The sequence below is a fragment of the Delphinus delphis genome, chromosome 2 (assembly GCF_949987515.2).
Source record: "Delphinus delphis chromosome 2, mDelDel1.2, whole genome shotgun sequence".
In the NCBI taxonomy this organism is placed as follows: domain Eukaryota; kingdom Metazoa; phylum Chordata; class Mammalia; order Artiodactyla; family Delphinidae; genus Delphinus; species Delphinus delphis.
This window is the reverse complement of record NC_082684.1, coordinates 97,010,525-97,154,703: the sequence shown is the minus strand read 5'-3', so window position 1 is coordinate 97,154,703 and position 144,179 is coordinate 97,010,525.

The window sequence follows — 144,179 nt, the reverse complement described above, 5'->3', positions numbered from 1 at the left end:
GTCTACTTTTTACATTTACTTACCTCATAGCTCCCTGGGGACTTCTATCATTGTCAGCATCATGGAACAAACATCAGTTGGGGACCAGACTTATCTCTCTCTCCCTCCCTTCCATCCTTCCTTCCTTTCTTCCTTTCCTTAATTCCTCCTCCTTCCCTCCTGCATTCTCCTCTCCCTCCCTCCCCCCTCCCACTTTTATTTTTTCTCTCTCTTTTCTTCTGTGCTACCCACAGCATCACTATAGGAACAAAAAGGAGACAGCTGTGCTCTGGATCACTCTCCTCTGAAGGATCAACTACCTGCCTCATTATCATCTAAGACAGAGTAGAGAAGCCTTGTTATAGAGCCATGACAGAGTCCATTTGTGATTCCAGGAAGTTCTGAGATAGCTTATAGAACTTCTCAAACAAAATCATCTTTCAAGAGAAAACAACAAACCTGAAAGTGGAAAGGGAGAGTATTAATATTCTAATTCATGAATGAAAAGGGGGGTCAAGAAGAAATAGAAAATCTGAACAGAGCAGTAAGGAGTAAGCAGATTGAGTCAGTAATCAAAAATATCCCAAGAAAGAGAAGCTCAAGACCAGATGGCTTCATTGGTGAATTCCAACAAACATTTAGTCGTTTAAAGAAGGATTAATACTAATTATAAAAATACAAAAAAAAAAGAGTATGTGCACAACTTAGTCTACAACGTTAATAGTTAATCATACCAAAGATTTGAATGTAACCTAAAAGACTAGTAATAGGAATTTGGTTAAAGTATAGCCCTTCCATAATAAAAAATAAAAGAATGTATTTATCAAGTGGGAAAGATGCTGAGGAAAAAGTATTTACTTAAAAAAAAGATGCAAAGTAGCTTCACATTATTATCTCATTAAAAACATATAGATTATGCAAACATTTAAACATATATAACTATAATGTATAAAAAGGCCAGCCTAGCATACACTGTTGTCATTGATTATTTCTGGGTGTAATGTTAAGACTATGAATGGTTTTTAGTCCTTATTTTCTTTGTCTGTATTTTCTACCGTGAACATGTGTTAACTGTCTGATAAGAAAGAGTAAAATAACTCCAAGAATTAAAAAAGAACAGTTCTTCTCAAACTCTTCCAAAAACTAGAAGAGGAAGGAACACTCCCAAACTCACTTTACAAGGCCGGTGTTACCCTTATCTCAGACAAGGACACTATAAGAAATGTAAATTGTAGGTCAATAGCTCTGATGAACATAGATGCAAACATTCTCAGCAAAATACTGGAATACCGAATTCCACAGCACGTTTAAAGGGACCATACCACATGATCAAGTGGGATTCATCCCTGGGATGCAAGCATGGTTCAACATATGAAAATCAATAAGTATGATTCCCTACATTAAGAGAAGGATGAAAATCATATGAGCATCTCAATAGATGCAGAGAGAACTTAAGAAAATTACCCAGAGCTGAAGGAGACATGCATGAATGCTGAAATTGAAGAGAACACTAAGCATTATGCAACATACAAAGGAGGGAACCCTTACCCAATGGGAAATTGTCATTTATGGTGCCAGATCTTCACCTTTACCAGCGTCTATGACATTTTCCATTTGACTTTGCAATTTCTCCCGCTAAAGGGGTTAAATATATTTCCCGGCTCCTTACCTTTAGATGCGGCTGTGTGACTTACTTTGGCCAATGTGGTATGTGCGGTGTGCGTGATGTGGTGTGTGGTGTGTGGTGTGGTGTGTGTCTGTGTGTGTGTGTGTGTGTGGTAAGAGTGGCATGTCTTACTGCTTGAAAAATGCTTGCACGACTGGACTTTCTATTTTGTGCCCCTCCCAGTAACATCACAAGAACATCTGTGGGGAAGTTCATTAATCCTGGGAGGACAGAAGGCACATGAAGCAAAGCACAGCCTAGACGCGCTTTCCCTCAACTCACCTCCAGAACAACAAGAATAATGATTATTGTTTTCAACAACTAAGTTTTGGGTAGATTAGTTGCAGAATATTTTTGTGGTAATAGAAAATTGAAATCCCTAGACTCGATCATTATGAATTTAATGAATACTAAATTTAAAGTGTCCTAAAGGCTTCTAGGGGTGAAGAGATAGAAAGAACTTTAAAAGATATTTTTACAAACAAAAAGGAATAAGATTTTTCATTAGTAAGAATAAATGCTAGACTACAGAGGAATGTGACCTTCAAATATGTGAGAGCAAATTGTTTTTCTCCTAGAAATTTATATGAAGCAAATCTATCAATCAAGTTCACAAGATAAACCCATATTCAGTGATGTAAGGGCTCAAAATATAAACTCACATGTTTCCTTTCTGGAAAAAAACCTAAAAACAAAAAATACTTGATTTATTCCTGCAAGGGGAAAAAAAATCAATAAAAAGAAAAATGTGACATATCAAAAACTATAGAAATAACTTAGGATTCCAATGAAAGACAACTTTAGTATGAGAGATAGTGTGAAGGCCTGAAAAGCAATTGATCTAAATAAGAAGAGAGTGTCAATGTCCTCTAAAAAGAATGGCTTTGAAAATAGAAATAGAATAAAAATTTAAAAATGGGTAGAAGATCTGAACAGTCTTTTTTTCCAAAGAAGACATACAGGTGGCCCACAGGCACATGAAAAGATGCCCAAGATCACTAATAATCAGGGAAATGCAAATCAAAACTACAATGAGATATCACCCCACACCTGTCAGAATGGCCATCATCCAAAAGATAAGAAATAACAAGTGTTGGTGAGGATGTGGAGAAAAGGGAACCCTTGTGCACTGTTCGTGGGAATGTAAGTTGGTGCAGTCACTATGGAAAAAAGTATGGAAGTCCCTCAAAAAATTAAAAAGTAGAACTACCCTCTGATCCAGCAATTCCACTCCTGGGTATTTATCTAAAGAAAATGAAAACACTACCTCGAAAAGATCTTTACCCCTATGTTCATTACAGCATTATTCACAATAACCAAGACAGGAAAGCAACCTGTGTCCATCAATGGATGAACGGATAGAGAGAGTGTGCCATGTATAATGGAATACTCTTCAGCCACAAAAAGAAGAAAATCCTGCCATTTGTGACAACACAGCTGGACCTTGAGGGCATTATGCTGAGTGAAATAAGACCAGGAAAGGCAAATACCATACTAGCTGAACACAAACTAAAGGAACAGATGCTTCCTTGTCATGTGGCCACACATGACAAGGAATTCAGTCTTTTACAGAATAGATTGTAAAAGTCACTACACAAAGAGAAGGCTTTAACAATCAAGAGCAGCAACCTCTGAGGATAGAGGAGAATATGATTTCCAGAATTAGCAAATTATAAAATTCAACAGTTCAGTTATTAACAACATCACAAAACATTAAAAAAAAAGAGAAAGCATGGCCCATTCAAAGGTGAAAAATAAATCAACAGAAGTCATCTATGAAGAAGCAAAATACTGGATTTATTATTCAAAACTTTAAATCAACCGTCTTAGGGAATTCCCTGGCAGCCAGTGGTTAGGACTCAGCGCTCTCACTGCTGAGGGCCCAGGTTCGATCCCTGGTCGGGGATCTAAGATCCTCCATGCAGTGCAGCATGGTCAAGTTAAAAAAAAAAAAAGCAACTGCCTTAAATATGTGCAAAATGCTGAAGGAAACCATGGTCAAAGGCTAAAGGAAAACAAGAGAAAACATGTATCAACAATATAAGAATGTCATAAACAGATAGAAATTATAAAAAGGAAGCAATTACAATTCTTGTATCTTAGATTGGGTGATGGTGGAAGTAGTGTCTTGACAATGTCGAGAGAACGAGGGTTAGTTAAGCAAAGTATGGTTTGGGCGCAGAGGAATCAGCGTGTGCAAGGGTGCTGGGGTAGAAGGGACTGGGGGTTTTGAGTAACTCATGGGGTGAAACGGGACTCGCCCTCAGTGACAGTGATGTGATGACCTGGAACAAACCTCCAAGTCATGTGAGAACTTTGACGTTTGTACAAAGAGCCATAGGAAGACATTGAAAAGTTCTACCCACTGGATAACAGCCATGCTTTGTCGTAAAAGGGCTTGATGTCTTCATTGTGGCGTGTTATTTTCAGGAGTGGAGATTCGAACACCAGTGAGCACGTTCAGTGAGGGGCCTGAGAAGATCTGAACAGCTCTGGGAAATATTTAGAAGTTAAAGTTGACTGGACTTAGCAGACATTTGTTCATTAGGGTCATAAGAAGCTGCTGTCAAGGTGTCTGTCACATTAGAAATACCTCTGCACTGCTACCATTATTCATGATGTTGTTATTACTTATTATGATGATGATTATTACATTACTAACGCTCCTTATCATCATTTCCTGGTATTAGCTTCCATTTTCCCATACAAGGTTCAATGCTAATTGCTCTGTGATGTTACTTTCCTTAATCGTTAGAATTCTTGGTTTCAGCACAAGATGCTGTTTTTAGTCCTAAAAATCATGAGTTTGAGGCGCCTGTGAAATAATTGCTCTACTTTTATGAAGCTCAGCAGAGATTTCTGACCTAGAGATTAAACGCACATAGATTATGATTCATATGGTAGGTGTCTCTCTGCCCTTTGAGGTCTGGATATAATTCCTCTGAGCCATTCTTCAATTTCATAGCTTCTGAGGAAGAGAAAATCTATCTCAAGAGTCTATGAACTCATCCCCCACACTAAACTCAGCTGTCCAGTGTGGTTTTATCATAGAACTTGCTTTCTAGCAGGCGCATGAAAAAGATTTGGCAGAAAGGAGAACGTGGAAGTTTAGTTATGTTTACATAAGAAAAGATGCATTTGTATATTACAGATATACTCAAAGTAATAAACGATCTGAAAAGGGGAACCAGTGTCTAAAATAGTCCGTTTACATGGATCAGCATATATATTTTATTTCTCCCAAATTTACTGAGCTTCCTCATCCTTGCCAAAGAAGGGGACACTGTTACGTTGTCATCATTGTAAAGACAGAGGCAAACGAGAGCACTTAGATGAAGACAATGCTAATATAAAAACTAAATTACAGGGCTTCCCTGGTGGTGCAGTGGTTGAGAGTCTGTCTGCCTGCCGATGCAGGGGACACGGGTTCGTGCCCCAGTCCGGGAAGATCCCACATGCCGCGGAGCGGCTGGGCCCGTGAGCCACGGCCGCTGAGCCTGCGTGTCCGGAGCCTGTGCTCCGCGGCGGGAGAGACCACAACAGTGAGAGGCCCTAGTACCAAAAAAAAAAAAAAAACTAAATTATAAGGAAAGAATTCATGGAGACTTAGAGGGAACACTTTGTGAAGAAACAATATAAATTATTTTTGAAAGAATAAAACATTTTCCTACAAGCAGTCTTTGGTATTTCAACTTCACATGAACTTGACTAAGATGTCACAGAAACTAATTTGAAGTTTTGAAAGATTAATATGTTTTAAGTGCAATGAGGGTGTTTAGTAATATTTTAGGATTTCAGAAGCTTTAAAGCATCAGGGATTCTTATTCTTGAAAAATGCTGTTTATTTAAATTATTTTCTAAGTCATCTGTATGGCTATTTAGAAGAATGTAAGATATTTTATTCAAAGGAGTCAGTCCTCACGGTGTGTGTTTTTCTGGGCATTGGTGGCGGGGGGGACAGTTTGCAACAATAATTGTTTTGAATTTCCAAGTATTTAGCTTCTGCATGACCCCAAATCATGCAAATGTATATTTTTTTAATTTTTGAGAGCTTTTAAATTAATAACCCATGAGATGCCATCAATAATACCATGTGAACGAGGTATTTTTGTAGATAATAAGAACATGAGTGGATTAACCTTTAAGTCTATCAGGCTCTTCTAATGATTAAGCGAAGATTAAACAGATTGGGGGAAATATTGCTTTTTATGTTAAAATGTCGCATGAGATTGACCTGGCAGTATATTTCGTTCGAGCAGAGAGTCTGTACTTGCTGATTTACGTATACATGAGACCAGTTTGCTTCCATTCTCCTTTCAACTCTTCCAGTGTCCCAAAGAAGGTGGGAGGGAATAGAGGTGGTATTTATAAAGCAAATCATAAGGTCAGTAGACCGGGCAAAGAAGTGAACGGTCTTGGCACTGACAGTAAAAGCAGGATGTAAGGCAAAATCAGCAACATCAAATACCTAAAGAGTGCCAAGCCTGGGTAAGACCTGATTCTCACTTTCCATGCACTGCAAAAAATCTGTTTTTAAGGAGGATTTCAATTAGATGTAGTTAAAATATTGTTTCCTAGTAATAAACGAGAAACCGTCTTTTAAAAAGGTTTTTATTATTTCATAATAATAATTCAATTACACAAGTGGTTAAGCTTTGCTTTACAAGCTCTAATAGCTTAAAGGTGTTTCTGATGATTTAATTATTGATCAGAATTTAATATTGACCAGAGTTAATAACCCCATTATTGGACACTCGATTTTAAACAAGACACATGAGCATGTTTATAAATATACTTATCGCTTGAATGATAAACATATGTGTGTAAATATATATATTTACCTCTTGAATGGATATAAGTAGATGGGTGTGTGACTAGCTCCTGAGAGTTTCCCATTAGCTGCTTTTATGTAATCATTTTATTATTCATCTTTGTGGGTTTTTTATTTTTTGTGCTCTTAGTAAATGTAAATGGTAATCTAATTGTAATTTATAGCATTCATAGCTATAAATATCAGCTGCTACAGGCTCTTAACTCTAATTCCCAAACTCAACTGTCTTTGACAACTGAAAATTTTGTTGTAACTCTCTGTGAACACTAATGGGCTGAACTAAATGAGGCTGTTTATGAAAGTCTTGCTGTACCCACTGAGTGCCAATATCTGCATGTTTCCCTGCGGGGATATTAATGTGCTTGATTCTACGTTGCTCACTCAGACCTTTCTGAGACCTTACTTGCTGTCTGTTTCAGGCAGTGTATCATCATTCTAAAACCCCCTACAATTCTGGGCTTTGGACGTCATCTGACTCCCAGGGTTTCATAGAAGGAATTCTGGATATGAATCAGGTTCTCCACCAGTACAAATGGTCCTGTTTAATAATTGAAGAAAGAGAATAAATGATTATTCCCAAATTAGTTTTAAAAGGAAGAAAAATAATGATCACAAGTGAAAGGATAAATAAAAAATCTACCATTCTACCTGAACACTTCAACACTCCATTCTCAGGCATCAAAGTAATTGTAGATGAAAACTCATCCAGGATTTAGAGCAACAATATCTACCAACTTGACCTAATTGACATTTATAAAACACCCAGCCCTGGAACAGCACAATGCACATTATTTTCATGAACACATGGATTATTCACCAAGTTAGGCCATATTCTGAGCTACAGAACAGCCACGTCAAATTTAAAATAATTGAAATCATTCAAAGTAATTTTTCTGGCAAAAAAAAAAAAAGAAATGAAACAGAAAGTATCTGAATAGTCCATAAATATTTGGAAATTTAAAAATATAATTCTCAATAACTCATGAGTCAAAGACGAAGAGACAAAGAAAACTAAAAATTATATATTTTGCATTGGATAAAAATAAACACACACACACACATCACAAAAAAAGTCTAGGATGTCTGCCACCTTCAATCCTAATCCATATTGTGCTTGAAGTCCTAGTCAGGGCAATAAGGCAAGAAAAGATATAAAAGTCAAACAGTATTTTCAAACAGCATAATTAACTACACAGTACTTACCAAAGAATCTACAAAATCTTGTAGAACTAACAAGTAATTTTATCAAGTTTTAGGATACAAGGTCAATATACACAAAAACCAATATCTTTTCTGTATATGAACAATAGACAATTAGAAAAAAGTAAAATAAAAACACAGTACCATTTCTGATAGCACCAAAACCCCTGAAACTTAGGTAATAATACACTTGCACATGACCTCTATGTTGAGAACTGACTGAATACATGGAGAGATATGCCATGTTTATGGATCAGAGGACTGAACATTAAGACAGTAATTCTTCCCAGATTGATTTATTTGTTCAAACTAATACCAGTCAAAATCTCAGCAGGACTGTTGAGTAGATGTTGAGAAGCTGATGCTAAAATTTATATGGGGAAAAAAATCAAAGGAATTAGAATAGTCATAAGAATTTTTAAAAATAAGAAGAAATGTGTAGAACATTTGTTGCCTTATTTTGAGTCACTCTTTAAGCCACAGTTATCAAGAGACTGGGATATTGTGATACTGACAAGAGCAGAGGCACAAAAATCAATTTTTTAAAAATGGCCATATGTATGTGCTTATATATTCAATTTATTTACAACGAACATACATTAGCGATTTAATTAAGAAAAGATATTCTTTTCAGAAAACAGTGTGGGAGAACTGAACAATCATATGCAAAAAGACCCCCCGCTTTTTAACACATAACTTCCATGACATTAAAACAATCACAAAATACTAATAAACTTTTAAAACTTTGAGACGAAAACATAAGAGAAAATTTTTGTGACCTTGGGTTTGGCAAAAATTTCTATTACATGACACAGAAGGCATGACCCATATCTGAAAAACATTAATAGGTTAATGGAGGAAATCAGTGTAAAGAGTTAATTTGAAATAGTGGGGTATTTATTTAATAGATGTTTATTGAGTGTTTCCTGTATACCTGGCAGTGTTATAGGCATGAAACCTGTTTTCGTCAAAATTAAAATCTTGTCCTCTTCAAACGTGAATTACTCATATGAAGAGTTAACCATAGGAAAACATGCAATTAACCATACAAACAGCTACGAACTGGGAGAGAATATTTGCGAAATGCGTATCTGAAGAAGGACTCGGGTAGAGGATACACGAGAATCTCTCAAAACACAATGAAAAGGAAATGGACCACCCAATAACAAAAGGGCAAGTAATTTGAACAGACCCTACAGCAAAGAAGAGAAGCAGATGGCAAATAAGCATCTGAAAAGCTGCTGTTCATCTTTGCTAGTCAGTAGCGGGATGCAAATAAAACCACAAAGTGATACCACCGCATACCTAGGAACAAACCTGGCAGTACTGAGTGCAAGTGCCCCCAAAGATGTGGAACGAAATGATACTAGCAGGAATGAAAAATAGCATGGCTAGAGTGGACAACAGTCAGCAAATTTCTTTTCAAGGTACATCTATACTTCCATGACTCAGCAATGTCACTCACCATAAGCTTTACTGTTATTTAGTGTTATTAAATAAATATTACATCCTCCAAAGAAGCTTCTCTGACCATAGCATCTATTAGCTCTTATTCTCCAACCCTTTGTTCTGTGTGTCTTTTTGTGTATTTATTTAGTTAGTTAATTTTTGTTTGTCTTCATAATACCTCTCACTCTGTGTTCTTGTCAGTTCATTTAATAGTTTGCCTGTTTACTCTCGTCTTAGTTCAGGTTGCTGTAAGGAAATACCATAGACGGGGAGGCTTATAAACAGCAGAAATTTATTTCTTACAGTCTGGAGGCTGGAAGTCCAAGGTCAAGGTGCCAACATAATCCGGTTCTCGTGAGAGCCTGCTTCCAGGCTTACAGACGGCTGACTTCTCATCATAGTCACACGTGGCAGAGCTGGGGAGAGGGAGCCGGAGCCAGCTCTCAGGGGTCTCTTTGTAAGGGCACGAACTCCATTCATGGGGGCTCTACCCTCATGGCCTCATCACCTTCCACAAGCCCCACCTCCTGACACCATCACCTTGGGGGTTAGGTTTCAACATAAATTTTGGAAGAACACATTCAGTTGGTAACAGCTCTCTACGCCCTACCTCAGCCACCTTACCCTAATTAGAAAGCAAGTTTCAAAGGTGCAGGTTTTTGTCTGCCCAGCTTCACGTCTAGAACACTCCTAGCATAGAGGAAAAGCTCAACAAACATTTATTATATGAATAAATAAACCACTATTCCACACCAAGTCTAACACTGACTTCCCCCATTCAGAAACGCACAGGGTCCATGAGCCTTCCACACTGTGTGCTGTCCAAAGGTGGGTCACCAGGTGGAATTGCACCTTCACCCTGGCTTCATGTGCAGAGTGCGATCAAAAGAGAGATTAGACAAAACCAGAATAAGTGCAACACAAAGGAAAAGCACAGGGATCATTCACCTCTGCAAGCCAACAGAGAACACATTCGTTTTATTTTATTTCAAACAAATCCACAGAAAGAAGTGAGCGGCATTGCATAATGCCCAATTGCTGACTCCATTCTAGATCCTTAGGGTTTCTCCCAAAGGTTACGCTTTATGGGTGAAGTCATGTGTGCAGACAGTTTGGTGGCCCGGGAAGGGACTGCTGCTGGTGACGTCTGCTGGCCCCAATGACTGTCCTACACTTCATTCAGAGCTGGTACAAGCATTTGCCCCTGAACTGAATATGGCAGGATTTTACTTGTTACCTTCATGTTCTTTTTCTGCAAACAAACAGATCCTGCCCCAGCAAGGATGGAGATTTTGAAGGTCATTTGGTCTCACAATGATGTGCTGCTTTGGGAACCAAATCAACGGCTTGTGCTTTGTTGGCTGTGGCAGGTGTCTGCGGTTCCCATCCCGCCCTGGGGAGGTTAGCGATGTGCCCTGTGCTTTTGTAATTTGCTTCACTTTTCTCAGGACACAAGTGTGTCATTTAGCAAGTTATTATTCTTGCAGCCACTGGATGGCAAAAGACTGGAAGGGCTAATGCAGTTCCCCAAGGTTCCCGATTAAAACTCCAAAAGGAACTTTCTTATCAAGAATATTTGGCTAAATACTTTGAAACCCATTTGTTTACTTTAGAATGTATTATCACACAACTAAAACCATATCATCACTCCTCACCATAGAATATGTAAAACCCTGCCAGCCTTTTTCTTTTCTTTTTTTAAAATCTTTATTGCAGTATAATTGCCTCACAATACTGTGTTAGTTTCTGTTGTACACCAAAGTGAATCAGATATATGCATACACATGTCCCCATATCCCCTCCCTCTTGAGCTTCCTCCCACCCTCCCTATCCCACCCCTCTAGGTCATCGCAGAGCACCAAGCTGATCTCCCTGTGCTATGCGGCTGCTTCCCACTAGCTATCTATTTTACGTTTGGTAGTGTATATGTCCATGCCACTCTCTCACTTTGCCCCAGCTTACCCTTCCCCCTCCCCGTGTCCTCCAGTCTATTCTCTACGTCTGCATCTTTATTCTTGTCCTGCCACTAGGTTCATCAGTACCATTTTTTTTTTAGATTCCATATGCGTTAGCATACGGTATTTGTTTTTCTCTTTCTGACTTACTTTACTCTGTATGACAGTCTCTAGGTCCATCCACCTCACTACAAATAACTCAATTCGTTCCTTTTTATGGCTGAGTAATATTCCATTGTATATATGTGCCACATCCTCTTTATCCATTCATCTGTCGATGGACACTTATGTGGCTTCCATGACCTGGCTATTGTAAATAGTGCTGCAGTGAACATTGGGGTGCATGTTTCTCTTTGAATTATGCTCTTCTCAGGGTATATGCCTTTTTCTTACTATTTGCGAATAGTTATTTGGTGATTTGAATTTCAACATATGTAGGCAATGGAACAGTCATCTGGGAAGTTATGTAGCATTGGAGAAGTATGCAGTATTGTCATGTAAATATACTCTTTACAGTCAGTGCCTTAAAGGATTTCAGCTATAAAAGCTTTTAATTCCCCCTACTGCCCCACATTTTTGTATCAGATAAAGGATTCATCTCTATATAGGAATATTAATACATTTAACAAAGACAAGAAAATCTGGAGAATCGAGAGGCATTTGCTAGGTTGCAGTAAAGTGCAGTATGGGGAAAGCAATGAGAGAGGTCTCAGCGGGAGATGGAGCCCAGCCGGGAGGTCCCAACAGCCCTCTTCTGAGTCATCAGCAGATGTTTGTGATAAGGTACGGCCACCATCCAGAGTCCTTGAAGTCATAGGGAGGACTGATGAGACTGCTCAGTTCTGCAATTGAAAGAAAAGTTTTATCTTCATCATCATTAACTGGTCAGCTTAAAATTCCAGTAGTTGGGAAGGAATTGAGATAAACTGTCAAGTAATCAATTTGCAATCATCTGGAAGAGAATAGGTGGTGGAAAACAGTCAGCTGCGCTTCGTGAGGACAAACTACACCAAGTCAGTTTAATTTCTTCCCATGATAGAAGGACAGGACTCTGGACAGAGGAGAACAGGAGCTTGAGGAAGACTTTTCACTGCACTACACAGAAAACCTTCCCAATGCAGGAGGAGATTGTGTCTGGGTAATTCTGAGGAAGGGCGTCTCTGGGGAGGGGCTGAGCCCACGGGTGATTCTCTGAAAGACATTATCCTGAGTGCATGAAGTCCAACCTTCCAACAGTCCCCAGCACTCAAGAGACGCAAATAAGCAGGTTAAGTCATTGACTTACAATTTAATTATGAAAAAACATAGCCAAAAATATTAAAAAGAATTTCCTTTCCAATTTATAAAATTATATTGCATTATCTGTATAAGTATGTAGTTTCAAGTTCTCATCATTTTCCTGAATCTCTAGAAAATATAGCATGTCTTGCTTCAGATGAGGTAGCACTTAATAAAAGTACACGTCATGTCATTATTATTTAATGTTACTAAGTTTTGGGTTTTTTTTTTTTTGAAATTTGTCTCGGTCTACATTGAATTAGTATCATTTTTGCAAAACACCGATGAAAGAGTCTTAAATAGTATTGTGAGAGATTTACCTACAGACCTTCCAAATACTTAAGTTTGCAAACAGGAACAGATTTTAAAGCTTTCAGTAAAGTCCCTGAATCACATTGTCATTTCAACTGTGTCATGCATCTTGTAGCAACTGCATCATTTATGTTTCAGGTCATGCTTGTATTGAAGTGCTCTAAAATTTAATAAAATAAATCATCAGACCATTTTAAAAGGCTACAGAAAATCCACACAAGACAAAATGGAAAACTGAATCATCCATGATAATTAAAAGAATGCAAATGAAAGTAAACCTGGGCCAGATGTTTGTACTTGTAGGATCAGTGTTTTAAGTCATAACACACAAAGGTTGCAGGTTAAGGGGGCACTGAATTACTCATAAAAGATTGAGAGCAGTCTGAATCCTTTTGTAAAGGAATATCTGGTATTATGGGAACCATAAAGATACATATTGATATATGGTAGATGTGTTAATCCCTCTCCTGAGAATTTATCTTAAAGAAATAATATCACAGAAGTAAAAATGTGTGCTTATATTTATTTATAAAACCAGTAAACTGGGCAAGGTCGGATGTACACTGTGAAGGAAAATGGTGAGTCACTTCTGTCAACTCAGTGGAATATTCTGTAAGCACAAAATTAAACATTATGAAGACTGAAGTAAAGTAATAATTTTTAAAATGGGTAGAAATCAGATTGTGAAATGGTGTAGAATAGTGAAAGCAACTCTAGGAGTTAGAAAACCTGAAATACAGCACAACTGCCTCCAATATACTGTGCACTTTCTTTTTTTTTTAATTTTATTTTATATTAGAGTATAGTTGATTTACAATGTTGAGTTAGTTTCAGGTGTACGGCAAAGTGATTCAGTTATATATATACATATATCCATTCTTTTTCAGATTCTTTTCCCATATAGGTTATTACAGAATATTGAGTAGAGTTCCCCGTGCTATACAGCAGCTTGTTGTTGATTATCTGTTTTGTAAATAGTAGTGTGTATATGTTAATCCCAAACTCCTAATTTATCCCTCCCCACCCCGCCCCACCTTTCCCCTTTGGTAACCATAATAAGTTCATTCTTTCTTTCTAAGTTCATGTTTCTGTTTTATAAATAAGTTCATTTGTATCACTTTTTTTAGAATCCACATATAAGTGATATCATATGATATTTGTCTTTCTCTGTCTGACTTATTTCATGCAGTATGATAATCTCCAGGTCCATCCATGTTGCTGCAAATGGCATTATTTCATTCTCTTTTATGGATAATATTCCATTGTACTGTGTACTTTCAAAGACCCTCTCCTCCATCAGACTCTAGTCAGCCTCCTCTGAGCCCTCTTTTTAGCCAGGCCTCAGTCTTGGGCCCTGTCCAGTTTTATCAAGAATCCTGCCAAGTCAGTTTAGGGAGAATTCCACCCCTCCACCCCAATAGCTGATCAGGGTCCTCATCCCCCACCCTTGGCCTGCCTCTAGCTAGAATCCGGCTAGTCCAGTTTAGTAAGAATCCTGTTAGTAATTTTCCACCCACAGACCCTGCTCTCTGCCCCCTGGCTGTAAGTCCCCAGCTGTCTTTGCTGTATTCAGAATGGGGCTCAATTCTACACTGAAAACTCTTTCCCCATTCCGAGAGCACTGAATAAATTCTGCCTTTCCAATCTTTAACTGGAGTCCAGCTCTATTCCTCTTTTAAGGAACCTCCAAGAACCTCGTCAACCTCCTTGTAAAATGAGGTAGTTCAAATCGTCCTTACCTTCCATGCCTGGCTTCCGGGCCTTTGGCAACATAATTCCTGTCTTCAAATCTCATCTCTGAGGGGTGAGGTGAGTCCAGGCATCTGGAGAGATTAGACTTGGAGAAGATGATACATCCCTATCACAGACCAAAGTAGCAAAGCCACCTAGGTGATTTGCTAATTTACAATGTGGAATGTAACAGTCTATGGACCACACGTTAACATGTGCACCCTCTCTTTGGAGAAAAACTACATGTTGAGTCAAATTCCTGGATGGTTTTTTCTGCAGCAGATATCACAACAAAGGGGGTTAATTATGTGGTTTGAAATGTTAATAGCATCAGACTCTGTTGGGCTGCTGTGTCCTCCATGCTGGCACTGGCTAGATATGTACCATACAAGCCCATAGTTTCCTTGAAAGGCTGGAACCCAGGCAACTTGAATGCACACAGCTTAACATCCTTTAATTCTTACTGACACATTCTTTCTTTTCATATGCTAATCCTCTTAATCAGATTATGGTCAATTGAGTTTTGCTGAGGGCATGCTTTATTCTAAAGGTGACTTTGCACATTGCTGCTGCCAATCTGTTTCGGAATGGAATGTGGGGCTTCTTGGCAGGATGGGAGTTTGTGTAGTTCTTGCTATGTATTGCAATACTGTCTCTCCAGCTTGCTTTATCTTGTCGACATTTGGAAAAGGAAACTTGTGCTTGAATCTCAGCTTTACCACGTACTGTGATTCAGACATGCCTCACTGACACGGTGGAGATCTAATAAGACTGTTTATTTGAAAAAGTTTTGCAAACTGTAAAGGACTGTGAGGCATATGCTGTTTTAACCCGCTGATTCTGTGCTTATACCATCTGAGAAGGTGTGGCGGTCCCATCCATTACCAGAAACAAAGTCTTATTTACACCGGATTGAGGGTGACAAGTCCTGAGGAGGGGGCAGAACCTTCCTTGACTTTCCCCACTGAGTCATCTATTAATTAAAGTCCCTCCAGCATGGGAGTCAGATTTTCTTTCCTTCTCTCTGTTTTCCTCTCTCCCCAAGTCAGCCCCATATTTTTTCTTCTGCTTAATTCCCAGTGTCCCAGGGTTTTGGGGGGCAGGGTCAGAGCCCAATGTTCTATGCATTCCAAGAAATTTAGGAGCTTAAGAATGGAATTAATGAGGCAAACATGTCTTTTTGCTCACTGAGTATTAAGCAAACATAACATCACTTGAAAAATGTTGCATGTTTCATTTCATTCCATCTTACCTCCCCTAAAGGGGAAGTTTGCAGGATGCCTCTCCCAACTGTGGCTCCCACTACACAGCCGAGATGCCCTGGCCTCACCCAAGGAACTGGTCTAAGTGGTTACTGGCTGTTTGCCTAAACTAGGAAGGTGCTTCTTTTATGGATATTAAGAAAGAAATGTCTTCAGCCACATATGAATTTAAAAATACATATTAGTGTAAGGTCGGATCTTAACAAACGGCACCGCGAAACAGAGGAAAGCTTCAAGGGAGCTTCATTAGGGAGCGCTCCCGGGCGAGGTTCACTGGTCCGAGAGAAAGGGGCCAGAGAAGTCGCACCCGGGCGAGGGTTGGGCAAGACTTTATAGGGGAAGAAGGGAAAGGGGTGTGGTGAATCTAGGAGGGCGCAGGGTATTCCTTATTTGGTGGTCTTTTCGGGTATCCTGGGGGACCGTTAGTCCCGCCCCTCGAAAGGCGGGAAGGCTGGGCTGGGTTCAAAGTCCTCAGGTCAGTTCCTGGAACTGGGTGGTCCGGAATGTCTCCAGGGCAGTTCCTGGAACTTGGGTGGTCCGGAGAATTTCGGTCTGATGCAACCTGTGAATCTGATTGTGTTCCCCTGCCTCGGGCCAGTTGGCCTTACAATTAGTATTTTTAATTCAATTACAAGTGATACCTTTGGGACAGAATATACAACTGGCTAAGAGACAACCAACGCTTTCCTGGGGGGGGGGGGGGGGGGGCGGCGGGGCACAGTATTCCCTGTTAGGGTGAATCATGACCTCAAAGATATCAGGTCCTGAGCCCTGAAACCTGGGGATGTTCCCTTACATGGCAATGGGGACTGTGCAGAAAGGATTAAAGATCTTGCCCTGGTAGGCCCTGCATGTGATCAGAAGAGACTCTCCTACAGAAAGGAAAGGCAGTATTGGTGGTGACGGTGGAAGGTGCTGTGTTGTGGGATCTGGAGACGGAGCAAGCCACGAGTGCTGGAGACGGTGAGCAAACCGATGCACCCTGCAGCCTTTGGAGGGAAGTCCCTGCGGACGTGTGGATTCCAGCCCAGGGAAATTGATTTCAGACTTCTGGCCTCTGAACTGTAAGGGGATACATTTCTGTTGGTTTTAGCCACCACGTTTGTGGCTACAAACAGCCCCAGGAAATGAGTCCACCTGCCCATGCCTGACTCTCCGAGCTAGGCTGCTGCTCGGATGCCAGCACACAACCTTCCTCCCACTCAGGCTGTTCCTCCCCCTGCTGGGCCTCCAGTCTTCCGCCTTCCTGCCTCAGATTCTGAGATGCTACCGCTGGTTATCAGATTCCATCACCAGCACAGTCTCTGCTCCCCTCTGCTCCCAGCACACAGGTATTCCTCATCTGTCCTACCTAACAGCTTAGGTCTGAATTATTCAGTAAACAAATTGAAAGGAAGAGAAACATCTTTTAAATTCAACTTGTAATTTTCTTTTATAATTGAATAATATCTCTAAAGATAAATATATTTATATATGCATTTTATGACTATCTGAAAAATTTTATAATAAAGCAAATTTAAGTTAATGACACAAGGGTAAATGGTTTTTAAAATTATGAAGTATCTGCATGTTTTTCAAATTTGAGAGAGATTTGTTCAGGAGACTGATGAATTTTTCTTCTTTGTCTTTACTTTCTGAGCCACCTTTAGAGGTTGCTCTGAGCCCCCCCCCTCAAAACTCTTGTGTTGAATCCTGACCCCCAAGGTAATGGTGGCAGGAGGTGGGGCCGTTGGGAGGTGATGAGGTCATGAGGGTGGAGCCCCCATGATGGGATCAGTGTCCAAATAAAAGAGACCCCAGAGAGCTCTCTCGCCCCTTCCTCCTGGTGAGGACAGAGCGAGAAGACGCCGTCTGTGAACCGGGAAGCGGGTCCTCACCAGACACTGAATCTGCCGGCCCCTTGATCTTGGACCTCCAGCCTCCAGGACTGTGAGAAATAAATGTCTGTCCTTTATAAGCCCCCCAGCCTGTAGTATTTTGTTATAGCAGCCTGGATTGACTAAGATAAAGTATTTCCTAAGATTGAGAACCAGGCATCAAAGATTGCTTTATTAGACCAAATGTGCGGTTGAAAGGCTAACCTGGGCTCTTCTGGAGGTATATGTATGTGTCTGTGTGTGCGTGGGGTATTGCGTATTTATATTAAAATTTTAAAACATACCTTAGAGGTTGCTGCAAAAGAGGAGGAGAAGGAAAAGAAGGAGAAGACCATCAGAATTACTGAGAACATCTCGGCCTGGTGATGGTAAATTCGTTACCTGAACTTTTCTTTCTTCTCGAGTTTCTCTAGGATTTAATATGCAGCATGGCACAGTGCTTGTCCCTGAGTCTCAGAGACGGATATTTAATTTGGTAATAATGTGCACGTTCTCCTCCACCCTGCCAATATTTCATTCCAAGGGAAGGGTTTCCTCCTGAGGTGCTCTTGGCTACAAATGAGTGAGACAATGAAATATTCCGGTCAGGCTCAGCCCACAGAATAAAAGAAGGCAATCAACTATACAGGCAGACGGAGCAGTGCCAGGGTGAAAAGCCTGTTGCCTGATTGTAGCCCAAGGGATGCTAAATTACCCATCAACCCGCTCAGCCCGGTTGATAGACACCAGAAAACCATATGTGAAGAAAAACAGCTGCCGGGGAGGAAAATGTTTCTGGCTAGAATGTACTGTGGATTCAACCAGCATTTGTACTCCTTCCTTATATTTGATCTCTTCCTGTGAGTTAATTTACAAACAGATAATCAGGGGTGTGTTTTCTTATCTCCAACGTTAACATATGGAAATAACTTGGAATACTGCGGCACAGCTTTGAAATACTAACCAAGGTGCCTTTACCATTTAGCCTCCGTGATTGGGAACATTTTGTGCTGAATGACTGAAGCCAAACTAGAATAATACTTTCAACAGCGTGTATCAGGCTAACTGGAATAGTTCATGATCATAGTGACTTTTGCAGAAATTTATAATAGAATAGTATGAGTTATTGGCATGCCTTGTAATATTCTTCTTTTGCAAAGTGTAGCTCATTGGGTCTCATATATGCCCTAGTTTTAATGGGGGTTCACACATTTTGGAAAATTTTCAAATAGATTTGACAAAGTCATCATAAAAAGGCACTCTGCCCTCCGAGTTCTCTGAAATTCTCTCCTGTTCTCTCTTAAATTATATTTTCACTTTAGGATAAGTGTTCAACAAAACTTCATAAGAAGTTTCACATAGAACATGATGCTTTTATCTATATTTTCATTCAAGCATGAATCAGAAAATCCCTAATATTATCTCATTTTTCAGTCCCGAAATGCATTTGTAAGAGGTGTGTCAGATACTGCAGAGAGTGAGCGTGGCAATCTAGAGAAGTGGTGAAAATCACTCGGTTTAGAGCAGGACTTTCAGGCTTCCTTCACTCTTTGATTTGCAAGTGGAGGAGCTGTGTAACCTTGGGGGGAGTTACTTAACCTCTCTGAGCCTCATGTCTAACATGAGATTAAGAATCTCATGATTCATTACCATCCCACTTTGTATTCTTAACAGTAACCCCAAATCTGTGTACTACTGGATGTATTGACCCTGAAGATCTTGAAATTTAATTAAACAGGCAAAAATATTAAAAATTGAATCTTTCGAAAGAGTTGCCAAAAGGAATGTTTCATTAACTCTCCAGTGGATGGTTCACCCATTACAGTCAGAGATCTTGTTGCAGAGAACACTTTGTTTTTGTTTATTTATTTTTGCATTCCGTCTACCACAGCAGCCGCACATCCCAGACTTAGTCATCCCTGGCAGAGCTTTGGAAAGCAGCCTCAGGAAGGTGGTCAGATGCAATGTGAATTCGAGTGGAGCTGGCGTGTATTCCGTGGCTCTCACTGCCTTGCCCTAGGAGCCCTTAGCAAATGGCTTAGTTTTTAGAGCCCAAGTTTATTTGACTGAACATTAAGGATAATAATACCTCTCCTGGCTATTGCGAGGGTGACCGCACAACAGATCCAGTGTACTGTGCGTGTAGCTGCCATGGATTCACTCCGAAGCCATCAGCATTGTCTGCCTTTTGTTGTTAGAGAGATGTCTGTGCGGAAAAACGCTACATACGAGAGAAATAACACAGAGGCATTTGATATAAAAGCTTTCTACCTTACTAAAATTATATTAAAGGAGCTGGTATAACCTATACAAAAGAGGGGGATTAGTGCATAGAAGACCACCATACTCTACCATAATTCCACCATAACCTACCCCATGATGAGCTCCTGGGAAAGTATGATGATTCTAAATATTTGCAAAAATATTTAGATTTATTTTATTTTATTCATTTGCAGGGTAAGAGGTATATATCAAATTATGTTCCTAGAATATCAACATAGCTTTTAAAATTAACAACTGAAACAAGCAAAACACATGATGAAAAAATTGTAAGATTTTGGTGAATTATAACTCAAATAAATGGAAACGCCAAGAAGGGGCATATTTACTGCAAGTTATTTTGTTGATTAAACTATTCCCATGTTGGAGTAGAGAACTATTTTACCAGGCCCTAAAAACCAACCATCTCTTTCTGTACCCTTAGGGTGCACTTTCTATAATATTAGCCCCCCCCCGATCAGTACTTGGATTGAAATGTTTGACATGAAAGATGGCCATTTTACCAGACTAGCACCAAATGAACTAAGATTGCAGGCTATAATGCCTTTAAAACAAAATTGCAGTGTAAGCCACACAATTTGTAGCATTCACTGTTAGGAGGAGAAAATAACTTGTTAGCTTGTGCAGAGACTGGCAATTTGACACAATGCAAATATTTTTTAACGCTTTCAGCCCACCTCCTATAATATTTCTAACCTGTTTCCTTATAGGGAGCATAACCAGGAAACCTAATGATGCTTAAATGGGAGCTGCAAAGTGACGGGCAATCACTGTCATACATTATATGGGTTTGGACAAATGTATAATGACATGTATCCACCATCATAGTATCATACAGAGTAGTTTCCTTGCACTAAAAATCACCTATTCGCCACCTATTCATTTCTCTCCCTCACTCCCTGACTCCCACAGCCACTGATCTTTTTACTATCTCCATAGTTTTACCTTTTCCAGAATGTCCTATAGTTGGAATCATGCAGTATGTAGACTTCTCAGATTGGCTTCTTTCACTTAGTAAAATTCATTTAATATGCATTCAAGTTTCCTCCATGTCTTTTATGTCTTGATAGCTTAGTCCTTTTTAACACTGACTAATTTTCCATTGTCCGGATGTATCAGAGTTTATTTATAAATTCACCCACTGAAGGACATCTTGGTTGTTTCCAAAGGAGCTGTACCATTTTGTATTCCTGCTAGCAGTGAATGACAGTTCCTGGTGCTGCACAACCTAGGCAGTATTAGGTGTTGTCAGCATTCTGGATTTGGGCCATTCTGATAGGTGCATAGTAGAATCTCATTGTTTTTATTTTCATTTCCCTGATGATACACAATGTGAAGCATCTTTTCATAGACCTACTTGCTCTCTGTATCTCTTCTTTGGTGAGGTGACTGTTCAGATCAGTTGCCCATGTCTAAATCAGGTGGTTCATTTTCTTATTGTTGAATTTTAAGAGCTTTTTATATATTTTGGATCACAGTCCTTTATCAAATGTCTTTTGCACAGATTTTTCTCCCAGTCCGTGGAAGGTCTTCTCATGCTCTTGTCCTTTTCTTTTACAGAATAGTTTTAAATTTTAATGAAGTCCAGCCTATCAAGACTTTCTTTCATGGATTGTGCCTTTGGTGTTGTATCTAAAAAGTCATCCCCATACCCAAGGTCATCTAGGTTTTCTCCTATGTTAACTTCTAGGAGTTTTATGTTTAGGTCTATGATCCATTTTGATTTGATTTTTGTGAAGCGTGTAAGGTTTGTGTCTAGATTCATTTTTTTTTTTTCTGTATGTGGGTGTCCAGCTGTTCCAGCATCATTTGTTGGAAAAGCTACATTTGCTCCATTATACTGCTCCTTTGTCAAAAACAGTTGACTCTATGTGTGAGCCTGGACTTTCTATTTTGTTTCATTGATCTGTCTGTTATTTCACCAATACCGCACTATCTTGATTACTGTAGCTTTCTAGTAAATCTTGAATTCAGGTAGCATCAGTCCTCAATTTTGTTCTTCTCCTTCAATATTGTGTTGATTCTTCTGGGTCTTTTGACTGTCCTTAAAAACTTCGGGATCAATTTGTCACAATCCACAAAATAGCTTGCTGGGATTTTGATTGGGGGTTGTGTGGAATCTATAGATCAAGTTGGAAAGAACTTCCAATTCCTTCCCATGTAAGTAGAAAATTTTTGGATTAAAGTAAAAATAGATGCCCTGCTTTAAAATCATTTGTTAATAATTAACCAAGATTGCTTTACTCTTAAATTTTATTTGTTGCTTTGTTTTCAAGGGAATTTAAAGTGGTTTTAAAATTTGTAAATAAAGAAATTAAGATGAAGGGGAATACAATAAAGGAAGAAATTGTGTTCGTAGAGATACATGCCATAGAATCCCGTACAGTTGCTATATTCAGGCTAGAAGCATTGGGAGGACTATCTAATGCTCAAAGCAGGGAACGAAATGCACTCAATTACAAATTCCAAAATGTCCCATGTCCATAATGTCAGTTGTTAGAATGTGAAATTCATGAGGTCACTAAGGTGGAAATTCTGTGAGGAAGGGTTTTTAGTCTATTTTGTCCAAGACAAGATTCCCAATCTGAGAGCAGTTTCTGCCGCCATCTGTATCCAATAAGGATGTGTTGAAAGGATGAGTGTCTGTGAGTCGACAGAGACACAGCTGTTCAGGTGAAGAACAACCTCACAGATGTCCCTGTACTTCTGTATGTGTCACAATTCTCCTTTGTAGCCTCATAATGGACACAACTTTATATAAATCAACCTCCCTTCCCCAGATACTGTGGTTACACCTATGTGGTAATTTCACAAAGAGTTCTGCTTTAAAATTCATGATAGAAGACAATACCAACATACAATTCAGGGAAAGGGATTTTATGTGGTCAAATGATGTCATCTACGGTTTTCTAGAAGACACTCTGAGGACCTGTGAAAGCCATGAGTGTCTTCCCAGTGAAGGGGCAATTCAATACACCGCAAATTTGAAGGGCGTTTCAGGGGACGATGGTTCTGGCTTAAAGCAGATACTGGTTCTGATTACCTTGTGGTAAATGGTCAGCCTCTGATCTAGACAAATAGATGAACATCAAGTGCTTTAAGAAGTTCCCCACAAATGCCATTTCCCACAACCTAGGTTCTAACAAGTATGGTACAGAAAGATATGAATATCATGTTTTCTGGCTGTATGTCGGTGATTCAGGATTTTGATCAAGAAAACTGTTTGACATTGACAATTTCATCACATACATTTTTTTTTCAACAAAACTGTGAATTCTAAATAGTAAAATTCTTTGAAGTCAAGATTTTTTAAAATTTAATACACACACACTATGTATATAAATAGATATGCAAATATGTATGTATATGTATGTATTTAGTCAATATTATGATTCTGAATTTAGTAGTAATTAAAGTACGAACACCAATATCCTTGCAAAAAATTAAAAAAAGAAAAAAAAAATCTTACCGATAATGCTATCACCACTATTTTTCAGAAGAGTTTGTGTGATTAGCTCAAAGCCAGAGGTCGGAACCCAGGCTTCTGAATTCTGGTCCTAAATGTTTGTCAAAGTGCTAGGAGATCTCTATCTCTAAATAGATCCTAAAATTCTTACAGCAGCATTCATTCTAAACACTGTTCATCCCTTCTCCTCACCACAGATTGGCGTTGTTTCTCATCAAAGACATCATAAATGTTAGTATTAAAACAAATATGATATTATGAATAGAAAAGAGTAGATTATTGTAACCAGTCACCTTTATTTGTTAAAACTAGTATTTTCATTTAAAATATGCTGAGTATTTAACATAATAACTGAAAATATGATGATTCTTTTATAAGAACTCCCAATAAAAGAATTATACTTTCTACTTTATTCCTAGTGTTAAAAAGTTTAAAATGGATTACATTTATAATGTCTTCAATTTCTGAAATGATGTTAAGTCATTTTACCAGGTCAGAAAATTGATTTGGTCCTCTGCTTTTCCTTAGCCTCAATCATGAAAAATAGGAATTCTGATATATTCAATTCTCATCCCTAGCAGCATTATTCTGCTTGACTGTGGTGAAAATATCTTATTCTAGCAGAATACTGCGGGTTTTGCCAGCGGGTTCCAATAAGTCAAGCATTCAATGGATAAGTAAGTCAAAGTGTTACAATTGGGTTAACTCACTCTATCCAAGTACAACTAATTTCCAAAGCCCAGTGGATGTCCTCATTATGTAACTGTCAACTTTGTCCAGGAAGGAATAGGAGAGATTCATCAAATGAATAGTAATAAATGATTCCTATTAATGTTATTTTTTAGTAATGACTTGAAACGACCTGAAAGTTTTGGTTTGTTCTTAATCATGAACATAGTCCAGATCCCACTGAAGACCAATAAAAATCAACAAACTTGGAATTCAGATGTGAAACAACATTAGACTCATTCTCTGTTTTTGACTTTGGATATAGATACGTGTTATTTAATAAGGCAGTCCTTATAGAAAACGAACCTTGGTTCTGGAGTCAGAATAGCTATGTCAGAGACCCATCTCTGCCACTATATATTCATCAACAGCTGATTTAGACTACCTGACCTTGTTTCTCGTTCATGGAGATGATCATTTTAACCTTGACGAATATTTGTGAGACCCAACTGAGATGATTTTTATCTGTACAAATGAAAGTTATTTTTATTATAAGCAGCAAGAATCCCAGAATGGAGGGAAATATTTCTCACATCAGATCTTTATAGATAAAGGAAACAAGGCAACTTTCATTCAAGCTGTAAATAAATGTGTGGGTTTCAATCCTTTACTGTATTTTCAACAAGGTAGTCTTCTATCCAAGAATCCATTAGTTTTCAAACATAAGGTTAACTCCTATTGTCTCAAAAAATTCGGAAATAAGAGCTACTTCCCATGGGTGGAGGGCATGACTAGGCTGGGTGCATCCCACTCCTACTGGGTTTTCCTGACCTTTCCCATTCTAAGGTATTTTCATCTTGTTATGGTTTGCATGTCTTTAGAACAGGTTGTACATTCTAGAGAATTACGGCAGTTAGGAGTCATTTCTCAGGATGTCCATCATAGATGCAGCAGCAGGTTACAGAAAACCCAAAGTACCAGGGTTTTACCTCTCAAAAAGACCAGCCATGCGTAGAATGACAGAGGATGTCTTAAGGATCCCCCGAGCTCCATTGTGTTATGTCTAGTGTTTGGTCAGTGTCTCTTGAGCCAAGGTGACTGATAGAGCTTCAGCAATTACATTCACTTTTAGTCAACAGGTGTTAGAGGGGCAAAGATGATGTGTCCTGCCCCTCTTGCTTAAAGGAGAGTTTCTGAATGTATCAAAAAGTGCTATCAGCCCATCAAAGTTTGGAGGACGGGGGAAGAGGCAGCTGGCGTGGGAGAGTAAGAGACAGAGGCCAAAGACCTGGGAGGAAACTGTTGCGTATGCATCAGGACCCAATGACAGAATTATCTGGGGACATGCGCGTGTGTCAAGATAAGGACTGGGGGATGGCCACTGGATTTGACAATGGAAAGCTCATTATTGACCCGGAGAAGAGCAACCTCGTGGAGGTGATTTGGGCAAAACCCTGGTGTCAGTGGACTCAGTGGAAAAGGGAAAGACAGCATAGGAGGTCGTACATAGAGGGGAAACTTGTCAAAGGATTTTCCTGTAAGAGAAGTGAAATTGAGCAGTAGCTGTGGGGAAGGTGGAGTAATGGGGGTTGTCTTGTTTGCTCATTTGTTTGTTTTTCCCCACATGGGAGGAGTAAGAGCAGGTTTATGCACTTGTGAGTAGGACCAGCTTCAGGGGCTGCACACGGGGCCAGGCACCGACAGGGTCCACTCCTAGTAGCATCCATCTCTGCTGATGCCGTCCCGAATTCTTAATAATTTTACCTTTGAGCTTGTGTTTAGTAAGTGAAGTCCAGCAGGATGGTGGCCCATGCTTCTGAGCTGCTGCCCTCCCTCTCCTCCCATCACATTCAGTGTTCACGGTGTTCCCGGAGCACAGAATCCTAGTGGATCCATGATGCTTGGGACTTTGCATGACTGTGACCGTAGGCCTGTTTTCGTCAGGCTCTGGTAAACTTCAAAACTGATGCTTTAACTCTGAACCTAAAATGACTTGAAAATATGTAAAAGCTCAACTCAAGTTTATGTAATAAATAAAATGCAATTTTAAATTTGATGCCCTACTGCTTTCATTTTCTGTAAGGAGTAGAATCAATAAAACGAAGGCCAATTTCAACTTTCTTAAAACCTACAAAAATTGAACTGAGAGGGAAAAATGGAGGTTTTATTTTATTTTATTTTTGGTATGCTGCTTTGCAAGCTACCTTACCCCATCAAGATTTGTTTTCATTCAGATTACTCTTTAGTTTTGAACTCATTCTGTATTTGGAACAGCCCATGGTAAGTACAGAGTAAATGTGAGCTACTGTTGCTGTTATGATTTGTACATTTTCATCCGAATTTTACGGGCGGGGATTATGCTGTCTCTTCCAGGCATCAGTGTTCCTTTGCAACAAAGGACAGTAGTTCATACTACTTGGCAAAGAAAACTGGTAAGACCTTTCTTAGAATGTCTGTTGGAAATGCCTGCTCTGTGTTGTCGATTTCACTATCATGTTAGAAACACTTTTGCCCCTGGTGCTTCTGCTCCTGATTCTTAATTGTTGTTATTTTGCAGAGTAAAATATTGATGACATTGGTCAAAAAGATTGACAGCAGCATGAATTGTTATTAACCAGACTGTTGGTTGCAGCTTACATTTCAATACATTCTAGGATGAAGCACAAGCCCTCAGGGCAATCTCTTTTTCATTCTCTTTTCCAAACAGGCAGAAATTAACCCTCTCATAACTTTCTTTCCTATTGTCCCTTATTTTCTTTTTCCTTTGAGCAGTTAAAACACCATGTATTGATTTCTACCTTGTAACATAAAAGGACTCATTATTCATCAAGGTGGAGGTTGGAATTATCCTGAAAGCTTGAAATAACCAAAGACAGTTCTTAAAGAAACAAGGGTGGAAATGATAAGGTCGACCTTGGGAAGACAAAAAAAGCAGAGGAGCAGAAAGAAAGATGACATCAGAGAGGAGAGAAAGCCACCCCCTCTTCACATTCCCTGCAGACACACTTACAGTAGGAACATTCATTGTGTGGTCTCAACATTTTGGGAAACATTCATCTTTTGTATCTTTGTGCAGCCAATGAAATCTGACTACCAAAGCTTCTTCTGAATGATCTTGTCATCCATGGCTCATATAAAAAGTGTATCCATATGGTGCAAATTAGTATGGATTACTTTCATGTCTGTGTGATGATTATCGGTAATGTCATTTGTAATCAATTCTATGAACTGAATAGCAACAGTGGAGTGAGAGATGTAAACCACACATCCCAGGGGTGAAAAAGAAATAATCCCACTAACTAACGTTTCTGTTTTCTTCTTATGCTCAATCTTAAATCTTAGAAAATAGGAGAGACCGAATCTTCTCGAAGGTAAGTATTTCCAAGCATACTAGTCAAATCAATCACTATGGTCAATTTTAAGGCACGTGGAGATTTTTAAACCTGGCAACTTTCTCATTAACTATTAAACTACTGAGTATTAGTACAGTTAAGTTGAGGGTAGGGGACATTCGGTATGGTTATCATAATGAGCTGTGCGGCAAAATCACCTCAAACTATGCTGAAAATGCAGATTCCCAGCCAGAACGGCAGACTTACTGAAGAGGAAAAGAGTGGGGCAGAGAATCTATCTTTGTAACAAGTTCTGTGAATGATTATGATGGAGAAAGCCTGCCCTGAATTTGAGACCTCACCCCCCCATTTCTAGACCTTTTCTCAATTGCCTAAATAATTAGCTGTGTAATATTAGGAAACATCTCATCTCTGTATCTGTATTTTAAAAAAAAATCAGACTATCAAACAATACAAAGAGTATGTACTAAGGTTTGCACTTCCATCCTCATTTCTCCTCACTCCTGATCCAGCTGCCAGAGGAAACCTTATTTAACCATTTTTCTTTATATTTCGTACACGAGTTACCATCTTATGTATTTGTAGTTATTTTTAATTCATCACCATTATGAATAGATTTCTTTCTCTGATGGGTAAAAATATAATTTATCTACACCTCCTCTTCCTACTCCCTATTTATTTCCATTCCCTGCAATGAACTCTGGAATTACCTTTAGTTCTTCATATTTAATCTTTTCACAATTGATAATAAATTCTTAAACCTCTCCATCTTATTTCATAAATGTCACACAATAGCTCTAGATTCCTCACTTAGAAAGATGAGAATGTTATCAACCTTCCTCCCTTCCAACCATCCTTATCACTTTTAACTATTTGCCAATTTTCTTTTCTTTTTTTAACCCTCACAAGATTAATTACGTTTGTATTATTTTTATAGCCAAAAATAAAGGTAGTATGTTTTATCTGTAGATTAATTTCACAATTAAAAACAATGGGGCTTCCCTGGTGGCGCAGTGGTTGACAGTCCGCCTGCCGATGCAGGGGACACGGGTTCGTGACCCGGTCCGGGAAGATCCCACATGCCGCAGAGCGGCTGGGCCCGTGAGCCATGGCCACTGAGCCTGCGCATCCAGAGCCTGTGCTCCGCAACGGGAGAGGCCACAACAGTGAGAGGCCCGCGTACCGCAAAAAAAAAAAAAAAAAAAAAAACAATGGACAGCACTTACATGATCAGTATTATACAAACTTGGTTACTAACGGAGACCTTGTTTCCACAATCTGCATGCCACAAAAAGGAAAAGTTTCAGATACACTATCCTTTCCTGAACAACACCAGTTGCCCAAACCCATGCTGCATTTTAGTTTGCTCTATATTTGGACCATAACTCTTTAAAAATGCTCCTTTTTCTTGGGGTTTCTGATTGCCTATATCTTATTATGTGAATTATCCTATATACATGCCTTCTTCTCTTGAATGAATATGGTTTTACTCAATGTGTAAAAAGTAAAAAAGAAAAATATTTCTTACTCATTCTCTCCATCACTATGGCTATTTCATATTTTAAGGTGAAATCCGTTGGCTTCCTATTCTACTTTGATTGAATATGTCATACTTGGGTGGGCTATGATAGTTAATAATGCACAATTTGTTTCCCTTGGTTTTTAGAAGCTGCATTCTGTGCATTACAATATGCTTATTTTTGCTTTGAAGCAGTCAACTATACTCCATTTTTGTGGAATCCTCTAATTTATTTTAGACCTCCTAGAAGCCTTCTGCCTCACAGTCAGTCTTCAGGTCTGTAAGTAGCTGTTAACTTAGGATATACCTTTCTTGCATTTTTGAGTTGGAAGAACTGTTTCCTGGATCAATTTCAAACTCATTTTGCTGAAACACATTTTACAAAAATTAATTTCCTAAGAATGTATGCCCATGAAATATGTTCTGAGTCCTCCCGTGGATGCAAATGCCTCACCCTTGATTCACTGTGACCTGGTCAGTGTTGATATTAAATGTCCTTCTCCTAAGTGGCTGAAATGGTTCTTCCCTTTATGTTAAGCAAGCACCTGGTACCACTTGTTGGGAGACAATTCTCCGTGGCATTTCTGCACATCGTATGACAGCTTTTGTGGCAGAATATCTTCTCAAGGATGTTGGAACAGCAAACAGCCTAGGAGGACAGAGGTGGTGTCTTTCTCCAGAGCAGAGGGCAGATTTGTCTCCTAACCAGCACAGTAAAGATAGCGTCTTTTTGGGCACAAGGCTTGGGTAGAGTTGCTAGCTGCCCCCTTTGAGACTGGGGTTTCCTGAGCGTGGGGCTCCCAGCTGTGCCACAGACCCACTGTGTGTTCACCCACTTCATTTCTTGCGTTGGACTTGGGGAGCAAAGGGAACCTATTCAGACATGAAACTCAGGCTTCCTGCTGTGTCACAAGTAATAACATCCTTTGTCTCTAACCCAGGAGTTTCATGCCTGCTATGGTCTGTTTGTGTCCCCCTGCTAAATTCATATGTTGAAATCCAATCCCCCGGGGGATGGTGTTAGGAGGTGGGGTCTGTGGGAGGTGATGAGGACATGAGTGTGGAGCCCCCACGCTGAGGCTAGTGCCCTTGTAAAGGAGACCCCAGAGAACTCCCTCACCCCATCCACACACACCAAGTTCTACAGACCGGAAGTCTGAGGTCAGGTGCCCAGCGAGTTCGGGCTCTGGTGAGACCTTTCTTCTGGGTTGTAAGTGACGTGGGAGCCTCCAGAACTGGGAGAAATAAATGCCTGCTGTTTCTAAGTCATCCAATCTCTGGTATTTTGTTACAGCAGCCTGAACCAAGACAATGTCATTCCAGCATCGTTTATGAAACTCCTGTAGGCTAACAATGTTAGGCTGGAAACAGGGAAACACCTGGACCCCTCAAAGCTCCTGACTTCACATTTCTTAAATATATTCTGAACTTCCCATTGCACAACACATAAGAGGTTTTGGGCTCCAGCTGGCTATGGACTGTTTTTTTCTTTTCCATTTATCCTCATCAAAATTCAGGAGGCTCTCTTACACAGAATCCCAGGCTGAAAATACTCTTTCTGCAGAAGTAGAATGCATTTTCATATTATCTCCTGGTAGGACTATTGTTGATGAGCGTGTGTGATGCCAGACTTCTTATCCCTTTACTAATTATCATTTTGTTAATGCCTTTGTTGCTTTCCTTTTAGATGCTTTTATGGTTTCCTCTTTTATACATGGCCTTATAAAATCATAAAATGATATGTCTTGCTGTGTTAGACCATGATCAGATCAGATCCTGGAAAGCCCTCAGCTAAAGTTCCCCCTTATACAGAGAAAGCTCTTATGTTGAGAAGTCCATCGGACATGTTTACCTAAACAAGAAACTAGAAGTTAAGTCTGCATGTGTTGGTAGTCACAGGGTGGATAAACGTTTGGGTAAGACGTGTTGTGCTGGGAAATAAGTGGTGTGTCTTCCTGGGTTATTTGGGGTAAATGCATGAACAGGAGGGTCCAGAGCTTTTCCGACCTGACTAGACCCTGACCCCATACTGGTCACATAAGAGAATCATCCTAAGGAAATCTTTCGAGAGAGGGGTAAAGGTGGGCAGCACCAGGACCCTTGCGAACTTTAATATAACTCTGTCCCTCACCTTAACTTATGGAAACTTATTCTTATCTAAGTAAGTAGACACTGGCATCACTTAAGTGTGGTCCAAGTTCCCCATTTCTGCTGACCTCTCAGCCTGGGTGTGGGTCTTTTTAAATTCATTCTACTGCACATTCAGTCAGCACTGTTGAGCTTGTCTATACCAAAGTCTTCTAATTATACTTCAGTTTTGTTTGTAAACCTTAGTGCCAGCCTCCAATTCGGAATATCTGCATTTTACAGAAAGGTCTTATGCAACCAAGGGTCATTTGTTATATAATTGTGTTAAGATATTGAAGTGATTTCCCGAACCAGAGTTCTCTGAAGTGTTGGAGTCTGTCAGAAACACTGGCAGTTCATAGTCTCACCACTTATGCAGCCGTTGGGGTAGATATGAAGAGCATAGTGATCATGGCGAGAAGAATCTCCAAGTAATTTATTTATTTGTGAACAACGGTTACAATTGTGCTTTCTCCATTTCCTGTGTCTCTAGTAATTTAATCTACGGTATTTCATTCATGACATTTAATCAATACATGCAAATCACTTCAAGCACCTATATTCTGTCCTGAATTCATTAATCTACTTGGGCAAGAGACAAGCACATAAGAAGGTTTCTTGGTTGAGATCACGAAGGAGGATGAGTACCATCGAGTTCCACTATGGTAAGTCCTTCAGAGACTAATACCCTAAAGTGTAAGTTGTCCTTTGGGCTTGCATTTTTTTTTTTTTTTTTAAATAAATTTCTTTATTTTATCTTTGGCTACGTTGTGTCTTCATTGCTGTGCACAGCCTTCTCTAGTTGTGGCGAGCGGGGGCCACTCTTCATTGCGGGGCGCGGGCTTCTCATTGCGGTGGCTTCTCTTGGTGTGGAGCGCGGGCTCTAGCTATGTGGGCTTCAGTAGTTGTGGCTCGCGGGCTCAGTAGTTGTGGCTTGTGGGCCCTAGAGTGCAGGCTCAGTAGTTGTGGCGCATGGGCTTAGTTGCTCTGCGGCATGTGGGATTTTCACGGACCAGGGCTCTAACCCATATCCCCTGCGTTGACAGGTGGATTCTTAACCACTGAGACACCAGGGAAGCCCTGGCTTGCGTTTTTAATTCAAGCATTTTACAGTTACATATATTTTGCACAAACTTGAAAGTACAAACATATTGGTTCTTCTTTTTCTTACTGTTTCTATTCTACATGGTACTTTCTGATAGAAAATACAAAATAAGCATGCTTCTTGCAGAGGTCAGGATGTTTTATTCATCATGGAACATAAGGTGAAAGTAATGCAGTAAAATTTCACTTGTGCCGGTCATCAATAGGAATCTGGTTTATGACTGCACAATAAGAAACCAATGAGAGCGGCAGTCCTATCATGAATATCATAAAATATCCCTTAATCCTTAGGTTTTTGTTAAGAGCTGATTTATCAGAGGTCTGAAATAGATACAAATTAAGTTTAATATGATGCAGTGCAGCGCAATCAGACTACTATTGCATTAAATTGACATAAATTGAATCATTTTTAATGAAATGAGCATGCCGCAGCGTTTCGGAATTCTTATTATTCATAGTAGAGAAGAACAATGAGACGTTTTATGATTTTTAGTTATGTGTATTCCTTTGTTCCGTAGTCCATCTGTTGGACTATTTTTGAATTGCATAAATCTATTGTCATTGTTAGTAGCTTCTTTAATAAATAAATCTGAAATGAGAATGTTCACAGGTTTGTCTAAATCATGTGCATCTGACTTCACAACACAGATCCAAGATGGGCGAGATGTTAATACCTCACATTTATTAGGAGGTTTTTCCATTCATTGGCTGATTCGCTAACACCACACATCTAATAAAGCAGCGCTAATTAAATGATGTATCCAGAAGAACGGAGTTCTACCAACATGGATGAGCCCATCTCTCTCTAGATCTCTCTCTAGTGAGTACCTAATGAGAGATGACTGTACGAATAAATTATATTTCACCCACACACAGATTTCTCTACAACTGAAAGGATGAGGATGATCTCCGTGTACTACGACGGAGAGACATCGGTATATATCTGTGAGAAAAGCAAAGTATACAACAGTGGATGTTGAATTCTTATACATTGTTGTATATTATGCATATATGGAAAGGGCAAGATGCAAATTAATATATATTTGTATTTCCTTATGTCTACCTAAAGAAATCTGGGATGAGAAAAAACTCAATTAAATGAATACATTAAAGACTCAAAAATAAATAGGTTGGATGGGGAGAGGCATAAGTGAGATATCGGTTTATCTTTTTACATCCTTTTGACTTTTAGACCATATGAACATGGTCTATCACTTCAAAAAAACACCATAAATCAATGAATTCTGTAGTAGATGTTATTGGCGACCTGCACTGATCCCCTTTATAGAGCCCCTGACCCCAGACTTTCAGCTGCGGTGGGTGCGGGGTGCTAATCGCTCATGGCTGCATCGTTTTCCAGAAGGTTGCCCTCACCTGGCTTGGGCCACCTCCGCAGGAAGCACAGGAGATTATGTGCTCTTTCAATTAGAAGTATCCCATGGCCCATAATGAATCAATGTGAAAGTACACAGCACCCTTGCCTCTGAGTGAGACAGCTTTTGCTCCATGCACACCCCAGGGCCCCCCTTGGACTTGGGCAGAGGTTGGACCGCAGTCTAAATGCACTGTGATTATTTTCTTCCTCTGCTCCCTCGGGCTTCCCTCACCCCTAAAGCTTTTCTCCTGAGAGCACTCCTTCAATATATCACTTACACATGCATCTCCATTTCAAACTCTGCTTCTCAGGGACCTGTCTTGGAGTCAAATTATAAAACCATCCATGTAGATAGTATAACACCATTGTCATGGTGTCTTCTCATCAGCAAATTAGTGCATTTTATGGATGACCATCTAAGGAAAGCTAAGTAAGCAATGTGTGGGTGGAATAATATCACAAATACTCCCCTACTGACAATGGGTAAAATGAGACTTTTAGTGGATTCGTGTGAGGTCCATGCATTTTTATTTACTTTTAGTATGTTTCTCAGTTATATAGAAATTAATTCCATCTGCTGCTTACACTGTGGATTTTAATGACCCTTATCCAGCAGTGAGAACTTTATTGAAAATATAAGAATGTTTTAGGGTTAACTCAAATGAAGAAATTTCTCTGAGTAAATGAAGCAGTCAACCATCATCACTGGTCATCCTGAGGGTTCAAGGTCAATTGCCCTGTGGCTATGGCGTGTCCAGGAGAGAAAATCACTGGAAATTTTGAGCAGGAAGGACTGCAATTCACAACATGTGACCACAAAACCAACAGAAGAGATGGGGACTCAGAAAGAATGGAAGGCACCAACTTCTTATGTGGGTTACTCACTGGCAGAGTCAGGAGACGGCAGAACCAGCAGGATGGCAGCAGAGAAAATCTCTGCAGGGAAAACCCAAGCTTGCTCTTCATTATCAGGTCTGCTGAATCTTGTCCTTTGTGCTCATGCCTTTGAAAGACCAGGAGTGTGGCTTCTGGTTCTCTCCCATCTTGGTAATCTGCAAAGTTTCTCACTGGTGGGCTTTAAGCATAAACGCAGCTGGCAAAGGATGCAGAGGAAGTAGCTTCCATTCCTTGAACCCTTGTACTGGAGGGGAGTGTATGGAAAGGTGCGGGGGGGGGGGCGGCTTGCAGGGGTCACGGACAGTCAGATGGACTAAGCCCACCCACAGGCAGAGAACATCCCTCTGCAAATCCAAAAGACACGCTGTGGTCCTCAGAAATGAAAGATTCTGGGAACAGTAAAAGAGGCACAACCGTACCCACTTGGCATTTGAGTGGAGACATGCCTGGAGTGTCTAATAAACTGGCTTCCAGTCTGGGGTTGTACTGATACGTGTTCTCGAGTCTGATTCGATTGCACTTAGTAGCATGGAATTGCCTGTTCTTCTGATGACACTGTGACTGCTTTTTAAAAACGTACTTAACATTTTCCCTCTGGGTTGAGTGCTTCACACATTCAAATTAAGCGCTGAACTGCCTGTTTTCCATGTGAAATGCTTATTGATTTAATTTTCTTTTAGTTCAGATGGTTATGTTGTTATTCTGAAGATAGGGTCTTCCACACAGAGTACTGCCAACTGGGTAATGATTATATGTATAACGAATGCACCTCGTTATAAAGGGTATGGTTTCAGGGCCATTAGGAGGGACCCACGCCTGAAAGCGTCTCTACCACAGGTGCCACAGTAATGGAAATTCCCTAAATTAGCCACATATTTTTTTTAATGTTCTCTATCTATTGCCCACAAGAACTAACAATCCAATTTGCCCTAAGGTTTTAGTAACAAAATAAATACGTTTTTCTTCTGGTGAGAAAATCCCAAATTAGCAACATGAGTAAAAGTAAAAATACACAAAATATGATAAAGTGGATAATGATAGCTGAGACGGAATAAAGTGCTGTGAAAGGTTTAAAAAGTGACAAGTTTACAAAGCCAACTTTGATGGCAAGCTGGTGTAGTGTAACAAGCTGATGATGTAGAATCAGAAAGACATGAATTTGAGTCCTGTGACATTGCGTGAATAAACTAACCTCTTTAAATACAAAATGGGATAATGTCCATCTTGTGTTAGCTCTGTATTCCCTCTTGGATTAAATAAAGTAGGATATATAAAAGTTTCAGCTCAGCGTACGTTACAAGTAGGGTCTCAGCTGTAATTACTCTCTTCCCAAATCTGTTCTGTATTTTGCTTACAGTTAGTTTGCTGTCAGCACCTTAGCTATTGGAAAGGTGTATCACCGTGGAAGGGTGAGTGTTTTTGTTCAGAGAGATTTCTTCCCGCTGGGCCTGGTCGAAACTGCACTTTAGTCCATGTATCCCTCCTAGAGTCTCTGAGATTTTACAGCATTTATTACGTTATAATAAACTAGAATTTTTTAAATGTGTTAGTATCATGAGCACATAGATATTTCTGGGTAAAAAACTTAAGTGGTTTCCATTTTCTGCATTTTTATAGTTGTAAAAATCAACAAGGTACTGTAATAGATAAAATGATTTCAGCACCTAAGAGACAAAGTTTCCACGAACACCAAGGTGTTCCATTATCATAATTTTGATTTGGTCCATGGGAAAGAGGGCTCAGTTTCAAATGAGACAGCATTCTCTGTATGATAATTCATGAATTAACTTCTCCCCAAATAGAATTCCTACACATAAAGCTGCTCAAGGGACAGATGCAGGATGAGATTCGAGTATAAAACTCTATGGATTGTTCGGACGACATGACAACATGAGGGTATTTGTTTTATTAAATAAAGGTGTATTAACTCTCTGAGTGGTCCATAAAGAGGGATATGTGTGTGTGTGTGTGTGTGTGTGTGTGTGTGTGTGTGTGTGTGAATTATGACTACTTCCGAGGAAGGTAAGTAGCTTGGAGTGACTGGAAAACATATCCATTCACAGAAGTGATAGGGTAGGAGGATGATGGTGGTATTTATAAAGGGTTGTGACACGCCTGCCAGGCCAGGTATTATCCTAAAGCAATGGAGAGACACTGGAGTTTTAGCATCAGAATAAAAGCAAGATGGGGTTTGCATCTTTTACCCAAGTATAATTGATTTACAATATTGTGTTAGCTTTGGGTGTACAGCACTGTGACTTGTTTTGTTTTGAAGATTATATTCCATTGTAAGTTATTAAAAGATATTGGGTATAATTCCCTGTGCAATACAGTAAATCCTTGTTGCTTATCTATTTTATGCAGTAGTTTATATCTGTTAATCCCAAACACCTAATTTGTCCTTCCCCACCTTCCTCTCCCTTTTGGTAACCATAAGTTTGTTTTCTATGTCTGTGAGTCCTGCTTCTGTTTTGTATATAGGTTAATTTGTATTATTTTTTAGGGTCCACATATAAGTGATATCATATAGTATTTGCCTTTTTCTGTCTGGCAATATTTCATTCTTTTTATGGCTGAGTAATATTCCATTTTATTTATAGATAGATAGATAGTCACATCTTCTTAAGTCAACTCATCTGTTGATGGGCACTTGGGTTGTTTCCATGTCTTGGGTATTGTGAATAGTGCTGCTATGAACATTAAGGTGCATGTATCTTTTTGAATCAGCATTTTTGTTTTTTCCAGAAATATACCCAGGAGTGGAATTGCTGGATCATATGGTAGTTCTATTTTAGAAAGATAATTCTTGCCGATAATTTGAAGGGGCAAGGATTCAGGCAAGGAGATGAACTTGGATGTTATTGCAATATTCTCATTAAGGAATGATACAAACATTTACTATAATTGTGACAGCAAGAGTAGTAAGGAGAAGGTACATTCAAGAAATACAAGTAATCCTATTTTGCCTTGCATTATTGTCGACTATGTGCATGTCTGTCTTCACTAGATTTTAAGGGACCAATGGCAGAACAATATTTATTAATTTTTTACTCTATAATACACTGTGTGCATAGAATATGTTTGGTATTTGATTGAATGTACTCTGGATTTATTATTTTCTGTTGAATGAAGAGAACAACTAAATGATGAACACAGATAAACATACATATCTCAACAGTAGTTAAACTATAAGGCACTTCAGAACGAAAAGCCAGAGACTTTTTTTTTTTTCCTGCGGTATGTGGGCCTCTCACTGTTGTGGCCTCTCCCGTTGCGGAGCACAGGCTCCGGACGCGCAGGCTCAGCGGCCATGGCTCACAGGCCCAGCCGCTCCGCGGCATGTGGGATCTTCCCGGACCAGGGCACGAACCCGCGTCCCCTGCATCGGCAGGCAGACTCTCAACCACTCCGCCACCAGGGAAGCCCAGCCAGTGACTCTGATCAGGGATTCAAACACAAGTCACATCATATAAAAACTGGCTAATTAAATGCAACAGCAGATCATCCTGGCTGTGATCCAGTTCTTTCTCCAGATGGTTTGTCCCTGTGCAGGTAGAGATAGGAAAATGAAAAGTGATTATCCTGCTAGACTGCTGTCTTTATGCCAAACAGAATTATTTACAAATTTCTTTGAGATTAATAAAGGACAAAACCATTCCAAGAAGGAAACTTTGTTTAAAAGATTGTGAATGAAACTTGGCTGAAAACAATCCTAGACCAAGACTTAAAGGGGCTCTAAAACCTGCACTTTCCTATTTTCTTTCTGAACAGCCCTCATAGTTCAATGGTCAAAACGGCCCTTGGCCAGAGATGCCCTACCATAAATTGTTCTATTTTCCTTCTCAGAATACAATAGTTTCTGTTAAACTACAAAAAAATTTGAATGTGCATTGGTAGCCCCAGTCAAAAGAAACAAAAAAGAAAAAGGAAAGTCTTCGTCTTAGCCCAGGCATTAAATCCCATTAACATTGAATATGTCATGGGGAATATTTGGTTCCACAGAGCACTAATTCTAACTCCTGCTACAAAGTTAATATGTTTGTTTAACTTAGTGTTTTCAGGCTCGTTAGACAGTGTTTAGACATTACATATTATAATTATTAATCATATCTCAAAGGAGGAACGAAATGTATTCCACCAAATATCTCCAAATTAGTATGCATCTTAGTTCCTATTAATCTTGAAACTGGGAAAACTAATGGCATACTATAAAGGATTGTGTGTATGATATTATTCGTCTAAATCAATATCTACATAGTGTTTTAAAAATAATTTTTCCAAATGGCTTAGAAAAAAAAAGCACTGATATTTATTTAATTATCAAATTCTAACAAGAAATTACAATAATAACTGGATACTGTGTGAAAATATTGATTTTGTGCCTTCTTTTACCCAGTAACCATAGAATATCATAAAAATTCAATGCAGCCTTATTCTTCCAGCTTGCATTTAAAGATTCTCAGACTTTAAAGGATATTTATCATCTGTCTTCTGGAGCATTTATGCTCCAATCTATAGCAGTATAATCTCCTTAGGAGTTTGGGCTCATAATTTTCTCTTAGAACTTTTGCTGAAACAGGCCTGCTTTATCATCAAGCTTGAATCTTAAATAGTTTCTCTTTCAAATACTAACCATGGGTTATTAATTTAAATGTTCCCTTTGTGTTCCATCAATGAGGACTTATAGGTATGATTTGTAATTATATGATAAGGTTGTTAACGTTTTTATTTGAGAAATACAATACAATAAAATAACTCAAGCCTTACCTTCTAGATTTAATGTAAAACATCAGTGGGAAAGGTAACATTTTCATTATTTAAATTCAGTTTTATTTTAAAATAAATTTGTAGAAGAAAAATATAAGTATGTCTAAAGCATAATATTTTAGTGAAAGGAAAGTAAATTCAAGGATGAGACCAATAAGTTTGTATCTTGGATTATCTACTCACTATGTAACAATTTAATTAAACCATTTTTCTCCAAATTATACTTTCTTCCTCCTTTATTTTGTAATAATAACAAAATTTACATTTAGATGAGGCTTAAATAAGTATATATATATATTTATGTTATTATTTATGTATATAAGCCTAGCATTCTGCAGAGCGTGTAGGAGTTACTGACTAAAGAAGAACACCCTTATGTATAAAGCCCAGAGATGATAATATTTATTTGTAATATAAATATAACTTGGTTAATTTTGGTTATTTATTTGATAGAAAGAAAAAAACTTGTCAAACCTTTGACTCAGAATCTAAAATCTTATTCTTATTCTAAATGAAATAGTGCTTCCTATCCCAGGCCACATTTTCTGCATTTTATCTATGCTATGTGATCATCTTAAACTAGAATCACGTCTTCAAATAGTCTACCATCAAAGGTGCGCAAGTTGGAGTCCGCTCCAGCTGAGATGAGGGAGCAGGAACTGGATTTACTCTTTTGCCTGAAATAAGTAACAAACAAATAGATTATGTGTATGAAGTAATATAATTCAAGTTATTAGACACCAGGCAGTGAAGGGGCAATGCTGGGAAGGGAATGAGGGCAGCCCTATGCCTGCCAAAGTTTAATGCATGGAGAAAATTTACGGGCCACAGCCCATAAAAGAGGAATCAGGCGTCTGGGGAGACCAAGGCAGATAGAGTTCATAGAGCAGCATACTGGAGAAGAGAGAATGCAGAGAGAGAGAGTCTCCCCTTTAAGTCTTCATCTGGGGATGCATCAGGGCATGAAGGAGGTAACTGCTACTCAGGGAAAAGAACTGCTCTAAAGAACTGCAAGGAACAACGGCCTGGAATCATACTCTGTCAGCACAACTGGAGAATCTATTTCAAGGAGGATTGAGTATAATACTCAGGAGGGCTTTGCCTAAGTAATGGGGAAAATTAACCCACTAATGAAATGAAGATGGCAGTGTTACTGAGGGTGGGAGGAAGGGATTCGAGGTACTCTGTCTCTAATTGGTATATTAATCTACCCGTGTCAATTATCACCTTCAATGTGAATGGTTTAAATATACCAATTAAAGACAGAGATTATCAGAGTGAATAAACACAAACAAACAAGCCCCACCCCCCAGACTCAATTTAATGTTGAGAAAACCATGGCAAATTAAAGAGAAGAAGGGACCTATACCATGCAAACACTAGTCAAAGAAAGTTGGAGAAGCCTATATTAATTTCAGACAAATCAGAATTCAGAAAGAGGAAGATTAAAATAGGTAAAGGGAGACATTACATAATGATAAAGGTGCCAGTGTTCTAAAAAAATGTAGAGCTAGTATTTTGAGTGAGAAATGAACATTTTTCCAATATGACCAAGAACAAGGCATGATGTCCTCTATAGGCTCTCCTGTTCAACATGGCACTGGGGGTCCTGGCTAATACAAAATAAAAGAGAAGAGGAGAGGAGAGACAAAAGAAAAAATGTACAGATTAGAAAGGAAGAAATTATATCATTTTTATTTGCAGCAGACGAGGTTCACTATGCAGAAAATTCCAGACACTCTTCAAAAAACTCTTGGAACTATGAAGTATAAGAAGATCACAAGATACAAAGTTAATATACGAAAGCAGAGTGTTTACCTATATGCCAGCAATGAGCAACTGGAATTTGAAATCTAAATTTCTCTCTCTCTCTCTCTCTCTCTCTATATATATATATATATACCATTTACAATAGCACCAAAGGATAAAAAAAATTATATACGTCTAATTAAACATGTACGGATCTATATGTGGAAAACTACAAAACTCTGGTTAAAAAAATCAATGATCTATATTAACTGAGAGATAGTTTCAAAACTTCCTATAAAACTACAGTGATCAAGACCCCATGGTACTGACAAAACAATAGATGTGCACGTCTAGGAACAGAATAGGGAGGCCAGAAATGGGCCCACACGAATACAGAATGGGGAGGCCAGAAATGGGCCCATACCTGATTGTTGACAAAGGAACAACGGGACTTCAATTGAGAAAGGAAAGTCTTTTAAAACAAATGGTGTTGAAACAATTGGGCATCCTTAAGGGAAAAATGACTTTAGGTACAGCCCTTGCACCTTTCACAGAAATTAACTCAAAAATGGATCTTAGATTTAAATGTAAAAGGAACAATTAGGAAACAGCCAGAAAAAACCGTAGGAGAAAATAGGTGACATCGGGGTTGGTGATGAGTTTTTAGATACAACACCCAAAGCACGATCTATGGAAGTAAAAACAGATAAGATGGACTTTATTAAATCAAAAATATTTGCTTTGTCAAACACCGTTAAGAGAATAAAAAGACAAGCCAAAGACTGGAGGAAATATTTGCAAAACACACATATATCTGCTAAAGTACATGTTTCCAAAGACTCACACACAAAAATATTTGAATCAACAATAAGAAAGCAAAAAACTTATTGAAAAAAATAGGGAAAAGATCTGATTGGACACCTGAATAGAGAAGATATGTTGATGCAAATAGGCTTATGGAAAGATAGATGTTCCACATCATTTGTTGTTAGAGAATTGCAAATTAAAATTACAATGGGATACCACGGCATACCTAGCAGAGTGGCTAAACTCCCCCCACTGACAACACCAAAAGCTGGGAAAGATGTGGTATAACAGGAAGTCTCGTTTACTGCAACTGGGATTGCAAAACGGTACAGCTACTTTGGAAGGTGGTTACACAGAGTTCTTACAAAGCTGAACATAGGCTTACCGTACAATCTAGCAATTGCATTCCTAGGTATTTGCCCAACTGATGTAAAGACTCAGGTTCACACAAAAACCTATTTTCTATAGCTTCACTCATTATTTCTACAAACTGTACACAGTCACCTTGTTTTTAAATAGGAGAATGAATAAGTGAATTGTAGTACACACACACAATGAATATTATTCAACAATAAAAATAAGTGAAGTATCAAGCCAGAAAGATAGGTAATATACTAAGCAAAGAAGCCAGTCTGATAAGACTACATACTATATGATTCCAAATATCTGACATTTTGGAAAAGACCAAACTATGGAGCTGATTAAAAGCTTTTTAAAAATGACTTAAAAAGATAAAAACAGTCGCCAGAGAGGATTTTTTAAGGCAGTGAAACTATTCTGTGTGATACCCTGATGGACACTTGAAATCATGCTTTTTTTCTCAATCTATAGAGCTTAACAGCACAGAGTATGAACCTTAATGTCTACAAATTATTTTTAAAATATTTGGGAGGTCGGGGGAACCCCAGAATGGAATACAACATGTTACCAAATGATCTGAGTTACAGTTAGTGTGAAATGCCCTCCCTAGAGGGGTTAGGGAAGATTTGCTGACCTAAGGAACTTTGGAGTGGAGACTGAGGAAAAAGCAAAAGGGAGTGTGTTAAGCTCTGTGCTCTAGTTGATAAAGATGTTTCCCTTCAGGGTAAGGGTGTATGTTAGCTACTCTGACGTCACCGTGCGTGTGTACAGGAATGAAAATGACACAATTGGTGGATGGCAGGGGCCGTGTTTCCCACTGTCGGAGGGGAGGTTACAGATACACGAGGGAGGAGGGCAGAGTATCCACGAGGTGACACGGGTTCCAGGTGGAGACATCATCATGAGCTCACGTTCAGCTCGGCACAGACACAGACGGCTATGTGTAGAAACGTTTGCAGATGTGTGCACAGACACAGTTCAGAGCACACGCAGACATCCCCCTGCTCTGTCAGCTAAGAGAGCCCAGCAACAGCCAATGGCACAGAACATCCCCAGGACCCAGATCTTGGTTTCTAATACCATTCGTCCATCAGAGGAACAGGGCTCATTAGAGAAATGCCTGATTCTATGATGCAAAGATCTTGAATTGTCTCATGGACCCCCAAATCAAGGGAGGGAACTAAAAAAAGAAATGACAATAATAGGTTATGTGAAAGGCACTCAGAAGCCAAAACTGGAACAATTGGGGCAAGAAAAGAAATATTATCTGATCTTAACCAATAGTATATAATAAATATTCATGAATCCATACTGATATAAATTAATGGTTAACTAAACAAATGCATGGGGACGAATAGACAGATATCCTGTACAGAATAATTCAAACGATTTATGTAGATATGCTGCCCTCAAGATGAATCATAACTCTCCACTCATTAAACGCATGAAAGGGGAGAAGAGAGTAACTTTACAGTGGAGAAACCTAACATAAATGACCTTAGCCAGGCGATCAAGGTCAACTTCAGCAGCCACACAGGTCATTTTAGGAAGATTTACACTTGACAGGATTTGATGAGAATAGCACTTCTCTTCTGTTGTCCCAGGAACTCAGAACCCTGGTCTAGTCATGAGAAACATCAGAGAAATCCCAACTGAGGACCATTCTACACCAGTTTTCCTCAGAACTGTCAAGGTTATCAAAAACAAGGGAAGTCTGAGAGACTGCCCAGCCAAGAGGCACCTTAGGAGACAAAAAGATGAAATGTAATGTGGTGTCCTGAATGGAATCCTGGGATAGAAAAAGCACTCTCAGTAAAAACTAGGGGAATCTGAATAAAAGATGGGCTTTGGTGAATCATATTATATCAGTATGGGTCTATTCACTGTTAACAAATGAACCACACTAATATAAGATGCTGTTCATAGAGGAAACTGGATGTGTAGTTTATGGGAACCGTCTGTCTTCATTCTGCACTTTTCTGTAAAGTTAAAATCCTCTCATTTAAAATGCTTTTTCAAAAACATTTTGTAAAAAACTATAGAATAAAACAAACATTCAGATATATTGGATTTCCTTCCTAAGAACCTAGAGTATCAAAATACACCTATCATGTTCTGATTCAGTTGTAAAACACTTCTTCTATTTTTTAAGATTATTTACATTATCTTCTCTACTCTAAAAGGGCTTTTTTAAGAATTCAAACGAAATCTTAGTATATCTAAACACTGTAATTGCCCCAAGTGTTGAAAATATAACATCTATGAATAACTTGCTCCTCAATTGGCCGCTTAGCATTTATCTTGGCACTTAACGTTTATATCACGTGTGAGCATATAAAAACTCTACTCATATAGAAATAAATCCTGCAAGTTGATTGTCAGAATGCCATAGTCAGGAAAACATTAGATTATTGGGAGCTGTGTGTTTACGTTCTGGGTCTGCAACTTACAATTACGTTATTCTTGGATAGGGGTCTTAAAGTATTTATATTTTAGTTTCCCCTTCTGTACATCAGAAATTATAGTATTTACACACATTGATTTGGCATTTGTTTGAGACAATACACAATAATTGTGTATTCAGATGTTAAATATTACAATTATATTTGGGGAAAAAAAACCAATCTGATCCTTCTCCATCTTAGTAAACTCAGTCTTTGAGTTTCTGGATATTAGTCATGACAATGGATAAAGCAGAGAGCTGGAAAAATCAGTTACATTTCAAAGTAACTACTAGCTGGAGAAAAGCCTGTCTCCGGAAAGTGGGAAGAAGACAACATTGAAGGAACATAGAAGGAACATTTGAGGACTCTGGAGAGAAAGGGAGAAGAAAAAAAGGATGGAAACATCTGCCTTTCATTGAGATACATAAATAAGAGAGAAAAATATTATGGGGGTCTTTGATTTTAGACATAAGATTTTTCATTTAGGAAGCACAGTTATAGGACCTGTTTGAGGTAGCCTTTATTTTTCTTGTTGTGTCACAAGAAATTAGAGACTCTTGTAATAACAGATCTGAGAAAAAGGCTGCACGTGCTCAGTGTAATATGTGTCATCTCCAGAAGGAATGAGCATCCCATGTCTTTAGAGTCCATCCACACACAGGGGCCCCATCCCCGTTTCCAGGTGGCCGGCCCTCACTAAATGGCATTACAAGCTATGAATCACGTGACCGTCTGCCCAATTATGACCCATCACATGCTCCGAGGACAAGACGAGAAGTGTACAATGCTCACCTCATTTCATTTTTAGGGCATAAATATCATGGGGGCACCAGGCATACTAGACAGGCATCTTAATTGCGGTGGGTCCACAGTTCCTAGGCAGAGATGTTTCACATAGATGCACAAACTTATGACTCACGGACGGCCCTGACAACTGTACAAGGAGGATTCCCATATGGAGAGGGGGTCACTGCTGACTCAGGAAGCATCCACACTGCATGCAAAATGGGCGCCCGCCAATTTTCTGGCTTCATTTAACACACGTCACATGCGTGTGGCATGACTGTGTTGCTGACAGAGAAAGCATGGCTTTTGGTGATCATTTTCTGACCGGAAAAAGAAAAGAAAAAAGAAAACATTTTTTCTTCTCTAGCAGATTGGATCTAATGTGTCCAAAGGAAATAGTAGGTCTAGGAGAGCTGGGGGAGAGTGAAGTGTCCCTGTTCTTTCTGATAAAGGCTGGGCATTCATTCATGTACTTGGGAATGTTTGCAGAACGGGGCCCAGTCAATTCTGAATGAGCCAAGCTCAGAAGATGAGAACTCATCACGGAATTGTGCATTATTTTACTTTCCTGAACAGAAAAATAGAGAGTGCTACACTGAGTATGTGACTGTTTCCTGGCCTTTTGTCTATATTGTTATCTTGGTACTTAGTATTTTTACCTTAATATTATATGTATTATAACATCTTTGCCAATAAGAATGTAAATACAATGAAAGAAACATAAATATTCTCTTTATGTCTCAAAAATCAAACATGGTGCTTTACAAACAACAAAAGTCCAATGACTGTTCTTATGTATGAATTGAGTAAAATGGTCGCAGCAAAATATAGCCATTCCATGGTTCTTCGACAGATGTTTCTTAAATTTTATAAGAAATTAAACTACTCAAAATTGTAACGACTTCAATACAAGTCATTGAAGGAGTAAAGCAGGAGGGTAAGTTCATCCTAAAGGCCTCCCCAACTGGCAACTCACTGAACAAACATTTGTGACTTGCCCGTGTTTATAATGCATTTTTTTTTCTAATCAGTATATGAACACACTTATAATAACGCTGGTGGGAAGTTCAAGCTCGCTCAATGTGACTAAGCTAGGAAAAAGGAAAGTCTTTGACACTGGTTCTCCCTCTGACAGGGAGCTCTCGTAGCCCCAAACTATTTCATTAGTTACTTTCCTGTTGGAAAAAAGAAAAAGTCTTACCGATGCTCCAGGGCTTGTCAGCGTGGGAGCTCAACTTTGGTGTCAGTGTTTACGCCTTTCCTCACTTTGGGCTATCAGCAGTGTTAAGACACATATTTGATAAGTGAAACCTGTCATAGTTTTAATACCACAGGGCTGCGTCGTCCAGGTGACGATCTGTAGGGTCCTGCACCGAGCATATGCCCGAGGTTATGATTCCAGGACTGAAGGCAGAGGACACGAAGGATGAAAAGGACATGCCACAGGATCCGCAACTGATGTGACCTCCGTTGCGGATGCCTGATCTGGAGGGAGGAGCAGAGATGTCGCATTTTCACTGTGAGTCATTTTGAGGGAGAATTGACAGTGACTAATATGGAAACACACAAGGGATGTAATACGTGGGACTGTGATGGAGGCAACACCGGATTGGAGAGGTGGCCCCGCCACCTATGCCCTTCACATCTGTCTCCCCTCCTTGGGGATGAGTGTTTGCCGATTGATAAATTCCACATTTAGCCCCCCTCCTTCCTGCTCAGAACATGTGTGTGTGTGTGTGTGTGTGTGTGTGTAATAAATAAGAATGCATAAAAAGAGGGTAAACAGTGTCCTAAGATTTTCAGTTACTTAACCAGGAATATATAATTTATCTCTTCTTTGTCTAGGTGATTTAAACAATGACGATCCAAAGAGGAGATACCTCTAAATTTACTTAAATAGCACTTAGCTCAAATAAAATTGACTCCAAATTCTCCCATGCACATTCTTTTAAAATCAGTTTTATTGAGGTGTGATTTGCATACTATATAATACATGCACTTAAGAGTATCATTTGATGTGTTTTGATAAATACGTTCACTTGCTACTTTAGTTAGTATTTTCATTTTTATCAAAGTTATACATGGGCCTATGTTATAGGCTGAATTGTGTCCCCCCCAAATTTATATGTTGAACTTCTAACCCCTAGACCCTCAGAATGTGATCGTATTTGGAGATGGGGTTCTTAAAGAGGTGATTAAGGTAAAATGAGGTCAAGTGGGTGGGCCCTGATCCCATAGGACTGGGGTCCTTATAAGAAGAGGAGATGAAGACACAGACACACACACAGAGGGACAACCCTGTGAGGACACAGGGAGAAGGCCGGTGTCTACACGCCCAGGGAAGAGGCCTCAGGAGGACCAACCTGCCCACACCTGGACCACGGACTTCCAGACTCCGGACTGAGAAATAAATTTCTGTTGTTTAAGGCACACAACCTGTGGTGCTTTGTTATGGGCGCCCCGTGGAACAAACACAGCACGGTTTAAAGAGGCAAAGGGTACTCAGGGCACTTCAGCCTTCTCTGCTCAGCAATTTTTTCTGTAATTCATCTCCATATACCATTTCATTTATAAATTAAGCAAAATAAACATTTTCATTGTTGTTTTATTACAGAAAAGTCAGACTAACCTCACACCACCTCACTCCCCCTATCATTCTAACACAGGGTCATACAGCCTTAGCTGAAATCAACACTCATTTGAACCCATTTGGCCAATTTTACTACTCTTCACCCTCAGACAAGCAGTACACTGTGATTACACTTCCTTTTCTGTGCACCTTTTGTTTTTCCTGGAATTAATAATTGTTTCCCCTTTCTTCTCTCCGCGCCTATTGGCATTTCTTCCAAACTCTCCACGGGAACGTCCCTCCAGATGCCCCAGAGGCAGCCAAACACATCAGGTGTCCATCTCTCGGCTTCCCTTTCCTGAGATTTCACCTGAGTTTCAGTGTCCACAAGTAGTGCCCCCAGAGGTAAACTGTCTGGCAGGACAACATATCAAATGCCATTCCCAGCACTCTCAGTGCTCCCCCTGTGCCGTTTCTGTGATTTTCAGGATCACGCTCAGAGATTTGAGACATGTACTCATGCTGACATTTACCCCCATGATTATTTCATGCATCTGTGTCCATGCTTCAGTTCAATGGTTTCACTGTCGTGACTCATTTTCGTCAAAAACTGCATGAGTTTCATCCTAGTGGTGCCCTTCACACTTTGAGTCCAATGGCTTCTGATTTACCACGGACCCCCATAAACTGAGAGCAGGAATGGCTCAAAACTCAGACCCCAGGCTTGCAAGAATCATAATCTTTCACTAGAATATCTTGTTTATTTAAATTTAGTACAGTTACTCATGCATTTGGATTAACATCGACCATTTTACTTCTGTGTTCAATTTCTTCTTCTTCTTTTTTTTTTTGTGGTACGCGGGCCTCTCACAGTTGTGGCCTCTCCCGTTGCCGAGCACAGGCTCCGGACGCGCAGGCTCAGTGGCCATGGCTCACGGGGCCAGCAGCTCCGCGGCATGTGGGATCTTCCCGGACCGGGGCACGAACCCGTGTCTCCTGCATCGGCAGGCGGACTCTCAACCACTGCACCACCAGGGAAGCCCTCTTCCATTTTTTTGATGTCCCTTTAACTCTTCCTTTTTTCCCTCTCCTGGATTATTATTATTATTTTTTTTTTTTTACTACTTTACATTTTCACTCTTAGTTGGTTACGTAAACATCATTTTACTATTCTTTCAATGATTACATAGATGTCACAGCATGCATCCTTGACTCATTAAAGTATAATAGGAATTAGAACTTTTAGCACGTCCCAAGCATGACAGGCCCTATTGAGAGTTGCTGACCCTAACTGAATTTTTATCTGTGAGAAATTCACAGTAATATCTTATTCACAATGTAAATCTAGAAATTAGAGTAATAAAGAGAAGTCGATGGATCACATTAGGTCCTGAAAAAATGATGGATCTTTCCTCTTCCATTTTCCCTTTGTATAGCACTCACTTTCTCTGGGGTTTAGAACTTTAGGAATCCTAGTTTACTTGCCTTGAGTATCATTTTGTTTCCTTCATAGCATTGTTTTATGTAGTCTTTGTGGTTGTGATTTACACATGGTTCTGCGTTGTCGTAGATTTTTGAGGAAGTCTATATTTGCATTTATGTAAGTATAGTTATTTGATAATAGAATATACTCAACATATAGGTATAGCAATATACTATATAGTAAAGATACATTTTTTGAAATAAATGATTTATTTTCTGAATTGCTTTGTGTCAGAGAGACATGACCTCACAGACCTTTTATCTGCAAGAGCAGAGGTATTATATGTACGATCTCAACCCTTTCTCTGCATCCCACCACTTTTAGATCCTTAACAGTTATCTTGGCTTGCAGAATATATTTAAAATTTAAATTCAATTGAACAATAATCTAAGTTTTAAATGTTGCATAATATTTATTTAGATGTAATCTTTTCTCAGACGAAATAGAGGTAGTAAAGCCAAAAGCAAGAGAGATCATATATTTTGTTGTTTCTGCAACTACTTTAATTGCAGAGAATTACTTTTTGTATTCTTAAATATCTTCCTTCCAAGAAGCCAGTTTTATTTACTCTTTTTTTTTTGAAAAAGAAAGTGATATATATATGTATTTATTATTATTATTTTCAATAGATCTTTAATGGAGTATAAATGCTTCACAACACTGTGTTGGTTTCTGCATTTGACCCTTAAAACCCTCACTTTTCAGATAGGGAATCTAAGTCCACCTAGACAAAGCGATTTACTAAGGGTATATACGTATTTACTTCCACGGTTGGGAATGGACTCCCTTACTCCTATGAGATAATTTCTCACCATCTCCTAGTAATACCCAGTCAAAAACTATACAGACTGCCTTCACCCTGCTTCTTCCACAAATCAAAAAGTTGACCTTTGGGATCTGTTGAGTTAAATTTACTTGGCTCATGTGCAAAGATTTTCCATTCATGCCCATGGCAGCATGTGTAGGTTCACAACAGGCACACTTAGTTACAAAAATGCTAAATCAGCTTCACTTTTACTTCCAAATCCCTCCTACTCTATCTGCCCTTATCTCAACTTATGGCAGCCATTGTTTCACTGCTTTTATAAGATAAGATGTATTAAGTATGTAATTTTAGACATTATTTAATCTGTCCATGACTTTGTTTCTTCTTCCATGTAAACAGGAAAATATTGGTACTTACCTCAGGATATTATTATGAGCCTCATATAAGTATCAGACATGTCTTATATAGCTCAATAATTTTGTAGGATGAATATCTATGTGTGCTTCCAAAATTTTCCTGATAGTTAAATGTTTCCCAACAGGCCATTCCTTTGTTCCCTGTTTGAAGCAAAGTAAGAATTACATATGGCTTCAGAATAGGAATGTATTCACCTCCTCTTAGAATGGTGATCAGACAGTCGGAAGAAAGGACCCATCACACTGTTGATCTTAGGTGAAAGATGCCAGACATTTGAATAGTGTCTGCGAGCATCTACCAGCTCCTTGGCACATGGAAAGAGAGAACAATCCTACCATAAACTCCGTAGATAGTGTAGAGAACCAAGCTGAATTGATGCAAACTGTTTGCAAAGAAAAAGATAAGAAAACCAAAGGTGCAAAAGCAGACTTAAAATTGATATTAGACGCAGTAGCCATAGAGTGTCAACAGTGCAGAAAATTGATAAACCTTGTGGAGACAGAGGCAGATCTATGGTGAAGATATTAAAGTTAAAACTCCAACAACCCCCAGCTGCAAAGCCAGCTCCCGTGAACGAGCAAGTCACTGGGAATTAAAACCACACTGGTAATCAAAGAAATGCAAATGGAGAAAACTGAGATTCCATTTCTCATTAATCGGATTTGCAATAAAGAATGTCTGACATAGTGAGTGTTAGCATGAACGAACAGGGAAAAGGAACTCTTAAAACTTACTGATGGTAAAATCACCTTGGAGGGCCATTCTGCAATGCCAGTAAAATTGAGGAATACAGCAAATCCACTCCAATGTTTCTAGAAAATTCTGAGTTTCTAGATAACATTTTCATGTGGGCATACTAGAATTATGTAAGGATAACACTTTAGCTTTATTTGTGATAGGAATGATTGGAAATGAGATTATTATCTTTCAGTAGGGGGATAGAAGAAATTGTGATATTTTTATACCAATGTTATGTTAGAATTAACGTAAGGATTCAGAATATATTTTAAAAATGGAGTCAACTAAATTTGATGTTGGATTGGATATGTACTGCAATGGAAGGAAAGAAATCAAGGACTGTTTCAAGGTTTTTGCTCTGAGAAGATGGAAGCATGCAGTCCCCTCGCTGAACGGGGAAGAGCAAGTGAGGAGGCTGGAAAGTTAAGATTTTATCTTCAGGCGTGTTAAGTCACATTGAGTGTATGTGAAACCCCTAGGGAAGCTGTAGTTGGTCTCTACTTGAGTTGGCTATGTAAGTCTGGATTTCATGGAAAAGATCAGGAGTAGAAGTATAACTTTAGGGATTATTAATGTATAAATGTTAACAAAACCACCAGACTGGATGTGATCCTCAAGGAAGTGGAGATGGGAGAGGAGAAGTAATTAGTTATGAACTTGGGGAATTCTATATTAAACGTTCAAAAGAAAAACAGAAACGTGTTTTCCTGGAAGCCAAAGGAGGAAAGTATTGACAAAAGAAGTGAGTTACCAACTATGTCAAATATCATTGATAGAATAAAGGCAGAAATTGACCATTGACCTTCTAAAAGTATGGGTCACTGGAAACTTTGACAAAGCTTGTGTTTATGGAGTGGCAGAGGACACCAATCTAATCAGAGACGTTTAATAAGAATAGGAGGCGACCCCAAGAGGGAGTTTGTCTTCCGCCAAGGTAAGCAAAGAAATATGGCCGTGAAAGAGGCAGTGGGGATAAGAGAAGATTTTACCCTTGTTGTTTTTGATTTTCTTTTTCTTTCCATTTTTTTGTGTATTTTTTAAACAAATGCATTGTGATTTTAGATATCGGGGGGAAGTCATGACTCAGAATTTTTCAAGTTTCAGAAATTTTGTGATCAGTGCAAGATTGAAACTGAGGCACAAGATAGTAGAAAATACATGTGAAATAGTTTAATACAGATTCATGATCATTCAGTATTAGACTCCAGGGAAATATCTAATATAAGTTTAAATGTATTTGAACTACCTCAAATAAAATGATATACAGGCGCACATAAGTTATTTCATTCTTCCAATGTAACTTTTATGATTTAAAATTGAAATAAATCACATGAAATATAAGATTGCTTTTTCACAGTCTTTAAAAAATGGCTCATTTTAAAGCTTTTCTCCACCAACGTGTATTAATTAAATCTCTCGCAGAGATTGGAGCAGAGTGGAGAGGGTGTGTTTAGTGGGTCTGTTGGGAAATATATGAATAAATCTTTACATATAAAGCGTTGAAACTTAAGGGCCTCCAACATCAAACCAGAGTGTAAGCTGTGATGAATAATGATACATAAACTACCTTCCACAGCTAGTACTGAAGACACCACTTTCCCTCAAAGGAATTTTACATTGTAATGAAGATACACAACACTAGGATTCCAGGTCTGTGTTCAGTTCTGGCTTCCAAGCATCTGTTGGAAAATACAATGGAAACAAAATTCCAATTTCTCTGCCACTGTGAAATATAACCACAGAGTTGTCAGCAATGGAAACCAAAATCCACATTTGCTCTCAATCATCTGAATATTTGGAAAGAGATGGCAAGATGAAAATGAGAAGATATTCATTTTTTATACAAAATCTGAAATTCCCTTGTAACTAACATCTCATCTCACAATCTTTGAAGTAACTGGCTGGATTTTAATTCTATCTGGTTGGTGTTAAACCCCTGCTTTCTAAATTGAACTATATTTCAAGAATTAAAAAAAAATAATACCACCCATACTTTGTGCAATAACAATAGCAAAGTGTATTATCAAAAAAGAAAAATTGAGACTTAAATAAAATACATACCAACATGAGGAGACCTGAAGTTTTGTCTTCATGATGGTGACAAATATTTCTTGTATTACATACAAATCCCGTTTGTGTGAGAACTGACATTTCAGTCTGCCTGAATCTTACAAATTCATCTGGGACTGAAATAATTCATCCTTTGGAAAGTTTATCCTAAAGCAAGTATATGTGTCATAAGATTGCTTTGGGGGTGTGAATCTATATAATATGTACAAACCACAACTTCAGTTTTGAACTCATGTAATTAGCTTCTCTCACAGATTTAGTTCCCAGAATCTGTCTTCCTACAGTCAGCCCCCGAATCAAAAAGAAGTTGTGCAAATGTAGAGTAACATTTTAGGCTATGCAAACATTTGGCTTCAACTGGCTTTGGATAAATAAGGAGGACACACTTCTATCCATGTCGAGACAGATTCTATTTTTCTCAGTTGTTTTAATTCATTTAAACCCAGACCACCAGGATTTGTTGATTGGACTCATTTTCTTAATTTCTGTGTTATGAAGAAAGTGGTATTGCATGAAACATGGAAATGAGCAGGGAAGACATTGCTAAATTTATGGAGCTGAACTAATTCTTCCAGCACATCATAGGCCTACAGGTTACAGGCTGGGCTCCAGAAGGCAGATTCTAACCCAGATCAGCATGAGGAGGGGTGTTACTGGGTTCTTTTGTGGGAACCTGGGAAGAGTATTGGTCTTAATGGCAGCCTCAGCCTTAATCTAACGGAGAGTTCCGAGAATGGGAAAAATCAATAAATCCAGAGATTTTCTGAGCTGAGGTGTCTCATATCGCCATGCCCTTCAGTCATTCGGATCTGAGCCACCCTGGGACGGCAGCTCTCTGCAGCTGAGGCAGTTTCTGAAGATGGGTGGCCGCCAAGGCTGTCTTCCAGACACGTCCTGAGCAGCTGGGGTAATAAACTCCATTCCTGAAGAGGACCCTGCATGGCTCCATAGTCCACCCGTTACAACCATCTGATACACTCTGTGTTGATTCTTGGAAAAGTTCCTGCGGGATTCTGGTGGGTCTCTCTTCCTGAGGGAAATACAGAAGAGAAAGGCTGGGGAAGAGCTGAAGCCCTGGATGTTGCCGCCCTTGGGGTCCCAACTCTCCTCCTCACCTTCTTCCTCTAGTCTCCCTACTGTGTCTTCCTCGTCCTCAGTTACCACCTCCGCTGCCTCGTGGCTTTACCTAGCATGGAACATGTGGCTCTCAGATGCTGGCCAGGTGCTGTGCTTGTTCCTTTGTGATGGGGGGTACACTGTGCAGTGTCTGTCTTTATTGTGCAGGGCATGTCCTAATAACTAATACTTCTCTAACGTGGTGGGTTCCTTCTGGGGCTCACGTATCTTCTCAATGCTCCTATGGACCAGCCACTGCTTGTTTCTCTGTGTCACCGAGGTGGTGAAACTGTGTGCCATTTCGTGGGGTCACACTGGTTCAGTTCCCTATAGACTGTGTCCTGGCAGAAGCGTGAGAGTAAACACAGTCCTGGGGCTAGATTGTAAATGCATCCTCTTGTGTTATCTTTCAACTGCATGAGTACTTTCTGATTTTCTCTTTAGATGGGAATGGAAGAGAATGAATCTGCTAGCTCAAGGGCTGCAAACCTAAGGCAGCAACTGCTCTGGGACCTGTCTGGTCTTTTCAGAGGCCATTTCATGGAGTCAGTGGTATGTTGGTGTCTACCACACCTGTAGCTCTTAGGTCAGTAATTTTTTACTTTCCCCCTTTAGGATGTAATACTGTTTTGGGTGTATCACTTTGACTGGGAGAAGAAAGTCTTTGAGGCTTCCACTTGGCCTCCCTAAATATAAGAGTTGTCAACCCACAAGTCAAGGAACAGATGTGAAGGTTGTTTCAACTGCCAAGTACATTTGGGAACCAGGGAAATGACCCAGTGGGAACCACTGTGAGCTGCACATGAGTCAGGGCTCCTTTTATCCAGTGGCCTTGAGGTGGCCCCACTCTGCAATGTCACTGTACTTCTTAAGGTGTCATTGGCAACAAGAACTTGGTGTAAAGCACGGCTCGAAACGTTTGACTCTCCCCCTTTCCCCAGAGCACAGTCTCTCAAGTAAAGACACTGGAAGGACTTGGAGACTAACTGCCATGATGCTTTCCTGGGAGCGGTGAGCACTTAACCTCTCCTCAGGCAATGGGTTTTGCATCTGAAGACTGGATTCACATGGAAAATGGCAAAGGATTGTGACTTTTAATGGGGTGACTGTCCTATCCCTCCTGACCATACCTCCTTTACCTACCTAACTTGTACAGATCGAGGCGTAGTCCTTGGTGGGTGCCTCTAGGGATACTGCATTTTATCCAAAACCTCCATAACCCCCTGTGGATTGAAGCTGCCATTCCAATCTTTCTGGGCTTTATAATTATTTAATCTATCTGGCTTGTGACAGTGATGCACCAGAGTTGGCTTCTATTTTTTCGGCATTCAGTCATCCTATTGCTGCCTATAAGACTGGTTTAAGACTGCGCCTCCTCCCATTAGCCCAGCCTGTGGAAGAGACCCACCATAGCACTTCCTGGTGATGCTGGACCCTATTCATTGGTGTGTTCTTTGCTTTGTTATGCGGTGCACCTCCAGCCTGTTGTCTGGCCATAGTCTAACTGCTCAGCCAATTCTGCTTCTGAGAACCTCTTTACTGCCTTCCTCCCACACAGGTGGGTCCGGGCATTTCTACCTTACCTAGCACATGCCATCACTGTTTTCCACGATGGGTACTCCCCATCTCTTGGGGTCCTTGCTGGGGTGTTAAATCCTCTGTCTTGGAAGAGTTCTCCCAATATATAAAAATCTTTCATACGCAATATTATGATTTCCTTCCCTTTGTCAAGCACGTTCAGAATCCGGTCCTATGTGTACCTATCTGGGTGCTACCGGTCAATGTTGGCTCGGCCTCATGGCTCCGATGGGTATAATCTCTGCAAGAAGCAATCCATGGGCTCCTCGGCAGAGCCAGCGAGGAGTTCTGGAGCTGGGATAACATGCTACGTGCACCATCCTGAGTCGGGGGGAAGGGGGCCAGGCCTTTAGTCTCCCTTTGACCAATCAGAGAGCGGGAACTGCCCAGAAGAGGCGTGGTCTTCACCTGCTAGACCCATCTAGGGCCTGACGGCTGGTGGCTGTCTGTAGGCATCGCTCCCAGCAGGTAGGTAATAACAAGCACATCATCCCCCAAAACGAATCTGGACAGCGCTTCCCCACAACCACCAAAGTGCATGGTAGCTGCTACTAATTAACTATCTCACCACTCTTCACTGATTTCCTAGGAGTACTAGCCGCCCTTAATCTCTTCTCTTTATTAAATGATTCAAGAGCCCTTAATTGCTATCTGTCTTCATTATGGCGCTTAAATCCCTTCCTCAAAATGGTTTCGCAGCTTCTCTCTAAAATCTCACAGCACATCTCCAAGAATCATCACCTTATTTTACCATTACATTGTAAAAGAGGCCAGCAACTCTTCTCTTAAAGACAACAAAACAAATAAGAGTAGGTGGTAATTACAGTTATATGTTTTTTTAATAAGAGGGGGTTCAGTACTTGCATTACTGTGCTGATAGGTTGGAATGGGGCCTTGTTTTCAGCCTCTTAAGAGGTGTGTCCATTTTCAGTCAGGCAGACCTGCAGAGACTGACGATAACTTTTAGGCAACTGTCTCAAAGTGACATTAAAACCCATTTGAATTAAATACATACCTACTGAGCAATGTTGAACACTAGAAATTTCATAGGATTCAATGTCATCGTGAAATTGTGAAATTGATGTTTCCTTTTTTTTTTTTTTCCTTTTTTCAAAGCACAAGATTAAAATAAGCTTCGCTCTAAGGTAGCTTAAATATGAGTTTCCCATTCACTGTGGGAAACCTTTGTGACAGATATTATTGTTCGAGGTACATATTAAGAGAAATAGTTAATACTGCAAAGGCCTCTGGCTAAACTGCGGTTGTAGGATCATAAAACCTCTCCCATTTACAGAAATAAATTACATTATGCTTCTTTCTCCTGTTTTATAGCTGAAAATACCATGTTTTGGTAGACAAACAACAAGCTATCAGCCTGTCCCCACTGGAAGTTTCTGACAGATGCATGATAACAGCATCTATCACAGCTGAGAAGGGGTTGTGTCAGGATATCTTCTCCTGGGGGGCTATTAGTCCCTGATCTGAGATATACTTTGGGGGGAAAAGAGAGGAAAATAGGAGGCACTGACATGAGAGCCATTTATCACCTACTGCTGTGTGTAAAATAAAAGGATCCTCTTTCAAGATAGTCTATTATCTGCGGCTTCATGCTGTCATATGTTTTTTTCAGTAGTCAATAAATTGCTGAAGGCAACATTTGGAGAGTAAGTACTGTTGTACGTCTAACTTTATATATTGTTCTTTCATTTACAGCAGAATTTGCCCATTTTTTTGAAGAACTTAGTATAGACCAGGAGGTATTATTTTTACTTACCAGATCATTTCATTGATGATGGTTTACCAAATTTATTGTTGTAATGAATAAACCAGCGAAACATACACATTTTAAAAAATCTTCTCCCTGCCTCAAACAAATACACAAGCACTTGCAAGCGTGTTGCTTCGTTATCCCTGTCATTGACTCTCATTTCTGTCTTAATCTATGCCTTTCTTCCGTCAGTGTTCACCATCTGAGAGCCTATAAACCATGCATTAATTGGTGTTAAAAGCACTGCTTTCTTCTGACACCAAACCCTTGCCTGGATAACTGGGAATTAGTTCCTAAGCTCCATTTTATAAAACCAGGTGGAGGAAAACAGGGTAAGCAATCATTCAAGAGTGTTTACAGGTAAGGAATTTTCAACCACCTTTGTTCTGCCCAGCCAGGCATTCACCCACTAATTTATTAGGGACCAGATCAATAACCTGAACTAGATTGCTGTGCTTAACTTGAATCGAATTTATGCCATGTTTACAGCTGTTTTCTCTGATAGCATCCTTGGAGGAGATGAACAGTTAATCTAATGTGTTTTTGCCACCATTTTGCATGTGTTGATTGCTTCAATGACTTCCTAGAGATTCTTTATAGTAAGCCCAAACTCATAGCCAGAAATCAATCGGAGCAGCACTTTATTTCTCTCTAAAGGATATAGAAAACTTATCAGAAACAAAATAGTGCCTCTTAACTGTGGTTAGCCTTGGGCAATGTATGTCGGTCAGGCTCAAGCAAGCAACAGTGAAGAGTATTATTCACCGCAGCATCACTGCAGAGACTGTAATAGTGTCCAGTGCAACAGATGCCTGCAAATGGACTTGCCTAGAACATTGCATATTTACTAAACCACAGTTTCTCTGCATCCGGAGTCCTGACATGGCTTACCTGGGTTCTCTCCAAGACTGCAATCAAGGTGTCAGACAGGACAGGGTTCTTATCTGGAGCTCAATGATGGAAGGGTTCCCTTTCAAGTTTATTCAGTCATTTAGGCAGGATTCATGTCCTTGAGACAATAGGACTCATGACTCCTTGCTTTCTCAAAGCCAGAATGCAGAGCAAGAATCTGGAGTAAGGCTGCTAGCAAGATGGAACCCTACGTAAAATAATGCTGTCACGGCAGTGCCAGCTCATCACCTTTACCACCACAGTCTATTGGTTGAAAGCAAGGCACAGGTTGGTCCCAGACTCCAGGGGAGGGGATGATGTGAGGATGTGGACACCGAGAAGTGGGGATCGTGGGCACCACCTTGAAGTCTGTCTGCCACAGTCCACCTTCTGCCTCAAATGATTCACTTCCTTCCCCGTGCAAATGTAGTCACTTTCCTCCCAAAGTTCTCAGGAGTTTCATCCCACTATAGCATCAACTCAAAATCCAAAATCTCATCATCTAAGTCAGGTCTCAGTGCAGATGACACTTCTGGGTGGAATCAGTTAAGTACAGCTCCTGGTAAGTACAGCACAATTCCTCTTCTTCTGTGAACATGTGAAAGTAGAGAAACAATTTATCTTCCCATCCCACCCAACATGCAATGGTGGGACAGGCTTAGGGTAATAGCTATAGATGTGTCAGGTCAGAAAGAAGGAACATGGCAAGTAAAAAGGAGTCGCCAGTCTATAGCAGTTTTGAAGTCCAGCAGGACAAATGTTGGGAGCTCCTTGATTAAATTCCAAGACTTGGGGATAATTCTTCATGACTCTGACTCTTTCTTCTGGAATATAGGCTCCTCCCTCCGAGTCAGATAGATACACATACAATTTCCTGGTAGTTACACTATGCTGGCAGTATAACCTGGAAATAAAACTACTACCATCACTTAGAAATAATTTTGTTAAGTAACTAAATAAAATTAGAATAAATTATTTTTCAACCTTATACTTCTGAAGTTATTTCTTAGTAGCAATATCAAAGAACTTATGTTCTGCCAAGCTGAAAATGAATAAAACTAGCCAAAATTATAAACACTTCAATTTTTCTAGAAATTTTGAATGCCTGGAACTATTCCTCTGAATGATAATTTGCTAAGCTGTCAGACAATTTAAAATCATAATCCTCAAAATATTAGTAGTCAAACATGGACATTTAGTAGTCAAATGGACATTTAACTGGTTCTCTTAATAAAATACTTTGGATTTACAACTCTGAAAAAGATACTATGCCTATATTTACAAAGTGACATGGAGAATGAAGCAATTATTTTTATTCAAAAGAATCTAGAAAACTGTATTAAAGGAGAAGGAGTTTTCTTCCCAATAACATAGCTAGAGGATGGACATTTCCTCAAAAGGAAAGTGGATGCTTTTACCAAGAGAGGGAAATAGAGCATACATGCCAATCACTACCAAGGTACTTTCATGGAGTGTCTGGGTAGAATAAGATCTAGGGGTTATCAGACTCTTGAAAAGATGTGGGAGAAAACATAATCTTGACACAGGAGCTAACAGAGCAGCGCTGTCCTCGGGGGGAAGCCAGACCCCAGCTAGGACTGCAAGTAGAGGAACTGTGCAGTGTCCAGAGCAAGAGTCAATGAGTATGTTCCCCGAGGAATTTTATAGGAGTTCTGAGGTGTCAGGTCAGGCCAGGGCTGTATCCAAGAGTCTGGAGGGTGAGTCTGGGAGGATTTGTGTTTTTGTCAGTGGAACCACTGCTGACTGTTTCAGAGAAGATGGACAAGCAGTTCCAGTGTCACAGTCCCAAAGGCTTTCTAAGGCTGTACCTGTTCCCCCAGCCTGCAGCCTCCCGGCTGGTTGGTGAGCACATGCTGGACAGGTTCCTACTTCAGGCTTCCTAGAACATTAGGGATCCCGCTGACAGGCTCTCCCTCCCACATCAATGTGATCACACCTTTGAAAAGCCTGGAAAATATTGGTTTAATAGGTCCCCAGATACCCACACAGTTTCTCTATACATATAAATAGAAGCTCAGAAATAACTCACAGTATATCAGATCTGGCATCTTTTTAAAAAAATTTCAATTGGGGTATAGTTGATTTACAATGTTGTGTTAGTTTCAGGTGTAGAGAAAAGTGAATCAGTTATACATGTATATATATGATATATGTACATGTATCCATTTTTTTTTCAGATTTTTTTTCCCATAGAGGTTGTTACCGAATATGGGGCATAGTTCCCTGTGCTGTACAGTAAGTCCTTATTAGTTACCAATTTTATCTATAGTAGTGTGTATATGTCAATCCCAATCTCCCAGTTCACCCTTGAGAGAGAAGACAAATAGTGTTACTCACAAAAGGAGGGAAGGCGACTGGAAGTATGACGGTTGGTTCCTGTAGGAGAAAGATTCCTTTAAACATCATTATGCTGTTTAAAGGGTTTTTCTCAGTTGCTTCAAGGTGTCCAGTGGTGTGTGTGTGTGTTTCTATTTAGAATGTTCTTTCTCTCTATACATGACTGGTTCCTTCTCATCTTGCAGGTCACCGTGTAACTTTCTTCTATTCCAAGAAGCCCTCTCTTAACACTCAATGTGTAACAAAAATATATAGTATTATTAAACTGTGCAAATGTTTAAAAGGATGTGATACTATATATGAACATATTATATATGTATTATCTATTAGGATTTGCTTTTTCATTCAGCACTGTGCTACTAAGATTTATACAAGCTTTTGCACAGTTACTCATTTTAGCTGCTCTATAGTATCCTATAATGTGATTATATTTGATTTGTCCATTCTCCTCTCAGTGGAAGTTTTTCGGGTTTTTGTAATTACTACTCTGGGTAAGTAATCAAGGAGTGAGGTTCCCTGGCCATGCAATCTGCATATATTTAACTTCACAAGACAGCACCACATTTTACTGCAAAATGCTTTCACAAAAGTTCACTATCCCTAGTGATGTATGAGACCTGACTGATTCACATCTTTTCTATAACTTAATATCATCACACTTGTTACTTTGCCAAAGAAATAGGTGTAAATAATATCTCATTGTGTTCTCCATTTCTATTTGTGAGATATCTATTCATGCCTTTTGACCATTTTTCTCTTTGGTTTTGATTTTTCTTATTTATTTTAGGAGTTCTTCCTGTATTTTATATACCAGTCCTTTGTGAGTTATACATCTGGCAAAGACCTTCTTGTTTTCTTGACTTTTTTTTTAACATCTTTATTGGAGTATAATTGCTTTACAACGGTGAGTTAGTCTCTGCTTTATAACAAAGTGAATCAGCTATACATATACATATATCCCCACATCTCCTCCCTCTTGCATCTCCCTCCCACCCTCCCTATCCCACCCCTGTAGGTGGTCACAAAGCACCAAGCTGATCTCCCTGTGCTATGCGGCTGCTTCCCACTAGCTATCTATTTTACATTTGGTAGTGTGTATATGTCCATGCCACTTTCTCACTTCGTCCCAGCTTACCCTTCCCCCTCCCCATGTCCTCAAGTCCATTCTCTATATCTGCGTCTTTATTCCTGTCTTGCCCCTAGGGTCTCCAGAACCTTTTTTTTTTTTTTTTAGATTCCAAATATATGTGTTAGCATACGGTATTTGTTTTTCTGTTTCTGACTTACTTCACTCTGTATGACAGACTCTGGGTCTGTCCACCTCACTACAAATAACTCAATTTCATTTCTTTTTATGGCTGAGTAATATTCCATTGTATATATGTGCCACACCTTCTTTATCCATTCATCTGTTGATGGACACTTAGGTTGCTTCCATGCCCTGGCTATTGTAAATAGTGCTGCAGTGAACAGTAGGGTACAGGACTCTTTCTGAATTATGGTTTTCTCGGGGTATGTGCCCAATAGTGGGATTGCTGGGTCGTATGGTAGTTCTATTTGTAGTTTTTTAAGGAACCTCCGTACTGTTCTGCATAGTGGCCGTATCAATTTATTTTTATCTTTTCATTTTCTGAATGTGTTCTATAGGTAGAAATTCTTGCTTATAATTGATTTGTGTTGGTCAGTCTTTGATGTTTATACACTTGTGCTTAAGGAAGTCATAAACGTTAACAAAGATTATATACATAATATATATGATATACATATATAACCTACATGTAATATATGTGACTTTTTGTCTTTAAAATTTATCATTTTGCTTTTGACATCAAATTATTTTTCCTGTGGGAATTGATATTTATAGTGCAGGGTAGGAGTCTCATTTTTACTTTTTCTACATGGATAATTATTTTTTCCACCTCTATTTTCAAGAGCTTCTGTTCTTTAGTAATCTGTCTTATCATTGTTGTCATACATTAAAAGTTCAGATATATTTCTGGTCTCTATGATGTGTATCCCTGTGTTACTGATACCATACTGTCTAATCAGTAGGACTAATCATTTTAAAGTAATTGTTTTTATTCAATTTCTTTCAAAGAGTCTTACTATTTTTGAATTTTGGACCTTATATATAAATTTAAGAAATGACTTGTCAAGTTTCACATAAACACGTCTACACAGATCATGACATACATGTACACAAACTAGATTTGGCTAATTTAGGCTTCAAATTATAAAAAATCTACATGTCAATTTGGGAAAAATGACAGCTTTAGGGAAGTATAATTTTGTATCCATGCAAGTAATATATAACTGTATATTTAGGCTTAATTATTGTTTAGAAAAGTTTTATAATTTTCAAAGTAGGCTTCAGCATATTTTTCAAATTTATTCCTGGAAATGTTCTATTTTTATATAACTATTGCAAATAGTAGCTTTATTAAAATTGTTCAGTTTAATCGTTACTGCTATTGCAAATAAGGTTAAACATTAGTTTCTAACATTTAAGCATTACGAATTCACATACAAATTAATGGTTTTATTGTCTTTGAAAATTTGGAAGATCTTCCTAGACCAGCCATCATTTCTGGGTTAATACAGTTGTCATCTATGTCGTGAGGCTGTCCTGTGAAATAGGATGTGCTTCTTCACCTTGTCACAGTTTCCACTCCTTCTTTTCACTTATTTTACTCCTGTCTATTCTAGTGACTCTTTAGTCTGGCTGTAGTGAAATAGTTCAAAACACACACAGAGGAAAATTAAGCTTCTAAACACAGGAGTGACTGTAGATACCTTGTTGCTTCTAAATAATTACAGAAAGCATTTTAATAAAATTTGTTTAATGCCATTTAACAGTTGAGACAGTTAAGTAACCTGAGAATAGTTTATCCCCTATAGCCAAGAAAAGTGTTGATTTTTGGTTTTGTCTTCAAAGATTCCCTGCAGCCTTGAGGTTTGTTTTGCTCTTAGCTGCCTTGCGATATTAATCTATTGGAATCAACTCTCACACTCCTGTCAGCTACGTAGATGAAGTGCTCCCAAAGCTTGACAGTGAATTTGAAAACTCCAGGTTTTGGAGAGAGACTTTCTGGACTGGCTGCCAGTGCAGTTGCCAACTAATTAGTGCTGCCATTGTTTCAACCAATTGGGGAGGGGGCTGAAGAGGAGGAAAGAGCTTGTAGGGTTCTAGTACCTAACCAAGAATCTTTACAACCCAATGAGGAGTACGCATCCAAACTCTCTTTTTCCTCTTGGTTCTGCTACTCTGCAAAATCTGAAATTTAAAAATATTATTTATATTTCTTCGAAAGACATGAAACAGTAGGAAGCTGATTTATGGAAGGAAGCTGAGAAATACTGATTGGCATGTAGTTACTATTTCCAAGGTATAAAATGCTTTCCTCTTTAAATTGTTCACGTGTGTGTGTTTACAAAATTTTCAGGTAATAGATATGGGAAAACGGAAGTTAGAGGGGTTACGTAACTTACCCGAGGTAAGGTAACATAGCCGGATAGTGACAAAAACCAGGATTCAGTCATCTTCCAAATGCCTTACTTTTTTTTTTTTTTTGGTACGCGGGCCTCTCACTGTTGTGGCCTCTCCCGTTGTGGAGCACAGGCTCCGGACGCACAGGCTCAGCGGCCATGGCTCACGGGCCCAGCCGCTCCGCGGCATGTGGGATCTTCCCAGACCGGGACACGAACCCGTGTCTCCAGCATCGGCAGGCGGACTCTCAACAACTGCACCACCAGGGAAGCCCCCAAATGCCTTACTTTTTATACTAAGTGTAATTTCCTAGATTTATTATCAAGCTAGATTTTCACTGTGATCCTCTCAATGACTGACATGGGAAACTAAAGGCATGTTTGTACAGAAAGTACTTGTTTGCCACTTTGAAAAGACAGTTGAACCCTCCCCCAAATAGATGAAACCAGATGCTGTAGAGTGCGATGTTGTGCACGGGTGCTCGTCTCTCTTACTCATGGTATAATGCAAATGCGTTTTTTTTTTTTTTTGAGGCCATTTCTAGCATGCTGTTATTTATGCATTTAAAATTTCATAGTAGCACAGAAAAGTTTGGTGTTTGCCAACAGACTGATATTATCTGGAGGATTAATCTTATGTTCAAAGCAGGTTCTGTTGCATTTTCAGATTGCTGAAAACCCACATTGCTTTTCTAAAGCCTGTTTCTTTCCAGTGTGTACAGTAGCAGAGACCAGCATCACAGGGTGCCAGGTAATTTAGGGAGTTAGCAAACCATGAATTTTCAGCTAGAGCTACTTTATGCAGTTGGCTCCATCCTCATACAGCTCAAACCCATCTTGCTAAAACAAACATTTTAGGTCATCGAATCTACGGGAAAAAAATCTATTTAAAAAAATTTCCAACTGGCTCGAAGGCTAGTAATTTTCACCTTTTGTGTTCGTGCAATAATTTAGAATATACTGTCTAACTATGTGCTGTCCTAGCCAAAGCCACTCAAGGGGACAATGATACAATATAAACACAACAGGGATCTGGAGGTGCTTTGGCCAAGAAAGTCATTATCAGAGGCTCAAGGAGGAACTGGGGGTCTGCACACCTGTGTCTGTGCCGTTGCCAAGCAAAAGAGTGATCCAAATGCAGAATTGAAGGATGCCATTATATATTACAAAAGAAGTCGTCTCACCAAAGCCACCCTGTTTGAATGTAGCACATTGAACACAATGAAATTATTGACTTTTTTTGTAAATACAGAACCATGATCTTATAATCAACAAAGTTATTAGAAAAATTCTGAGAACACTTTTTATCATAAAAAATTCAGCTTCATAAAATACGCTTCTTTTTTAGATAGGCAGTGTTCAGAAACTCAGAGGAGAACAGTATTTTTATCAAAGGGAAAATGAAGAGTTATGTCCTGGTATCTTCATGCCATCTGTAATTAATTGAAGATCACTTATTTTAGAATTTAAGAACACATTAGCATTATGGCATATTTCTATATTATTAGTTACTCTCTAATCACTTTAGATTTTAGAAAGTTCGAAAATGGTACAAAGAAATCCCATATATCTTTACCCAAATTCTAGAGTTGATAGTATTTTTACCCCATATCTGCTTTATCATTTCTCTTCCTATATAGCCATAGTGTTTTCTATGAATCATTAAAAGGAAGTTGTAGACTCACACGATAAACCAAATCAGGAAAGTAACATAAGACTATCATCTAATCTAGAGACCTTAATTACATTTTGCCAACTGCCCCAATAATTTTCTTTATAGGAAAAAAAGTTCAAACAGTCAGTCCAAGACCACACATCCCACTTAGAGTTCTCAACTCTCCAACTTCCTTTGACCCAAAACAGCTTGTCTTCTCCTGTTTTGAGTGTTGGAAGATAACATATTAAACATTTTGGAGAATATCCTTAATTTGTCTTTGTTTCAGGAGTTCACATATATTTGACAAAAGTGATGCTGTGTTATTCTCAGTGCATCAAAACAACCAACACATACATTTTTTAAGTAAAACAGATTTTAAAATATTTTGCCCAAAAGCAATTTATAAGGAATGGAAAACCTGCCATTTACTAACTCCCTCATAATAATAATTGAAATTAGGGCTATAATGATCACAAATTGAGCATTTACAATATATCAGGCACGACTAAATTTACATTCTTTACTTAACTCAATCCTTTATGATGATTCCTTTTTTACAGATAGCTAATTGGGTATCACTAAGTTAGAGCTGGAAACCATTATTTTGTAACTCTCACCTAATCTCTTAATTACTTTCTCTATTCTTTCTTTCTTTTTTTAATTCTACAAAGACAGAGGTGGCATAGGACTACCACTCATGTTAAGGCTGGCACTTCTGTGTGTGTTGGCTTTCCTTTTTCCATTTTATGAAGAAGAACAACATTTCAGAAGAGTTTTTCTTAATTAATATTTCAAAGAATTTGCCAAACACTTAAAAAAGCCAATCTTTGGAGGAAATAAATTACAAAATGGTCGCTTGTATTAGGGATAATTTTATGAACAAAGTTAGTCTGAATGTTTAGCCTGACCAGAAAACAGAGAGATGCTCATTATATTTTGCTATTAAATCACAAAGTGGAGAGAAAACAGAATCATATACAGTGACAATTAAAACCAGATATAGCAGAAAGAAAGGGAAAAAGAGGAAACAGAACAAATGCAACAGGTAAAAAAAAAGTTATAAAAATGGTAGATATTAACCTATATCAGTGAAAATTTAAATGTGAGCAGTTTATACATACCAATGTGAACCGATTGGAGGAGTGGATAAAAAAAACAACAACCTTCAACTCTATGCTTTCTGTAAGAAACTCACTTTGAATATAAAGACTCAGAAAAGAGGACATTACATAAAAACTAAGGAATCTGAATAAACTCTGGGCCTTAGTCAATAATAACATTATTTAATATAGAAGATGAGCCTGCAGTATCTTGTAGTGCCAGATTAAAAAAAAAACAGTAGAAACAAAAACAAACCTAAATTTAATAAAGCAATGGTGATGATATGGCAAAAGACCACAGGAGCCGACTGAAAGCGCTCCCAGTGGCCAAAGTTGGAATAATAGGAACCACAAAATAAATAAAGTAGTACTGGATTGTATTCCAGAATACAAAATAAACACGCATGTGCCCATACTGATATAAATAAATATTGCATAAATAAATGACGGAGACTAAACAAATCTTCCGTGTGGAAGAATACTGAATAATTTATGTAGCTAATCCACTTTCAAGGAGATGGAGCATAACTCCCCACTGGATGAGTGTGGGATGAGCAGAGTCCATCCTGCCAAGATCTACTGTGTGAAAGGGCTGGGGAGCGACTTGCCAGAGGAGAAAGCTGACACGCAGTACTGCAGTCAGGTGATTAAGTCAGCGTCAACAGGGATGGTTGTGTTGACCGTATATACCTTGATACGATGTGATGGAAATACGATGGGATTTCTGCTCAAATCCCATAACTCCAGTCTAACCATAAGAAAATATGAGTCAAATCCCAACTGGTACCATCTACACAATATCTCAGTATTCCTCGGTATTTTCAAGGTCAAAGCCAAGAGGAGAGGCTAGTGGGCATGGCGAATAAATGTCATGGGGTGTTGTGGATGAGATCCTGGAACTGAAATAGGACATAAGGTACACACTAAGGAAATCCGAATAAAATATGGACTTTAGTTGATAATACTATCCAAAATTGTTTCATTAATTGTGACAAGTGTACCATATTAAGGTAAGATGTTAATTGCAGGGAAAAATGAGTATGGGTTATAGGGTGATTGATTCTGTACTATCATTGGAATTGTCTATAAATCTAAAGCAATGCTAAAAGAAAAAGCTTAGTTAAAATCTACATCTAAAAAAATCATAGGGCAGTAGGTGGTGAATAAAAAAATTTAAACTAAAATGAATAATTTAATGACTTTTCAAAACACAGCCAACTTTCAACACAAAAGAGTAAGAAAAGAGAGCCTGTATTATAGGAGGTCAAAGTTATCATGCGATGAAGAGGATTAGCCCCTTTGCTGAGTCTTGAAGGCATAACTGGAGGAAAAATATCAGGCAGCTGGCTCCCTGATGCCAACAGTTTGCTCCAGATGAACAGAAACCCTGGGATGAAAAAGTCACATATCTTTGATCAACAGAGTAAATAGGATAATTTATCAGACATTTATTCATCTCTGAACTAATTTGTTAACTGATCGTAATACAATCAAAAATCAATTAATTAAGACAGACAAGTTATGTTCTTGCTGGGTTAGGAAAAGACAAGTAGAAAAGCAACAACGGATTTTAGGTGGCATTGCCTTTTCTGTCAGTTCAAGGGAAGACCCCTTCCCCATTTTCACGTCTCCTTTTTCTGATCACTGTTACTTCCTCCTATAAATTGCATACACCGTCTCCATGCCAGCCTTGCCCACACAAACTGCTGGTCTTTACTGCATTTATGTGCGCCTGCTCCTATTAAATCAGCTTCATAAATCATAACTTTACCGCCTCTGCCCCCTAAAGCATCTCTCGTGTTCTCCTTTTGTTCAAGAAGCTTACTCAAATAATCCTTGCTGACCCAATCTACCTCTACCTGGCAAGAAATATGTTACCTGCTTACCATTTTGGTGCTTTATTCAGTTTTGTCTTTTAATTTACCCCAAATATTTCTTCCCTTTTAATCGCAGTTCCTTAGAATGGCAAGGTTCTTGTACAGTGCTATGCACACAGACCGTATCCATCTTGCTAAATTAACATGAACTGATGGAAAAAAGGCAGACATTTTCAGATTACGTATTTTCATCCCTGGATATGTAAAATCTGGTCAAAATTGGAAGGGAGAAAGTACAACGGTCACCATTTGCTGATGACGTGATACTTCATAGAGAAAAACCCTAAAGTCTCCACGCAGAAATGATTGATTAATATCAGGAAATTCCAGATTCAACTTCAGATTTATACAATTCCTTTTATAAAGTCATCTTCCATGAGTCTGATGGGATCTTTGGCAGAGTCAGGGCAATAGTCTCAAATCATTAGTTCAGAAACTTCAATACGGTTTGTTGGCATAGTAGCTCCTTACCATTTTACACAAAATGCCTCGTCGCTGTGTGGGACGGGTCCTAGTGTTGTCAGGACCAAGTGTGGCTCTGGACCTGTCTCCGCTCACCAAAGCAGCTTTGCTCTGACCTGATGGAATCTTAACCACGCCCTGACATGTACAGCTTTAGTTTCACTTTCCCACACGGCAGCTGCAGGATGTCACCATGCTGTAAGTGACAAACACACGACATTATGCCCTCTTGTTAGACTCACTTCCTCTCTTAATGATTACACTTAGTTATTTTTCTTCACATCCTGCTTGCTCATTACTCATTTTCAATTATGAGTCAGATTTCTTCTGGAGTTTAATTGCTCCTCTAGTTGAAGATGATAAATTAATTTACTTATTAACTCTTGAGCACCTTTAAAGTCTGTGAATTTGGTACCGTTTCCTATTTTATTTTCTGTGGTGGAGGACTGGTGTTTTACATGAATTGTAGCAATGAGTGAGAGTGAGGAATACTGTAAGTTAAAACTGTAGAAAGTCAGTGCTTCTCTCCTGTATAAGGCTTTTCTGGCATGAAAAGGCTCGTGCTAATTCAAACACACCTGGTCCCAAGCCCCTGAATTATTCAAATGCTCTATCTTTTGATTATTTTTAATATTATTATTTATTTCCTTGGGAAAACATACATTCTGTATGTAAAGTATTTATAGATAAATCCCAAGATTCCTAAGCTCCTGTACTGTTTAGTCTCACAAACACTGATAAAAGTTTGGTCATGTGGTTTAAGCTTACATTTTACTTTCTTATTATCATTCCATCCTTCAATCCATGTCAATTATTACTCTCACTGTTGTAAATGATCTTATAGAAGATGGAAATATGAATGTTGCAGCCAGCATATTTTAAAATTAAGATTTTTATTTTTTAGAGCAGTTTAAGTTTTATGGAAAAATTGGCTGAAAGTACAAACAAATCCCATATTACCATTCCCCACGGTTTCCCCTGTTAGTAACATCTTGCTTTAGTGTGTTACATTCGTTTCAATTGCTCAACCAATATTGGTACATTAGTATTAGAAGTCTGTATTTGAGGAGCAAAGTCAATACAATGGACAAAAGGTAGCCTTTTCCACAAAGGATGCAGGAACAATTGGACATCAATAAGCAAAACATTGAATCTAGACACAGCCTTTCCCCCTTCACAAACATTGATTCAAAATGGATCATAGACCAAACTGTAAAATGCAAAACTGTAATATACTTAGGCAATAACAAAGGAGAAAATTTAGATGACCTTGGGTAAGACAATGGGTTTTTAGATGATGACACCAAAGACATCATCCATGAAAGAAATAATAACTGTCCAAAGCAAAAGCAAACAAACAAAAGAGAGAGAGAGAGAATCAGAAGGCAAGCCACAGACTGGGAGAAAATCTTCATAAGGACATAATTGACAATGAACTCATCCAAAATACACAAAGAGCACTTAAAACTCAATAAGAAACCAAGTAACCCAGTTAAATAACAGGCAAAATAAATCAACAGACACCTCACCAAAGAAGATACAAGATGGCAAATAAGCACAGGAAAAGATGTTCCACGTCCTATGTCACCAGGGAATTGCAAATTAAAACAACAACGAGATATTAGAAGGGCCAAAATCCAAAACACTCACATCATCAAATGGAGCAACAGGAACTCTCGGTCATTGCTGATGGGAATGCAAAATGGTGCAGCTATTTTGAACGACAGTTTGGTGGTTTCTCACAAAACTAAAGATACTCTCACCGTACGATCCAGCAATCATGCTCCTGGTAGTAACTCAAAGCAGTCAAACTTATGTTCGCACAAGCCCTGCACATGGATATTTATAGCAGTTTTATTCATAATTGCCAAAACTTGGAAGCAACCAAGACATCCTTCAGTAGGAGACGGATAAATAAACTGGTGCATCCAGACAATGGGATATTATTCAATGTTAAAAAGAAATGAGCTGTCAGCCGTGAAGAGACATGGAGGAGACATAACTGCACGTTACTAAGTGAAAGAAGCAAATCTGAAAATGATTTCAGTTTGATTTCAGATGAAAGCTATCTAAGATGCATCATATCATCATGTATAAGATATTATATGATGTGTTTACATGTGTTTGACCTATAATACGTTAATATTTCTCATCTGTGTTTTATTATATAATTCCCTCCCCATTTGTAATAGTCAACACTGGAAGGAAAGGTGGAATTTTAGCATGAAACCTTTTGAATGTTTTGCTCAGGTGGGTTTAAGAAGAAAATACTGATCAGTGAATACACAGAAAATTTAAACAGAATTTTAAAAAAATTGTTATGACGATTACATAGTATGTAATAATTCAATAATGACTAAAGATAGAGGCTTATAAAATATATGCAAAGTAATTAAATGCATCGAGCTGGTTTCAGACGCTTGTACTGCTGCGCTCACGTGGATTCTGGTAGCTTCTTTTAAGACAAAATATAGTTCTGTGGTTACTACTTCACCTAATTAATGTTTGTTTCTTCTTCCTTATTTTTCCCTACCTTGCTTTGTTTATTATTTTAGTAAATTAATATTTATGTGATATCTTTGTGTTGGAACAGTTGGGGAGTGCTAACTTAACGTAAATATCTTTCTAGGAACATAAATTTAATTTGCTAAAACTCTGGATGCAGTGATTACTAAAGCACTCTCCAGTCTCCGTATCCATAATATTATGCCAAAATAGGACAGATCAATGGACTTATTAATTTATTTCTGTGTTTCTGACGCTGTGCCAAATGCTTAGGTTGGAGGGATGAAAAGGATCAAATAACAATACTTCTCTCGCGTAGTCCGAACAAATTGGAAATTTGCCTGGTATGGATAACATGATTTTACAACTGGAAACTGTGTGAAGACAACTTACAATTTCAATGGTTTCTCACAGCCCCTGCAAGGGAAACATCTATGTTTCAAAGGTATTGATCAAGTCTTCTTATGAAATTAAGAACCTTACCTGGGACATTTTTCATCATTCTAGAATACTCATTTTAATGATGAAATAAGGATGTTAGTCACTCATTTTATATGTCTCCTCCTGCTATTTGGGGCATACATAGAGTCTAGAAATCCTTTATAATTGCAATTAGGGATTTCTTTCCCAATATGTTTATGTGCCCAGTGAGAGTAGTTGAAAATATTTATGTTATTGAATTCTCTTCTGAGAATATTACTTCTTTAAATTTTATTGACACATCGGAAATCTCAGAGTCTACTGATACTTTATGACATATATCCATGATACTTAGGTAAAATTATAAACCTCAAAGGTGTGATTAGGGGACTCTGAAATCCACGTTGAAACAACATAGACTAGCTCTGATAAACTCACCTTAGGAAAAAGCATTTACTTCTTCTACCTACATCTTGGGACTCCAGCGAATTACCGTCTGTAATGAACTGCAGGTATTTTTGATGAGCACAGGGACGAGCATTTTGCTGTTTATCATTTTTCCTCTACCAATGTGACATCTCTGCTGATCACTTATATAATGGCTAATTTGCAGCTTATCATCAGTCCTAGCTTCTTAATAAACGTCTCATTAAGTGACAGGAGCTGTCACTTTGCCTCCAAGTTCCCTCTTCCCAGTAGAATCTGCAAACATTCTGGGGGGAAAAAAAAAAAAAAAAAACACAGCTGGACGTCAGACGTGTCATTTGCAATCATGTTCCAAAGCTTCAGAGGGGGCGTGTTAAATAAATGCCCTTCACAACTCATTACTGCAAACTGGACACGTGTAATTAGTCACCATATTGTTTTCACATTTTAGGCCTTGGATACGTGACTGTACTGGGCAGATTAAGAAAGTGTGAGGGTGGCGAAGTGAGAGAGGCATGCTTGTTTTGGAGGAATGCCCCAATTGAGGATGGTGACCATGATGACTTAAACACTGTATCCATACACCAAGCTGATCAAAGCATTGAAAGACACCCAGAAAACACGTGTGACCACAGAGGTAAACGCTCAAACAAAGCCGAAAGCTTACTGAGCAAACTATTTCCAGAATCTTTAAGAATAATGAGCATGAAGAAGGACCTAGGGGCTCTTCACTGGGTGAAAAGTGATGGTTCATAAGCCGCCTCCTCTCTTTTTATCCATCAACATGCATGGCAGGTGAGGAACCAAGATTCAGTTCATAAAAATAAAGGGGAGAAGTGATCTCATGTCTTCAAAATACCTGTTTCAGAAAAGCATGCATCAAATTGCAAAATGAGATTTGTGTTGGTGGGTGATTTTCCTGTAAAGTTGTTGTGGTGAGCATCACCAATCTGTGTAATAACTTCTGAGACAGACTTCTTGGAAACTAAGTTAAATGTAGTAATAAAAATAATTTTATTGTAGTTTAACTTTTTTCTTCATAACGACAAAAGCTCAGTTGGTCAGACCTAAATTATTGTCATAATATGGGAAAAGGAGGAAAAGGTACTCTTATCTCTGTGCTATAGGGGGCAGAGACACCCTTTATTTGAGAAATCAGGCTGGAAACAGCCATTTGACTATATTATTATTATTAAGTGGAAAATGTTCCTTGACTTTTTGTGGGGGGTGCTAATTTTTTTTTAACATCTTTATTGGAGTATAATTGCTTTACATTGTTGTGTTAGTTTCTGCTGTATAACAAAATGAATCAGCTCTACGTATACTTATATCCCCATATCCCCTCCCTCTTGTGTCTCCCTCCCACCCTCCCTATCCCACCCCTCTAGGTGGTCACAAAGCACTGAGCTGATCTCCCTGTGCTATGCGGCTGTTTCCCACTAGCTATCTATTTTACATTTGGTAGTGTATATATGTCAATGCCACTCTCTCACTTTGTCCTTGACTTTTAAATGATATCTAGTTTCAATCGTTTCAAAGGTAGTTTATTTCTCAGGGCACACAATCTCTCTAAGTCTTTTTATTTGAGTATAAAATACATTTGGAGAACAGCACATTATCATAAGTAGACAGCTTGATAAATATTTACAAAATGAGCACACCAGCATAACCATGCCCCACACAGGGTGTGGAGCAGACCAGTGTTCTAGAAGAAATGCTTGTGTTTCCATCTAGTCACCAACTCTGCCAAGAATCACCAGTCTTGTTTCTAACATCATAGATTATAGTGTGTGTTTCGACCATTTTATAAATGGAAACCTACAGTATTCCTTTTTAAAAGTGGTTGACTTTTTTCAACATTTTGTTTGTTAGATTCATAGATTTTGTGATCAAGGAATTTTCTTTTGTTTTCAATACTGTCTAGTACTCATTCAATAGCATGACTATACCATGAAACATGTATCCATTCTACTGTTGATGGGCATTTAGGTAGTTTGCAGTTTGGAGACATTTCATGTAGTGATGTCATGAGCATTCTTATATATGTCTTTGATTGGCTGGGGTATTGGGTACATAAGTTAAGTTCTATTGGATACTGTCAAACAGATTTCCAGACTTGTTAATCAAAATTACACTGACTTCAGCAGTGTAGGAGGGCTGTGTTCCATATGCTCATTAATCCTTTGTCTTCTTCTTTAGTCGTTCTTGTAGGTATGCAGAGATATCTTATCATGGTTATAATTTGCATTTCTCTGAGGACTGATGAAATTGAGCACCTCTTCATATATTTATAGGCCATTTTAATAACCTTTTTATGAACTGTATATTCAAGTCATTATCCATTTTTTCCATTGGCTTGTCTTTATGTATTCTGCATAGAAGGCATTTGTTAAATTATATAACCTTTTACAATGACTAAAATATGCAAATACTTGGCACTCATCTTGGGTTTTCATTGATGATTGCCCAGAACCTGTTCATTTCAGGCACTTGAGATACTATTCTGTCTAACTAGAGAACCTAAGACCAATTAATAGTGCTCCTGCTTTTAAAATTAGATATTTCCATTGTCATAGGCAAAGTATTATACTAATATTCCCCCTAAATAATTAAGAATAGAATTAACACATATGGCATATAAATATATGCCACTGTCTTTAAATCATTGTTGAATATATACAAACATTTTAAGTTTTTTGAACTTGGTAAATGTTTGACATTACTACTGTGAATTTTCAAGATTTCTAATATATTATTTAAAATTCAAGCTTTCACTATAGTTATTACATCTCATCGCTTCTTTTTAGAATAAAGGTATCTTTCAAAACTTTTACCTAGCATTGGTTTGGAGTTTGCCAGTACCCTATAATTTGATTAGGGACACTAAGAGTAAGTCATATTTTCTTTTAAAATTGTTACCTTTCTTTAAAAGGGCATCTTTTTATGTCAATCTTTGATATTAAATGGTATAAAATTTTTGTCAATACATACATACCTCTTTTCTAACAATTTCCACTTTCTCTCTTGTAATAGTGTGAGTCTTTCACAAAAATAACATGAATTTGTGCGATGTCTCACTGTATTTTATGTAAAACAAAAACAGAATGATTTCTAGATGCATAGAAAGAGGTAATGATTATGGAACATTAGGTCATCTAATTCTTACTGCAATTTTTACCATAATGTTATATGGTAGGCAATTTTATCTACTATATGTATTATGTAACTCATAATTAGAGAAGTAAGCAAGCAGCTTCTCATATGTAATGCTACAGACTGAACTGGGCCCTCCCAAAATTCATATGTTGAAGCTCAAACCCCCAGTATGACTTTATTTGGAGGTAATTAAGGGGATAATTAAGGTTAAGTTAGGTCAGAAGGGTTGGGTCCTAATCTGATAGAACTGGTGGACCTATAAGGAGAAGAGGAGACACCAGTGATCTCTCTCCACCATGTGAGGCCACAGTGAGAAGGCTGCTGTTGGCAAACTAGGGAGAGAGCCCTCACTAGAACCCAGCTGTGCTGGCACCTGATCTCAGACTTCCACCCCTGCTCCTGCACTACGAGAAAATAAATGTGTGTCATTTAAGCCACCTGGTCTGCAGTATTTTGTTGTGGCATTGTAAGCTAATTCATACCAGCAAGACTCTCTTGTGTACCATCTAAAAATCCCTCTGAAACAAGTTTAATTATTGTTTGAAATTGCATTGAATCTACTGATCAGCTTTAAAAGAGCTAATACACGTTCGTTTTTGAGTCTATCTATGAGCATTGACCTACTGCTCCAATGAGTATTTTTAACAACTTTCAATAAAGGCGAACATATTTATCTATCAATATCTTGTACATATTGGTATTTTTAAGTTCCTTATATTTTTCTTGCTATTGTAAGTGGTATATTTTAAAAGTATTTAAATTTTTGTTTGTTAATGTTATATACAAATGCTATTAATTTGAATATTAAACTTCGATATAAGAATGATACTAAAATCTCATTAATTCTGGTAATGTATTTGTAAAATCTATGTTTTTTAATTGTTAATAAAGTTATATCTTCCTTTTCCAGTCTTTGTGTACTTTATTTTTCACTTTAAGTGAAGTAACTAAATGTTTAATAAATTATGAATAAAATGGATAATAGTAAGCTTTCATCAAACCCATGAAGCTTTGCCACACAGATACTGGTGGCACGTTCTGAGAAGTGGGGGCCAAATGTCAATTGATTACTAATTCTGCAAGGGAGTTGCCATTTTTCTGTCACCAACTTGACAAAAACTTCTTGGACTGCATTTTGAGACAAACTAAGGATAATCAATTCCCTTAGAGTCCCTTGGAGATGCCCATATTTAATACACATTCAAGTTTCTATTATAACATGTCAGCATTCATCCTATTAATTATAGGTAACATTTACTTGCAGTGAGGATGACAGCTCATTTCTACAAAATTGTAGAGTTTTGAAGGTGGTTGGGATCTTACAACATATAAGCAGGAACACTGCAAAGATTTTCCCCACAATTTTCCAGAGGCCTTAGCATTTGCTGGGTCAGTATCTTACCACACTCAGGTTGGTTGGTTTGCTTTTGCCAGTCTCATCTTTGCTAAAGTGTGTTGTTTCAAAAAATATAACACAAGACAGTTTTAGTGTTTCACAATCCATTTTATGAAAGTGTTCAGGCCATATATATTTTGGCATTCAGAATTGTCAGAATTTTAGAAAGAAGATATGTGCATAGACCATCTATAATCCCAGCATAAAGTAGCATCACAAGATCAAATATATATTGCACTGGCAGTGGAATATATGAATAACTACAGAAGTAAGATTAAAGAAAAAAGACGATAAATGGTCTCATGTCAGGTCAGGTTTATTCTCTAAAAATGTTTGGAATCCAACTTATAACAAATGAAAACTTTTGGCTTTTTTGAAATATTTAGACTTTGCAACTGCACATAAGTGATTATTAATATTAGTGAAATTAAAAAATTATAGATCAGAAGATAAAAGCCTCAGAAAGATCTCTCTCACCATTTGAATCCCAAGAGCTTTCCAATGGAAAACACCTACTAGTTTGTCTAGCCATTATTCTAACACAGCACTCAAGTCAATGCAAGAAAATTATGACGTGGCATCTGTGATGGGGGTTGGAAGTGGTAAGTTCTAACCTAAGTCCCATACATCTCATCTTGGAGAGTATGAATACAGCATTAATTGCACTGAAGATCAAGTTTGCAAAGCTCATTGCCCAAGGTCACACAGCCCAGGAAAGGGCAGCACTATAGAATGCCCAGTCTATACAATGCTAGAGTACACACCTGTTCCTTACAACTGGAAAATGATATAAACACAGGGTACAACATATGCCAAGGGGGGGTTACCAAGTGAAACTAGGACATAATCCTTCTCGGCAAGTTAAGGAAAAAAATATCCCAAATACCAGTAGAATACAGAATACCTTCTGTGCCATTTCCAGCAGCAAGCAGAGAAGAACTCGGAAAACCTGAGATATAAGTCCCTAAAGTCAGACCCCTCCTCTCCTCACCAGCACCTTCTCTTACTCCACAGCCCTCCTCCTCAGCGTCCCGCAAACCCACCCATTGTTCAGAGCTCCGATAAGGCTCACCTCTGCCACCACCAACCGACCCCTTCCTCAAAACACTTCAGAGCTTAGAGGCTGTGTAACACAAATTGGCATTTAAATTTGTTTTTTTGGAGCTCACCAATTATTTATGTGTAATGATCAACTAGAATCAAAGCTCCATAAGGGCATATATGTGCTTTATATATTTTTACTCTATTCCCAAGACTGTCTAGCAGAGTTGTGTATAAATAAAATATTTCTGGGTAGCTTTGACCACTGGATGCCACTTGATCCTGGTGGCTGAATGACCATCTTTGGGATTTAGAGACAAATCACTTCTGCATTTAGAATACCCTCTAGAATGCATGCCACCACCTCCCATTTAAGATAATTTCCAAATCTGGAAATTTAAATTCTCCACCCATTTCTCAATGAGCTACTTTACCTTCAGTAGTGAAGCCCTTTTGGCCCCTAAAAAGTTGGGTTGTTTTTACTGCTGCATCTCCTCTGTCCTGAGAAAAACATTTAAAGAGACCCCAAAGCTGAAGCCAGAGCATTGCTGCCCTGCTGAGCTGTTGCTCCTGGGAACGGGCCAGGGCTCTGGCACCGAGGGTGGAAGGGCCACTGAGCTGAACAAAAGCACCATGTAGCTGGAAAGGAAGGGGCCGAGCACAGTAGCCGATTTGGCAAGAGAGTTGAGAACTGAAAACCAAAGTGCATGTGAGTGCCTCCAGAGCTTTCACAGTGTTTACTCGTGTGTGTGTGTCCTGTGTCTGTGTGTTCAAACTCCAAGCTATTTCCACACAGTAGATGCCAGAGTGGCACACCTTCTCTGCTGCAGCTAAGACTACTTGAAATCATACATTGAACTCCAGATTTTTAAGGGATCGAGATGGAACAGATATTATTGTGAGATGAATTATTTCCCTAAAAAAGAAATGTTGGAGTCCTCACTCTCATTACATCAGAAAGTGACCTTATTTGGAAATAGGGTCTTTACAGAGATATCAAGTTAAGGTGAGCTCATTAGGGTCCAGTATACCTGATGTCCCCTTATAGGGACATTTGGACACAGAGACAGGTATAAAGGGAAAAGACCTCATGAGATGGGTTCTCGAGGGAAGCCAATGAACACTAAAGATTGCAGCCCTCACCAGATGCCCAGAGAGACCTGAACAGATTCTCCCTCAAAGTCTTCCAAAGCAAGCAACCCTGATGACACCTTGGTCTCGAATTTCTAGCACCCAGAACTGTGAGACCATAAATTTCTGTTGCTTTAATTCATCCACTTTGCAGATTCATTCACACCCATTCCTGATTTATGATCACCAGGCAAAATTCTCCAGAGTCATGCCTTTTATTCTTCCCACCCATTTCTTCTCATCTCAAAAGATAGTAGACTTCTTGGGGCTTCCCTGGTGGCGCAGTGTTGAGAGTCCGCCTGCCAATGCAGGGGACACAGGTTCGTGCCATGCCCCAGTCCAGGAAGATCCCACATGCCGCGGAGTGGCTAGGCCCGTGAGCCATGGCCGCTGAGCCTGCGCGTCCAGAGCCTGTGCTCCACAACAGGAGAGACCACAACAGTGAGAGGCCCGCGTACCACAAAAAAAAAAAAAAAAAAAAAAAAAAAAGTGGCAGTAGACTTCTATCCTAAGGACCTAGATTCTGGAATCCTCACCCTCAGAACCTGGCTGTGTGACCAGGAGATGCCAGCAACTTCTGTGGGTCTCAAAGGCCTTGGCTGACAAATGGGAATAACCTACCTACACAAATACAGGCAAAGGATCTGTTGGCTTGAGGGCTCTTACAGTTATGAGTCCTTAATGTAATGAAGAAATGGTGTGAAGAGAAGCTCAGTGTAGGGAAAACTACCAACGGAGTGTTAGTCATAAGACGTACAGCCTAGGGACTTCCCTGGTAGCGCAGTGGTTAAGAATCCGCCTGCCAATGCAGGGGACACGGGTTCGGGCCCTGGTCCGGGAAGATCCCACATGTCACGGAGCAACTAAGCCCGTGCGCCACAACTACTGAGCCTATGCTCTAGAGCCCATGATCCACAACTATTGAGCCTGTGTGCCACAACTACTGAAGCCCGAGGGCCTAGAACCAGTGCTCCACAACAAAGGGTCGCCCCCTCTCACCGCAACTAGAGAAAGCCTGCGCACAGCAACGAAGACCCAACACAGCCAAAAATAAATAAATAAATTTATTTAAAAAAAAAAAAAAAGATGTACAGCCTATCCGACAGGTACATGAAAAGGTGCTCAACATCACTAGTCATCAGGGAAACGCAAATCAAAACCACAGTGAGATGTCACCTCACACTTGTTAGAATGTCTATTATTGGAAAAGACAAGAAATAACAAATGTAGATGAGGAGGCGAAGAAGCGGAAACCTCTCTGTTCCTCTTGGGAATATAAATGGGTGCATCCACTATGAAGAACAGTATGGAGATTCTTCAAAAAATTAAAAACAGAACTACCATGTGATCCAGCAATCCTACTTCTAGGTGTTTATCTGAAGAAAATGAAATCAGGATCTTGAAGAGATATCTGTACTCCCACGTTCACTGCAGCATTATTCACAATAGTGAAGATTTGGGAAAAAACCTAAGTGTCTGTCAACAGCTGAACGGATAAAGAAAAATGTGAGATATATATATATATATATATATATATATATATATATATATATATATATATATATATATGGAATATTATTATGGAATATTATTCAGCCATAGAAAAGAAGGAAATACTGCCATTTGAAGGCGTTATGCTAAGTGAGTTAAGTCAGAGAAAGACAATTATACTGCATGATCTCCCTTATATGTGGCGTGGTGGTTACCAGGGGCTGGAGGGTGGGGGGATTGGGGAGATGTTGGTCAAAGGGCACAAACTTCTACTTATAAGATGAACAAGTTCTGGAGATCCAGTGTGCAGTGTGGAAACTGTAGTTAATGCTGTACTGTGTACTTGAAATTTTCTAAGAGAGTAGATCTTAGGTGTTCGCACCACACGTGCTCACAAAGGGTAAGGAGGTAGCTTGACTGTGGTGATCATTTCACAGCATATTCGTATACCAAACATCACCTCCTATACCTTAAATAAATATTAATACAGTGCCTACTTGTGAATTATACCTCGACAAAGTTGAAAACACCCAACATACCAATGCCCACCCCGCACTGGAGGCCTGGCTGAAGCATGTTTCAGGCCTGTCCACACTCTACACGTCGCCAGCAGCCAGGTGCTCGATGCTTCAGCTGCTCTCTTTGCTCCCACAGGACAGGATGCTCTGGGACAGCCTGTCGTGTCCCTGCAGGTCTGGGCTCTGCAAACTGACCCAACCCAGTCCTGCGGGCCCTCCCAAGACCCGCACTCCCTTCCAGTTCGTGTTCAATGATAGTCTGTGCCAGGTAAAATGGGGATGTGTCGTGAAGCTCCGAAATCTGAGAACTCCCTTTGAGGGTGCAGATGAGTGCCTGAAAATATTTAGACAAACTCACAAGCTTGCTTTCCCCACTAGGTACGATGGATAGGACACGGCCTTTTCCTTACCCTTTCCTGTGACTCCTAACACAGGGGCCGAGAGGAAGTAGGAAGCCTTCTACGGTTCTGTGGGTGCATGACGGTGCATTCATCGAGGGCTGGATAAACGCATGAGGACCTCAGAGGGCGAGAAATGGTTAAATTGAAGTTGCTGACAACACCTTAGGAGGCGCAACCAGGAAGAGGTTGTTTATACGTGTGGTTTGTAAACACTCAAAACTGAACAAAACAATGGATTCACAGAACACCTGACCGTGCATCTGACTTCACCTCTCTGAAAATATCTTTAATGGTCCACCCAAATCAATGTAAACTTGTAACGACCCTCTACAGTCTTTAAAAAATAAATGTGCCACACTAGAATCTTCATCTGGAATGTCTGAGTTATACACGATAGTAAACTAGGAAAAAAAAACACTTCCGGGAGCCAATTGTTTTACACTAAAGAAAAATTGCAAGTATCCCATTGTCTGGAAATGTTGTACAAGTATGTTTTTATGGATTAAATTTTTGCCATACACTAGCATCAAGATTCTTTCACATTTCAATGTTATTGATTTGAAACACAAGTGGATTTTGATATCATTTATTCTGGGCTACACACTGTGTAATTATTCAAATGCTTCATTTTCATTTGGGCCTTCCTATTTGTTTTAAATGTTATTACTTGCTTCAGTGCTTTTTCATTTTAGTGAACACACTGATAAATATTTCTATCAATTGCAGATGTGGTTTTTGCATAAGTAACTAAAATGCTAGGACCGTGGTTTAATACAATACACCACGGGATCCCATTGCAGCAATTAGAAAGTTTGTCTGCATTTGTGTAATCATAAAGGCCTTATGGAATGGTTTAAAGTGTGCTTATAATTAGTAATTTTAATGCTTCATATCTTTCCAACAAGCCTTAGGCACAAAGCCAGGGCTGATCCTAGGTAAAATGGGGACATAAACTAAATTCGCTTTTCTTATTTTGTATCCTTTCATCTCTGCTTATTACCGACATCCCAAGTCTGGATCGAGGCACCCTGAGTTGGGTCAGGCTTGCAGATACTGCTTTTTTTTCACACCGTCCTGGCCACCTCCTGTCTGGTCAGAATACTCAGTTTCCCTCTCACCGATTCCTTGGGAGTTGCCTGCTTTGTTTGCTTCTATTGTAGGTTGACCAAACGCTCTTAAGAGAATGTAGGGCACATTCAACACAAACTAGATGGGATGGGCAGCTGGCAGATCCTAGTAGACCACAGGGTGTAAACTGCTGGGTGAACTGTCCCATTATCCTTATAATTTTACTACTAATGTAGTTCCTGCACTCACACAATTGACTCTTCATTGTATTTTCACCAGTGACAAAGAAAGTGAAGTACCCTTTCTCCTGTTAAATAAAACGGAATTTATCCAAGCAAGAGAGGGAGAATATTCTTCTAGATTCCTTGAACAGGATCAGAGTGACCCAAGGGAAGAAAGCTTTGAGTTGCCAGACACGCCCTGCTGGACCACAGAACTGAAGTGGAGGCTGCCGTGCACCCTTCTCCCCGACCCTGCCACGTGCTGCTTCCTGCAGGGATCTGCTTGTACTTCCACACAAAAGATTGACAAAAAAAAGGAAGAGAATTAGTTTCTCTTGGTTTTGGCTCTCATTTATGTTAGGGATTTATAGGTCCACAATGGAACATGAAAATGTGCCTATTTATGCAAATACACTTGGATAGTACTGCAAGTTATGAAGTAGCAAGCTGGTATCCATTATTTTTCATTGTCAGTGTTTCAATAATTATCACATTTTGATAGTGACTACTGGAAAAAGTTTCTCTAATGAAAAGGGTTGCAAAAATTCACAACACTTAAGCATGTTCAGGACTAAAGTCTGATTAAATGTTAGAACTGAAATGCAGAAAAATCTAGCAAAGTGTAGTGCTTCCTAGGTGTCCTGCTCTAAGTGACGTCCATACACTGTCGTGTGCAATTCTCAGCAGAAATCATGACATACGCACTCTTATTTGTAGTACAACTGAAACTGAAGCATAAGAATATCAATTAACTTGCCCACGGCCACATGGTTAGTGCAAAGTAGAGCCAAGATGTGAACCCAGGAATTCTGGCTTAGAGACTGTATTCAACACCACGATAAAACGCTATAAATATAGCCTCACAGCTGAAATAGCTGGGTAGTTTAACCCTGAAAGACTAGAAAAATAATATATATGCTTTCCTCTTAAAGAAAGAATAAAATGCCATTTAACCTAACTACAGAAAAGTTCACAAATCAAGATATACAGCTAGATGAATGACTACAGAATGAAAACACCTTACAGGTCCAGAGATAATGTATATGACACCCCGATTTTCTCCCCATCATCACCCCAACTTATTTCCAAAATTAGCTAGTGATGAATTTGGCCTGTTTTGAAATCATAATATGTGTGTTTTTTGCTTGTTGTTTCTTTCACTCAGCATTAAATATGTTCATATTTAATTCTTCCTCCTTCATACAACATTGTGTTCCTTTTCAGTTCTGCATGTATGATATTCCATTTTTTCTGAATGTCCATTCTGTAAGAGAAGGATTTTAGGCTGTTTCAGGGATTTTGCTAATAAAGATAATGTTGTGAACTCTCTTGCACGTGCGTTTTAGTATATATATTTATATGTACATTTCTTTCTTTTTTTTTTTTTTTGCGGGACGCGGGTCTCTCACTGTTATGGCCTCTCCCGTTGCGGAGCACAGGCTCCGGACGCACAGGCTCAGCGGCCATGGCCCACGGGCCCAGCCGCTCCGCGGCTTGTGGGATCTTCCCGGACCGGGGCACGAACCCGTGTCCCTTGCATCGGCAGGCGGCGCTCAACCACTGCGACACCAGGGAAGCCCTATATGTACATTTCTGCAAGGATTTACCTAGAAATGGCAACAGAGCACGTTCCTCTTTCATAGACCATGATAAATTATTTTCGAAAGTGATTTTACATGTGCATTCCTGGTAGAAACTAGAATTCCAGCTACTTCTCCCAGCCAGTGATTTGCATTTTTTTCTCTTACCTGCACCCTTTGATTCAGAGAAGTTCTTAATTTAAATGTAGCCATATTTTTCATCTTTCCCCTAAGGTTACATTTTTTTATTGTGTTTGACAAAACTTTCTTTACAATTAGATTACAATTACTTTAGAATGAGTACATTCTCCTTTATTAGAGCCTGCAGGCCAGATCCAGCCCCACCCATTCACAAAGCCTGTCTAAGGAAGCTTTGGCTCTGCAAAGGCATAGTTGAGCAGCTGCAAGAGATCTTGTTTATTTACTGTCTGGACTTTTACAGAAAAGTTTAATGCTTATCTTTCACACTTTCATCAACAATCTATTGGGAATTATTTTGGGTTATGATGTAAGGTTGTGGTCAAGTTTCTTTTTTTTTTTTTTCCTTCTTTTTCTATATGGGTATCTAACTAATTGACCAAGCACCAAGTACTGAAAAGGACTCCTTATTCACTATTCTGTTGGGTCTAAACTTTGTCAGAAATTAAAGTTAGTGTTTTATTCCTTTGAATTAATTATGTTTAGTATTACATATTCTGTTCCATTCGTTGAGTTGCTTATCCTCATGTTAACATCACACTGACTTAGTGAATGTGGCTTTAAAATGTCTTGATACTTGATAAAGTTTCCCCACCGTTTTTTCTTAAAATGTTTCTTTGATATCTTGGCCTTTTACATTTCTCTCTCTATATATATATTTGTTTATATATATATAATACATATAGATATTTAGTAGGCTTATCAAATACTACACCAAAAAAAAACTGTCTTGGATATTGATTGAGATTTCATTAAATCTATGCATAATTTTGTGAGACACACTTTTTACAATATAAAGTATTTTAAAACATGTGCATGGGATATTAGTCATTTTATTTAAAGTATGTCTTCATTTGTCTTAATAATATTAGTTTCTGTGGGTTCTTGCACATCTTTCATTACATTTGTTCATAAGCACTTGGAGCTTCGGGTGTCACTGTAAATGGTAGTTTTAAAATTTTTATTTTCCAAAAATTGATTTTTACTTAGGTCGCGCTGGCATTTCTAGAATGAAATTCATTTTTCATATATTCTGCTTATATTCAGTACCACTGCTAAGTTTGCTTAATTAGAATTGCTTATCTTGAAACACATTTGGATTTTCCCCCCAAACAAACATGACATCTGTGAATAACGTTGGTTTTCTTTTATCCTTTATAATCTATATATGCTTGCTATCTTTTGTTTGCCTTGCTACACAGACTAGGACCTCTAGAACAATGATTTCTCAAATTGGTGAATCAACTCAATCCATCTTTGTCTTGTTTCTAATCTTAGAAGGAATTTGTTCTGCTCTTCACCATTAACTCTTACAGTTGCTATAATATATATTTATTTTATTTTATTTTATTTATTTATTTTTGCTGTGTTGGGTCTTCGTTTCTGTGCGAGGGCTTTCTCTAGCTGCGGCGAGAGGGGGCCACTCTTCATCGCGGTGCACGGGCTTCTCACTGTCATGGCCTCTCTTGTTGCGGAGCACAACCTCCAGACGCGCAGGCTCAGTAGTTGTGGCTCACGGGCCTAGTTGTTCTGCGGCATGTGGGATCTTCCCAGACCAGGGCTCGAACCCGTGTCGCCTGCATTGGCAGGCAGATTCTCAACCACTGCGCCACCAGGGAAGCCTGCTATAATAATTTTTGGCTAATCTATCACAAAAAAGACCTTCCTTTTCATTACCTGATTTGTTGATAGATTTTTATCACAAAGTACTGTTTCATTTTCTGAAATGTTTTCCTGCATTATTTGGATGAAAATATGAGTTTCTGTCTTCCATAAATTATACTGGGTTTAATTTGCCGTACTCTTTATAGCTTCTTGAGGTCAAGGCTGACATATCTGTTTATAAGATATATATTTTTTCTAATATATGTATTTAAAGATTTAATTTTCCCTAAAACTCAGTTTTAGCTGCTTCAATGTCGTATATTTTTTTACTTTCATTTAGTTCAAAATATACTCTGTTATAAGTTATACACACTCTGGTATACAATAACTTATTCTTTCATCCATAAGTTATCCAAAAAATACATTGCTTAATTTTCAAATACATGTGGAATTGTAAATGTTTTTATCATCATTATGTAGTTTAATTCCACTGTATTGAGAAACTACTCTTTGCATGAGTTGAGTCATTTGATGTTTGTAGACACTTAATATTTGCCCCAGCCTGTGGTCAGTTTTGGTAAATACGCTTCGTGTGCTTGAGAAAAATGTGTACCCTGGAGCTGATGGGTGCCATGTTCTTTATGTTCAGTGAGACAATGTTAGTTCATCATGCTGCCCAAATATTTTACATTCTTATGGAATTGTGTCTCTTCGTTTTATTACTCACCTGGCTACCACTAAGATATAGATTAGTCTATTGCATACAGATTTTAATTGTGATAGTAAAACTATTTTTAAAGGGGAAAACTTTTATTTGGGACATTAAAACTTTTACCTTTAAAATTGTTTTCTCTTTATCTCTCATATTGCATCTTTTCTTAAAGAAGTCTGCTTTGTCTGATATTAGTGTAGTTACATTTTTGTGTGTGTGTGTGTGGTACACGGGCCTCTCACTGTTGTGGCCTCTCCCGTTGCGGAGCACAGGCTCCGGATGCGCAGGCTCAGCGGCCATGGCTCACGGGCCCAGCAGCTCCGTGGCATGTGGGATCTTCCTGGTCCGGGGCACGAACCCGTGTCCCTTGCATCGGCAGGCGGACGCTCAACCACTGCGCCACTAGGGAAGCCCTGTAGTTACATATTTAAAAATATTTTTGATAGTGATTGCATGGTTTAACTTTTTCCATCCTACTAGTTTCAGCTTTTTGTTTGTGTATATAATGTTGTGTATCTTCAAATGCAGTTGTGTTTTTATTTCCAACCTTCCAGGCTTCATCTTAATTGTGATAGCTAGTCTAGTTACCTCTCCTATTTGACTATTTGATTTCACTTTGTCTTTTTTAATTGAATTGTCTTTCTTTTGAATTACTGATTTTTGGTAATTTCAGTTTCTACTCTTTTAGCTTGTTAATTGCATACTCTTTTAGAAAAATGGCTAAATATGAAGGTTAACGCAAAGATTAATAAAATAATCTTTACCAATTCTCAGATAATCCAAAGTCATGAAACGTTTAACACCGTCAACTGCTTCCAACTTTTGTGAAATTTTGCGTGTATTTAAATTCTATAGATAGCTTCAATCCCACAAGGTGCTATTTTACTATTTTGTACAATCAATATATATTTAGATTTGCCTATTTGCTCTTTCTATTGATAATTATCACTTCCTTCCATCCTGGATCATTTTCTTTCTACTTTAAAAATATCCTCGGGCTTTCCTGGTGGCGCAGTGGTTGAGAGTCCGCCTGCCGATGCAGGGGACATGGGTTCGTGCCTTGGTCCGGGAAGATCCCACATGCTGCGGAGTGGCTGGGCCCATGAGCTATGGCCGCTGAGCCTGTGTGTCTGGAGCCTGTGCTCCGCAACAGGAGAGGCCACAACAGTGAGAGGCCTGCGTACCGCAAAAAAAAAAAAAAAAAATCCTCCAAAGTCCTATAGTGCATGTCTGTTCATAGACAATTGTCTTAATTTTGGCTTTTCCAAAATGTCTTTATCCTACTTTCATTTGTGAAAAATATATTTCCTTATCACAGGATTCTATGTTGGCATATTTTTTGTCAACATGTATAATGTCATCATGTTGTTTTCTGGCTGCGTTGAGATGTCATATGTCAGTTATATTGTCCTTTGAAGTTAATGACTTTTTTTGGTCTGGATGTTTGTAAGACTCTTTCTGTGTTTTATGAGGATAAACCCAGGTGGTTCATTTTTATTTCCTTGTCTGGAGTTTGAGAAGGTTTGCAAATTTGTGGCTTGAAGTCTTTAATAAGTTTTATAGAGAAGATGGATTTTACAAGCAAGTTAGATAATAGGTCCTATCTTGTTTTATTATTTTCTGACTTCTTATGCTTCAGGTTTAAAATGTTCTTCAGATCTATATCCAGCTACCTTTAATGTACTGTTAAATCCACCGATTTTTAAAATTACTGTTACCGTGTTTTTAAGCTCTGGAGTTGTTGGTGTTTCTCAATTATGTTGTGAAGCCCCAGTCCCTAATGTGACTATATTTGGAGACAAGGTCTTTACTAACCTAGATTAAATGTGGTCATAATGGTGGGGCCATGGTCCAATAGAATTAGTGTCCTTATAAGATAACAGAGACGCCAAAGAATTCACTCTCTCTCTCTCTTTTTTTTTTTTAATTTTTATTTTATTTATTTATTTTTGGCTGTGTTGGGTCTTCATTTCTGTGCGAGGGCTTTCTCTAGTTGTGGCAAGTGAGGGCCACTCTTCATCGCGGTGCGCGGGCCTCTCACTGTCGTGGCCTCTCTTGTTGCGGAGCACAGGCTCCAGATGCGCAGGCTCAGTAGTTGTGGCTCACGGGCCTAGTTGCTCCGCGGCATGTGGGATCTTCCCAGACCAGGGCTCGAACCCGTGTCCCCTGCATTGGCAGGCAGATTCTCAACCACTGCGCCACCAGGGAAGCCCATCTCTCTCTCTCTTTATGTCATGTGAGGATGCAGAGAAAGGAGGCCATCTACAAGCCAGGAAAAGGGTTCTCACCAGGAATGGAATCAGCGAGAAACTTGATCTCGGATTTCCAGCCTCCAGAAATGTGAGAAATAAATTTATGTTGTTTAAGCCCCGAGTCTGTGATATTTTGTTATGGCAGCCCAAGCTGACTGAGATGCAGCTGTCAGCGGCTCATCTTTTTTTTTTGCAAGTGTTATACAGTGCATTGCTGCATATGTGCTTCTTTGTGATTGCATATCAGATATTTTTATGAATAAATATAGAGATAAATTGAGATGATGAATGAGATTATCTCTCCTTCAGAGAGGATCTATTTATTTTTCTTTCTTAAAGGCTATGTGCTCTAAATATCTTATATCACCTTGTTCCAAATAGTTATGAAGATGTTTCAGTGCTACTGTTCAGTGTCTGTGGGACTAGCCTCTTCTGCTTTACTCTACTTACATGGTGAAATTTAGAAATTCAGCCGAATTCGTGGAATATGTATCTTGGAAATTCTGAGCCCTAATATTTAGTCTCCAGGCTGAAAGCTGTGCTTGGCTGTATTAACAAATCTAACTTCACTTTTTTTTTTAAATAAATTTATTTATTTTATTTATTTATTTTTGGCTGTTTTGGGTCTTTGTTGCTGCATGTGGGCTTCCTCTAGTTGCGGTGAGCGGGGGTTACTCTTCCTTGCAGTGCAGTGGCTTCTCATTGCGGTGGCTTCTCTTGTAGTGGAACATGGGCTCTAGGCGCGCAGGCTTCAGTAGTTGTGGCATGTGGGCTCAGTAGTTGTGGCTCACGGGCTCTAGAGCTCAGGTTCAGTAGTTGTGGCACACGGGCTTAATTTCTCCGTGGCATGTAGGATCTTCCTGGACCAGGGCTCGAACCCATGTCCTCTGCATTGGCAGGTGGATTCTTAACCACTGCGCCACCAGGGAAGCCCCGACTTCACTTTTTTTTTTTTTTTTTTTTTTTTGCGGTACGCGGGCCTCTCACTGTCGCGGCCTCTCCCGTTGCGGAGCACAGGCTCCGGACGCGCAGGCTTAGCGGCCACAGCTCACGGGCCCAGCCGCTCCGCGGCACGCGGGATCCTCCCGGACCAGGGCACGAACCCGCGTCCCCTGCATCGGCAGGTGGACCCCCAACCACTGCGCCACCAGGGAAGCCCCTGACTTCACTTTTGACTGTTGACGGCTTCAAGCCCCTCTCCTCCCCTCTCTCTCCCATTCCCCATCCGTGCAAGTTGATACCCAAGACCCCCTTCCTTTGGCATTGGCAGGAAGTTCAAACCACACAAGACGCAGTCCCATCCCTGCCCACAAACTACCATGCAACCCAACCCATCCGCGACCTTCTCTCCTTAAGCCCTGTTCACAACTGCTTGGGAACCTTCCCAGAAAACCTCACTGAGTGAGTAATAAGCCTTCTGTGTGTGGCTCAGGAGTCTCTGAATATCCAACCAAATTTTGGGTAGAAAGTCCATGCTGCTTCTGCCTAAGAAACCCAATGTCAGCCTTTCAGTCTTTCATTCCACACATTTATAATCGGACAATTCTTCAGTGGGAAAAATAATGCCAGATGCTTAGTTCACATCCTGGACTTTTTGCCTCTGCAAATCCTTGTGGCCAGGATTTATTTACAAATTGCACAATTAAAAAAAAACCCAGTTTACAGAACTATACACTGCAGGCAATCGGTCCAAACAAAGTTGTCAGTCTTTTCTGGAAATTCAGCTCCACAAACCCATAGATTATTACATATTTTTTTAACATTCTTAAATTCAGGGACAATGTTCAATGCACTCCAATGGTGTCACAAGCAAAAAGAATTATAAAGTTTGCAAGTATGATCCATTCCTGAATTCAGGGGCAGATTGCATTGTTCACAATTATTTATTTTCTTGTGGGACGCATAAACATCCCTGCCCTGCTGAGTTTAGAAATGGCTGGACTTCTGCTCTGGGTAATGAAATGTTGATAGAAATCAAGCATGTCGTTTTCAAAGAAAAGCTTTATGAGCCAATTTGGGATTGACTATGTCTCTCTTTTCTCTCTGCCACAAGACTGGCAATGCTCCTGCTGGGGACTGCTGCCTCAGAGAGGGTCACAAAATGAGGGTGTTATGAGCAGAGTGATAACTGAGTCCCTTGAACATTAGTGGGAGGAATAAAGCACATGGTTTTGTAAGCCACTGAGATGTTGAGGTCACTTCTTTTTTTTTTTTTTTTTTTTTTTTTTTTTTTGCGGTACGCGGGCCTCTCACTGTTGTGGCCTCTCCCGTTGCGGAGCACAGGCTCCAGACGCGCAGGCTCAGCGGCCATGGCTCACGGGCCCAGCCGCTCTGCGGCATGTGGGATCTTCCCAAACCGGGGCAAGAACCCGTGTCCCCTGCATCGGCAGGCGGACTCTCAACCACTGCGCCACCAGGGAAGCCCCTTGAGGTCATTTCTTACACTGTAGCCCATCCTGAGTAACATAATAATGACAGTAATACTTGAAAATAAGGAAACACTTGAGGACAGGTTTAAAATCATCAAACACTTGATTTCCATAGGGTACGTTCCCGCTGTGGGCGGAGGGTACCTGGCCACCTCCTCATGGATGCTGAGTTTTGATGTGATGTGGGAGCTGCCCTGTCGGTGGCGTGTGCTGTTTAGAGTGTGTTCTCTGGTGACCTGCTCGAAAATGCTTCCTTGTAGTCACAACCCCATCCACCTGGAACCTTCCCAGAAAACAAGAGGTTGGAATCAAACCCACAGCTTGGAGCCAAGGACAGCAGACAAGCTGCCTGTGACTTTCAGCTGAGCCCAGCGTACCTCAGCCAGACATCAGTTGACTCACAGATCTGCAGACACAAAAAATAGATCCTTGTGATTGTGAGCCGTGTCGAAGAGGCTGTTGATTCCCTGACCGTATATCACAGGCTTTATCTCTTCAGAAAGCTAAACTCCAACTGCTGGTGTCTGCCTTGGTCACCTGAGAGCCTTCTCCCAGGCTGAATCTGGCCTTTGCGCCCACACACAGGGTGAATTAACTCTCAACTTTCTCTTTGAAGAAAAACAGATCAGTCTATAGGTGGTAGTTACAACCATCAGATCGAATGGGATCACAACGGGAGAAAATTTATCTAGAGAAAAAACAATCAACACCCTTCAGGGCAGGGACAATGATGGAATCCACAGTGAGGATGGAGTAAAGGACGTTAGAGAAATAAATAGACAATCAACAGAGTAGTGGCACAGAACCCAGAGAAATAGAGCTTTGCGAAGAGTGTTGACAGCGATGCTCAGTCAAGTATAAAGGTCTGTTAAGTGAAGACTGAAGGTTGTATATTGTAAAACCAATATGAATAATGATTATGAGTATTTTTTTGAAAAGATGCACTACTGAGGGTAAAAACAGAAGCCCGGTTTCAGTGAATGTCACAGTCAGCACAAGTGAGGAAGTAGAGATGATGAAAATGCTTACTATCCAAAGAGCTGTCATAAGAATATAAACCGTCTTAAGAGGCAGCTCAGTTCCCACACCCACGAAGCTTGCTGTCTGAAGCAGCATTACCCAACAGAAATATTACGTGGGCTGCATTTATCAATAGAAGATTTTCTAGTAGCTACATCAAGAAGTAAAAGGAAACAGGTGAAATTTTACTAATATATTTTATTTAATGCACTCCTTCAAAAGTTTTATCATTCCAACATGTAATCAATGTATAAAATATTATACACAGTTTTTTCATGATAGATCTCTAAATTCTGGTGTGTATTTGTACTTACATACCTCTCAGTTCAGACCAGACCTATTTCAAGTACTCATGGCTACATGTAGCCAGTGGATACAGATTGGGCAGTACAGATATTATGAGTTCTCAGTGCAGGTAAATGTATACTCAATGAAAAACAAAGTTAAAATATTAATAAATTCCGTTACAATGGAGAAAAAAAAATCTTTATCAATTTGCTTATGGGCTGAATGGCCGAATTAATCTAGAAACCCCCCTCGGGAGTGAGTTGGCTGTTTGGAAGTTAGATAGTGGCTAATTGACTGTCATGTTTCAGGAGGGAGATACTGTAATTTATAACCTCAGGAAGAACGACGTGCGGACTGTCCATGAAAATGTAATGTCAATGGAAGATTGTGCATTTTATTTTAGAATAGACTGACAATTGTCATTTATGTACACAGAAGCTCTACAAGCACCACATAAATGCCACGTCCTCCATATTTAATAAATGAGCATCAAATGACTGCTCTCTGAATTATTCAGAGAAGCTTATGGGTTTTTCTCCTAATCTAAATTGTGATGACTATATTGTAAAAAACTCTAAATATGGCTTTGAAACATACCTAAGCATTTCCAAAATAAATCTATGGAAGTATATTACATGGATTACTATCAAATACAAGTGTCAGTGGCTCTAATGTTACCCCACATCCAAAAAAATACTTTATAAGCAGCAAAAATAAAGTGTTCTGAGTAAGAAACATGAGACAGAGTGGACATCAGAATTGGGCTGTTAATAGCACTTACACTTTAAACATGGCTCTCAGAGGCAGAAGACATGATTGACAGTGGTCAGCATGGACAATATTCTCTCTGTTTGGAAATATTTCTCAGGCTACTTCTGTGCAGATGGGGGCTTTGTGAGAGCTCCCAGGAAATTCTTGCGTCTAAATTTTTGTAGGAATTCCTACCAATGAAGCTTGGAAACCATAGGTGGTATTAATCTAGGACTGTCACATTTATCAAATAAAACTAGAAGGGCGCACCTGAGATATATTTACACTAAACAAACAAACAAAAAACTCTATTCAGTGTTTATCTGAAATGAGAATTTAACCAGATACTGTATATTTTATCTGGCAAAGTGTTTTTCCCCATCAGTTTCCAGATATTAAAGACATTCCCCTGCTGGATTATAAGGTTTCATGCTGCTACAGCTGGTCTTCAACCTTCTACCTTTGCAGCCTCAAGCCAGACCATTTGTGCAAATTCTGGTTCTTCCCAGTTTCTGAGTCAATGCCACCAGCAGGGCAAGCGTGGTATCTCAGCTTACCATCCGCAGGTCTTGGAAGGGAGTTACTTGCAGACCAGGTCAGACACCTGATGCCACATAACCCTGAAGCCGCAGCACTTGGCTTGCCCCTCCCTCTCGGTGGGACCTGCTCTGGGATGGGATGGGAGTCTCACTTCCAGGGCTGCTTCCTTGTCTCCATGGTCACTCCTTCGAGTCTCTAAGTCTGCCTCTCTGTCGGGCCCTGTGGCTTGGACCCCTGTGCCTGCTTCCTTACTAATGCACCCACTCCCCAGTAGCCCTGAAATTATAGTTTTCTCCAGCAGGAAAGCCAAGACCTAACTTTTAATAAGAACATGGGATATGTTTTAGAAGATTTCACTCCATGTGAAAATTCACAACCTTGGTGGAAAGTAATGGGTTACCTTGTCTTAATAAGGGAGAAACTCTTCAGAGCAAAAAGTCACGTGGAAGGACGGCGTGTTACTTACCATCCCACCTCTTTCCCTGGAGGACGTGGGGAACCATGCGTCTTTTCCCATGTTGTCTGGTGATATTTCCTCATTTCCTTTACATATTTTAATGCAATCAGTGCAGCTCACATCTGTAGAGCAATCAAATTTCCAAGTCAACATAATCCAATGAAATGCTGAAGAGCTAAATAATCAGATTCAGGTTAATATTAATTTCTTTACTTATCCACACCTGGATTCAGAAAGAAGAGGCAGAGAAAGAGAAAGATAATAAGAGAGGACAGACTTCCACAAACCATTAAATAATTATGATCACGTTCTCTGAGGTGGTTGAAACGTTTTTCTTTTCAGGCGTACACTGAATTCTTTAATCTGGGAAAATGAACACTTCTTTGTTGTTTGTACGGAGTACATAATTATGGGCATAATTTAATATAAGCACGATATATACAAAAATCAATAAGTAGTTCAGGAATAAATGAGCAGGTAACTAGAAACAAGGAAGGAATTTGTTTTAGTATGATATTTCCTGTGTCTCTGACCTCTTATAGCGTAGACTTCTTTCTCTGCTCTCTATTTATTTAATTCCCACAATGTTAAAAAAAAAAGTTTTGTGGCTATCGATGAGTGGGTCTTTTCTGTCAAGAATGACAGGTAATACGTAACATGTAAATATACCATGCTTCCAATTAAATCACATTTTCTTTGTAAGTGAGGAATGACTCTCATCAAGGTAGACTAGAAAGAGTTAGACATTCTTAATTTTATTCTTATTGTTCTCTTTCTCATTATTTAACTCTGTATGTCACGTCATTTCTGAACCTCAGTTTCTTCATTTAAAAAATATGGGATTAATAATATTGATCCCGCCTTATTTCCTATTATTAAATGTGATGATACACTTCAAGTGTTAACAGACTTTAAGATAATGTACAAGTAGGTTGCTTCTGTGATGCAATTAATTTTCAAAAGTGACAGTAAGGAAATCTGAAATATGGACATGAGTAACAATGGATTAATACTGGTTCATGAATTGTGACAAATGTATCATACTAATATCAGATGTTAGTAATAAGGGAAACTGGGTATGGGGTTTAGCAATTCTCTGTAATATCTCAACTTTTCTGTAAATCTATACCTACTCTCAAAGAAAAGTTTATTTTAAAAATTCAAAAGATAAACTTAAGAAAGTAGAAAAAACAAAGAAAGGAAATTAGGACATGTAGGCATATTGTGGCACGGTATCTAGGTCAGAGGATGAAGCAAGACCACATTGATATTGTAAGGAGAATGGATATGTACACACCACTCAGGGCATCTCGCATCCCATGGGATGTTTTTACAGAACAAGAAGTCCGCTTGCATCCTAGTGCCTGCACGCCTACCCTACCAGCCCAGGACGCGACAAGAGGCTTCGTACTTTAGGGCAGTGTCACCGTGTCATTTGAAATCCCAAGGACAGGCTCCTCTGCAATGATGTGAACCGTGCTTCATGACTTCGGGAAAGCGTGTGGGCTGTAACACAGCTTACCCGCTTCTCTCGCTGACGCACTTCTTACCACACGTAGTCCTCAGACAACACTGACTAAGTCGCTGGGGGAGCTAGGCTAGAAACAGAACTGCCTTCTGTAATCAGAATGCTTCATGGCCTTCTTGATTTATAGCTTCCTTTTTGGCATCTACTTCTCTTCCAGTCAGACAGACAGACAAGGCAGTTTCAGAGTCTTAAGTAGATAAATTTGGTTTCAGGTTATCATCATTCTGTTCTTGGGAATTTTATCAATTAATTATGAAATATTCAACTCTGCTTTAAATCTAGATCATTTCAAGGTAAATGTGGAACTCAGAACCTCCTGAATCTTATTTTGCGTTGATTATATTCACCTTGTGGACCGATAATGAGCACTTTTTTTTTTTTTAACTGAACTCAACAGATGTTTACTGCCACCTCTTTCAGCATTTAAGGATGTCTGCATCATTGGAGAGACCACGGCCAGACCTGGAAAAATCGCTTTCTGTTGCATGGGATAAAGCAATGCCAGACCATCTCTCCTCTCTCTCTCTCTCTCTCTGTCTCTCTCTTCCTCCCTCCTCTGCCTTCCTTTCTGTAGGTCCACCCGACAAGGCATCGAGCTCTCTCACCACACGTGACTTTGCCGAATTCCTAGTGTATTGGCTGTGACTCCCATCGGCCTCTTCCCCCGCTTCCTGCCCTCACAAAGGAGCTCTTAGTTAGGTACAGAAGCCACACATGTCTGAGGGCAGCCTTTTGTATGTCATGAAATTGACTTCTCCCTTCTCATTACCACCCATAAGCCGTGATTAGCCTTGGCTCTAAAGTGAGCCGACCTGTGCTATTACAGGCTAGACTGGCTTGCACGTTCTTTGAGACGTTTACTACTTGTTAGTCTGTATGGGCTCTATTTTATGACAGCGCTGCCCTCACAAAGGGAGGTAGGATCAAAATTAAGACGTGTACTTGCTTGCAAAGATTCTGAAAGCAAACGATTGGATCTTATTTTCCACTATAAAGTATTTGATTTTTAACTTTTTATCATATCAAGCATACACAGGAGTAGCGGGAAGAGTATAATGAACTCTCGTGTGTGTCACTCGGCACCAACTTCTATCAACATTTCCCAGTCTTTTTTGATAGGTTGCACCTCACACTTCTCTTTCCTTCCTTCTATCCCCTCTTCCCTTCTCTCTGTCCTTTTTTCTCTATTGCTGGAGTATTTAAAACAAATATTAGACATATCATTTAACCCACAAATACTTTACTTTGCATTTCTAATTGGAAAAGATACGTATGTATGTCAAGTTAGTATAACAACAATATGATTGTCATGCCTAAGAGAATTTTGAAAAGAATCCTGAAAGTCATTTAATAACTTGTGCAAATTCAAACGTTTGATTGTCTCAAATAAATGTATTTTTGTAAATATTTGGTTTCTATGAATTAAGATGCAAATAAGTTCTGAATATGGAGGTCTATGAAACTCCATGTTATCAAATACAGAGCACTCCATTTTCTCCTTATTAATTAATATGTGAGACTCAAGGATAAGATACAAGAATAATTTTAGAGGCTGTGTTTACCTTTTTCTTCTTTCAGACTTGGGCAGATTGGGTTTGATGAATAGCGAGCGTGTAATGTACAATGAGCTATTTTTACCCTATGACACCTGTTGCTTCTGAGATTGCATTTTTTCCATTACAAAAGAAATGATTCTAAATATCCTTAACGTTATTAAGTCCACTTTGAAGGTGAGTAAAGAAGAGTGAAGATGAAAGAAGAGAGAAGCCTTGCTGTTGAGAATAGGAGAGATGAGAAAGGCATAGACATTTATTGCAAATTCTTTGCCATCATAGTGTTTGAAAAAAATTTATAGGTTTTGTGAGAAATATAATTTTTGTCATAGGATGAAACTGGAAGCAATGTTGAGGTACTTTCCTGAAGTAGACAGTGTTATGTGCTGACTGAGAACTTAGGATATTGAAGGAGGACTTATTTTAGAGCTTAGATCTGTCTATTTGAAATGTTACTTAACTTCTTTAAACCCCACTTTTTGTATATACAAAAGAAGCAGTAAACGTACTTACCCTCAGGGGTCTTCTTTGCATTCAGTGGAGATAACGCATGTGAACAGCTGGTCAACCAGCAAGTTTAACTAACGTTGCCATTTTCATTGCTCTAGGTTCTCTGAAGTCATCAGAGTTCATTTTTAAAACTCGGAACACAACCAGTAACCACCATCAAGAAAGTAGAGTCCAGGTCTTTAGGGACCCATGGCTCAGCATCTTTGAAGCTTCTGGTGCCTGGAGGGCCGTGCTGGAGGCATCAGGACTCTTCCAGGGTCAGGGGCTTGGAAATGCCGGCTCTTGTTCCTCCCTGGGCTTCTGGGGTAGGGAAGGACTTTCCCTTGGAGCCAGGGCTCTGGAATTCTCCTCCACAGGGCCCTGTGTGAGCCACTTCCCAGGCAGGTGGGGTGGGAACCCAGGCCCTGGCATGAGTCCTCTCAATTCATTTGAGCAGGGCGAGGGTAGGATCAGGCTGGGGCGAAGCAGGGCTGGGCTGGGCTGGCTGCACTCAGATGAGAGGATAGCTTATGCCAGTGGATCACGGTGCCCGTGGGCCCTTGGAGGGTCCTGAACCAAAGACTCTCATCTCCCTCGAGAAGCCTTCTGAGACCCCTTGCCTTAGTCTGACCACTTCTGGTCTCCACTCTGCTCAAGGACCAGACTGCAGAGCAGGCTTCATCTCTAGGCAGAAGTCTGCACTCCATCAGGGCCAGGGTCGAGAGGATCGCCAGGGGGCGGAGGTGAGATTCCAGAATGTGGCGGGATTCCCAACTTGTCTGTAGATTCCATACAATCCCAATCAGATCCCAAACACTTTTATAGATATAGACAGATGTCACAATCATGATAATAATAATAAGAATTATTATTATTCTATCCTAGAAGGAGGTCATCTCATACCCCTTTAGGGCTTTGTGTTTACCCAAATAATTCACATCCATCTTGAAAATGCTTAAAATATTAAATGCATTTCTTTTAATGGGAGAGCATGTCAGACTTTTTAAAAATGCATTCAGGTCCTACTATCCCTGTATACGTTTTATAAATGAAATGCTGGGAGGTTCAGCTTCATTTGAGTGAGATTAAATTTCATTGACACAAATGTCCAGTGTTCCTACATTCCAGCTGTATGATCCTAAGAGCTCAGATTCCGTTCAGCATATCTATCAGGAATTCCTGAAAGTTTGATGCTGTCATGGTGCCTCAGCTCTGCCCCACATGCTACCTCCCTCTGTGAAAATAAACCTCCAAGTCAAGAGACCAGTTTAACCCTAAGACTGCTGGTGCTGGAGAGAAGGGTCTTCCCCTTGGCCCTGTGCACCCTGGGGCTGGGGTCTCCTTCGCCTTCCCACAAAGGATCTCACAGGAGTTCCTCATCCACTGGTGTTCCTTGATCAAGTATTCTCTACTCCTCCAGAAAAGAAAGTCCCCGAATAGGAGCTTATAGAGAGACCCCAGCCCTCAGTTTAGTTACAAACATCCAATTCTGCATTCTTGTTTGAAACCAATTGGGAAATTGCTACAATATGGGAAGACCATAATAAATAGAAACATCAGTATTTAATTACTACTTAGTCATGATGTTAAATATTAACGTCTCATGTTCTAACATTGATGGCTTACAAATAAATCTTTCTCACGTATTGTAACATTAATGGGATGATACTTTTGTTCTCTCAGTATGTGGCGATTGAGTTCAGCTTTATCAAATGGCATTAGGTAATATATCACTAACAAAAATCTCTGGATTTTAGGCACCTCGGGTCCACAAACTGTCACACATCTGAAAGGACGTGAAAACACGAAACACTATGATATGAAATTTTTTATTGCATTGCATTTGCATATTCTATATAAAATTTGCAGATAGGTGTTCATCCTTATCCTAATTTGGCTTGGAGAATGTATTCATTCGTAAACTCTGTTGGAGATGGTTTATTCTTTGCCTATACCCTGATAGCATATGATACCAGGTGTGAAATATTAAAGAACTAGCATAGTGACTCTAACTAGTGTTCTGTATGGTAATGTGTGAGACATGTGGCCAAACAACCTTAAAATCTTGAGAAAGATATTTACAACCTAAAGCTAGTCATTGAAAAACTTTTCTGAGTATAGTTCATCTTTTTCTGTCTGTCCTTATGTCTTTTGACTTTGTCTCCTCTTTAATCCTAGATAATTAAGGGATTTCACTTCCTTATAATACTGAGCTCTCGAGCCAAGCTTGTAATTACACTGGGCGTGCAGTGTTCCATTAACTGCAGGCTGTGGGTTTGTGGGTAATTCCTCATGCAGCACTTTTCCTGAAGATGTTTCACATTGCAACCTTTGACTTTATTCCCAGGACAACAGATTCAACCATGCACCCAGCTATTCCTCCCTCGAGATGTTGGGTGAGGAACACTGAGGACTTGATATCCTAGATTGTCTCAGTGAAAGATGGAAGCAGGAGAGATCTCAGGGTGAAAGTGTCTGGTCTCTCCTTAAAAGTTGATTTTATATATATTAGGACCCTTATCTCACACGTCTGTCCACAGTGCATTCGGAACAACTGAATGATTTATTTATTAGACACCATTCAAGCACCGAAATTATTTTGCATAGAATTGGGTCTCTTTCTTGCTATATTTATTGACAGAGAGAGAAAGAGAAGGAGGGAGTGGTACACATTGGTTTGATTTTCTCAAATAACAATCCACAAGGTTTTGGCATTGATAAATGATTCCCTTCCCAAATCAAGAAAATTCAGTCTATCTAATATTAATCTCATCTTTATATCTCCCAACCGAGCTTTTCACCAAATCGCCCTCATATCTATCATCATAGTCCTAGTTACTCAGGCTTAAACAATGAAGTAACTCATGACTCCACTTTCTTTCTTTGCTGTCCCAGTTCCAGGCATGAACACATTTATTCTATCAATGCTTTCTTTGCAGCATGAAGCACACACACCCTTTCACTGCCTCGCTTGAAATCAAGGTAATCATCATCCTGTAACTAGGTATTTGCTATCATTCCTTAACACGTATATGGAACTAATTTTTTTTTGGAACAAACCTTTTATATAACCCAAAAGAACACTTACACTAAACATTACCTCACTGACGATCTTCCTGAGAAATTTGGTAACTAGAGCTGTAATGTTTACGTAATTAAAAAATAGATAAAAAGGGATTGTTCAAAATAATAGTGTCTGTCAAAAGATAGCCACATCCAAGCGGCTGTCATGAGATTGTAAGGCCAACTGGCCCGAGGCAGGGGAACACAATCAGATTCACAGGTTGCATCAGACCGAAATTCTCCGGACCACCCAGTTCCAGAAACTGCCCTGGAGACATTCCGGACCACCCAGTTCCAGGAACTGACCTGGGGACTTTGAACCCAGCCCAGCCTTCACGCCTTTCGAGGGGCGGGACTAACGGTCTCCCAGGATACCCGAAAAGACCACCAAATAAGGAATACCCTGCGCCCTCCCAGATTCACCACACCCCTTTCCCTTCTTCCCCTATAAAGTCTTGCCCAACCCTCGCCCGGGTGCAACTTCTCGGGCCCCTTTCTCTCGGACCAGTGAACCTCGCCCGGGAGCGCTCCCTAATGAAGCTCACTTGAAGCTTTCCTCTGTTTCGCGGTGCCGTTTGTTAAGATCCCACCTTACAGAGATCATTCTTATCCATGTTTTTTCCAGCTGCAGATATATCTCAAATCACTGAAAAAATTCTATTAACACAGTTATATGGTCACCCGTCTATGTTTGGGTAACCTGTGTGACCTAGGGTCTGATTTACACATTGGAATTATTAAAATGTGACATCTAAAATTCTTTAACCACTTACTGAGCCAGTAAGAAAAATTGGGGATAGATATCTATAGTTAGGTTTTCATGACTTCCTAAATGCAAGAAAACACAGACAACGAACATGCCTGAGGACACAGTTTCACTTCCCTGCACGTTGTAGGTAGCAAATGCTGCCACGTGGGGTATAGAAAGGCCAAAGGATGTCAAATGCCACATCCTACACCAGATAACGCAGTCAGAGAAAGAGGACGTCATCGCCCTGCTTTCTCTCCACATTCATTTTGCAGAATCATCTCACCACTGAGAGTTTTATTTCTCAGCACGCAGCCCCACCGTGTGCCCCACCGCTTCTCTTTCTGTTCTGATCTCCAATCTGCTTGAAGTTCCCCAAACAAGACATTTCTTGGCACCTGTGACCAAAACATGCCGCTCTTCAAAGCTGTTCCCTTTGCACCTGAGACCTAAAATCCCCACAGTTAGAATCACTGCACAAAAGGATCCCTGCTCTTGTTAGTGTGCACTCGCCAAGGCAAAGGCACAGTTACCTTCACAGACGGTTCAATATCCTGCAACAGAAAGGTAATCAAAGTCCCCGGGGCCCCTCCACGGCTGACACCACTCATCAGTGCCCTTTGCTCTTGCACAGAAGACCCACACCCTCCTGGCTGACTGCGGCTTTGCACAGCCCTGTGGCCAGCCTTACCCTTCAGGGCTTCCCCTTACAGGAGGCGTAGAAACTCTGACAACCTGGAAATCTCTGTCCCTTTATCAAGTCCACAAGACCCCAGCTTCCTCCTCCTCCAGGGCACTGCACCTTCCCTTATCTCAAAGGCATTCAACTAATTACTTCTCTTCATCCTTTGAATATCATCTAAAATGTCACTCCCTGGGGGAAATCTTTTCTGACTCTCTAGTTGGGTTGTCTTTTTGTTTGTTTTTCTTGTACAATTCCATTTATTTTTTATTTTTATTTTATTGTAATATATGTATATGCATAACTGAAGTTGGGCTGCCTTTTACACGCTGGCCCGTCACCCTGCAATTTAAGTCCAGTGCACCGAGGACTGTTTGCAGTCGTGCGTGGCTGTGATGATTACGTTGATCCCTGCTTCCCACGCAAACATGTAGCTCTACAGACTTTGTTCCTATTACATCCACTGTGATTAGCAAAATGCCTGGAATATACAAGTGTTCAATGAATCATTGCTGAGCTCTTGGGAAAATTGAGACTTACTTGTGGGAAGACACAGGAAGAGGAAAGTTGAGGGTGGACATGTCCATGTTCCCAGAGTGACCAGGCCTGGGATATGTGTCAGATGCAGAGAGACAGAGCACAGAGGATGAGAAAGGGAAGCACGCATGGCCATTTCGACCTGTGCCACACCTTCTGCCATCCTATGCCAATATGAGACCAGGCGGCAGGGTGGAGTGTGTTTCTCCAGCCCAGTGAAAACAGGCAGTGTAGGAGCAAGGAGTTGGCCTCTGGATTCCTACCCTCCCCAGGTGCCCTGAATCATGGTGAATCTTGTTTTTGCATCAGCGGACAATGCACCGTCCCCATGCTGTCTCTCTAATTCCAGGGTCAGGTATAAAAAGTTCAGTAGTCTGTAACACAAGTTGGGAAATATTCTCTAGAAAACCTTTGGAGAGAATTTCAGGATGAGGCATTCGGTGCCTCAGTGTAAAGCATTGTCACAGACATGAAACATGTCATTTAAAAACAGCCCTTCATAAACATGCTCCTTGTCTGATCGGTAAAGCAACACACCGGCCATGGAAGGAGTGATCCATGAGGTGAGATCAAGCCAAGTACTGGGAGGTGATTGAGTGTCAGGGAGTGTTTTCAACGTATTTCAGAAAAATGTATGTGTTTGCTTTGTGTTCTTCGAGGCTTCATGAGGTCTCTGGTTCCTTCTGTTTAATTAATGAGCCAGCAGTTAAATGTTTTAAACGGTTTCTTATGTAAGGAAATAACTTGGAAAACCTTAAAGTCTGCAGTCTAAATTACCTTCAAGTCCTGTGAGTAAAAACTGGAGGATAATCCTGCCTCCTTGTCACTCAAAGTGCAGAGCTCAGGATGCAGCTTCGGCAACCCTGGGCTGACTTAGAAATGCGGACACTCAGCTCCTCTGCTGACCCCAGGTTTGGATCCACCTGTAACAAGACCCCCGGGTTGGGGGTGCAGCCAACCCTGAGAAGCCCTGCTGTGCAGCACCTCCTGAGCTGGAAAGGACAATTACTACGGAAACACTGTCATCATTTCATAATTTTTGTAGAAGTTATTATGGTCCTTTGAATTGCTTGGTCATGCTGGCTAATAATTTCAGTTCTGGACTCTAAACGTCAGTCAGGAGATCTGCTAGGAAAATCAAAATGAAGAATATGAAATTATGAGGAGCTGTTCCATTCATTGCTTTTCTCCCAACCCTAAGAGCTTTATTTTTAGATGAATAATTGCATCCTTTGTACTGAGAACAAATTAATAACCGCTTGCGTTAAACAATTCCTATTTCACCATCAGAAAGGCTCATGTACCCAGAGCAGAATATCGCAGTGACAATTAGTTAAAACCTAGCTGGCCTTGTGGAAAAAAAAAATCTGTATTCCAAGGGAAGCTGCTGTTAAATGGGGACATTTGGGTTACTAAGCAAATATTAAATTAAATGAGTTTGAAGAAGCCATAAACATGTTATTCTAGGGCCCTACAAGCAGATAATAGAAGTAATAACAAATAGGCTTTGAAATCACATCTTAATTAGTCAGACAAACTGTTTTACACAGAAGCCCTGACACAGCGCCAGCCCTGGGGCCATGAAGCTAGTTAAACATATAGATACAAGCCAGTCTATTCGGAACTAAAAATGTACCACTTAATAAGCAGTTTTACTCAAAATAATGACTTCTGTAAATCATTACAACTAGAATAATATTGAAGTGAGAATATGCCCTGTTTGACTTTATTATTATTCTATATTATCTCTGGATACCATAACAAAGTTATTAGTTGCATTTTTCAATAATATGAAATTTTATTAATATCATAAAATCATTATAATGTTAATTTTGTAAAATGAGTTAATACAGTGACATTGGTCTCTAGGGTCCTTCATTCTATCCCGACCACCCTGCTCCTTCTGATTTTCTGTCACCTTGGAGGGGTCATGGGTAAGCTAGTCAGTGGTCACCTGGTCACCTGTGGCAATCGTCAGTCTCAGGGAGACCCATCACCCCAGAGCCCTTCTCCCAGTTGTCTTGATGGTTGGGAACTAGGCAATGACAAGTATGTGCACCCAAAAGTGCTTCAAGTCAGTGGGATGTGGTGGGAGGGAGAGGAGGGGGTCTGAAAAAGGCTAAAGTTATGTAACCACAGGTCACAGTGGCATTTCACATCCTATAGACCACGTAAGGGATGTGGGTGTCAACAGAGGCTGACAGAGGGTTCTGGAACACGTCAGCTGCAGAGAAAAAAGCTCTTTGTGTGAAGAAGCCATCATCAGAATATAGGAAAGTGTCACCAACAGCCAAGCACAAAATGTGGTGAGAACCAGGCGAGAAATTTCTCTTCAGCAACCTTTACACCTGGCCAACGGCATCATTAACATGGGAATCATCTGTCTGCCACCACCACCCAGGCTTCCAGCTAACTTCGTAGCCTCCTGTTTTGGTGCTAATTGGATTACTCTGCCTCAACTGCACATGCTACACAAAATGCCTGGATTTTCACATTTGAAAAGCCTTATGAAAAAATACAGCCTGCTGTAGAATGAGGACCATTGAATAAAGGAAGCAGAGACAATAGGTTTTTGATTTGGGAAAATTAATTAAAAAATTCAATTTCGATATATAAAAAACCTAAATGTAAATGGCAGAATTTTAAATTATTTTGTATAAATATAGGTCAATCTCTCTATGAATTTGGAGTAGTGCATTAGGTAGGATGACCAGAGTACGTATGTTAACAAAAAACCCAAAATCTCAGTGGCGTAACCTATTACTTGCTTATTTCTTCCTCTCATAACATCTGCCACGGTCCAGGACACTCTCCGGAGACAAATGTTCTCAAAGTGGCAACATAGCCGTGCAAGCTGACAGATCAAGTCCAACTTATATATTTGTTGTTGTTATACAAGCTTCTGGTGTCATATGTAAGATTCCACTGCCAAATCCAAAGTCATGAAGATTTGCCCTTATGTTTTCTTCCAGGACTCTTATAGCTTTCACTCTTACCTTTAGCTGTTTGGTCTATTTTGTGTTACTTTTTTGTACATGGTGTCAATAAAGGGTCCAACTTCATTATTTTGCAATTTCCCCACCAACATTTGTTGAAAAGACTGCCCTTTTCTACATCAAATGGTCTTGGCACTTTTTTGAAATTGTTTGACCATATGTGCAAGGGTTTCCTCTGGGCACCTTAACAATGTTTTCCAGCAGCACCCACAACTTTCTGGCCTGGTGAGGTCCGAGTTAGAAGAAACAGAGACAGCACCTTTCTTCAGTCGTTCTGGAGGCCAGACAAGTTAGAACAGAAACACAACGACTTGCAAATAAGTCTGCTCTGCTCTCTCTAGAGACAGGACCAGGGTCCCACATGGAAGCCTTGAGTGGCTGTCTTCAGGGGGAAGTAGGGCTAGCACCATAAAAACACCAAAATGCTTTCCTACCGATTGAAATTTGACTTTCCTTGAGCTTTTGTTTGATTACTGTAAACCCTTGACCATTTTCCAGTGTCCTGACAATCTTGGTTCCGACAGTTTCTGCTCGTTTTTCAATGTTTCCTTTGAGGGGCAGGTGCCTGGAGCTACCTACTCTGACATTTTGTTGACATCACCCCACAATGTTTCTCATATTAAAAAAAATTATTCTGAAGCACAGTGGAGAGAATGAATGCCACATAAGAAAAAAAAATTTGGTAGAAAATAGGGGATCTTCCTACCCCTTGTAACATGTATTAAACTGTTTTAGCAACCATTAGAAACAAGTTTACAAAGCTGAATGGGGAGAGAACAGACACAAGAATTTGCAAGGCAGTGTGTGATAAAAGTGACGTTTCCAATTACTGTGGAAAGGAGCAGATTATTTAACAGCTACAGGGCAACAGGTTAACCATCTGAAAAAAAAAATGAAGGACTATGATTTATACAAATTAAATTACTGCATTCAGTTCTTATTATTTAATAAAGGTGATTATATAATATCAAGACATGGAGACGAAATTTCTAAGGCACTCCCTAAAAAAACAACAACAAAAGAAATCACACACAATAAATTGTATAGAACATCAAAAAATAAATGACAAACTGGAAGAAATATTTCTGATGTATTTCAGAAATATGCTTAGTATAGCACTATAAGTTAATAATAATATAAGTAAATATATATAAATAAAATCATTATTTTACTTAAGAATACTATTTAATATACAAATTAACATATAATAAATGATATAATATATATGAAAGCATATATTGAAACGACAATTTTTAAATACTATTATTTAGCTTTATTTCTCACAATATGATAAGCAGTTTGCAACATCTTTAACTACCTTTTGAGACTATACCTTTAATATCTTTGAATGTCTTTTAAACATTCCATCTTGGAATTTACATTGTTTTAATCAATGAAGACCTTACTTATTTTGGACATTTAGGACATTTCTGATTCTTGTCTATTGTGAAAACACTAAAATAAAGATCTTGCATTTGCAACTTTGTGCAAATGTTTTATAATTCCTTTGGGAAAAAATTTCCTAAAGTGACATTTCTGATGCAATTTATCTCACTGAATTTTCAACTTATCTTACCAAATTGTTTTACATAGCATTTGTATCTATTTGTATGCCCATTAATACTTTATCAAAAATAACAATCCTTAGTTTTGTTATTCTTTTCAAAAAGTTTCTATCTTCTATAAAGGAAATGATATTTTTTTGCCTTACTAATAAAAAATATTCTTGTGTGGGTGCATTTATTTATTTTTCTTTTTTTGAACTTTTTTATTGAATTGTTTAACCAATTCTATTAAGGTGTTCTTTTTATCAATTTGTGTACTTTACACATTAAGGCTATAACACTTTGTAATATGTTACAAATAGGTTCCTTATTTCTCTTTCATATTTCATTCTCTAATCCTATTTTTCTTCACTTCTCAAATTTACTACACTTATCACAATTAAAAAATGCATTATGAAATAAGTATTTAGAAGGTACCAAGGAAGGGAAAGGAAACACCATATGGAAGCCATGAGAAGACTGGGTTTGTGAGTCACAGCCCAAGACCAGCTTCTCTACAGAAGCAGAATCTTGGTCACCAAAAAGCATGGGCTCAACCAGGAATGTTTCTCCAGGCTAACCAGATATGTGGAATTACTGACAAACAAAAATCGCCACCTCGTCTTTACTTTCACATTTGTCTGTAGTTTAGGGGGAAAATGTATTTGGACCATGTTTGGCTAGAAAAGGTTTTTCTTGGGGAGAAGGTAGATGAGGTTTAGGAATGACATCCCCAGACTGTATATTACAGTCCAATGTAGTTTTTGGAAGAGAATCTTAGAAATCTTCTCTCCAACCTCCTCCTCCCTACACTGAACATGCTAGTGTCTTTGGTATATTGACCTCCCATCCGCTCCTTTCTCCTGCTGTTTCCTTTGCTGGTTGATGCACGCTCACCACCAAAGGTCCTTCTTCCACCCACATTCTCATTCTCCTGCTAATTCTATTCATCCTGTAAGTCTTGGATTAAACCTCACTGAAATAGGGGAAGCTTTTCCTTACCTAAGCCTGTGATAGGCCATTGCTAAATGTCATCATTGTTCCTATATTTCTCTAGAGCACTTACCGTACTTCAAATTTTTAGTTGTTTAATGTTTCTTTTATCTGCTTGATTTTATACTCTATGAGTCTAAGAACCTCATGTCCTCCTCACTGTGTCATTGTAGAAGCCGGAATTCTTAGAGGCCTACCCTGCATAGGCCAACATGCAGCCACAGTCCCACGTCAGCCTCTGCCCCCAATTTCCTCTACACAAACAGTTCTTCTTTCACGTACCTGCCAAGCCAACACCTTCACCTGCCTCAAGACTTTACTCAAAAGTGACCGTATCCATTAGAGCTCCCCGGACGGCCCAGTCATTTTCACAAACTCTCTCTACCCGACACGGCAACCCCTGCTATATCCCACTTACCTGCTCTGGTTTTATGGTTTTCTCTAAAACTCATGTTTCAGGTAATTTACTAATATTTTCTTTGCCTTCTCCCCAGAATGCAAGGTCCATGAGGACAAAAACATTGTCTAATTTGTCTACTGATGCATCTAAAAGAAAAACAGTGACCCGTGGGTGCTAGGAGATGAACATCTGTTGAATGTACAAGCCTGGAAATGTCATGGGCCTTCAATAAATACTTGAGGATAAATGAATTCATTCATGAATTCAAGAATACCTCTCTACAGATGTCGCCCTAATTTCTGCAATTAAAAGACACATAGAAGGAAAATTCATGCTCTTTTTCTTTGCAGAAAGAATCGCTGACTTACTGCACTTTTAAACCTCATAATAATTTGTCTTTCTGTTTATGTTAACTGCCTTATGACTATTGGAAATTTTATTTAGTTTTGTTAATAATTGGGTGAGATATTTGATTAGCTGTTCTTGAACTACTACAACTAGAACTGATACAATTGTTCATGTATTTATGATTTTTAAAAATTATTTTCACAATAATAACATATAGTGTACTTTTCAATAAAACTTTATCTTTCCAGTTATACCAAATCATTTTTTGTTTGGCCTGAGAATTTTTACCCGAAATCTTTGGCTATTAGTAAATTTTTGAAAAGTCATTAGTTCTGATAAAATGATCTGTGCTTCAACATCTATGCTAATTTAATGAAAAACAACTGTAGGATGTAGTGAGCCCTTAACAGGTGGAGTTGCATATTGAATTAGAAAAAAAAAATTAAATTGCAGATCATTCTTAACTTAAAGATATTAATATTTTGTTGTTTGGTATGTACATTTTTATTGTTTCCATGAATTTCTACATTCATTATTTATTCTAGTTCATACAATCATCGTGTTAAGTTGTAATATTAGACCCGGATGCTTGTAATCAGGCTCATTAACCTGGTTAAGGTCTTAAAGAATATCTGGTCCCATCTTCTCTGTAGGTGAGGCATTTCAGAACATAAAGGCCACTTGATCAAGGTCACATCACACCTTGATGACAGAATCCAGGCTCCCAGGCCATGTCTCTACTTGTTAGATGATGCCCAGGGGCATTTAAAATAACAAGATCAAAGCTCACATCTCTTACCATTTTCCACACCTGTACAAAAAATATGCTGTTTAGTGGCATGTTTAATATTACAAAAAATAAAAAGTGAGTGAGTCTAATATAGATAAAAAATTTAAAAAATATTGCTAGCTTCTGAACTTAGAGTGTGGACATTTTTCTCTGCATGAAATAGATGAGCTGATGACATTCAGAGAACGGGGCTGGAAGACCCACAGATGCTCACTTGCACCCCAAGCCCAGCCATCCATCTCACTGAGTGTTCTGATGGGTTAGATGAACATAGTGGACCAGAAATAGGAAGCAAAGTGCCACGGGTTAAGCAGCTGTGACCTTTATCTTATCAGTGTGTGTGGAGGAGACTAGTAAGTTGAAAGTGTACCAAACGAACTTGTTCCCAAAATATGAGACATAGATCACCTTCCTTGTTGTTCCAATAGAACACAGAATTCTGGGCCATAGGTAGAGTCGAGTTATTCCAATCAACACATCTTTTAATGCCACCATTAGCAAATGGGGCCCCATTAGTGATCTAAAATTTAAGCAATCATGCTAAGATTTCTCCACCTTAAAGGAGAATGAGAGATTGAGTGGAAGACAGTAAATGTGATAGATACATAAAGCCACGTTCCTTAGAATAAATAGGAGCTTAATAAATATTCATTGATGCGCCTCCTATTCACGATAGCAATTCATAACAATTGCAAAGAATAAAGTAAAAAGAGTAATTATAGATGATTAGAATTCGCAAGATCATACAAGCAGATGAAATGAAATATTTCTTCAGAAATATTCAAATGAAAATTTTCTGAATTAATTTTAAGTTTGCATAGCCTAGAATGTTCTGAACCTACCCTACTGATTACTCATACTGAGAGAATATAATTATGATGATTCTAATATTGTTCAAAATAATTACCGCAGTTCAGCAAAGTTCAACATAAACTTGCACTAATATGAGACTCTTTAGAGATAATGTAAAGATAATCAAAATCTGCAAGAAATACTGAAGTCTTACACCTGAGACCCAAGCTGAAAAATCTTAGACAAAGCTCCTGTAAAAAAGCTTGGTATTGTTTCTTGATTGTGTGATTTATATCATCTTTCATTGAAATGGATACCTGCTTTAACTGTGCTTATAAATAGTATGTAATTTTATAAGCCATGTGAAAGTTTTTATTTTTGCATAATATAAATATTTTAACATAATTTTAATTGTTAGGGGCATAGATTTTATTTTAATTTATTAAGTTAGTTGCCTACTTTGAGAAAATTTGGAATAGAAATTGTTATTAATATTCTGGATGGAGATTTTGAAGAGTTCAAAATCATTGTCTATTTATTCTTAATTAAAATCAAAATATATTTTGCCAAACACCTCACTGTTCATTCTTAATGCACTTGAGAAGCCTGACATGTTTTGAAGACAAAGGGAATCCATATTAGAACTATCAGACTAACTCGTGCTTAAAATTCGAGGTTATTCAAATGCAGCTTATTCTTCCTTAAAATTAATTACTAAAAGTTCCAGGCCGAAAATAATCTTAAAAGTAGAAAAAACAAATCCACAAATAATTAAAATTTTGAATTATCTATTTTCTTACTCACCAAACATTTATTGTGCTCTTATTACATTTTAGGGTCTGATCCTGGTGCAGCAATACCCCAGGAACGGGGAATAGCCGTTTCCCCAGACATGTCTGGTCACATATTCACCTGGAATTGGTGGCAATAATATCCCAGTTTCCTGCTGCTTTCTCTCCACCATCTTTTTGGTGCAGCTTTTGTCCTCATGTTTGTTGTCCTCAAGATTTCAACATGCCATTCCATCTCCAACATCTTGTTCACATTCAGGAAGAAACAAAGAAGGTTGATGTCTGCATCAGGCTAGCAAAAAACATCCCCCAAATCCTTAGAATTTTTGGCTCCTGTTCAATTGACCAGAACCTTGACCCATGGTCACTCTTTGCTGTAAATGAGTCAATAAAAGGAGAATTTTATCTAGAAATGTTACATCCTTCAACAAGATTAAGGTTTGGTTATCGATAAAGAGGGAAAGAAAGAATATTGGGTAGGCAAACAGCAGTGTCTGCTGAGTAATCAATCAATGAGAAACATGTAAAAAAAATGAGAGGATCGAATAAAATCAGTCTATAAGAACTATTTTTTCTGCTCTGATATAAGACCAAGTGTGAAATCGTCCTGTCTCCCTTCTTTATACCCTTCAGAATCTATGTTGGCCTGAATTACTCTTTCTTCTTCAAGAATGCCCTTGATTTTTATTTTTAATCATAATGTGTCTGTTTCAATAAAACTATGTGAACTTTTACAATAGTATTTCTAAAAAGCAATCTCAAAATAGTAATTATAATTATTGGCAATGTTTACCCACAAAAATGTTGAAGAAATCTGCATACCCAACAATATGGGTTGGCTCAATAACTTAGAGAACAATCATACAAAAGAATAGATGCGGCCATTAACATGTAATTATATCTGAAAGAAAAACTGTCAGGAATTAGAAAGATACCCATGGTAGTTTTCATTAACAATGGCAAGTTGGTAACAGGATGATTAGTGTGACCAATTTGATATAGATATGGTTATATATCTATAGTATATAAATATATATAGATATGCTTATTGATCTCTGGTAATGTTAATGTGTTTTTCTGGGTGACGGTATTTTACTTTTTTCTTTAACTTGTTCACTATTTTAATAAATTAAATCTGATAAAATTATCTGATATACACTGGGGAAGGAGACAGGAATGAGGCTACTGGGAAACATGGTTTCTCTCTCTCTATTTCCTTATTTAATCGCCTACTCTTTTCTCTTTAACGCTGCTATACAGCATCTAGACTTGAGGATTGTACTAAAAATATTTAATTAATAATTCCTGAATTCATGTATATCAGAGTATTATATTTGGAATATTGATATCCTTTTCTCGTTTGCATTTTTCCACAGCACACTCATGATATTCTCCCTAATCTACTTCCAGCCTCTGTCTTTCCATGTGGAGTTGAAAGAGTAGAAGGGAGTGTTTCAAATAATATACACAGAAAAATCATAATTGATGATCAGCTTCTGAAACTCAAAAATCATATTTTTTCAGCAAGAAAAATAGGCTTAAAACCAGAATTTGCTGTGGGAGGCTATCATATCAAAGTTCAAGGCAAGAAGATTCAGATCATAGATTTTCTCAAATAAAGGAGAGAAGATACTATATCTGTTTATTACAGTTACATCATGGGGTTTAGCCCTAACTATGAAAGGAAATATTTAGAATCTGGAAAATGTCTACCTCTATTCCATTGGGTTGCAAGAGTGCTAGGATGAAGAAGGGGGGTGGTGATTAGATCAGGGCCAAGGGCCTCATTCCCCACCCCAGTGTCAAATTGGCAGGAGGTATCTTTAGAAGCACCCCTTTGTGCAGGGTGTAGCGGAGACCCCAGGGCCTACTAGCACATTCCCACTGCCTGGACGCCGGAAATTTCCTCTAGGAGAGACACTGCCTCCCAGCACTTCCCAAACGGCTTGTGCAAAAAGCAGGATCATGGGGGAGAGGAGAAGGAGATAGAGATTCAGGTGGTCATCGTCCGCCCTGATCCACCCTCTCTGTGCTTAAATTCTGGAGATGGGCCTGTATGAAATAATTTGAGAGTAACGGCAGTGGGCCTTCCACCCCGTTTCCAAGCAGGACTCCGAGATCATTCAGACAAACCTCGACCGCTTCAGTTTCAGCGGTGACATATGCAGGGAAGAAGGTTCCTGAGAACAGCTCTCCACAGCTGCCCTCTTTCCTGTGGGCTGAAAGGGACTCAGAAATAAGCGTGTGCACCAAGGAAGTCAGCTGCCCCGTTAGCCGGGAATCCTGCCAGAAGAGGTCGCTGAACCGGGGTTGCGATGGCTTTGCAGGCAGGATTCATGAGGCAGGGAGACGGGGGCCCAAATGAAGTTAGAGTCGCAGGAGTTGCGGAGCGCCCATTTGGGAAACACCGAGCTGAACAACCCACAGCAGCGAATGGACCACACAGTATATCCCCTGAGCACCAGAGCTTGGCAGGGGGTTTGATGGAGGTGAGCCAGGTCTTAGGCAAGCCACCCAGAGCATTGCTCCAGAGGCCAGTAAAGCTGAGACAGCAGGGAAGGGCCCCAAGGGCAGAGGCGAGGCACTTTTCTCCCGCACCTTCGAAGTTTCTTCCTAGCATCCCCACACTCCAGCTTTTTCTTTAGCAAGGATTAGATTAGCATGGCATCTAAGAGACAAACGTTTTACCTATAAGCTCAGTTTAAAATATTAAGTCAGAGTCACATTACTCTGTTGGGGACTTCCCTGGCGGTCCAGTGGTTAGGACTCCGCATTTTCACTGCCGGGGGGGTGGGGGTGGGGGGCGGATTCAATCCCTGGTCCGGGAAATAAGATCCTCCAAGCCGCAGGGAGCCGCCAAAAAAACCCAACAAAACAAAAACCAACCAAACAAACAAAAACCAGATTACTCTGTGGAGTCTATTAACATGACCCCACACCCAAAGCACTGGAGGAGAGCCTCATAGGAAGAGCAAATTCGCTGCAGAGAAATGAATGCAGCCCATCGGTTTGGGTGGTTCAGTAGTATGTGGCTTTGCTACAAATAGGAAAGAATGAGCAATAGAGTCTTTAAAAAGAGTCGAATGAGGCAGAGACTGTGCAACCCTACACGGCTGAGTCGTGGTCCTAGGACAGCATCGGCAAGTACTTCACAGAAAAACAATGAAGGTTAGACATTCATACAAAATTACACAGAGACAATATTTCCAAAGAGTAAGTAGCCACAATAAATACCATTTATACCATCCAGATTGCTGTAGCTAAGACTGGTAAATGTTTACTGATTTTTACAATCCCCAATTTTAAACACAGCAGACGTCTGGATCCAAAAGCTGAAGCAACAGTGACGGAGGATTGAACTAAAGCCAATTATATGGATGCTGGGAATGAAGGTGCACAGGCCCGTTACCTTTCCCAGCGTCTGAGGGCACGTGGACCAGAATGTTGCCCGCTAGACACGGCAGGCACATGGCGTGATGCTGAAGGCATTGGTACAGAGTATGGGACCCCAGTAAGCACCTGAGGAATTACAGTCTACTTGCTGTGCAGGATTTTGTATGTGAAAAAAAGGAAGAAAAATGCAAGAGTGTATATTCAGATCTTAAACTGTAGCCCATAAAGTTTCAACGATAAAGAGAAAATAGATTCCATAGAGAAAGTCGGTTTCCTTGTGGGTGATGGAGAATACATAGAATGTGAATTTCGGGATCATAAAGGAAGCATACCTAGATTGTCTCTATAACTCTTATGAACCATTGGAATTCCTTTGGGGAGGTTTTTAAAAAAGGCTAGTCTCGAAAACCACTCAATATGAATGAAATAGATTTTCAAAAGTTTTATATATGCATCTTGAGATGAAATGATACTGACATTTCACAATAATTGTTCTATTTATGCCTTTATTTAAGATTAAAAGGTGGGCGACTGAATGACAGTTACTTGAATATATTTTTGTCTTAAAGTTTACTCGTCTGTAAGTATAGGAATCACTGATCTAAACAACAAAATAACACAGATCATTTCAGACAGCTTCCAATATCCAAATTAGAAGTTTCTTCACTTCAATTATATATCTAATTCATTTCTCTTCTCATAGATTCTAATCATCTCTTGAGGATGATTAAAGGATAAATCCCAATAATGAATACATTGTTCTTTGCTGCTGTTTGTCCCTATGTACATGATCATATATCAGGACCCCTTCCCTTAAATTTTTCCTAGATTAAAGGTCAGGAATCAAATGCATCTTCACAGAACACTAGTGCACATCTGATGCTTTTAACAGTGTTTCATATTAAATAAAAAGTAAACATATCGTTCCGGGTAAGATAAGCACGCGTTACATTATTTATATGTGAATTAAACAATAATTTTATCATTATATAAAAAAGTTCCCAGAAATTTAAGTTAGCTGTGCATTTCTTGAAATGTTTACATAATAGTTATACTCATTTCCATGTGGCAATTTTGCAGAATAAAGTGTCAATGCAGGTATTTCATTCTTTTTCTGTTGTTTTTGTTAAGTAGACATTGCTTTTATGGTAGAGACTTGTTACCTTAAAAAAAAAAACCCAGATTCATTTTCACAGTTCATCTAAAGCTCACTGTACAGTTTCTGGCACAGCCAGAGGAGTAGAGAAGTATAGAAAATGGTCTGAGAATGAAGTCAGCATTTTTAGAGAATATGTTTTTTAAATGTTAGTATTTTTCCTTCTATAAGTCCTTAAAAGCTATCACAGAATTTTCTTCCTCTTAACTTTTCTCAGTAACCCCAGAAATAACTTCTTTTTCAATATTTGAAATCATTTCTGCAAGTGATGTAAAAGCTTGATATATATTTTTATTTTTAGATTTTTCTGAAACCAGATATTTATATTCTCAAAAATATTAAAAATGCATCTACTTCTGAGATAAAAAGAAATTTCACTCATATCTAAAGTATTTAAAGCAAGTGGAAGTTAAGCATTTCTTCTCCAAATTTAGAAGGGAGTGGGCATTTTACTTCTCAGATGTAATAGCTGTTATCGGAAATTCCCTGTATTGCACTCAAACGAAAATGATAATTTTTTCATAGAAGAAAAAATTAAACAAGGATCTGGATTAATCTTTGAAGCAATTCTGGCCTGTTCTTCTCCACGGCAGGGAACAGGAGCTGGTTCCAGAAGGACAGTGTGTTAGTGAAAGTTACTTTCTCTGTTTCACACCTAGGTAGCCACTGTCTCTGAGATGTTAGCTGTATGTGATGAAGTCCCTTTGCCATTTTAAAGCTTTCTAGATGTTTATCCTGGTTTTGTGTTTTTGTACATTAAATCAAAGAAGCCCTCATCCCCACACTATCCTTTTACCAAAATGTTCTTTTAGGCCTCTCTCCCACCTTGAAAATGATTAAGGAAGGACCCAGATTTAATTGAGTTACTCTATGGTTCAGTCCCTTTCATCGGAAGATTAGAAGTAGGAGCACACAGGGTTTGAGCACTAGGGCAGTTGAGCGGGGGCCGTATGGGATAGAAGGTTCTGGGCCCAAACCTTTTCTCAGAACACTAAGCTCACTTACGCTCACAGCACATCCTACCTTCATTGAATTGAAGGAGACCTATATTGCACCTAGTTATCTTGTGGAATTTTAAGTAAAATCAGATATGCTTATATCTCAAATAAGAATTTTCTGCACCACGCACATGCTGCGTGCAGATTTATGTATGAGGCAAAGACTAAAATATTTAATCTTTCAAAATTTTGGACTTGTTCTTTTTGGTTTCCAGATGGAATTACAGAGGACAATTTCTTTCCTACTGCAGTAGTGGATACAGTAACCCAGGAACTAATGGAGAAATGAGATTTTGCGTAACTTGATTGCAGAGCTAATGGTCCACTGAGTATGTGTTGAGACAGAGCAAATGAATTAGGTGAAGTGCTTCGGAACCTGCTTTCCTCTCTCTCCTAAATTTTACCCTGAATTCTTTGTATTTGCCTAAGCTTTGTAGGAAATTCACAAATTGCTGATCTGATTATTGCCGTGTGGATTAGTGCGTGTAAATACGTAGTGTTGATCTTTTTTCTTGGTCCTTTGTGTTTCTTATCGTTTCTGCTTTTCAATCAACAGAAAACAGCCAATATATTTCTAACAGAGAGAGCAATTTGGCTAAAGGATCTGAAAGGTGACATTCGGGGCCCCTCTTCTCAAAATGGGGCCCTTATGCATCTTTTGTTCTGTGTCCCCTTCTTATCTATCTTATTTGGAGCTGGATAGTCTGCTAAATCTTGACCCCCATCCTATCTTTTGCATCTCACAGAAAACAAACAAAAAACGTAATTGTAACAACTTTTGAATAAAAAAATGTGTACAAGAAACGTAAGAAACTAGGGGCCCTCCATGTGTCATCTCCAACCTATATTCCCAATGGATTAAGTCTGCTTCTTGTTCTAACCTGTGTGACTTGTACTAAGGGTTGTGGACAGGGGAAAACAATCTACTTGTTTCCTAGGTAGAGGTTATTCTGGTGGTATCTACATGGCTTTTCCCACCATAATTGCCCTCAGGCAACAGGTCAGAGAACCAATGTGGGGATTCTGCCAGCTCCTGAGTATGTCTATTCCAATAATGCCTTTTGGACCTGGGAAAATAACCACACAATAGGTTTGGGGACCCACTGGGCCAGCTGTGAGACAGACCTCTGCTAAAACTCCATTGATCACTGACCCTAAAAAGTCCCTACTGGTGGACCACAGTGACTTTCTAGGTCTCCTGGAATTGGGGTCAGTTCAGAGCCAGTATCCAGTGGTCCCTGAAAGATTACTTCCATTTCCCCAGTGCACAGTCTCCCTGGTGAAAGGCTGCAGGCGAAGTCAGGGAGAAATATTAACAGTACAGATTTGGGGCAGTGTACCAGGGTCCTTCCTTGAGGGGACCCAACCTCCCCTTCACTCAAGGGCTTCTGGGTCTGTAAACTGGCTCAAGTCTGGGAACTGACTGAGAGGCTGTGACTGTTTTTGTGATTCAAGTTAGACTTTCTTCACTTGACCTAGAACTCTTCTATTTATACAGATCAGATCAAGTAAGAATATAGCAGGTTTCCTATTTCAGTTCTAGGAACCCTGTGATCTACTAGCCAATCCCACAGGTCTGCTCGAGTGGACTATCCTGATTGTTGTTTTGGCCCCCCTGTGCATCACGGTAGCCACGAAATGCCGTCCGTGATTACGCGCTGCCCCTTGGACCCTCCCCTTTGGGATCTCACTATCCCACTGCATTTCAGGATCTTGGTTCAATGGTAAATGAAAGGAAAAAGACGTGATGTGCAAATAGTAAACAAAGGAAGGCTGGAATGTTTACACTTATATCGGGTGATATTGATTTCAAAACAAATAATATCACATAAAAATAGGGCCTGTTTTACAGTGAAGAATGGTCAAGTCATCAGAGAAACACTATGTAGATGTTACTGTGAAGGTATCTTAATGATTAAAGTCTGCAATCAGGTGACTTAAGTAACGGAAATTATTCTGGAGAGTATGGGTGGGCCCGATTCAGTCAGTGGGAGGAGCTGTGAGCTTCCTCGTTGGAGAAAACACTCCACCAGTGGACAGCATCTCCGGCCGGCTCTTTCTCATGCCATGGACCTGCCTCGCTAGCCTCCACCATCCAATAAACCAATTCCTTGCAATAAATCTTATTCTTTACCTCCTCTAGGTTCTGTTTCTTTACTATTACTCTGCGTGGAAAGTGGCAGTCTCAACCGTAGACATCATCTACTTCCTCTTTTCACAATTGTAGGATATCTTCGGAAATCTCTCCTGTACCATCCAAAATGTCGAGTATATTTGTCCCTAGGTATTCACTCTCAGTCTGTTTTCCAGAGCAGAGCCCCAAGCCTTTTCTCTTTCCCTTGTTTGTTACTTGGATTAAAACTTGGTCCTCCACTCTAATCTGAGCTCTGTTTCTAAACCACAGTCGTATAGTTCTCTTGACACCTGTCAAAGTGGTTCTGGCCAATGATCAGTTGCTTTGTTCTCTTTCCTTAGCACCTGAATTTAAAAGGGAGAATTATATGGCTCCAGAGTTTTAAGTCTGAATAGGGAAGTTGTAATTTTACCTGGCAACACCCCCTAAAGTATGTTTCTTTGAACCCTGACTCTGGGAAGTGACCCCTAGAAGAGTTTTCCTAGGACAAACTCCTCTTTGAAATTCACACACATTAGCATAACAAAAGCTCTGAGAATTTTACCCCTCCCTTCACAGCCAACTTTTTAATCCTTAATTCAGGCTTTTGAAAATGGCTTTAACCTCTGAATTCTTCTTTATAACATGTATTAATATATCTCAGAATCAGCTGGCCTCGATAGACATACTTTCTGTGGGAATTCCTGCTGTTGTGGGAACAATGTTGGAGGTATGAACTCCTACTCCATCCCCACAACCCATTGCCTGCCAGCTCAGGACCTCCCCCTTGCCAGGATTTTCTAAAGCTTCCAGGGGAATTTTAGATAGGAGCTCACTCTTCCACCCTTTAAAGTTGGAGTGTCCATATAACACATTTTCTCATGCCAGGACACATTTTAGAGTGAAAGGAGTGCTGTAGATAATTGTGCTGGAGCAATAGGAGAAAATCGGGACCATCCAGGACCACCTAGGAATAGGGTCACCTCATCTAAAGTAATTGAAGGCAGCAATATATTTTTTTAAGCAATAACATCTAAATAGTCCTACCTGCACCGGTCTCTAAATTTTAAAAAAATATGCATTTTCCGAGAATAAAATTGGAAATACCAAAAAGCCCTAAAGTTGGGCTTCCCTGGTGGCGCAGTGGTTGAGAGTCCGCCTGCTGATGCAGGGGACACGGGTTCGTGCCCCGGTCTGGGAAGATCCCACATGCCGCGGAGCGGCTGGGCCCGTGAGCCATGGCCGCTGAGCCTGCGCGTCCGGAGCCTGTGCTCCACAACGGGAGAGGCCACAACCGTGAGAGGCCTGCGCACCGAAAGAAAAAGAAAAAGAAAAACAACAACAAAAAAAAGGTACGCAAAAAGCCCTAAAGCTATTTCAGCTAACAGATCAGCCCACATTTTCATTAGAAACATGAATTTTGTGCATGACATGACGAATAAAGAATTAGGCTTTGTTTGGTGGAGGTATAGCATCAGGGACTTAGTAATCTGTCCTTTTTTGTGTGTCTAAATTCGAATGCCTGGATAATAATTTAGCCTAAGCCACCAGGAAGAGAGGGTGACTTATATAAATCATACACCCCTGAGTATGTAGCTCACTAAACAAATACCGACCAAAAGAATAATGTTTGCCTAATGGTGGTGAAATGTCAGACAAAGTGTAGCCTCAGCAAAGCAATCACCATCAGCCTCCACAGAATATCGTGTAAAACCTAAGGTTCAAGGGCACGGGTGTCTCCACCTTCTTCAGTCTTCCCAAGGGAAAGGAGGTGTCCCTCCTTTGAAGGAAGTGAAGCATTTATTATTGTTTTTATGTCTACATTAGGGTTTGGTGGGGGAAGAGTGAAAAGATGAATTCAACAAAAGGGGAAAGGGATAGAAGGAAGAATTAAAGCAGGAAAGAAAGGAGAAAGGAAGAGGACAAATTTTTGATTAATTGAAAATGATTTCTTTAAATAAAGATCATCATTTCCCACTAGAATGTAATACATGACTTTTTTGTCCTGCTCACTTTCGTTCACCAATTACAATGCTTTGCACACAATACGTACTAAAATATCAAAGAAAGGAAAAAGCAAGAGAGGAAGGGGAATTCAAGGAAAACTGAAATGAATTGGACCAGATGCTGTATGTCAAGTACTATCAGCAATAACACCATAGTATTTTCTGAGTACATTTTTAGTTCAGTTCTTATATTTAAAAATTCAAATTAAAAGATGGAAAGTTTATTGTCTGTTCTCCAGTTACGTCCTTGATTTGTTGATTTGAAGACCAATATAGAAGTAGAACGGTGCTCTCCTTTATAATCACCATCCTTTGTGAACGGCATATACTTTGTAATAATACCATTATGCTCAGCAGTTCGTGTACGTTAACAATCTGAACATTTATTAGAAATGCTTATAGCAATGTTTCTTAGATAGCCAGACATTTAAACCACTTTTCTTTTTTTTTTTTTGGTTATTTAGGTCACTTAATTCTTGTCTTCCACTTGTAGATGTGGTAAGAGATATTTTCTGAGCTGTGACTTTGAAATTTGGGTAAGGGATATCATGTCTAACCATGACTGACATTTGAATCTGTGTGTGTGTGTGTATTGGGTTTTTTTAGCTTTTTATTTTATATTGGAGTATAGTTGATTAACAATGTGTTAGTTTCAGGTGTACAGCAAAGTGATATAGTTATACATATACATGTGTCTATTCTTTTTCAAATTCTTTTCCCATTTAGGTTGTTACATAATATTGAGCAGAGTTCCCTGTGCTATACAGTAAGTCTTTGTTGGTTATCCATTTTAAATAGAGCAGTGTGTACAGGTTAATCCCAAACTCCCTCCCCCCAACCTGTTTGAATACCTTATGGGTGAAAAGTGGACATATTATTTAAAATAAAGTAAAATATTTATTGAATAAGGCATGGTGTTATGTACTATGTAAGAATAAAATGGAACAAAATTTTATTCTTTTACTCAAGGATCTTACAGTCTGTATATGCCAGATGTGAAAAGATGTTAAATAACATAAAACATTTTATTAAAATGCAGAATGATTAAACACTAAATGATAGTGAGGTGTACGTGTTCTGAGTTTGTAGTGTGGAGCTGGTAAGACAGAGTTAATCTAGGAATTATCTCTGGAGATTATGGAGTGCCTAATATCTGTCAAAATTATAATTGATGTAGGAAAACATGTATGGAGTTTACAAATAGATTTTTATGTGTCAAGTGTTTCATAGTTTGTAATTTGACGGAGGGACTATTTATTTAAGTTGGTGGGTGGTAAAAACACTTGCTCTTCTAAAATGTGGTGTTCTGTTCATTATGATTTGAGCTTGAATGATGATATATAGAGACCATGTTTAAGCAATGATTTTGAGTAAAAATAGAGGAGATGAATCCAACTACTGAAAGCAGACACCTCGGTTGTTCCCATTGAATTAAGTCTGCTGGGCATGCCTTATCAGATGACGTGGTCCACCCTGAGTCTGTTGCAGGAAGCATTCCACAGCTTACACGTTTTCTTAGGTGATGCAATCTAAAAATTCTTGAAAACTTGTCAAGGTAGAGAGAATGGAAGCAACAAGAACCACTGCTTTCCACATTCCTCATAAATCAGTGTTCTTAGTTCCCAGCATCTTTAAGGAGAGAAAGTGAAGTAGTAAATGTGAACACATAGGGCAATGTTCTTGGCACTAGGTACACTTGTGACGAATCTTTAATGGTTTTTTCACCACCTGGAATGAAACAAATAATTGGACAAGTTTCTCTAAATGTGTACCAAACATGGAGGTCAAAGTACACTGAGAGTGTATTTTGGTGTTTATAGAGGAGGATCTGATCTGTGAGATGATATTCCGGCAAGAGAAACAAGGATTAAAGGTTGAAAGAAAGCAAAGACCCCAAGCTAGAACAGTCATTGGGGACCATCTATCTGTTTCTCTTATTTTGCAGGAGGAGTAGGTTGATTCTGGGAGATAAACTTTCCAAGCATACCCTCTCAGTCTGAAACTCACCTGAGTCTAATGTCTGGGACATCCAACTCCCAGTTCTGTGTTCCGTCCTCTACTGTCACTCATTGCTTCTCTAGATGTGGTGCTCAGCCCAAAATTAACAGCACAGAATGTTCATGAATCTCATTATGGATTATGAGTACTAGAATATAATTCAGGTAACATGTATAGTCTAGTATGAAGTAAATGTGTGGTTTCACTGAAGATTTCTGGGCAACAAAAAGAGGAGTGTCTGGAATGGTGAATATTTCAGGCTGTATAGCAATGTTTGTATGTGTTTTGACATAGATGAGGGAGCAAACTCAACAGACTGAGCTCTCCACATTCTGACTGCATGTCCCTCATCATTTGCTATCATGATGGTAAAATCCAACGTGAGTTTGTGCCTTGGCAAGAGAGTGGGCTGATCACTGTGACATGAAATGTTTGCTATCTGTGAGTTACTACATTCTTCGTTGAAAATTAATGTATCATTCCTGTTTTTACTGGCTTTTTATATAGGTAATTATTTGGGAAACTTATTAAAATAAAGAAAATGGAACCGTGTGTATTCCCATCTATATGGACAGTTACATTTAACATTATCAGTTAATAATTTGGCATCATGGGCTTATACCTTATTCTTGCAAGGTTGGTGAATGTGAGTCCAAAACTGAGAAATAAAATAACTCTTGATGTGCTTACAAGAAGCATTCTGGGTTTGGGTTTGTCAAGCTAAGGGCCAGACCCTGATGATGGCAAATATATATAGATATCTATATATAGATATAGATATCTATAGATATAGATAAAACTATATATAACTATATAACTATATATATGATTCCTTTGGTGATTCACTTAGGAGGCAATGTCTAATGTGAGGTGACCAAACTCCCTAACTTCCTGGGTTACTTTGTAGGGAACTGCATCTGTCCTCATGACTTTCTGTGAGTTCATTTAGCATGAAGATTATGCTTACACCCTGGGGAAATAAAACAGAGCATTTTTTCCTCTTTATCCTCCTAAAGAATGATGGCACTCCCCTAAAAATATTCATTCTTTCAGAATTTCCTCCTTTTCCCTGAAAATGAAAAATCAGCTTACCTGACTCATTATACCCTTTGGCTTCAGATAGCTTTGAATAAGTAACAAGCTTGTGTCTGGGAGTACCGTCTTGAAGAGTCAAACTCTAATGGTCTCATTTTTCATCAGTAATATGAAAGGGGGGGCGCTAACCCTTCATGACCACGGCCAAAGAAAAGTTTAATTAGCAAATGTTTCTAAAGAAAGACATGTGTACTCAAGCTGGATAGTATTGTGGATATTTTTAAATTACCATTCTTTAAATTATGTGGATACATTACATGGTTTTTGGATATATTAAATATTTCATTAAAATTTTTTCTTAATAAGCAACTGATTTGTTTTTCTCGAGCACAGCACTATTTTTCAAATCATGCATGTAAACATTACCCTAGTCCCAGTAGGAAAGTGCTCTTTGTCGTACCTGCAGTGCCTGGGGCTCATAAAGTACTGGTTTGATGTATTTATTAAACTCACTAATAGACACCTTTTGATGTGAGATGGAAGAAGCTAGCCTGCAACACGATAAATATGCACTTCTCAAAATATTTATAAACAAGAAAATGTCAGGTCTCCTGCATGGCAGTAGAGGTAAGAGAATCTAAACCATATTTGGGATAAGCCTTGCAGGCGGTGATGCAATGACTGACCTCGCCCCAGGGTCACTGAAAAAAAGTCCTCACTGCAGTCAGCGTGATACACTGCACGGAGGACTACTATCAATAGCACTGTGGTTAGGAAAGGGATCCTGCAGTCGGGAGACTGGCTGTGTGACTCAACCCCAGGATCTCATCCCCTCTGCCAGGTTCCATTTACTCAACTGTAAAATGGGGAAAAAAATAAGCTTCTGCCTCTAAAATCATTAGCCTAGTGCCTGGCACAGAGTAGGACTTGATAAATGTTAATTACGCTGTTAGGAATTGTTTGTCGAAACACCACTGTGCTCTGCATCGTATGTTACAGAGAGCAGCTGAGTCATATTAAATACCTATGGCAATGTTAGAAAATACCCCTGTGCAAAATGCCACCCCACTGGACAAGGTTAAAACGCATGAATCATCAGGATGACTGATGAAGCATTGCAGACTTGCCTTTTCTGTCTGTAGATACGTGGATCTGGGTCAGCGCAGTCTGGAAAACTCAGGTCCAAATCAAGTATGGAGACGTTCCTTTCAATCCTGTGAGCAAGGAGCATGGCAGGACCGTCCACGTGACCCAGAGGATTTCCTCTCTTGCTGCTTCCAAAGCTTGGGATATTTTAGATGGCAATGTATACCAAGAATGGAAGAACACCTAATGGCTATTGTTCCTTCAGGATTTATTGCCCAAGTTCATAATCCTCAGTGTAAACTTTCTGAGTTATCCCAATAGTACAATTTCTGAGAGGATTCTTTTTTTTTTTTTTTTTTTTGTGGTACGCGGGCCTCACTGTTGTGGCCTCTCCTGCTGCGGAGCACAGGTTCCGGACGCGCAGGCTCAGCGGCCATGGCTCACGGGCCCAGCCGCTCCGCGGCGTGTGGGATCCTCCCGGACCGGGGCACGAACCCGTGTCCCCTGCATCGGCAGGCGGACTCGCAACCAATGCACCACCAGGGAAGCCCATGACAGGATTCTTATATGAAGACACCACAAGAATTCAAGAAGGTCACATCTGATGGTGTAAATACAGGAAGTTAAGCACAGAGACAGAAGTGAGTGACAGACATCAAGGAAATCATTGAATAAACCCAGATACTAGCTGGGAACCCTAACCTTTCATACATTAACTACATTGTGTTCAAATTACCAGGCCCATGGTTTGTGCAAATATAAGTGGTCCAAGGTTCGTTTTGCTTTGTTTTGTTTTTACCCTTCCTGAACTCCTAGAGAGTAATGCTTTCTTGGTCTCAGACCCCAAAGAATGTTAGACCCCTCTCGAAATTTCACTTGCACACGTCATCTTTCAGGTGACCATTATTTTTAAGTGCCTCCTAGGTGTGAGGTATCACTGGAACAGAAATGCCATAAAGTTGAAGGAAAGAGCTAGTTGTATGAGCGAATTTTAGCACCAAGAGGTTTAGAGAAGAAGAGTTTATAAACTCTAGTGCATCCTAACGACTAATCATTTAAGCTTTTTTAAGAATTAGCATCAGGCTTCCCTGGTGGCGCAGTGGTTGAGAGTCCGCCTGCCGATGCAGGGGACACTGGTTCGTGCCCCGGTCCGGGAAGATCCCACGTGCCGCGGAGCGGCTGGGCCCGTGAGCCATGGCCGCTGAGGCTGCGCGTCCGGAGCCTGTGCTCCGCAACGGGAGAGGCCACAACAGTGAGAGGCCCACGTACCGCAAAAAAAAAAAAAAAGAATTAGCATCTACAGTATAGTCTGCACTTTCTACGTGCCATAGTACTAGGGTAAAAAGAGTCATTTTGAGTTTGTTTCTTTGACTTTGCTTAGAACACAAAGACCTCCACATAACCAGTTCAGATAAGACTTACACAGAAAGAGACGGTTTCAAACATTCCCTAAGGCATGCTTTTTCCTTTTTGTACTACTACAAACATTTTTCTTGTATTGCTTTGAAAGTTTTGTTGTTATATTTGTACCTATGCTTTTGTTGTTGTTTCAGGTTAACCATGGAGAAAGAGATTTTAATTACTTATATCTTTATACAATGGACTGTGAATAATTTAATTAAGCTAAGTCAAAACTGAGTTTCATTTTAATAGAAAAGTGGGGGTAAGTCTTATGAGTCTTCCTTGGATGTAATGTGCAGATGTTTTACAGGAAATCTAGTTTAAGTTTACTGTTGAACCCTGATTGCAGGCAGAGATTGTTAGTGAGTTATCCTGCTTCTGAGGAATGTGCCACATCTTAGTTGCAGTAGGTCATATGGACTTAGGTTATGACAGCCGTGAAATATGTAATCAACACATATTACACCATTAAAAAAAAAAAAGAACATTTGGGCTTCCCTGGTGGCGCAGTGGTTGAGAGTCCGCCTGCCGATGCAGGGGACACGGGTTCGTGCCCCGGTCCGGGAAGATCCCACGTGCCGTGGAGCGGCTGGGCTCGTGAGCCATGGCCGCTGAGCCTGTGCGTCCAGAGCCTGTGCTCCGCAACAGGAGAGGCCACAACAGTGAGAGGCCCGCGTACCGCGAAAAAAAAAAAAAAAAAGAACATTTATGTTACCTTGTGGTCCAGAAAAAAAGACCTAGGTATTGTCATAATACTTAATGCATAGCTTTAAAAGCAAACATTTAGGAATCCCTGCAGTGAAAATTATAGAGAAATTTCCAGCATTTAAAATTTACTGAAATCCTAAAAAAATAAAATAATACCTTGAAATTCTTCTCTTATTCCCTCCCAAAACATGGTTGGATATTGCTGTTTGTTCAGCTGAGTGTATGTAATAGTGTCGCCTTGTCTCATCTAATAATTTTGCCTCTTCAGAGTAATCAAAGCCTGGAATTCTGAGCATTTAAGGCTCCCATAATAGTCAGGACTGCAAGGTGGTGGGGTAGACTTTGAACACCGTGGTAATAACACTTTCTTTCTCATTATGTTGTTCGATGGTCCTCCTGTTACTGGGCGTTCCTGATTCCAGTGCTTTCTACCCACCATGCAGAATTGTTGTCCACATATGTCTAAAGATTAGATTATGCTACTGCCCTGCACATACACCCTCTCCAGTGATCCTCCATAGATGGAAGAGTAAGTTATTGGCTGTTGGGAACCTCTCATCTCCCCCCACCTCCCCAATCTTATCCCTTAACTTTCTTACTCTCTGCTGTTCATCTCTAAAATGTGACATGCACTTTTTTGTAGCAGTAACATTCTCCTGCTGTTTTCAAAATCTACTGGGTTTCAAAATGTCCCTCAAGATCCAGCTGGACTGCAACTTCTATGGTGCAACCTGCTCTGACATCGTTTGATACTTGATTGGCTCTTCCACTGAGTGTCTACAGTTTTGGGGCAGCGTGGCTGTGAGAATGTGCTGCATGTGATTATATACTTACATGACTGTCTCCTAGGATGGGAATATCCTTAATGTTAGAAGCAAGAGTTTACTGGTATATTTTTTACCCTGAAGTTCAAGATTGCTCAGAATATGTTGAGGGCATAAATTAATTTCTTTCTGTAAACTTTGCATACTCCAGAAGACTGAAATAATTAGCCCAGAAGGTTTATGAGGGAGTATTAACTGATTCTTCTTGGACTGTAATAAGGAAATTAGGCCACAGAGCATAGGGTTGAATATAGGCCCCTCTGCATTCTCTAAGAAGTTACAGCAGGGTACAGGCACCAAAAGTATTTTTTCTCATATCTAGCATCTTACAAGTGAATATTTCCTAAAACTTTATTGGATTATTCTCCTTGGGAGTACCTTTTGTACAAAAATTATTTGAAGATCCTTTAGTATTAAAAACAACAAAACAGCAACAACAAAAAACCAACTAAAACAAAATAAAAAAGATAACAGCAAAACATTCTTAGAGGAGTTTTGCTGCTCAATAACTCTGAGCTTAAATTAAGAGAGGAAATTGTCGTATACGTTCTTGATTACTTTGAGGTACACTCTTTCTGAAAGCTTCCTCTAAGATTAGGAATAATGCAAGGATGCTCATCTTCACCATTTCTATTCAACATAGTACTGGAAGTCCTAGCCAAAGAAATTAGGCAAGAAAAAGAAATTGGATAGGAAGAGGTAAAATTATCTTTTTGCAGATAACATAATCCTACATATAGAAAATTCTAAAAACCCTACCAAAAATATGTTATAACTAATAAACAAATTCAGTGAAGTTGCAGGGTACAAAGTCAACATACAAAAATATGTTGTGTTTCTATGCACCAACAATGAACGATTCAAAAAGATAATTAAGAAAACAATTCTATTTACTATAACATCAAAAAGAATAAAATACTTAGGAATAAACTTAAGGAAGTTAAAGATTCATACACTGATACCTACAATAAATTGATGAAAACTATTAGAGAAGACACATATTAATGGAAGACATCCCATGTCCATGGATTGGAAGACTTAATATTGTTAAAATAATCATATTACCCAAAGCTATCTACAGATTCCATGCTATTCCATCGAAATTCCAATGGCTTATTTTTCATAGAAATAAGAAAAACAATTCTAAAATTTTTATGGAAAAACAAACAAACAAAAAAAAAACCAGCAAAAGTGATTATAAGAAAGAACAAAGTTAGAGGCATTACACTTCCTGACGTCCAAATATATTACAAAGCACAGTAAAACAGTAAATAGTACGGAACTGACATAAAGATAGACATATAGACCAATGAAACAGAATAGAGATCCAAGAATAAACCCACACATATACGGGAAATTGATCTTTGACAAGAGCACCAAGTATACGCAATGGGAAAAAGATAGTCTCTTCAACAAATAGTGTTGGGAAAACCAGATATCCACAAGCAAAAGAATGAAATTGTATTCCTATCTTACACAAAAATCAACTCAAAATGGATTAAAGATTTAAATGTAAGACCTAAAACTGTAAAAGTCCTAGGAGAAAACAGAGGGGGAAAGCTTTATGACGTTGGTCTTAGCAATGATTTCATGGATCTCACGACAAACGCAGAAAACAAATGAAAAAATTGACAAGTGAGATTTTTTTTTTAAGCTAAAAATCTTCTGCACAGCAAAGAAGACAATCGACAGAGTGAAAAGGCAACCTACAGATGGGAGAAAATATTTGCAAGCCATATATCTGATAAGGGGTTAATTTCCAAAATATGTATATAAGAAATTCCTACAGCTCAATAGCAAAAAGATAAATAGCCCCATGAAAAATGGGCAAAGGACTGTAATAAACATTTCTCCAAAGAAGACATGCAAATAGCCAACAGGTATACAAAGATGATCAGCATGGTTAATTATCAGGAGAATGCAAATCAAAGCCACAATGAAACATCCCTTCACAATGGTTAGGATGGCCATATCAAAAAGATAAAAGTGTTGGAGAAGATGTGGCAAAATTGGAACCCTGCTACACTGTTGGTGGGAACGTAAACTGGAGAAGGCATTATGGAAAACAGTATGGAGTTTCTTCACAAAAGTAAAAATAGAATTACCATATGATCCAGCAATTCTACTTCTGGGTAGAGTTCCAAAAGAATTTAAATCAGGATCTGCTGGAGAAGATGTGGAAAAACTGGAACCCTCCTACACTGTTGGTGGGAACGCAAATTGGAGAAGCCATTATGGAAAACAGTATGGAATTTCTTCAAAAAATTAAAAACAGAATTACCATATGATCCAGCAATCCCACTTCTGGGTAGAGATCCAAAAGAATTTAAATCAGGATCTCAAAGAGATATCTGTACTTCTGTGTTCATTGCAGCATTATCTGTAATAGCCAAAACATAGAAAAAACCCAAATGTCCATCAACAGATGAATGGATAAAGAAGAGGTGGTATAACATACAACAAAAACTAATTCACTTTTGAAAAGAAAGAAATCCTATCATTTGTAACAACATGAATGAAACTGAAAATAAGGCAATCATAGGACAAATCCAGCATGGTTCCATATATGTGAAGAATCTAGTACCGTCAAACTCACAGAAGCAGAAAATAGAGTGGTGGTTACCAGAGGATGGGAGGAGGGGGAATAAGGAGCTGGGTTCCAATGAAAATGAAATTATAGTTGTACGAAACAAGTTCTAGATTTCTGCTGTACAACATAGATCCTATAGTTAACAAAAACTTGTTAAATGGATAAACAACAAGTTTCCACTGTATAGCACAGAGAAATATATTCAACATCCTATGATAAAGCATAATGGAAAAGATTATAAAAAAAGAATGTATATATATGTGTAACTGAGTCACGTTGCTGTACAACAGTAATTAACACAACATTGAAAATCAACTACGCTTCGCTAAAAATTTTTTTAAAAATAGAGGGAAAAAAAACCATGTTAGGAGAGCAGACCTTAGGCTGAGTCCTTACCACACACAAAAGAATACAAGCACAAAAATATACAAGCGGGCACCAGGAATCTTTGGGAGGTGATAGATATATGTTTATTCCTTTTTTTGTAGCAATGGTATCACAGTGCACGTACATGCCCAGACTCATCACAAGGTATGCTCTAAATATGTACAATATATGTATGTGGCTGTGGCTGGGCTTAGCAAAGGGGATCCAGGTGGCGCCGTCTGAGCCGAGTGGTGCATCATTGTTTGTGAGCATCAGCCTGAAGCTTACTATCAGGTCCAAGTTGTTTCAGAAATGGTGAAAGTTGGGGCGGGGTAAGCGGACGCTGAGTGGTGATTGGTGTACAGATTCAATGGTCAAGGCAGACTGCTGCTCTCGATCAACACGCCTGCAGTAGTAAGTTAATGGGAGGATCCGAACGGCAGAGCGATGACGTCCTCTTTTAGTGAAAAGACTTAAGGCTTGTACATACCAACATCACTGATAGAGTTTATACGTTGTCTTAAATGTCTACAATTCCGTTTACGATATCCGTCTCATCTGACTCTGTTGGACAGACGACATTCAGTCTTCAGGAGCCCAGGTGCTTCCTTTTAAAAAGATGGAAACTAGTGGGTAAGACTCTGTGCTCCCAATGCAGGGGGCCCGGGTTTGTTCCCTCGTCAGGGAACTAGATCCCATGTGCATGCTGCAACTAAGAAGTCTGCATGCCCCGACTAAAGATCCCGAGTGCCGCAGCTAAACATGCCGCCACGAAGATCCCATGCGCCACAACTAAGACCCGGCACAGCCTAAATAAATAAATAAATATTTTTAAAAATTAAAAAAATACAAGATAAAAAAGTAAAAATGTGGAAGCAGTGTAACAACTTGCCCTTTTTAACTCCAGAAGATTCGTAGTCCTTTGCTTCAGAGGAGGCCTCATCTGAGTGGTTGGTCCTCACTAATGTTCGTTACTTATTAGTGTAAATACGGACGAGGAAGGAAATGGTTCTGGATTCCAGCTCTTCTTAATGTGGCAAGACAAGTGAACAAGGGCTGGAGAGAAGTGTGTTCGTGATTTATCTCGAGAGGAAAAGCTTCCTGCTCCGACTTATCACATGCCTCACAGAGCAGCTTCTAATGGGATTCGTCTCCGGATATGAATCCGCAGCCACTCCAGTTAGTCTTTGCCTAGTGGGCAGTGAAATGACAGGCGCGCCAAGCGAGAGGGTCTGAAAATCCCAGCTTCGTAGATGCTTGAAAACATTAAAAAGGAAAAATAGAAGAAATTGAATAAAAGCAGGAAAGATGTTGAGAATTTTGTCATTCATAGTAGATATTCAAGCAGTTCATTTCTTTCTTATCACTCTGCCCAGTTACTAGAACAGATATAAGGAGGTGAAATTAATTGGATGGAAATCTAAAACAAATGAAATGTTTTAAAAAACTTCACTGAAGTAGCAATAAAGAAGATGTTGAGTCCACTTCAGTAAGGAGCCGCTGAGATGAATACATTGCAGCTTTTGTGCAGTTACACACTTTGGGCTGGGGGTGGGGCTAGTGACTCCTGTCACTAACCTTTCACCTCTGGAGAGAGATTTTTATACTGAGACCCTACTTAGGTCTCACCAAAAACTATTGCAAAGCCAGCCTCAGCGTGGATGGTATGTCTAGTTGAGTCACACACGTTACATCCTTTCAAACAATTTAATTCTCATCGCTAGCTTCTTTGGCTTCTTTGTATACAAACTAGCAAAGAAACACAAAAAAACAAAACAAAGCAAAACCAAGCGCGAAAGCAAACAAGCAGATCAAAGCTATCCAGTGATGGTGGAGAGATTCAGAACCAAAAGGAACCCGTCTGGCTGGTGTTTAGAAAGGGAGTGCACTGACTTTGTGTGAAATTTTGGTTAATTCTCTACTGCCAGAACTTACCCATAGAACAATTGTGATATTAGTGAAATCTATAGGTCTAAAGTACAGAAATGTGCTAGTGTGGACACGGGTCGTGTTGCGGAAACCTTGGGGTGTTTCATCCCTGGTGATGAATTTACATCGCATCACACTCCACACAGCCCACATTCAGGCTAACGCTGACTGATGGCTTGTAACGGGCCAGGCACCACTCAATGCATTCACTGGATGGAGCGCCGACCACGGCTCTGTGAGAGAGGAGCTGTTGCCCAAACTACTTACACAGGAAACAACTGAGACTCAGAAGGTTTTAGAAACTTTCTCAAGGTCATTGTGTAAAGAACAATGTACAGTAACCTGGATTCCAGCTGAGGTTTCTGTTCCCAAATCCTGGTCTTTTAGCAATTATGAAATATTACCTGACTAGAAACCGTGTTTAACACCTTTTGACTAGCTATTGTGGGATGTGAACAAACCTCTGTAAGGTTCCTGCCCTGAAAGAGAGTGTTTAAGGATATCTAAATCTACCTACCTATCTATAGATAAACCTACGTACCTGTTTATAAATATATATACATTCATATAGACTATACATGAATGTGTATACATATACATATATAAATATAATATATTTACATTTCTTTCTATAGAGATAGTGATTTATGTAGCAACAAATAGATCTAGATTTAGTTCTAGTTAGACGGCTGGCCATACAAGCGTCTCACCCTCTGAGGGAGAAGGCTGTGGCCATCCTCCTGGAAGCAGTCTGCAGTGGTCCAGAGTGTAGACGCTAGGCAGGTTCTAGACCCAGTTGAGTGGATTTTGATCCTCATTTGACCAGTTAATGCCTGAGTGACTTTGGATGACATTTAATCTCTGTGCTCTTTCCTTCTCTACAGAATGGGGATGATTACATTAACTCAGAGGAGGTTGTGAGAGTTAAATGATTATGCAAAGCCTTTCTGAGTTTCCTGGCCAACCGTGCTGAATTCAGGTACCAACCATGGAGGAACAGGGAAGGGAGAGGGTAGGACTGGAAAGGCTCAGACCCCAGGAAGGATGGCTGCTGGGCTCTGGAGAAAGGATTAGATTTGAATAGTTGGGATGGAAGTGACGGAAATTTTGGCAAAAGGGGATGACACAAGAACCTATAGAGAAATACTTGAGCTTTAGATGACGGTGGGACAGAGAGATACCTCTGCCTGAGTACAAGTGAGCTATCTTGTAGATGCTGGTGGAAAGTTTGCAAAGCTTGGATTAAATTTCTCCCTCAATCTCATTCCAAAAATCCTCTAATTTTAGTTGGAAACCCACACATCAATCTGTGGAAACAGACTCCTCCCAGGTAACTTGTATTTTAGTTATAGCTTTCTGGAAACACAAAGACTATCCGTTGCAGTGCTTTTGATGGTAGGCATTAATTCCTGGATGGGAGGATTTTTAAACAGCCTCACATTTTTGTGTCCCTATGGATTCATGTCCTATCAGTGTCTGCCAACAGTTTCGGTGCATATGGCTGAAATGATGGACAGAAAGTTCTCATCAGTTTCATTCACCTATATTCTCTTAAAATAGTGGGGAGGATGCAATGGTGAAGCAGGTAAATATCCTGGAAAATCAAGAGTCCAGCCTGAGTCAGCTTCTTTCATTATCACTTAAAGAAAAGAACTAAGAAAACTACTTACTGTTTGACTACAACCCAGCCAGCCATGCAGTTACTGCTGGGAATTGTTCATTTTACTACAGGTGTCTGATAGAGGAAAAGATAAGGGCATAATCTTAAAACTACTCTTTTCTCCCTCTTCATTGTTTTTTCTTTCTTGGTTATGTCATTGCAATACTGCTACGTTTTGATGAGATATTTTACATTTAACATGAGTTCCATCCTCACCCCCGCTCGGCAGCCTAACCAGGTACACTTCCAAGGTGTGCCCGTTCCAACACCATAATGGAAAGAAAGGGAGAGGCCATGAGAGGTTCTCTCCCCAGGAGCACCGCCCTCAAATTATACCCAGCCTAAAACAGGCCTCTGTACATACAGAAGATATTTTTACAAAAGCAATGAGTTAGGGGTTCACCCCTAGGTATATTGAATAACTTAAATAATATGTATGATTCCAATAAAAGGACCCATTTAACACCAAATAATCTGAACTGCCAGTTCGTACATTTCTTAAGAAAATTATCAAGTTTAAAGTTTTATTTGCTAATCCCAGGACAGTGCTGAACATGTGGGTTGGTGGTAAATAATGTTATTTTATTTATTATATTGGTTATTATTTAAAGTGGAATTCTCATGGGATTTCACTGAAGTAATGAAATGAGAAATATTTTCTATAGCATTAATTCAGGACATATTTATGAGAGAGTTATCATCTCAGTGTTGTTAATAGGTACCCAAATAGGGGTATTTTCCTAATTTCTCGAGTGTGAAAAAGCAAAAATTCACTTGACGGTTATTTAGCACATATGGGCATTAATGATCTCTCATGCTAGGATGTGGAACAGCCCAGCATCCATTCTCCAATTATACTTCCTCCCTGCGTGTACATTTGCCTTGACAACGAGAAATGAATATACTGAGGGCTGAATGTAAATTTCCTCTGTGACTGTCGACTTTATTTCTTAGGGTAAGTTAAAAATCTCTGTCATTCTGCCCTGAGTTTTGTTATTACAAGTTACTCTCTACTGCTTTATCACCCTGTGTTTTTCAACAAACTTCTGGGCAGCTGAATCCATACCCCCCAACTCCCGGCCACTTTTCTGTTCTTTTGTTGGCTTTTCAACCTCCCGAAGCCTCTATCTTATGGGATAGAGCACAATGTATCTGCTAAGAGATTTGGCCTAGATCAGACCTGGCAAAAAGTTTGATTCAACTCTGACACATCAAGCTTCAATCCACTAGATATTCTTTAAAAATGTGAAATTGCAAAATTTCCATGGTGTCAGAGAGAGACCCGACCTGGCTAATAAATATAATGTTATCACCTTATAAAAAATTGAATCAATTCAACACATTTATAGAAACTATACAATATGCCCACTTAATCTGTTGGGTGCTATACATAGTAAACATGGAAAAAGTTTACTAAAATGATTGCGATATATATTTTATGTAAATATTTGTAAAAGTACACACCTTTTTTTGATATACATTACACTGTACACCTATCCTCAAATATATTCTGACAAAATTACTTTGTTTCATTCTCCATCACATTCAATCAAGGACCTTGATCTGTAACTGTAAGTTGTTCTTACTTTTCTCCCAGTCTCTCACTGTCTTTCCGTAACTGTGGCTTGGTCAGCTTACAGATGTAAATAACAACATGGGACATATTTTAGTACTTTTGAGGATTATTTTAATGAAGAAATACATAAGTTGTCTCTTTTTCTCTGAGTCTCACTCTCTACACAGGCACACATATTTCAGCACAGAAACCGTCTCTACCCACAATCACAGAGACCTTACACAAAGCCAACTGGCATGAAAGAATAGGATGATTTAGCCCCCGGAGCTGAGCGTTGGCAACGCTGTGCAGAGAAATTGTGCCCACAGAGGAGGAGCATCCCCAGTGGGTTGCAGACATGCATCCTAGCTATTCATCCTTTTAGACATCCATCCAAAGAGAGGATCTGAATGTGTTAAGTCGAGAAGTATTATTTTATTCAGCTTTGGTTTAGATACTCTTTATTTCTTTTTAATGATAATTGATGATGATGAAAATAAAGCCTTTATCATAATCACAGTATTTCAGAGCTGAAGGAAAGTAGATCTAAAATGTAAATACCCCAATATAGGATAAGTTGGGCTGTAGCAAGAAAATTAAGGATATATTCCATGTTCATTCACCCAGTGAAAATTAAGAAGATAATTTTAAGTTTCTTCTCTCAAATTTGTGTCATACACTATTGCTTCCTTATAGCTTCTTCCCACATGTAGTTGATCCATTCCAAGGCGATCTCTGATTTTTGAGACATTATAGAAAGACACAGCATATGAGTAATCCTATGAGAATTTGAATCACCATGGTCAAAATCTAAGTAAGATCAACAAATAGTACCGTCCATATTAGAAGAGTTCACTATGGTTTTAAAAATCTTTAATATAGCGATGACAGTCCTTGACATAAACAAAAAATATACCAGATGCAAAAATTTGACTGAGATTTCCCTGGTGGTCCAGTGGGTAAGACTTCATGCTCCCAAGGGCCCAGGTTTGATCCCTGGTCGGGGAATCAGATCCTGCATGCATGCCGCAACTGAGTCCACATGTCGCAACTAAAAGATCCCGCATGCCACAACTAAGACTTGGCATAGTCAAAATAAATAAATAAATAATTTAACCAAGTACACAAAGATTGTATTATAAATTCTCTCATATTGTCTAAATTTTGTTTCATATTTAATATGAAAAGTGAAGTGAATAATATGGGATGGACAATGAGAAATATTTACAGAGGTAAGGTAAAATAGGTTTGCTACCAAAAATAGTGCATATGCGCTAAGGTAGAAGAGACAACTAAATGGAAACTTGCGTGATGGCAAAAGACCAAATTGTAAACTCAGACACAATTGAGAAAGATCAACATTGAAATCATGATGTGAAGGTACTTAACACGGCATCCTAAGTGAAATTGACCTATGCTGATCGAGCTGTATCTCTAGGAAGAGTGAGGAATTCTTATGTGTTTGGATTAAATCATAACATTCACATGTTTTGGGTTCTCTCGTATTTGCCAAGTCTGTCTTTTAACTGCTCTGTCTTACTTCCAAAGGTCCTGATAAACTTCCTATACCTCAGCCGTGTTTAGTCCATAATTTCCTAATCTCCGTGCTTGAATTCTTGTGTTAGTAACCTGAAATATGCCTGCCCTTCCACTAAGAGTGGATTCCTGTTCTTATTTTATCAGGGTGCTTGGAAATTAAAATTCTGTTTGGGATTGGGGCCACTCTCTCTGCTGGCCTTCCTCTCGGATACCCACCACTAATACTTGTATTGTTAAGTAATGCTTTATCCTTTGATTCTGCATGAACCTCAGCTCCTCACCACCTACCTATGAAGACAAGAGCCTTTGATGTCAATTATTTGTGAATTATTATCTTTTGTCTGGAATCTTCCTTCCCGTCTGTCTTTTTTTTTTTTTTTTTTTTTTTTTTTTGCAGTACGCGGGCCTCTCACTGCTGTGGCCTCTCCCGTTGCGGAGCATAGGCTCCGGACGCGCAAGCTCAGCGGCCATGGCTCATGGGCCCAGCTGCTCCACGGCATGTGGGATCTTCCCGGACTGGGGCACGAACCCGCGTCCCCTGCATCGGCAGGCGGACTCTCAGCCACTGCACCACCAGGGAAAACCCCATCTGTCTTTTTTTTATGCCAAACTTTACTTTTTTCCATTTTATGCACCAGAATCTGTTTCCCTGACTCCAAGAGGTAGGTCTGCTTCCAACACATTCATGCTAATTTATTCAGTTCAACTGCAGTAAATAAGGCTGTGGCTAGCGAGGTCTGCTACTTGGCCATGGAAGGCATATAATATAGGATCACAGAGAGCTGTAAGTGATGTTATGGTAGCACTGAAATGTTGCAAAATAGAGTGAATGCGTTTATGGAAATTAAAAGTTTTATAATTCTCCAAAGAAGAACATCAGATGTCAGTCTGTACAATTGTTCTGTAAAATGTGGGAATGGACAGTCGTCCTGCTGGGCAGTTAGAAAAATGGCTAAGTGTCTGTTAATTTCCATGTATTTGCAGAGGTGTACTCACCAAATGACCAACTTTTCATCCACACATGGGTAAACCCACAGTAAGAGCAGTGGTTTGCAATTTTTTCTCTTCCTTCTCATTTTTCTTTTCTTTAAGTCGAACTCTTAGCCAGCCATGAGGAGGAAGTGAACCTAAACTTAACAGTTGAACAATTTGAAATCATTTAAAATATTTAGATCAAATGCTTATCTTTTTAATGGATTAACATCTTGATTAAAGGAGGCCATACAAGGACTACCATCGTGAGAACCATGTTTTAAAGTCACACCATGGAATTCTGAAATTAACTGTGTCTGTTACCTGCCCTGTGCCACAATGTTAAAATCCAGGATCTTTACCATTGCAAGCAAAATATTTTTCTCCCATGATGCAAGAAAATGGGCTAAGGAACCAGAAAGGTAGGGAACTTGAATTGGCATAATTCTGTATTTAATAACACATTTCTAGGGACAGAAGAACTTACAGAATTTGTCAGATTGAAATTTACTTTGAATATAAAGAGAACAATAGTCATGTGCAAGTAACAGGACATTACAAAATAAGAAGCTGAATCATTTTGCAAGATTAAGAATGCATTTATGCTTGCTATTTTGTGGCAGGATGATAAAAGGACTTTGTCTCAATGATATTAATGTATCTTATTTTTAATCCTTCTGAAGTTTCAAATCTAACCTAACAAATTTATGTTTATTTAACTAGCTGAGTGTGTATCTTATTTTTTTAATCTCATTTTAAGTATCTTAGACAGGCTTACAGTCAATGAATTAGTTCAAGTTGGCATAGACGTTTCAAACGCCTGCTTTATGGCCAGATGACTGGTTATCCAAGTCACAGCTGGACCTGCATCTGAGCCACCCACTGTCAAGGGGAGAGATGATGGTGTTCCTCTGACTCTGTTCCCTTCTCCTTAAAGGGATTAAGTTAAATTTCCTTTCAGAGTTTCCTTATGTATAGTGTGATTTCATTGTATCTGTTTAAGCCCAAATCCCTTGCTGTGCCTGTTTGCTAATTCAATTAAACAAAATAAAACAAAAGGAAAAAGAAAATTTCAGCTAGGAAGAGTACTTTGCATTCCAATTTTGGGGATAAAATAAAATATAAATGCCTGAGGAAGTGATAAACTCTATTAAACTCACACAGATTAATTATATATGTAAATGATAGATATATTCCCCTTTCATAATAGTGGAGGAAGAGAATAACAAACATGTCATAAATTACATTTACATTCTCTGTTAGCCCCGATATTATATGACTAATTAGATACTATCTAGTTAACTGTCCCCTTGGTTTCCTAGGGATAAATTTTATTTCTCCTCCCCCTCTTCTTCTGTATTCTTCCTATTATTATTATAGTTATTACTATTTACATGAAAGAAGTGGACATCCCTCAAAAAGGAATGTTTTCCATTGCTTTCCTGAATATTTCTTATTGCTGAAATGGACAAGTGGTAAAATTCACGTGTGCCTTTCTTGGACCAAATCCCTGCTGCTTTAACTTGTCCCAGGGATCGTTAATCACAATGTCTTCGGGATCTCCCAGGTGATATAGTGAGTGGAGTTGGTGATGTACAAGGAAAAGAAACTCTCAGTTTTAGAAGAGTGATCACACTTGGGTGTGCAGGAGGAATCTGAACAGGCGAGGTGTCCCCTCAACACAAGCTGGTTGTCCGTGTGCAGACACACGTGCCCAGTGTCACCTGCCTTTCATTGTTGAAAGAGGCCATCACTGTGTGATCCAAATGGACCAGTCTGAAAGGCCTGTGGGTTTCCAGTTTGCAACCTCCACAAATAAGGGTGCAATATGAGGTCTCAGATAAACTATGTACAAATTGTTCATATTAGAATGAACTCAAAGGGTTTCTTGGGGAAGATCTCTATGTACACTCTGTGACTCAAACCCACAGGGAAAAGGGTTGTCCCTCTAAAGTCGATTTTAAGACTGTACATCCTCTCCCTCCCCGTATCCATGCGGGGGTTGTAAAACTACAGAGTCTCCCATTGAGGAGATGGAGATGTGAGGAAAGTAGCTCTTTCTAAAGCTAACCTCCAACACTTTACATGCTGCAGACAAAAGTAATACATGGGCTACAGGCATTTAAAAATATCTAGTAAACACAAGGCATGCCCCGGTGCAAAAAGAGGTTCCTCTCAGTAGATCATCAACAAAAGAAAATCTAATAGATCTTTTAAATTCTTTGGAGAAACATTCAAAGTAATAAAATATATTTATATTTAAGATAAATGGAAAACTGAGAGACAAGTCAACTCTATCAAAAAAACAAAAACAAAACAGTAAAAGTCAAAGAAAATATGCAGTCTCTGATTTTTTTAAAAAAGTGTTTTTAATCCCAAACTCCTAAATTAGAGAAAATTCTATTAAGAGCCATTGAAACCTCAGAGGTGAGAATTAATGGCTACGTAATATGCATCTTTATAAAGTCTCCTCAGTAATCTTTACCTAAACTATTTTTCATATGTGTATGCACTTTAGTAGTTTCTTGCAAACCTGTTACTTTTGATACCCAAACACAGGTCAGGGTACAAACTTGGAAGCTATCATTTAGCTAAATATTTCCACACTTAGATGAAGAGAATCATAACCAAATGCAAACATCATCCTATACTATGGGCTAGTGTCTTTGTATTGGGTTGGCCAAAAAGTTTGTTCGGGGTTTTCCATAGGATCCTACAGAAAAACCCAAACAAACTTTTTGGCCAATCCAATATCATTTGAATTTATTTGGAGTTTCAACACTGAAGAAAATAAAGTTAGCCACTGGCCTCTGCTGAGTACATCCAATACATTAATGCTGTACTTTTTCAAGACTTTTTCTCTATGCATGTGGGAATCCAGTTTCCGTGCCTTTCTGAAATTATTTCCTCTCATCAGAATTGCTTTTGGTAATTCATTAGCCATTTTTTTCCTCTTTTTCCCTGAAAGCAGTTCATAATTTCTGAAGTATTCCTTAGTCCAAACATGTAAGTGCCTGCAAGCTGAGAAAGAAGTTAGGTGTAGAGGGGCTATTGGTTCTGCTAATAAGATACTTATAAAAAGCACTTGACGTTTAGAAGTGAGACATATTTCCATGGCATTCCAGGGATTAATTACTTCTATATTTTCACTTCCGGTCCCAAGTTGGCCCCATTACCTGAGGGTGTGTCTCAGCAGCTGTGTGAGGGTGAGCAATGCACTGAACAAGCTTACAGCCCTATTTAGGTTCTCAAAGTCCTTGGTCTGCACACACATGGGGAGTCAGATATGAGACCACAGAAACGGATTCTGGTCTCATCCTCTTTCCTAACTTAGCTTCTTAATAAAGAGAGTTTAGATCCATCTTTGCGAAATTCCGAGCAGGGCTATTTATGATAGTTCTGGCCTCATTAACAGATCGATCCAGCTTACGGGTTCAGTTCGTTTCTGAAGATGATCATTGACCAGCTCTTCCATTCAGCATTTCAGAATAACTGTGGGGGGAAATATCCTTATGATCTCATAAAGACATATATTAATAAAGCCAAGATTCTTTTAATAACTGTTTTAAGTTCCTTATTAATTGACATTCCAGTAAGGCAGGTCATAAAGATTTAATTTTCTGTGTTAGCATCAAGCTGATTTTAATAAAAAAGATTTATATAGAGACACTCGTTCTGTAGAATATATTTTTAATTACATCCTAAAAAACACATTGACGACACCTTCAGTGTAGAATTAATGATATTACAATGCTTATTATTGATTTGTATAATGAGAAACAGTAAGCATTATTGATTTTCCCATTACATCCCAAATAAAAATGTTCCTCCAATAATAGAAATTCTCTTTAATGAATGTTTGGTGATGACTTCAACTGAATCCCCTGTGTTTTCATCTGTTAGCTTCTGGAGAAGCTGGATGCAAAAGGCAATGAAGGAAATGGTTTGAAATTAAGCATGAAGAACTTACAAAAGGGACACTACCTGCTGAGGGAGTTTTGAAAGTTTCTTTACTGGAAATATTAATAAATGGAGTAAATTTACAATGATGGAAGATGATTATCATAAAATTCGTAAGTGTAATGTGTTAAATGGTGGCCTCCAAAAAGTTATATCCACTTCCTAATATGCAGACCCTATGAATGTGATCTTATTTGGAAAAAGGGTCTTTGTAGATATAATTAAGATAAGGTGCTTAAGATGAAATCATCCTGGATTACCCAAGTAGCCCTAAATCCAAAGACAAGTGTCTTTATAAGAGACGGAAGAGTAGACGATCAGACACACAAAGAGGAGGAGAACGTGTGACCATGGAAGCAGAGGCTGGAGACATGCACCCAAAAGCCAGGGATGCTTGGGGCCACCAGAGCCTGGAAGAGGCAAGAAAGAACCCTCCCCTAGAGCTCACAGAAAGGGTGCAGCCCTAATGACAA